The following is a 144179-nucleotide window of genomic DNA, read 5'->3' as shown; positions in this document are numbered from 1 at the left end:
GGTCTGAGGTCCATTTTCTTAGAACCACTGACCTTGTATTTTATCTTGTCTTTACTAGTTACAATCTCTTTGGTTTTTAAGGGCATAGTCAGAGCATGGGTTACAATCACAAACAGGTGCGAGACAATGGGCTGCCCACAGAAGCCAAGGCTTTGAGAGCTGTCGAGCTGTGCAGCAAGCTAGAATAGTACCTTCCTTTTTTAAAAAAATATATATTTTTTTGAAACTCAGAATTACACCGAGAGAGAAGGAGGGGCAGAGAGAGAAAGAGAGAGGTCTTCCATCTGTTGGTTCACTCTCCAGTTGGCTGCAATGGCTGGAGCTGTGCCAATCCGAAGCCATGAGCCTGGAGTCTCTTCCTGGTCTTCCACATGGGTGCAGGGGCCCAGGGGCTTGGCCTATCTTCTACTGCTTTCCCAGGCCACAGCAGAGACCTGGATTGGAAGAGAAACAGCCTGGACTAGAACCGGCGCCCATATGGGATGCTGGCACTTCAGGCAGAAGCTTTACCCGCTAGACCATAGCACCAGCCCCAAATAGTACCTTCCTAATATAATCATTACTAGAAGCCCCAATGTTCAAAGCAGGCCCTTTTTTAAATATATCCCCTCTCTGCAGTTCTTTCTGTAATTCTTTAATTTCTTTATCGTACTTATTTAAGGTTCACTGAGATCTATTCCACAGTTTTGACATCCTAACCATTGTTGTATTTGTAGCACATATTGAATTAAAGCTTTAATAACATTTATCTTTGTTCTAGTGGGGAGTATATACCAAGGAGCCTGTTGCCTTTTAATTCTTTTCCACAAACAGCTCAACCCTGCATAAAGCATCAACGCTTCTCCTACACTAACATTTGGCTTGATAAAAATTCTACAAAGCAATGGACTTTTTGGGGATTTTGAAACTAAATGCTCTTTCCTAAAATTAGAAATATAGCAATCATTAGCAGGACCCCCAGGAAGCTCCGGCTTTCTTATGCAGAGTGCAATTCCCAACAATCCTAAAACCACCAAGAGGATCGCAAGCTGTCCTTCTCACGCCTTGTCAGCCACCCAAAGTTGCCTTGGCCTCACCATTCATGCTCTTCCCTCCAAAGATGAACAAATTCAATGCGGAGGCATGAAGACATGCTAGGAAGCAGGATATATTTAAAGTAAAGGAAATGTAAACACTCAGAATGTAAGTGCAGGCAAGCTCAAGAGCAAGAAAAAGAATGAATAAAAAGCCTCCAATAATGGTTAGGTAGCCTTTTTTTTTTTTTTTTTGAAGAATTACTTATTTATTCTAAAGTCAGAGTTACACAGAGGGAGGAAGGCAGAGAGAGAGAGAGACAGAGACAGAGAGAGACAGAGAGAGAGACAGAGAAGTCTTCCATCCTCTGGTTCACTATCCAATTGGCTACAACAGCGCAAGCTGCACTGATCCAGGCCAGGAGCCAGGAGCTTCCACGCTAGTGCAGGGACCAAGGACTTGGGCCATCTTCTACTGCTTTCCCAGGCCATGGCAGAGAGCTGGATCAGAAGTGGAGCAGCCAGGACTCCAACCGGCATCCATATGGGATGCCAGCTCTGCAGGCAGTGGCTTTACTCACTGTGCCACAGCACCGGACCCAGATAGTGCTTTTATACTATCAAGAGGCACTGTCTGTCTTTCTCTTTCTCTGCCTTCTTACTCCTCCAATAAAAATTTAAAAATACATTGATACATGGCTAAAAAGCCCATGAGAATATTTCAAGCATGGAAAGCCAAGACACTGGGGCAAAAAAAAAATGACCTAAATGAAAGATCTCTGTGAGTGAGATCCCAGTGAAAAGAACGGGCCATCGATGAAGGAGGAACCTTTCTCTGAAGGGAGTAGAGAACTTCCACTTTGAATATGGCCTTGTCTAAATAAGATCGGAGTTGGCGAACTCGAGAGGCTTCCATAGCCTCGGCAGCTCATGACAAGAGCCTAGGGTGATTACTGACACCATAAATAAGAGTGTCAGTTGTTAAATCAACAGCAGGAGTCACTGTGCACTTACTCCCCATGTAGGATCTCTGTCCTTAATGTGTTGTACTATGTGGATTAATGGTATAACTAGTACTCAAACAGTACTTTATACTTTGTGTTTCTGTGTGGGTGCAAACTGTTGAAATCATTACTTAGTATATACTAAGTTGATCTTCTGTGTATAAAGATAATTGAAAATGAATCTTGATATGAATGGGATGGGAGAGGGAGTGGGAGATGGGATGGTTGTGGGTGGGAGGGAGGTTATGGGGGAAAAAGCCGCTATAATCCAAAAGTTGTACTTTGGAAATTTGTATTTATTAAATAAAAGTTTAAAAAATGCATTGATACACCATCATATTAATTATATGTTGGTCAGTTGTATATTGACAGATGTGTAAGCAAAGAAAAACAAATGAGCACTTAGAAAACTTGGATGGAAGATGAATCTAGTTTTATACTTGGGTGAAGCCAAGTTTAAAACAGGAACAATGGGGCCGGTGCTTGGTGCAATAGGTTAATCCTCCACCTTCACTGCTGGCATCCCATATGGGTGCCGATTCTAGTCCTAGCTGCTCCTCTTCCGATCCAGCTCTCTGTTATGGCCTGGCAAAGCAGTAGAAGATGGCCCAAATCCTTGGGTCCCTGCACCCACATGGGAGACTGGGAAGAGGCTCCTGGCTCCTGACTTCAGATCTGCGCAGCTCCAGCCGTTGTGGCCATTTGGGGAGTGAATCAATGGAAGGAAGACCTCTCTCTCTGTCTCTACCTCTCACTGTCTGTAACTCTACCTCTCAAATAAATAAGTAAATAATCTTAAAAAAGGGAGGGAGGGAGGGACGGAGGGAGGGAGGGAGAAAAGAAAGAGAAAGAAAGAAAGAAAGAAAGAAAGAAAGAAAGAAAGAAAGAAAGAAAGAAAGAAAGAAAGAAAGAAAGAAGGGAAGAGAGGAAGAAAGAAAGAAAACAGGAACAAGATTCTTCTCCTAAGCATTTATGGAACAGGGGAAGTGCCCTTGTATTTTTGATAAAAACTCTCAAACAAACGCTCTCCACATGTGTTCATTTTGAAGCTTTTGGTTTTTTAATCCACACTGTGCCAATTTTTCAAAAAAGTAGATTGCACCTGTCTTTCCCAGAATTAATTCATTAGTTTCAGTCCTTGATGATGGAGGGGTACACACACACACACTCACAGATGTTTGTTCTTCTTTTTCTCACAGATAGCCAATAGAGGAAAACTATGTAGGAAAAGCACAGATCCATGTGATTTTCCAGAATTCTGCAATGGAACATCTGAATTTTGTGTACCTGATGTGAAATCAGCTGACTTAGAACCATGCAACAATAAGACTGCCTTCTGCTTTCAAGGAATATGTCGAGATCGAGATAGACAATGTTTGGGGATATTTGGAGAGTGTAAGAGTTTTATCTATTTTCTGGGATTCATTTTTAAATAGTAGTTATTCTGAAGACAATAAATGATCCTATAGCCAAACTTGAAAATGATGCTATTTTTATATCCATATTTGAAAATAAGATTGCATATTAAAGCAATTGACCTAAGTCAAGATACTAAATGGTTCTAATCCCTATAGGACAAACGGAAGAGGACACTAGTCAAAATTCAGGTGATTGCTGGGAAAAGACTGGATTATTTGAATAAAAGAGAGCGAATGACCCATTTCTCAGTCACTTCTGCACTCTACTACAAATTTTCCTATTTAGAGTAGCTTTCAACATGTATTTTTCCTTCTTGTCCAGATAGTAGATGACAAAAAACATTTAGGACATGATTTTGGGCATCTTGGCTCTTACATGGCTCTGTTGATTTGTCTTACTTTTACCTTCTAATGACTTTTAAAACATGAACAGTTGGAACTTCTTATTTGTTTTCAGTTGCCAAGAGTGGTACATATCTGTGTGAAGAAGAACTCAATTATCACAATGACAAGTTTGGAAGCTGTCGAAGACAATGTAACTATAAGTACGTATTTAGAAAATTATATATTCTCCAAATACGTGGGAATATGCTGTGTTATGCTTCAGACTCACTTAAAGCAAACGTGAGATTATCCTACCATGTAATGAAGGCTTGGTAAACTGCACTTCATGAGATCCTGTACGCTCTGAAAAGTTTTGGTGTTGGGATCCGAGTGTATTCTGAATATTATGTTTTGCATTATTACTTACCTAATGTAGTACATGCGCACATGACTAACAGGTAGCATCTGCTTCCTTAAATTGCCAGTTTTGTCCTTTGTGGAAAGCTAGCTTGCAGATGGACAAAAGCAGTTTTAGCCTCAGTGAAGGAATATGATGTACAATATACTTATACTGATGACCAAATATGTGTGACTGCATCACTAAGAAACTCATCAAGGCCAGATGATACATTTGTGGAACCTGGTTCTGTATGTGGTGAGCAAATGGTAAATACAATTTCACTTCATTTTATACAAGGTTGATTTGTTTGTGTTTGAGTGTGCTTGTGTGTATGTGTGTATGTGAGAGAAAGTTCATAAATAGTTTTTAAATATTAATTATAATTACTGCTCCAAGATATTTTAAAAATTTTTAAATGTATTTTCATTCTATTTGAAGGCAGAGAGAGAAAGAGAGAGAGAGAATTATCCATCTGCTGGTTCACTGCCCAAATGCCTGAAACAGCTGGAGCTGGGCCAAGCTGATGCCAGAACTAAAACTCAATCGAGTGTCCCACATGGGAGACAGGGACACAAGTATTTGAACCATCTACTGCCATCTGTCAGGGTGGGCATTAGCAGTTGTTGTCACCAGAAACAGAACTGGCCCTTGAATCTAGTCACATAGGAAAGCTGGGAATCCCACGTGACTTCGTTTTTTTTTTTTGTTTTTTTTTTTTTTTTTTTTTTTTGGACAGGCAGAGTGGACAGTGAGAGAGAGACAGAGAGAAAGGTCTTCCTTTTGCCGTTGGTTCACCCTCCAATGGCTGCCACGGCCGGTGCGCTGCAGCCAGTGCACCGCGCTGATCCGATGGCAGGAGCCAGGTGCTTCTCCTGGTCTCCCATGTGGGTGCAGGGCCCAAGCACCTGAGCCATCCTCCACTGCCCTCCTGGGCCACAGCAGAGAGCTGGACTGGAAGAGGGGCAACCGGGATAGAATCCAGCGCCCCAACCGGGACTAGAACCTGGTGTGCCGGCGCCGCTAGGCGGAGGATTAGCCTGTTGAGCCACGGCGCCTGCCTCCCATGTGACTTCTTAAATGCTATACCAAATGGCTGCTTTATGCATCATGATTTAAGATACAAAAATCTGAATTTTTAATGATAAAAAGAACTATTAAAAAGAATTTTGCTATAGATACTTAAACTTAGGTTGTGATACTTGTGAGCAGTCTTAGCCTAGGTTGGGATTAGGCCTGCAATAATTTTTATAAACTGAGAATTAAGAGAATCAAATAGGAAACCAGAAAAGGTTACAAAAACATAACAAAAGTGACAAGGTTAACAAAAAAAGTAAATATTTGATTTATTTGTTCATTAATCTACTCCTCAAATACTTCTCCCCCAAACCCTCAGTATTATTAATAAAACAGATTTTAAACTGTATTTATTTTTCCTTTTCTGACACACTTTGAGAAAACCAGTAAAATAATTCCTGTTATTATTTAAGAATGTTAGCTGACTAATGAAAAAGATAGTTATCACATACTTTAATAAAATAATTTATATCTATATACAATATTTTAAAAAATGAATAGTAAACATTCCTGAATGGGAAGATACTATCACATGAAAATGATAATCACAAAAGAACATACTGACCAACCTTTTAATGCATAATTATCTCAAAGACTATTAAAAACAATCTGACAAAAATAATTATAAATAGAGTGTAAATGCACAACTAATTTTATGATGTCACCTAAAATATCACTAAAATAGAGCATATAGGTGTTATAATATGAAAATATGTTTGCTCTTTGTCCTTGTTTCCTGTCATACAGCTCCTAATACAGCACTTGGAATTCCATGCGCAATGGGAACGCTGTTTTTACCCCTAATCAATCCCTTCAGTCATGCCTGAGCATTTGCTGGCTCTAAGTTTGGAAAGTAGGGGTGTTTGGGTAGGCCACAGAGGGCACACAGAAGGGGATAATGTTTGGGTGGTGCAAAGAAAGGAAGTTTGGTTGCTGCAGATCCCGCAGCTGTGGCTGTGTTGCCAGTTAGCCAGGGTATCTGCACAGGTTAGCCGGAGCTGTCACAATGCACCCACTCTCTATTAGCAACCTACCTACCCACATGGAAAGTGCAGAGGAAAAATCGCAAGTGTCCCACCTACCCAGCTGAACCCTGCCAGAGTGCCAGGAGCAAAGAACTGCTGAAGAGAGCTCTGCTTCCTCTGATGATGGGAGCAAGGGAGAACTCCCCCACTCCCGGATGTGCTAACGGTACTTGAAGTTTCAACAACACCTGACAATAATGACGCGGTGTCTCTTTTCTTCAGTTTTAGTAGAGGAGGGTTGTTAAAACAAAATGGTTAACTAGATTGACAGTCCCATAATAAAATACTCCAAATATCTAAGTTTTATGTAAGGGCCGCTCTTCATACTAAGAACCAGAAAATCTCACACAGGAGTGTGGAGACACCAGTCTCAAGTTCACAGATGTTAGAAGTATCCTTCAAAGAATTTGTAAAGAGGCTAGCCTTCATATTTGAATGAACAATTATAGACATGCATGAAACCCGTCAAGCAACAGCATGTTTTCGCAAATAACTGAACATATAAAAAACAACCAATCAAAACACATGAAGCTGAAAATCATAGTAACCAAAATATAAAACTCAATGATAGGCTCAGGAGTAGCATGGAGATAGTGGGAAAAGAAGTTGTGAAGCTGAAGATAGCACAAGAGAAAAGAATGCATCCAAGCAACAGAGAGAAGACGTGTACCTGAATAGAAGGCCTAAAGGTCATGCAAAATTATAAAGAACGATACACCATTCATAACACCGTTTTTGTGGAAGAGTAGGAGAAAGAGCTTAAGAATGACAAAGCATTGCAGGAAAGCATGCCCGGTATTTTCACTAACTGGACAAAAGAAATAAACCTACAAAGTCAAGAACATGAGCGAGCCTCACATAGGATGAGCCACGTGACATCCCTAGCAGGATAGCGGCACAATAAATTTCCTGAATATCAAAGAAAAACAGCAAGAATTTTTTAAACTAATGAGTAAGAAATAGCATCTCACATACAGGGAAAAACATAGTTACAGTCACAACTGAAATTAAACTAGAAGATAAGTAGATATTCACACAACGGCTCTTGAAAAAGTTCATAAAAGTGGCAAACCAGGAAAAAGAAATACATAGATTTCAGATTGATTCCTTCTTTCCATAAACCTAATGAAGCCTCCTTAGGAGTAAAAACAGCGTTCCCATTGCGCATGCTAGTCAACTAGACGGCTGCCATTCCACAAAGCGGTAGAATCAGGCAATTGTCCCATGGGAAGAGGCACTCAGAGTAGCGCTGTGTGATCACTCAGAGCTTCACCGGTTACACTCTTCCTCAGCAGACATGGCCTGCCTGGAAAAGTCGGATTTCTAGTGCATGCTCGATTGGCTGATGTTCTCATGGCAGGAAAAATCTAGACTCTCCCCCTCCCACAAAAAAAAAAAAAAAAGAAGCAAGGAAAAATACAAACAAGAAATCAGAGAGAGAGATGGCTGTGGGGAGAGGTAAGGATAGAGTAAAGACAAAGAGAAGAGGGAAAGAGAGAGGAAGGGAGGGAGGAAGAAAGGAAGGAAGGAGAAAAAATGAAAGAGAGATGAATGGGAAATTGACATGATCTTATTTTGGAAAGATTCTTCTGGGTAGGAATTTTGGCGGCTGTATTCATTGCATTGTATTCACTGAAAACACTGATATACCTTTAAAGTATGATTCAGGTGATTATTTTATGACTGATACAGCAGGAGATTTAGGTTTGTATAGTTCTTTTATTACCTGCACATCATGTTTAATAAAATACCTAACTGGCAATTGTCCATAAAGCGCACTCATCATTGTCAATGCTGGCATTCAGATCATAACAGCTCTACTAATTAAATGGGGTCATGTTTGTTCTAGAGGTCAGACAATTCGAAGAAGCTGGAATTCTGTCATCCTTTTGGAAGCAAAAATCCTTATAAATTTTCTCCCTTGAGAGATGCTGAACCAAAACTCTAGACACCTAGGAACCTCTGAGTTAAAAGTGTTTCTTCAGCCATTATAGGTGTTATCCACAAAAAGCAAGCAGCAGGTCCTAGGGCAGGTTCCCACAACCACCAGCAGCAGGGCATGGTGGCTTTTGGAAAATAAACCTAAGAGCTGACTGAATTTTTTTTTTTTTTTTACCTAAAACCAATCCAATCAATTATGATTCATGTATTATTGCCTCAAGGACAATATTTAAGAACAGAAGAGTGAATGTATTTTGTGGACTGATAATGATGGCTGGCCCAATGTTGAATTATTTTTGCAAGCTTCATCAGAGAACTTTCCGATAACTGACAAGCAGATGCATGACAATAGTTTAGTTATGTATTTTTAAGATGCTGAAGGAAATTAAACTGGAGACTGAGTCTAAAAACATCCCAGAGCAGAAAACAAAAACCAACACACAAGCCAACAAAAACACAGTAAGATCACAAAGGGGGCCTTAACTTTATTGGATTAGCAAAAGCAAGTAGAGTGTAATCTGAAATGTTTATTGAAACTTCCTATTCTAAAGGAAAACTAGGATTTATGCTCAATGAGAAGCAGCCAGCTAACTTGTAATTGTATAACTAGGGGGCTTTCCAGTGGTATAGAGCAAATAGCAAAACTCTGGTACCTTTTTATAAAGCCTGATAGGTGGGGCTGGAGTTGTGAGGCAGTGAATTAACCCACCAAGAGTGACGCTGCAATCTCATCAAAGTATTTATTCTATTAGAGCTCCCTGCTAAGAGACCTGGGAAAGCAGCAGAAGATCGTCCAAGTAATTTGGCTCCTGCACCCATGTGGGAGATTCCTGTGGAGCTGAGGCCATTTGGGGAGTGAAACAGAGGATAGAACATATCTCTGTCTTTCCCTCCTTCTATCACTCTGCCCTTCAAATAAATAAATACTTTTTAGAAAACCCCAACAAATAAAGAAGAAAAATTACAATGTAATAATCCTAATTCATAGAAGTGAAAATCAAATTTAAAAAGCAGTAAAAATAAAAAACCAGATCGCTAGCTATTTCTTCTGTTTCACTTGTCTGTGTCTGCCGAGATTCATAGTGGCAACTTTTACCTCCAATCAGGGACTCCCCTAAGCATTTCCTGTGTCCTACCTGATGCTGGTGAGTTTGTAGTTTTTGCCTGTCACGGAAAATCTTTATTTCTCCACAATCTTTGCTGGGATTGTTATTCAGGTTTTTTGTCTCTCCACCCCTGCCGGAAACCAGCACCAACCAGTCCAGGGGCCCCAAGGTGTGAGAGGTGTCAGTGCTAGAAGAAATGAGACACTCACAGCAAGGCGCGTGGCATGGCTCTGGCTCTCGGGCACCAGACTTTATTTTTATATCATAAGTCACATAATGATGCTTTGTTCTCACAATAACAAGTCTGTTGTCCATTTTTTTCTAATTACAATTTCTTTGATTTTCAAGGGCATATTCAGAGCATGGGTTACAATCACAGACAGGTGCGAGAAACGGACTGCCCACATAAGCCAAGGCCTGGAGTGCCGCTGAGCTATGCAGAAACTGGCCTCACAAGCTAGAACAGTACCTTCCTAATCTGATCTTTACTAGAAGGCCCAAGTTCAAAGCAGGAAAGCAGACCTTTTTAAATGTATCCCCTCTCTGCTGTTCTTTCTGTAAATCTTTAATTTCTTTATCGTACTTATTTAAGGTTCACTGAGATCTATTCCGCAGTGTTGACATCCTAACCATTGCTGTATTTGTAGCACATATTGAATTAAAGCTTTAATAACATTTATCTTTGTTCTAGTGGGGAGTATATACCAAGGAGCCTGTTGCCTTTTAATTCTTTTCCACAAGCAGCTCAACCTTGCATAACGCATCACCGCTTCTCCTACACTAACATTCTGCTTGATTACAATTCTGCAAAGCGATGGACATTTTGTGGATAATGAGACTCAGCGTTCTTCCCTAAAATTAGGAATACAGCAATCAGTAGCGGGACCCGCAGGAAGCTCCGGCTTTCTTAGGCTTTCTTAGAGCGAAGTTGAGCCTCTGTTTCTCCGGGTCTCAGTGAGCTCAGCTTTGGAGAACCGCTGGCTTAACCACTTCTTTGGACTATGGGCTGCTGGGCGTGTTTTCTTAGAAAAACAGCAGGAGGACTGCAGCTGTCCTTCCCAGGCCTTGCTGAGACAGACCTGCTGTGTCCTTGTCAGCCAGCCAAAGTTGCCTTGGCCTCACCACACCCACCCCCTAGGATTTTAAATATTTTACCCCTTTCTCTCCTGCCCTGAGATGCTTTCTCTTAAGAAGTTTACCATTACTCTATCGATGATTCCCTTATCAATGACACTGAAGCTTTTGCTGTTGTTAAGATTCTTTTTTTTTTTTCCTCATATTTTTGACTGGTTGACAGCTGTGAGCCTCTGGGAGGATACGTTTTTAGTGGAACCTGTTAGTCGTTCTGGGGACTTCCTAGACTTGGATGTGTGTATATTTCCCAAGAGTTAGAACGTTCTAGTCAACTATGTACACTTTTTTGTGTCTTTTTCCCTCTTTTTTTGCTTCCTTTGTATAGAGTAGATGTTTGCTCACTTAAACGTATCTTGTAATTCTTGAAGCTTTTCTTTCTTTTAAATTTTTCTTCTTTTATTTATTTTTTTTTTTGCCTTGGTTATTTCTGAAAACCTGTGTTAGGGCTCAGAAAATGTTTTCTACTTCTTGATCAATTGTACTAATGAGGCTGTTAACTATATTTTAATTTGTATTTATTGATTTCTTTAGCTGCAATATTTCCAATGCATTCTGTTTTCTGATCTCTGTCTTTTTGCTGAAACTCTAATTTATATAATGCATTGTATTCCAAGAGCCACCACATTGTCTACCTTCAATCTCTTATATCTCAGTACATAAAAATCATCCCTTTGAGTTCTTTGCTGGGCACTTTGTCCATTTCGAGTTCTATTGAGGACTTTTGTTTCCAAGTTATTTTATTTTTGGAAGCATTATGTTATCTTCTCTTTACATGTTTTATGTGTCCTTAGGTTGTTTTTTGTGCATTTCCCAGTCAGTTATTGCCAGCGATTTATAAGGTGGTTTCATCATTAAAAAAAGAAAAAAAAAAAAAACTTTGCTGGGGATTGTCCTATGCTGTTGACTGGAGGGGCTCAGTTGGTTTTGCTCTGAAGTGGATGATTCAGTGTGGTGTCCACGTAGCTGCATTCAGTACTGGTGATGTCTAAGCCTCAGAGACTGTGGGTTTACTCCCTGCTGCCATGTCGCTCCTTTAGGTGCAGGGGGGTTTGCTGGTAGCTCAGCCTGCAGCACACTGGGCTGTGAGTGTGTGTGCCCATCAGTTTCTATGGGTAGCAAGAGGGCAAGGCCATCCCACTGGACCTAGGTGAGTGTGGCATAGTGGGCCTGGTGGCGGAGTTAGGTACTGGTCAGTGTCCATGGCTGCCTGGATAACTTCACAGGGCCTCTGGGGGCAACCCGCTATGGGAGATCTGTCCAGCTTTTTTTTTTTTTTTTTTTTTTTTGTGAGGGGTGCAAAAGTGAGTGAGCGAAGTTGAGCCTCTGTTTCTCCGGGTCTCAATGAGCTCAGCTTTGGAGAACCACTGGCTTAACCACTTCTTTGGACTATGGGCTGCTGGGCATGGAGAGTTAGTGGCTTTCCTCTTGGCTGCTTCCTAGATTTCAGGTTGCAAGAACTCTGCCATTCAGCTGCTTCCAGGGCAGAAGGGGAGTGGAGGTGAAGGGTGCTGCCCCTATTTTACCACGTCCTCTGCAGGCTGCATCACACAGGCTGCACCACCCAGCTTGTTGCCCTGAGGCCATGGTGGGTGAGCAGGTCCTGCAGGACGGTTCACCTGAGTAGATCAGCAGTGCTTCTGGGAGCAGTTGCTTCTCTGGGCCTGGCTGGTGGGGTGTTGAGATGGTTCAGTCCCCAGCCTGAGCAGTCTTTCCCCTTGCTGCACTGCCCAAGTTGGAGGTGGGTAGGTGAAGATGGCCCCTGGGCCAGAGGCTCATTCTTCAGGTACTGAGCTGGGAGTAGGGAACACAGGGTTCTTTCCAACACTGATCTTCACTGTGGTGGGCCTGGTACTGGGCCTGTATTTAATTCTCTCTCCCTCCATGTTTTGCTGCTTGGAGTTGGTAGAGAGGTGATGTGGATAACTCTTTTTCTCCTGCCTGTTTCAACATATCCTTTTTTATTGCTACACTAATTCCAGCCAGTATGGGCTTTCACCTGACTTTCTTAGCTGTTATGAGGAAGAACAGTACATGAACAGCTGTTCAGATTGGTATCCTCTTTGGGAGGCAATGGATGGGGCATGGTACTAAGCTACCATCTCTCTCTTATCTTTTTAACCCAAACCATTTGTCATGTTTGGAATATTCCATCAGATACCTAGAGGAAAGCCAGCATGTCAAGTTGGAAGCTGCCTGAAAGCAATTCAAATTCAAATTAATTCAAATTATAATCTGGATAGAGGAATGTTAACATGCAATATAGTCTAAATTATAAATCACAGTGTGATTCTAATTAATGAATAGAATTGTAGCTTGTGTTTAATGAACATTTGCTATTTACCAGGTATTGTTTTTGTTCAATCCTGTTAACCTGTGAGATAGGTTTAGTTACCATGGCAAATTCAAAGATACCTGAACTGATGTACAGAGTGACTCAATAATTTGTTGAAGGTAACAGCTCTAATGTGAAAGATAAGTGAGATTTTCATTAAAGAAACAGAAGATTAAATAGTTGCAGGTAGCAATCATCTCTCAGATGTGTGAGCACAGCAGCACCTCCATTTAAAAATGGCTTTGTCAATAACACGTGGTCCAAGGGTTAAGATGTAAATTTAATTATCATCAAATATGTAATAAGGATGAAAATCTCTCCTCAGGCTCTATACAGTTCTATAATATAAAAATGCCCCGCCGGCGCCGTGGCTCAACAGGCTAATCCTCCGCCTTGCGGCGCCGGCACACCGGGTTCTAGTCCCGGTTGGGGCGCCGGATTCTGTCCCAGTTGCCCCTCTTCCAGGCCAGCTCTCTGCTATGGCACGGGAGTGCAGTGGAGGATGGCCCAAGTGCTTGGGCCCTGCACCCCATGGGAGATCAGGATAAGCACCTGGCTTCTGCCTTCGGATCAGCGCGGTGCGCCAGCCGCAGCACACCGGCCATGGTGGCCATTGGAGGGTGAACCAACGGCAAAGGAAGACCTTTCTCTCTGTCTCTCTCTCTCTCTCACTGTCGACTCTGCCTGTCAAAAATAAATAAATAAATAAATAAATAAAAAATAAAAATGCATAGAAATTGCTCATGTAAATTCTAATCATTACCGATTATTTGTTGGCTACATTTGTTCTCATACCAACTCATAGCATTAAATCTGTGCTTCTACTCCCTGAAGGAAAACCATAGTATCTCATTTACAGCATTTAGCATTGTATAAAATCATGGTATACAATTTTACTACCAATATTAATTCTGAGTTAGTTTCTTTTTAGTGAGTGGATGACATGAATTCCAGATTTGTCTGCTGTATCACCCCTATACATACTGCTCATAATAATTATGATTTTCCACTTTTAAAGTTTTGCTGTTTTTGGTTTCTTTAACATTTTTATCATGCGTTGTAGATTTGTCTCAATGGAGAATGCAAACTATTAAGTGCTTATCCTGGAAAACCCAACTGTGACTCACAAAAACTTTGTCAGGGGCATGGGGTATGTAACATTTACTCTCTTTTTAATATAGTGATTTTAATCTGTGTCAGTCACATGTTTCAGGATAACGTTTAGAATTATTTAATGTGGAAATTCCTTTTGGAAAATTGCAATTAAATGAAGAAGGCAGATTGCATTGTTTCTACATGTGCATATCATCTATGCATATATCAGATTGTTATTGACTTGCATGAGCTAATCTTGCACTTGTGTATAAAAATGTAACATAAGGCATAATTAAAGTGTCAGAGAACTGTTTCTAAGTTTTAGAAATGAAATTATTAAAGATTATACTCGCACTGTGCATTTAATCATACATGTACATGTTTATCATTACATGTTTACTTACAGATTTGTAACAACTTACAACAGTGTTTTCTTACCGTGCATGTTGCATATCATGTAATATTTATAGAGGATAAGAGTTCCCTGCCCATTCAGATCTGCTTCGTCTTTTAATACCTTCAACTTATTTCCCTGTATGGATTTTTTATGCTATTTTTGAAAAGTTATTTATTGATGGCCTTTGAAATGTTATGTTTTAACTTCACTTTTACCTAGAGTAGTACAACAGAAAATGGTATGCATACACCTTGGCACATCTATCTGATTACTTAATTTATTAGCAATAAAATCTATCTGACCAAATGTATGTACCGTTTAAATTGTCTCAGAGAGTACATTGTCTTTCTTTTTTTTTTTCATTTATTAAACTTTTATTTAATGACTATAAATTTCCAAAGTACAGCTTATGGGTTACAATGGCTTCCCCCCCATAACTTCCCTCCCACCCGCAACCCTCCCCTTCCCCCCTCCCTCTCCCCTTCCATTCACATCAAGATTCATTTTCAATTCTCTTTATATACAGAAGATCAGTTTAGTATATATTAGGTAAAGATTTCAACAGTTTGCCCCATATAGCAACACAAAGTGAAAAAAACTACCATTGGAGTACTAGTTATAGCATTAAATAACAGTGTACAGTACATTAAAGACAGAGATCCTACATAATTTTTTTTAAATTAATTAATTTTCTATGCATTATTTCAGCTTTTACTCCCACCCATCATAGTAAAAAAAAAAATTGAATTTCCTCAAATTCTGGCCAGGCAGACTAGTTTTTCCATCTCTTAAACCTTTTCTAAGATGCTCAATACATTATTAATTTATAAACAGTAATTGAGCTACAGTTCTGAAGCATGCGTGTTCATATTTGCTGCTTGCTTCTCCATTTGTGTATCCATCATTCAGTGATCCCCTGGGTGATAGAAACTTTGTAGATTCTATAAGAATTTGGAAGCGTGCTTTAACATTGTACCCAGTGACTTCTACTACAGGGATATTTCATGCTTTATATAGTGAAGCAAGAGAAAGTGAGCTATCTCCATGTCTTGCTTCAGCATTTTCCTGCACATAGCTTATATGCCCTGCTATTTTTAGTTGATTTTCTATTTCTTTCCTCGCTTATTCAGTTTTCGTGTGAACTTATGTCTGGGTTCTGTTCTGCCATTTTTTATATTCATCCACTGATTACATTGATAGATATTTTCTAATCTTCCACATACATGTTGGTTATGAATATCAGATTAATACATTTCTTTCTTCCTTTAGCTTTTATTTATTTATTTATTTATTTTTGGTCTCCCAATGTATCATAAAACTTGATTATCATCATGGTTATTTTATATTACTGAATTTTCATTTATTTAGTTGAGATTGAGGGAGAGAAGCAGAGACCAAGTAAAATAGACCCATTCACTGAGTCACCCTCACATGCCCACATCTGCTAGGGCTGTGCCACGTGGGAGCCGCAATCCGGAAATTCAATTAGGTCTCCCACACTGGTGGCTGGATCCCAGCTACAGGGGCCACGGATGCTCTCTCAGTGCTCGCATTAGCAGGAAGCTGGGATCAGGAGCTGTGTGGATCCCTGACACTCGGGTATGGGACGCAAATGTCCTAACCAGTGTAGTAACCACAAGGCCAAACAGTTTGCCCCTTGTTATTTTTTTTTTAAATCGAACACAATTCATAACTATTTTTACCTCTGTCTTATTCTTTCTAGTTTCATAATCTGTATACTTAGAAAACATGAGACGTTTCAATTATTTGAAGAATGCTGTCCACTTTTATGTATTTTTCACCCAGAAACGTTTTTATTTAAGATATACAAACTGCATACATTTTATATATACAAATTTAGGTACGTAGTGGTACTTCTCATCCTACCCTCCCTCCTGCCCACACTCCCACCCTTCTTCCTCCTCCCTCTCCTATTCCCATTTTTATTTTTTTACAAAGATCTATTTTCACTACCTCTGCTTTTATTTGGAATTGCAAGAGACATGAAAACTCCTCTGTGAAAAGATTTTGCATTCACATTTGTGCTATTTACCTATCATTCAAAAATATTTTCCACATGAAGTTAAAAATTGCTTGTAATAAATTACAATATTCTAATGATTACATGGTCAAACAAGTGCACGTAGGAATTTAATTGTATGTCGACCATATGAATGTTCTTACTGCATCCGATTTTGGTGTAGGTTTGCAATGAACGACTTAATTGTCACTGTGACGCTGGATACTCCCCTCCTAGATGTGATGAAACAGCGTATTCACCAGGTGGAAGTGTGGATGATGGGTTTTGGCTCCCTACGAGTAAGTCTCTAAAAGAGTGTGCTGCCACAGTCCTCGTGCTCTGTGGAACAGGTCCAGATCTCTGCTGTCCTCATGTGGTGACTCAGCACCTGGTGCAGTGCTGCTGAGAAACTGGAATTTCCATTTCAATGTAAAGTTACATGTCAGTGGTTCCAGGGCTGTGTAGTCAGTGCAGCTGTGGATCACAGGATCCATGAAAGTTTTGTTTATGTTTTTGTTCTACACGAGAATGAGCTTCTAGAAAAATCTCCCATTAATTTTAAACAGGGTCCTCAAATCATCTATCTTGATACTGCAGTTTTCACACAGCTACAGGTAACTTACAGAGAAAGTGATGGTTTTGTTACATAGACTGCATGTTCCAAGGATAACTATTGTGATGTGCTGAGTCCCATCTTTACAATGAACCCTACTATCAAAAGGGAAGAATACTGAAATCCTCCATTCCCACAGCAAATAGTGTGCGGCAGTAATTATTTTAAAACTTATTTGACACAAAGGTATAAATGAACACAGTTATATTCATTTCCGTTATACCAGTTTTTTAACACTGAGAATTGTGTACCCGGATAAATACTTAAGGTATGAATTCAAGTCAAATGGGCCAAGACAATTATATATCTAATAACTGTATAAATGCATAAATAATATGAGAGCTTGGTGTAAAGGAGTTAAAGGCTAGCAGGTTAAGAATAAAAGATATTTCAAGAAGGTTGTTAGAATGTTTTTCCTTGCCCCCACAAATACCTTGGAAATTTTAAAAAATTCAGTGAATTGAAGGAAAAATAGTTGAAATAAAATATATATTTATACACATAAATTCAAAGAGTACGTTTATATATATAGTTAATTTTGTGTATTGTAATTGCATTTTCTAATCATTAATGTCTGCCTTAATCTCTATTAATTTCTGTTTTTAAGTCTATTTTATTTTAATATCTGGTTTCTGGAGAGGTATTTTTATTCTCACAGTTTTTAACTGCTTGTAGTTTATCATAGGATGAACACTGTAACATCCTGGTTTGCATTTCTTATGTTTACAATTATAAAGATCCAGATGCATAAAAATATTTGATATGATATATCTTAATGTTTGTTACAAATATTATTTATATCCATTGTTGTTTGCTTATAATAATTAAATGCGTAGCTTTTCTAGCTATTCCTGCAGAAAAACCAGTTTGGGAAATGACTCCTCTTCATCTCTGAAGCTCAGTGTCATTGTTTAAAAATTCTCCTTTTGATAATGCCAGAATTTATCAGTGAGATATTTTTCTTTCCAGGAAAAAATTTTAAAGAATACTAGGCTTCTTTACAGACATAGTACTAATGAAAATTTTTATTCGTTTGTCAACTGTGGGATATTGTACTTTGAAAAGAATGTGTTCATTTTTCTCCAAATTGATATTTTTTTGCTTTATAAAGTTTTCAAAATGTTCTGATATTGTCTGTATAAATGATACTGATGGCTTTTGGTCAATGTGTAATATCAGTACTTTGTTCTTCTTTCCTTCCTCCGTTCCCCGCAACGCACACATGTATGTATTTCATTTTTTATAAGAATGTAGGAACTTCATGTATCTTGTGAAAAAAGCAAGTTTTGACACAGATGACTTTATTTCATTAATTTTGACAACTTATATTTCATCCTTCTTCTTTTAACTTACTTTTTCATTTCCTCAATATTCTTTTATTTTCTTTGTATGTTCCTTCTTAGGCATTAAATATTTTTTTGTGTTATTTACAATATACACTTAAACTTTAAATGCTAGGGTACTTCAAAAAGTTCATGGAAAATGGAATTAAGATGTAAGTTTATCTTGAACAAAAAAATTTTTTTTAAATCCTCATAGGGAGTTTTCATAAGAGGCACTTTTCGAAGAACTCATATCCTTCACACATGGTATTGGACACTGGATTTTGACATTTAGCTCATTTTAAAATATTGATTTGACATACTAATTTTACATATTTCTGGATAAAATGAATTGTTTCCACATATGTATACTTTGTGCAAGAATCAAATTAGAGTAAAGCATGTCACATCAAGTCTTTATAATTTCTTTTTTTTTTTTCTTTGTGGTGAGTACATTCAAAACCCTCTCTCCCAGCTACTTTGCAACTCGATCCTTTATTGTGAGCTGTAGTTATGCTGAGGCGCACTACAACACCAGAATCTATTCCTCCTGGCTATCAGTAAGCTCATACCCACTGAGGGGACTCTCCTGGCTCCCCTTCCCCCATCAATCTCTTTTGCCTCTGGAAGACACTGGACTATTTTCAATTTTGAGATTCACCCCTACTCAGCTTGAGAAAGTCAGAGCAGTCCTCGTCCTGACCCCTGTAAGAGGGAGCCCGTGACTAGAAGAGGGTCAGACTAACTCCACCCCACAGCACATACACACGGAACACAATGGGAGCGTTCTTTCTCTGCCGCAACCGGGCACATACCTGTCTTCCTACTAACTGGACATAAACTTGTACTCTCTTTCCTGTTTCCCTCTTTGTCCTCCTCATTTTGGCCATCTTTCCCACCACAGGCAATGACTCTAATATCACCCTTTAGCCTCCCAATCATAATGGTCCTATTTCTACCATGTATCGTTAACTCATTTCAAAGGTTCTTGCCGGAATGAGTGCTGTATCACAATCCATCTCGCAGGAACAACGCAGGACTGCTCTTCTTCAATCGATTTGATCCCAAGTATAGATCCCCACCCCTTCTCAGCAGGAAACAGCCAGATGGAGTCAACATCCCTGTTTTTTTTTTTTTTTCCCCCTAGGTTCTGGAATAAAGGACAGTAAAGCCCACAAGAATGTCACCCTCTCCCACTTCCTCCCCACCACCAGAGGCCCATCCCACCTCAGGGCCTCTCTCTCTCTCTAGACACTTGGCAAATCAGCTTACAAAAACAAGATAAAGGAAAGGCCTCCAAGGCTTCTGAAAAGGGATTGGTACTGAGTTCCTAGGGCAACCAGCTAAAAGCCCAGCTCATTCCCAAGAACAGACTGTTGCCACCTCTTAGCTTCAATAAAGCAAACTGTCTCTGTTGAGGTCAGTCTCCACCTCCTTCGTCTGTCTCCTTTTGGGGAGGGGTGGGCTATGAAAGGCCAGAACCCCGAGGTATTTAAATCTAACAATATGCTTGCATCCGTGTCATGAATATCACTTAAGCATGGTGAATGATCTTTTTTGATGTACTTCTTATTTTTGTTCATTAATATTTTGTTGAGGAGTTTTGCCTTTATTTTCATCAGGACTATTGGCCTGTAATTTTCTTTGTTGCTGTTTCTTTGTCCGAATTTGTATTGGGATAATTCTTGGCCTACAGAAGTTTTCAAGTATGCCTTATATTTTTGATTTTTTGAAATAGTTTGAGAATAAAGAGCATTAGTTCTTCCTCAACTATTTGGCATAATTTGGCAATGAAACCAACTCTTCCTAACTTTTCTCTTATGGAAGTCTTCTTATGAACTCATTATCTTCCTTATATATTGGATAGTTCATTCATATTTTGTATTTCATTGTAGTTTAATGCTGGTAAGTTGTATGGGTGTCCAGGAATTTAGCCATTTCATCTAGATTATAAAACTTGTTGGCATACTTTTATTGTGGTAGGATACTTTTTCCACTGTCACAAAATTGTGATGTCTCTTTCATTTGTAATTTTTGTTTATTTCAGTCTTGTTTCATTTTTTTGTGTAAATAATTTTCTGCCCATTTTATATATCCATCAAAATTTCAAATTATTGCCTTGTGCTTTTGTGTTTTATGTTTCTGTTTCTGCTCTGATCTTCTTCATTATTTTTCTTGTATTTTTTATTCATTTCAATCTTGCTTTCCTAGTTCCTTGATTTAAATGTAGCATTTTTTTTATTTGCAATCATTCTTTCTATTGACACAGGAGTTCACTGGAGTTCATTGGCATGAACTTCCAATAGAATTGTTTTTGCATTTCTTAAGTATCAGTACACTGTGTTTTCATTGTCATGTACATCAATACATGTTTAGTTTCCTTATTTTTTTTAAAGATTTATTAATTGATTTGAAAGGCAGAGTTACAGAGTGAGAGAGAGAGAGAGAGAGAGAGAGAGAAAATGAACAAGTAAGAGAGATATATTCCATTGGCTGGTTCATTCTCCAAATGGCTGCAATGCCCGGAGCTGGGCCAATCCAAAGCCAGGAGCCAGGAGCTTCTTAGGTCTCACACACGGGTTCAGGGGCCCAAGCATTTGGACCATCTTCCACTGCTTTCCCAGGATATTAGCAGAGAGCTGGATTGGAAGTGGAGTGGCCAGGACTCCAACTGGTGCCCATACAGATGCCAGCAAAGCAGGTGGTGTCTTTAATTGCTAGTCACAGCACCAGACCAAGTTTCTTATTTTTTTTTCTGGATAGTTGATTCTTTTAATTTATATGTCTTTGTAAAGTTTTCAAAGCTCATCTTCTTAACTGACTTTTGCATTTGTACCATTGTGTTTAGGAAATATTTTGGAAATTATTTTTATCTCCATATATATTTTCAGCCTCATTTTGTGGATTAGCATATGATCAATCCTGGTAGATGTTACTTGTGCCCTAGAACAGAAAATGTATCCTACAGCTGTTGCATTCAATGATCTGTATATCCTTGTTAGGTCCATTAGGTCAAAAGGATAATTTAGAGTTGATGTTTGTCAGTTAAGTCTCTGTTTGGGTGATTACTTTATTTTTTTGGAAATGGAATGTTGAACTTTCCTAATCTTATTGGACTGTCATCTAGCTCTCCCTTTATAGCTGATAATATTTGTGATATGTATTGAGAGCTTTGCTGTTGGTACATGTGTGTACAGTTGTAAGCTCATGTCACCGAATAGACCCAGCATCCACCTACACCTTGTACAGAGTTTGACATAAAAGTCTATTTTATCTGATACTACTGTATTGAAAACACTTGTCTCTTTGTTTCCATTTGCTCAGAACTTATTCTTCTATCCCTCCATTTTCAGTCTGGTTGTTTCTACAAATCTGGAGTAAGTCTCTCATTTGTTGGCTGCATATTGTTTTATTTTGTCTTTTATTCTCACACCCAGTCTGTATCCTTTTATTGCATATTTTAGTCTGTTTACATTCAAAGTTATTATTGATCAACTATCATGTAAACAACTGTTGTTATTTTGAATCTCCCTTTTCTTTTCCTAGTGAATTTTAGAATTTCATATTTTCTCCATGATAGCTACCTTTGTTTCTGTGCATACGGTAGATCAGGTGTCTCTATGTCCATTTATGTCACCAACTTGCCTGCTAATCTACTTTCTCTGGGATATGTGATGTGGTGTGTTAGCTTGGTAACAAGATTGTCCTTGGACCAACTGGGATGCTGTAGTATATCATTTCTTTGGCTGTGGCCAATACTTGAAAAGACAGTGAGTGAATCAGAGTCTCCAGTGGTCACTGGAAGGCGTCCTAGACCATTGTGGTGCACACCGTAGTGAACTGGAGGCATGCCCACTGTGAGGCTGCTCTGATATGGAAGCACCTGGATCAGGATGGAACCACTGGGACATGCTTTTTGTCAGAAGAATTGTCTGCACTGGCAGCTCCAGCTCCAAGGTTTTGTTCTGTTTTTCTAATGGCACTCACCCTCAGTTCTGAGAGCAGGTCACTGGCCTTGGGTCAGGGAGAGGAATCCCAGCAGTGGTACAAACACAGTTGCTTGCAGGGGTAAGTGGCAAGGGTATCACAGCACCCTGCAACTACTACCTGCTCTCAGTCCCCAACAACGCCATTGTAAAAGCAGAAAGAGGTGAGTGAAATAACAGCCCTCACTCTCTGCACCTGTTCTCAGTCTCTGGCCAGGGCAGCTGAGAATCAGCAGCCAAGGCAGAAGGGATTGCCCAGGCTGCAGCTCTCCTGGGCACCCAATCTCATTCTTCAGCAGAGGCCAGAGACAGCATCTCAGAAAAGCTTTTTTATTATTCTTCCCAATAATATAATACCTGCATTTTCACAGCCCTGTATACCTGAGGAACAGTGGTTTTTCTACTCGCTATTTATTGTAGTCTTGTTTAGTGGAGGGATAAGCTCATGATTATAAAGTATATTGAAAGTATGTCATTACAAAAATTAAAAGAAAAATATAAAGAAGGTGGAGGGAGAGTGGAAAAACTGAGGGAGGTAGGAAAGGTATGATGGGAAGTATCATGTTTTTAAAACTGTATAAATGAAATACATGAAATTTGTTCCCTTTATGGAGATTTAAAAAATAATAAAACTTTTAATAAACTATTTATTTAAAAAGCAGTTACAAGGTGTGGGTAGAGGGAGACTGAGAGCAAGGTTGAGAGAGAGAGAGAGAGAGAGAGAGAGAGAGAGAGAGTTATCTTCCATTCACTGGTTCACTCCCCAAATGACCTCAGCAGCAAGGACTGACCAAAACCAGGAGCCTGAAACTCCATCCATGTAGGTGGTAGGGGCTCAAGCTCTTGGGCACCTTCAGCTGCCCTCTCAGGTACCTTGTCAGGGAACAGGATCAGAAACAGGGTAGCTGAGACTCAAACTGGTGCCTACTTGAGGTGCGGACAACACAGGCTGTGACTTTCCCTCTGCAAAACAATGCCCATTTCCTTTTTAATTCTTAATTATGTTAAACACTTTAGGCTTCAGAATAATGTATGCACTGTGCATTCAGTCTGTGGAATAGAGTTCCATAGCTACTCAACATAGACAGGCTCTCGTTCCTACCACAATGATCCTGACAAGAAATACACCTGTCACGCCAATCATCCCTCTGCATGCTTTTCTGTAGTCATCTCTCACCGACAACCGCCAACAGATCATCTGCTACCTGTCCCTCTAGATTTACTTTTTCTAGAATGTCATGTATAACACGTGTGTATTTGAGGTTCATCCATGTTATAATGGGTTTCAACTCTTGAACTTTATTTGTTGCTGAAAGCCTTCCATTGAAAAGACCTATAGTTTGCTAATCCAGTCATCTATTGACAGATATTTGAATTGTTTCCAGGATTTGGTAATTGTGAAAAAACCTACTGAAAACAGGTACACAGGTTTTTGTGTATAAATAAGATTTTTTTTGGGTTATTTCATGGCTAAGTCACAAATAGATTGCTAGGCTATATCATAAATGGATTTTTAATTTTACAGGTAAAAGCTAAAATTTTTCCAAACTGTCTGTACCATTTCACTGCACAACCAATCCACACTTTCACCACCATACAATATTATCAGTTTTTGTTTTGTTTTGCCTGATCTTTATTGCCAAGTTTTGGAGTTCTGGTGATAGCCTACTGGCTTTAATTTAACATTTTGTATCAGAGTAATTAGATTTACAAAGTGTTACAAAGTTCTCTTGAGGGAAATACCCTGTTACCTCCACCTGGCATCCATCAGTGGCAACATGTTGTAAGTCTGTTCTACAATATCCAACCGGGAAATTGGGACTGGAAAAATACACAGACCCGAATCAGATTTCTCCAGGATATATGTGCTCATGTGTGTGTGTGTGTGCACGCATGTACACACATGCCCACGCATATAGGTGTATGAGTTTTATGCAGTTTTGCTGTGTTCAGATTCTTGGAATGCCTATCACAATCGTGATATAGAACTGTGCCATCACTCCTTGGCTCCCTGCTGTTATTCCCTTTGTAAATATATCCATCCTCTCTTTCTTCTTTCCTAACTCTTGGCAACTGCTAAATTGCTCTTCTTCATGTGATTTCATGAATCAGTAATTTGTTTTCTTCTCATACCAAGTTTTTTTATTATTATTATTTTGAAGAATCTATTTTTTTTTCCTTTTTGGTTAGTGGTTTTGCTGTCAATTGTATGGAGTCTATCACTCCTGGGAGCTGAAGATTTTCTGCTGTTATACTAAGAGGGATAACTTTATGTTTCCCATTTAAGGTTATAACACATTTTGGGTTAATTTTTGTAAGGAGTAGCAGAATCTTATGATAAAATAAAAGTTTTTTTTTACATTTTATTTATTTATTTTTATTTAAAAGATAGGAGGGAGAGAGAAAGAGAGAGAGAGAATATTTTAACCACTGCTCACTACCCAAATGCACACAACAGCCAGGGCTATACCTAGCTGAAGCTGGGAGCCAAGAACTTCCTCTGAGACTCACACATCGGTGCCAAAGATTCAAAGTTCTTAGGCCATCCCCAGCTGCCTGCCAGGGTGCACACTAGTAGGAACCAAGTCCATAGCAGAACCAGGATTCAATCTCAGGCCCACTAATATAGGAATTAGGCATGACAAGAATCTATGACAGTTGTGCCACAAGTCCAAAGTTGAATTTTTGATTCATGAGTAATTGAATATTCTAACACAACATTGAAAGAGTTATTCACTGCCTATTTAATTTTTTTTACACTTTTGTTAAAAATTAATTTGCCATGTTTTCTTGACTTCATTTTCATTGGATATATTCCCAGAGGTGATGTAGCTGGACGCTATGATAGTTCTATTTTTAGTTTTTTGAGGAATTTGTGTTCTGTTTTCCATGACAGTGCTAATTTGCATTTCCAGCAGCAGTGTCTTAAGGAACCCTTTCTCCACCATGTACTAGCATTTGTTACTTACTGGCTTTATTTTTAAATCTAATTTTATTTTATTTTATTTTATTTTATTCCTGGAGAAATGATTTATTTAATGAGTACAAATCTCATAAGTACATTAGGAATATACTGATTCTTGCCATTGTATCCACCCTCCCACCCCGACTCCCACCCTACCTCCTCCTCCTTTACCCATTCCCTGTCCCATTCTCCATTAAGAAAAACAAACAAAAACAAAAAACAAACAAACAAACAAAAATGTTCCTCAGCAGGCAGTCAAGATAAGGGCTGTTCAAGTCATAGCTTCTCAAAGTGTCAATTTCACTTACACAGGTTTCCTTTTAGGTACTCTGTTAGTTGTCACAGATTAGGGAGAACATACGGTATTTGTCCCTTTTGGACTGGCTTATTTCACTGAATATGATTTCCAGATTCATCCATTTTGTTGCAAATGACCGGATTTTATTTTTTTAATTTCTTTATTCAGTCTTCAGGTGATGGGCATTTGGATTGATTCCATGTCTTAACCATTATGAATTGAGCTGCAGTAAACATGGGGTTGCAAATAGCTCTTCTATTTGCTGATTTCATTACCCTTGGGTAAATTCCCAGGAGTGGGATGGCTGGGTCCTATGGTAGGTCTATATTCGGATTCCTGAGATGTCTTTCAAACTGATTTCCACAGTGGTTTAACCAGCGTGCATTCCCACCAACAGTGGATAAGGGCACCTTTTTTCCCACATCCTCCTCAGCATTTGTTGTTTGTTGATTTCTGTATGAAAACCATTCTAATTGGGGTGAGGTGAACCTCATTGTGGTTTTGATTTGCATTTCCTTGACAGCTAGAGATCCTGAGCACTTTTTCATGTGTCTGTTGGCCATTTGGATTTTTTCTTTTGAAAAATATCTACTTAAGTCCTTGTCCCATTTCTTAACTGGGCTGTTTGTTTTGTTATTGTAGTTTCTTGATTTCTTTATATATTCTGGTTATTAATTTTTTATTTTTCCCAATGATCCACCGTTCATTCATAGGTTTGCTGTCTGGTCACCATGCATTTATATAACTTGTAGAGTTTGTTTTGTTGTTAATTTCCAGCTTTATTGTGTTGGGCTGAGAAAACATACATGATATGATTATATTTTTAAAAAAAATTTAAGATGCTTTATGGCCTACTGTATGGTTTGTGTTAGAGAATGCTCCATTGCTGATGGAAATAATGTATATTCTGCAGCTGTGTGACTGAATGTTCTGTAGATATTTACTAGGTCCATTTTGTGTTCAGTATAGATTAGCTCTTACTTTGTAGATTTTGGCCTGGTTGACCTGTCCATTGATGAACATGGAATGGTAAAGTGCCCTAGAACTGCAGTTTCTGCCTCCCTTTCACTCCATTAACATTCGTTTTCTAAATCTGAGTGCTGTGGGATTCAGCCGGGTGCATGTAAAATAGTCTTACCTTCAGGCTGAACACATCTCTTCCTACTCATTACATATTGACCTTCTTTGTCTCTTTTAAGAGTTTTTGTTCTAAGATAAGTTTTTGTGTTTTTATTTTTTCTGATATAGGTATAGCTACTCCTGCTCACTTTTGGTTGCCATCTACACGGAATGTTTTCCATCCTTTCACTTTCAGTTCCTTTGTATGTATGTGTGTGTGTGTGTGTGTTTGTCTGTGTCCTAGTGAAGTGTTTCCTGTGTGAAGCATATACTTAGGTCTTATTTTTTTTTTAAAGTCAGTCTGCATTTTTAAACTGGAGAGTTAAGCTCATTTCCACTCAAGGGTATTAATTAAGTAGTGACTTGGTCCTGCCATTTTGCCATAAAAAATTTATATTGCTTATTTTGAATACCCTTTTTTCTTTTGCTATTGGGTTTCCTACTTTCATATTCTTATGACACAGATGCTGGTTGTTTTTCTCTGTTTCTGTGTGTAATACGCCTTTAAGTATCATTTTTAAGGCTGGCAGGATGGTAATGAATTCTTTCTATGGTTGCTTCTGTTGAGCTGTATTTCATTTTCATTTATGAGTGAACGCTTCACTGGGTAAAGTATTCTGGGTTGGTAGTTTTTATCTTTTAGAACATGGACTGTATCCCTTTATTCTTTCATGGCTTTTTAGGTCTGTTTTGAAAAATCTGCTGTCAATCTAATGGGAGTTCTCTTAAAAGTGAGCCGATGCTTTCCTCCTAACTTTTAAGACTCTCTAAATATTTTATTTTCAAAAGTTTGAATATAATGTGTCATGGTGAGCTTCTTTTCTGATCATGTCCCTGTTAGGAATTTGTATATGTGTTACTCTGAATCTTTCCCCAAATTGGAGAAGTTGTCTGCTACTATTTAATGGAATAAACTTTCTAAACTATTCTTATTTTGCATTCCATCAGAAATTCCCAAAACTCAAATGTTGGTTAATTTGATGGCATCCCAGAGATCCCAAACAGCACTGTCATTCATTTTTATTTCCTTTTGTAGCTCTTTATTTACTTCTTTTTAATATTTCTCCAGGTTTTTAAAAGTTAAAAACCTAGTTTTAGATAATTTTATATAATGTGTTCTAAGTAGTAGTACATGTAAGGGAATTTGAAAGAATATAAAAACATGATAATATTAAAGAAGTACAGACTAAATATGCATAAAGAGATTATAAATAACCTTATGTGACTTATATATTGTTAACAGTACCTATTGTCATGATATGTATAAGTGCATTTAATTGACAAAACAGATAATATACTTTGGGCTACTCTCATAGAAGGTTGGGAAGACATGTAAATTAAAATGGAATGCTCAGCTGTATTATTTGAAATCCAAATTTTTATGATTCAAATTATTTGTATAAATTGAATATAATTTTTCAAAAGTTTACCCATGCATTCATTTTCTCAGGTAAAAGCTTATACCTCCCTGAATCCTATCAGGGTGCACCTAAAAAAAATGGCCTTTTGATCAGTTTCTACATTTATCTACCACTCGTTGTTGTGATTGCTGTCATTGCTCTAAACTGGAATAGAAGGAAGAGATTCTGGCACAGAGAAGAAACTTTGAGTAGAGGGTAGGTAAACATATTATTTTTATGTTGAGTTTTAAAATGAATTATGGTAAGAATTTGAATGTCATTTAGAATATTACAGGTAGGATTCTCAGAAGAATAGGGTAAATTTTTAGAAGAACTGAATAAGAAAGTCCCAGACTTCAGGCACTTGGGTATCCCTCATGTTCACAGGAGCAATCGTGCCAGCTCAGGAAATCCTCCGGGCCTTTGCAGGAGCAGCTACATTGGCTGAAATTGTTTTAGGAGGTTCTGTTGACTTCCCAGGCAACACCACTGCCACTGGCCTGACACCCACCTGTGCTCGGGAGGTGAACAGACACAGTCAGGGAAGCATGTGATTAAAAAATAGGAGCTGGCACAGAATGAGGGAGAAAATACAGGATATTCTAAACTTTGCTCAGAAGTAATATTGTTCATGTGTTTATAAAATTATAATTAAGCTATTGCACAGATTTTTATTTTTACTTACCATAACGACCTTGCCAATCACAATTTGCTCAGTGCATATTTAGGGAAGTATTAACAGAGAAAAGAGGATAAATAAGTGCATCTCATTCTGTGCAAAATAAAAATGGCCGTTTCTCAGGAATGCTGATGGAAGCGAAAGCATGGTTAAAATTTCCATTAACACCTCTATTTATGAAATCAGTGAAGACTTAATTGACTTAATTGAATGATAGCTGGCGTAAGTCTTCCTGACGCCCTTTCTTAAGACATCTCAGAAAGCATAAATAGTCGACAAGAGTAATGTAGACCTTTAGAGAAATATCATAAAAAGGAATCGTTGGTTACAAATAACAAAATGGGATCCCAAGAGCCCTCAGTATCACAGCCAGGGGCGAGAAACAAAACAGAGCTGAAGGGAAGAATGGAGGACACGAGCGGCGTGGTCGGAAGCTGAGACCCTGTCTTCATTACCCAAAGGCTTTAGTCTTGAATCAGCTCATTCTGTTTCTGTTCGGTTCCTCCACGACCGCTCTGCTTCCACTGGGTCCGGCACATCTTCCGACCACTTCCGCTGGAGTCTTCGATGAAAACGCTGACAGCCTACCCACAGCCAGTGCCTTCTCAGTGCATAGTCTCCAAAGACAAAAGTACACAGCCACACTAGGGCACCTCACTCAGAGCTCTGCATGGATTTATCAGCCCAAGGACAGAGTTCAAACCTGTTCTTATCAACCATGGTCAAGGCATCCTAGCTGTCTAACAGAAAGTAGGAAGCCGTGACCCTCCTCTTCCAACACTAACTGTGGTGTGTGCAGCGGTGCTTTTTTTTTTTTTAATTTGACAGGTAGATTTATAGACAATGAGAGAGAGAGACAGAGAGAAAGGTCTTCCTTTTGCCGTTGGTTCACCTTCCAATGGCCGCCACGGCCAGCGCACTGCAGCCGGCGCATACGTGCCGATCCGAAGCCAGGAGCCAGGTGCTTCTCCTGGTCTCCCATGCGGGCTAAGGGCCCAAGCACTTGGGACACCCTCCACTGCCTTCCCGGGCCACAGCAGAGAGCTGGACTGGAAGAGGAGCAACCGGGACTAGAACCCGGCGCCCATATGGGATGCTGGCGCTGCAGGCAGAGGATTAACCTAGTACGTCACAGAGCGGGCCCTCTGCAATGGTGTTCTAAAATAAGTGTGCAGGTTCTCTAAGCACCACAAAATGTGGCCACATGTAACTGGAAGATTTAGTGGCCCTCATTAAGGCTCTCATTAAGGAAAGTGAGTGGTTAGTCCCAATAATTGTTTCTTTAAATAGTTATTTTGCAGAAAAATTATGAGTAGACACACGGTGAGTTGAGAATTTGATGTTCATACACAGGATCTTTCTAACATTTGGGAATTATTATGTTAGATGTAATAATCTTTCCTCATATTAATTTTACACATATTAATTGATGAATTAGCACAAATTTAACTTTTAGTTCTCTAAGTTTTTTTAAGATTTATTTATTTATTTGAAAATCAGAGTTACAGAGAGAGAGAGAGAGAGAGAGAGATCTTCCATCCACTGTTTCAGTCCCCAATTGGCCGCAACAGCCAGAGCTGTGCCAATCCAAAGCCAGGAGACAGGAGCTTCTTCTAGATCTCCCATATGGGTGTAGGGGCTCAAGGACTTGGGCCATCTTCTACTGCTTTCCCAGGCCATAACAGAGAGCTGGATGGGAAGTGGAGCAGCCAAGACTAGAACTGACGCCCATATGAGATGCCAGCACTTCAGGCCAGGCGTTAACCCACTGCTCCACAGCACCAGCCCCTATCCTCTAAGTTTTATTGCTATTGCTCCAGATTTCTTTGTTTCCTAATCCTTAAAAATAAAATGCTTTCTTCGTTTTTACAGATCAGTGTCAGAAGACGGTAATAGTAGCAGCGTTCAGAGTAAAAGGTAAACCAAAGGCATCAAATTACTGACAAAAAACAATATAATCTATGAAGTCCTTTTAGATTATCGGCCCTACCTAGTTCACCAAAATTATTATCCACATATCAATTTTTATTTATTCATTTCATCTCAGTTCTTATTTACTCATTTCATATGCTGAAATAAGCACTCATGTTTATCTGGGCATAATGAATGTTAACTCGTATCAACCTGAGATTTATTAAGCAACTTTTTTTATGACAAGAAATGAGTTTAAAGAGGTTTTAAAGAAGCCCCAGGGGTGTTCTTCTTTTATTCATCTATTTTAAAGACATTGTACATGAAACACCGGAGTGTTAATTTATAATGCTTCCTTTTTATGTGGCCATTGCAAACTACTCATGAAAAAGAAACCATGCTTTACAAATTTCATAGAAATCAAACACAAAATTCAACATAGGCAGTGGGTTTCTTTGTGTGTGTGTGTGTGTGTACCAATCAGCTGCTACACCTTTAGTTTAACAGTGGACAACTTTTATTAATGATGAACACTGAGCATTTCTAATGTCTGTATTTCCCTCACAGCCACTAAGCAAGAACATCAAAAGCCATAGACTGAAGAAAGGGTATGACCAAGAAACTCACTGCTAACTGCCCTGACTCAAGATAAACAACTATGTCTGTTTCTCCTTTTGGTGTGGCTTCAGGCTTTCACTTTCAGCAACACAAATAAACCCTGTGCCTGAAAGTGAGCAGGCTGCTGTCTGTGGTTCTGGTGCCGGTCATGGACCTTCACCAGGAAGTAAGCAGCTTTGCCCTGGAAGCTGCTGTGGCCCCAGCGGGAAACAAGCGCCTTGTCCACTGGGGCCCGCCCCAGGTGCCCTTGGCCATGGTGACTCCTGCGCCTCCCCAACAGCTCTCCCAGGCTGTGAAGCATGCAGTGGGGGAGCATCACTGGGTCGCGGCATCTCCAGAGCCCCAGCTGGTCCTGCCATCTGCTGTATTTACAGGATGGCCCTAGGTGGGTCCTTGCTCATGGATCTCTGTTCCGTCTCCAGGTTTTGCTTCCTGGGCCCCATGTAAACTGATACCCAAGGTACTCGCTTGTCCTTTGGGGACCCCACACTTGCTCTGTCTTCACTGAGCTGAGCTTCCCTGGGTAGGCTTTCCTTGCTGCAGTCTTCCTCTCCCACCCCCTCCTGCTGGGTACCACAGAGCATTGCACGCCAAGTCCAGCCAGGACCTGCAGGGTCTCTGTGCAGAGACAGAGATTTGGGCACTAGTCAGAGTCCTAGATACTCCACTTCTGATCTAGCTCCCTACTAAGGCACCTGGGAAAGCAGTGAGAGATTTCCCAGTTACTGGGGCCCTTGCACCCTTGTGGGGAAACCTCAAGGAAGCTCTTAGCTCTTCACTTCACCATGGCCCAACCCCAGCAGTCACGGCCATTTGGAGAGTGAACCAGCAAGTGGAAAATCAATCTCTCTCTCTCTCTCTCTCCTTCTTTGTATCTCTTCCTTTTAAATACATAAATAAATATTTTAAAGAAAAAAATTCTCCTGGGACAGAGGTGGAAGAACTCCATTGAGAAGGCCCATTCATCCTTTCCATAAGTCCATCAGCTGATAAATGAATGAAGAAATGTGGCACATCCATTCACCATAATATAAGCGCTGATTAGAATCCTGGCGGGGGCCGGAGCTGTGGTATAAAGCTGCTGACCACAGTGCCAGCATCCCATATGGGCGCCAGTTTGAGTCCTGGCTGCTCCACTTCCCATCCAGCTCTCTGCTATGGCCTGGGAAAGCAGTAGAAGATGGCCCAAGTCCTTGGGCCCCTGCACCCATATGGGAGATCTAGAAGAAGCTCTTGGCTCCTGGCCTCTGATTGGCACAGCTCCAGCTGTTGTGGCCAATTGGGGAGTGAAACAGTGGATGGAAGGCCTCTCTCTCTCTCTCTCTCTCTCTCTCTCTGTTAACTCAGACTTTCAAATAAATAAATAAATAATTTTTTTTTAAAAAAAAAGAATCCTGGTGCTCCATTTGTGATGCAGCTCCTTGCTAATGTGCCTGAGAAAGCAGCAGACAATGGACCAAGTTCTTGGCCCTGCCACCCATACGGCAGACAGGATGGAGAGTTAGGATCTTAGGATCTTGGCTTTGGTCTGGCCCAGCTCTGGCTGTTAGAGCCATTTAGAGAGTGAACCAACAGATGGAAGACTTCCGTCTCTCTTTTTCTTTCTCTCTGTGTGTATATGTGTGTCTCCCTCCCTCTGCTAATTCTGCCAGAAGGGAGGAAAGAAGGAAGGAAAGAAGGAAGGAAGGAAAGAAGGAAGGAAGGAAGGAAGGAAGGAAGGAAGGAAGGAAGGAAGGAAGGAAGGAAAGAAGGAAGGAAGGAAAGAAGGAAGGAAGGAAGGAAGGAAGGAAGGAAGGAAGGAAGGAAGGAAGGAAGGGAGAAAGATGAATTTTATATCTGGCAAATTCATCCTTGTAACATAAAGGACAACTAAAGATTTTTTTTTTTTTCAGAAAAAGGATAACTAAAGTCCTCTTTCCACCAGGATCCATAATAAATAGCAAAAGCAGATTGCAGAATATGAAGGAAACAATATTGTAAGAGAATTTCAGTATCATGAGGATTTTAGAAAATCCAAATGGCTAAAAATAAAAAGAATGATGGACTCACTTTTCTTTCATGAGATTCTGAATATTATTCCAAAATTGAAACACAAAATATAATGCAATGGCATGTGACACATAGTGTGCGCAAGTACTTAAGAAACTGAGCAGAAGCGATGCATAGAAAAAGCAGAATAGTAGCTGGCATTGTGGTGCAGCAGTTAAAGCCTCCGCCTGTGATGCCTGCATCCTACGTTGGGTTGCTGGGTGGAGTCCTGGCTGCTCTCCTTCCCATCCAGTTCCCTGCTAATGGACCTCAGAAAGAAGCAAAAGATGGCCCACATACTTCAGTCCCTGTCACCCACATGTGAGATGCAGATGGCGTTCCAGGCTCCTGGCTTCATTGCAGCCACTTGGGCATTAAATGCGCAGTTGGAAGATCTTCCTTCCTTCCTTCCTTCCTTCCTTCCTTCCTTCCTTCCTCCCTTCCTTCCTTCCTTCCTTCCTTCCTTCCTTCCTTCCTTCCCTCCTTCCTTCCTTCCCTCCTTCCTTCCTTCCTCCCTTCCTTCCTTCCTTCCTTCCTTCCTTCCTTCCTTCCTTCCTTCCTTCCTTCCCATCTCCCTCTCTCTCAGTCTGTTTTTCAAATAAATAAAATATTTTTACAAAGCATCAATCAATCAGCAAGATATAGCATAAAATATAGATAAAATAAAAAGATGTTAAAAAGCAGCTGGATACAAACACTGCATAATTTTAAAGGCACACTAAAGTAAATGGCCGTCAGCTTTTCCTGTCAAGATGTGAGGTTGAAATTTCCACATCCTGTATCAAAGTGACTGGGTTTGAGTGCTGGCTGCACTCCCAGGAGCTTGGGAGGCAACCACTGATCATGACTCAAGTTGTTCCACCCTAAGGTCCACGTTGGATATCTCCCTTGAATTGCCAGCCTCCAGCTTCAGACCGGCCTCACTGCAATCTCTGTGGGAATTTGGAGAATGAACATAAAGCACACACTGATACAACTGGATGAGCTAAAAGGCAAAACCCCTATGCACAGTGAGGGATTCAAAACAGTTGCTGAGGCTAAGAAATTTGCTTTATGAGTACAGAATCATTGTAATTCAAAATTGGAAAAATCCTGTACCAAAAAAAACACCTCACTCAAGATATCAGCAAAACAATCCCAGTCATGAGTAAAAACAGTTATACATTCTGGGATGAAGTTGTAGAAAAATTTTCATAGGTGTGCAATCTGTTTCAAGGTTTGAAATTCAGTAGCTAACACCCGTGGGCAAATAGGGGAGGAAAAACATATGATCACATCAACTGTTGCAGAAAATGTATTTTATATACTTAAACACTATTTAATGGGAAAAAAATCTCTTAACATTCAAAAACAGCGTAGAGATTCCTCAGCTTAATCAAGAATATATAAGGAAATCTACAGTGCTAGCCACGTGACCCAGAAATTATGCCACTAGCTTGACACTTGTGTTCTCCGAGTGCCTGTATTCAGCACCCAGATCTGGCTTTTGATTCTGGTTTCCTGGTAATTCAGACCCTGTGAGGTGGAGGCGGTGGCAATGAGTCCACTGGTGATATTCCTGTCTTCCATACTGGAGACTTGGATTAAGTTCCTGGCTTCTCGTCAGCTTGTCCCAGCCAAGTTCAGCCTAGGCTTAGGCAGTTGTAAGCATTTGAAGAGTGAACTGGTGAATGGGAGCACTCTTTGTTTCTCTAATAAATCCATAAACGAAAAGAACAATTCAGGATATAAGAATAAAACATACAGAAGACATTATCCTTAACAGTGAAAGCTTCTCAAATCAATAAAAGAAAAAACAATTCAAGAAATAAGAGTAAAGCATACAGAAGTCATTATCCTCATGAATGAATGACTGATTACTTTCTTCCTTATGGCGGGGAGACGTGGGAGGAGGAAAAGCCTTCCTCTTGTCATTCAACTGTAGATTACAGCAAGTACAAATTGAGGCAAGTTAAATAAATAAAAAAGTATAGATTGAAAAGGAAGAAAGAAAATCATTCCTGCTTCTGAAAGATGTGTCTATTAAAATATCTGAAAGAATCTACAAAATCATAAGCTTACAGAATTAATGTGCATTCAGCGAGATTGTAGGACACAATTTCAATGCATAGAATTAAATTTGTGTCTCTACATAACAGCAACATATATATATATATATATATATATATATATATATATATATATATATATAGAAGTGAAATTAAAACACAATACTTTAAATGTCTGGTAGTATTCAGCAGTGAAACCATCTTGGACTTTTCTCTCTTGGGAGCATCTTTAATACTGATTCAATTGAGGTCTGGATTATCAGTCTGTTTAGGTTTTCTATGTCTTCATGACTCAATTTTGATAGATTGTGTGTGTCCAGGAATCTCCCCATTTCTTCCAGATTTTCCAATTTGTTGGCATATAGCTGTTTGTAGTAATTCCTGATGATTCTTTTTATTTCTGTGGTATCTGTTGTTTCCTTTTTCACCTCTGATTTTATTGATTTGGTTCTTCTCTCTCTTTTTTGGTTAGTTGGACCAATGGTGTATCAATTTTGTTTATTTTTTCAAAAAAAAAAAGCTCTGCATTTCACTGATCTTTTATATTTTTTGTTTGATTTCTTCTCTAATTTTAATTATTTCATTCTTCCTACTAATTTTGAATCGGTTTGTGGTTGTTTTCCTATGTCCTTGAGATGCATTGATAGCTCATTTATTTGATGCCTTTCCAATTTATTTTTTTTTTTTACAGTTTCTTGATGTAGGCACCAATTGCTTTAAATTTCCCTCTTAATACTGCTTGTGCTCTGTCCCATAAGTTTTGATAGGTTGCATGTCATCTTCATTTGTTTCCAGAATTTTTTTATTTCCTTTTTGATTTCTTCTATGACCCAGTGTTCATCCAGGAGCATGTTGTTTGGTCTTCATGTGTTTGCATATGTTCTAAAGACTCTTGAATTGTTAAAGTCCAGGTTCATTCCATTATGGTCAGAAAAGATGCATGGTATGATTTCATTTCTTTTTTAATTTGCTGAGATTTGCTTTATGGCCTAGCATATGGTCTATCCTATAGAAAGTTCCACACACCGATGAGAAGAATGTGTATTTGGCAACTGTGGAGTGAATAGTTCTGTAGATATCTGTTCGGTCCATTTGGTCGATAGTGTCAATGAACTCTGTTGTCTCTTTGCTGATTTTCTGTCTTATTGCTCTATCCATTGCTGAAAGTAGGGTGTTGAAGTTCCCTCATTACTATTGTATAGGAGTCTACATCTCCCTTTAGATCCATTGACATTTCTTTTCAATATCCAAGTTCCCTGTAATTTTATGCATATACGTTTATTATAGTGGCATCTTCCTGTTGAATTTATCCCTTAATCATTACATAGTGCCCTTCTTCATCTCTTTTGACAGTTGTGTTAAAGTATATTTTGTCTGATATTAGGATACCTACGCCTGCTCATTTTTGCTTTCCATTATCATGGAGTATCTTTTTCATCCTTTCACTTTCATTTGGCATGTATCTCTGTTGTTGAGGAGTGTTGTTGAGGAGTGTTTCTGTAGGCAGAAAATAGATGGATCTTGTTTTTCAGTCCATTAAGCCAGTTTATATCTTTTAATTGGAAAATTTTGACCATTTACATTAAAATTTACTATTGATAAGAAATGACTTGGTGCTGCCATCTTTATATGAACATTCCTATTGTTTGCTTTGGATTTCCTTTGTATTTTTACTGGTAAGTTTTCTGCCTTCGCATTCTTTCATTTTGGTGATGATCCGTCTGTGTTTCTGTGTGTGGCACATCCTTAAGCATCATTTGTAAGGTAGGGTGAGTGGTGATAAATTCTTTTCAATTTCTGGTTGATATGGAAGGTCTTTATTTCACATTCATTCATAAATGAGAGCTTTGCAGTGTACAGTATTCTGGGTTGACAGTTTTTTCTCTTAATACTTGGGCTATGTCCTCCATTCTCTCATAGCCTGTAGGGTTTCTGATGGGAAATCAGCTGTCTAATTGAATATCATCCAAAAGTAATCTGATATTTCTCTTATGAACATTGTAGAATAGCTTCTTGTTGTTTTACTGTTGAAAGTTTGACTACAATGTGTCATGGTGAATATCTTTCTGGTCATGTCTATTAGTAGCTCTATGTACCTCACTGGGGAAGTTTCCTGTTAATTATTTTACTGAATAGGCCTTCCAATTCATTCTCTTTTTCCACACCTTCAGGAACTCCTAACATCTTTATATTGGATTGTTTCCTAGTATTCCATAAATCTCCAACACTGTTTCTAATTTTTCTAATTATTTCTTCTTCTTCTTGTCTTTCTTCTTCTTCTTCTTCTTCTTCTCCTTCTCCTTCTCCTTCTCCTTCTCCTTCTTCTTCCTCTTCCTCTCCTTCTCCTTCTTCTTCCTGACTGAGAAATTTCCAAAGCTTTGTCTTCTCACTCAGATTTTTTTTCTGCCTCATCAAGTCTTTTATTTAGGCTTTCCATTTCTAATACTTCAGTTTAATTTATCTCAATCTCATGGGAGAATCTTTCTTCCATGTCATGTATAGATTTCTTTAACTTGTGAATTTGCTTCTCACTGCTCCTGAGTAAGTCTATGATTAAACTTTTGAATTCCTTTTCAAGCACCTCATCAATCTCTTCATCTCCACATTCTAATATTGAAGTGTTGTTGTGTTCCTTTGGTGGAGTCATGTTGTCTTTCATATTCTTCTTTCTTGAATTTCTGCATTTATTTTTAAGCATTTGTGGGAATATTTGTTGGCTTGCTCCTATGATGGATTTTATCGTTGAACTATTCTTCTGTGGCTCAGTGGATTGTCTTCTCTTTCAGTGAATGCCTAGCAGCGTATGCTGGGTTTTCCAGGGAGCTCTAGTCAGTGGGATGAGTATCCAGGGTGACACTCAAGTTGAATGTGCTAGATCTCCTTTATTGTCAGCAAAGAGGAGGGTATGATCACATCTGTTGGTATAATCCTCTCTTCTAATGTGACCAATGCCCTGGGTTAATGGACTGTGAGAACAATATACACCCGGGTTGCAATACGAACCACACAAAGGATCTGTGCAGTCCTCATGTGGACATGGATCTGCTACAATGACTTACCCGAGGCAGACAGCTCTGAGTCTTTCACACCACACACAGTGATTGCCCAGAGACGCAGCTACACCCTGTGACCAATCTAGGAGTCACAGCATCCCACCTTCACAGCACACAAGTATCCCACAGTAATGGGGTACGGAGTATCCACTCTGCCCCCACTAGCCTTTCCTGTCCATGGAGAGGCCAAGACTTTCCAAGAGCCAGCTCCATGTAGGTGCTCCATATTGATGGTTTGAGCCTGTGATATGTTGAGAGGCCAGAGGACCTCACAGTCCCAAGTGGGTCCCAGCCACCTGTCATTCCTCCAGCCAGACTCAGAGTCAGTGAGGAATGCAGATTTTTCCCTATGGTAATATCCCTGGATCACACTCATGCACAAGAACTACTGCAGCCGCTACTCATTTCAAAATGGCACCTTCTCCCCACCTGTTGTCAAGTGTGTGAACAAGAGCCAAGGCAGTCACTACTGATGTCAAAATGACACCCTCTCCCACGTTGTTGCCAGGTGCTATTCTGGGTGGATGGGAAGAGAAAAACACTTTTTTTTTTTTTTGGCTGGGTTATGCTTGTACTCTGTCTGCCTTAGGGCTCCAAGTTGGACTCAAAGACAGTGTACTCCACCAGGCTCTCCCTCCAGCTATATCACCAGTGGCCAGGGCTGACGAAGTCAGGTCTCACCTGGCTCTCCAAAGCTGCCATTTCCTTCAGCTCTCAGCTGTGGAGTTCGGGTGCTGTGTCTGCATATGTTGCTGCGAGTCTGCACCTTCCACACAGGTCCATAGCTGCCCTCTTACTTCTATAGAATTTCCACTGCTGATTTCTCTCCAACTCTCCCCTGGGAATACACTTCCTCCAGATCTTTTGCTGCTATTTCCCCCTATCTAAAAGCAGTTCTTTCTTTCCCAAATATACAATGATATGAATTTTCAGTTGGCATGACTATGTGATGCGTTTACCCAATAATCCTCTGCATGATTCATTTTTTCTCCCCAAAAATGATACTTTTACTACATAAAGCATTAAAATCAACTCAGCAGATTATAAAATGTACCTTTAAGAATGAAGTTTCTCTATACCTTGCTCATGATTTCTTGTGTGACTACACTAGGAAATGTGGATATAAAAATTACCTAGTTCAATAAAAACAATGACACTTCATTGAGATATTATCGATGAAAAATAACTTCCAAAATAATGAAATTAAACTAAATTTACTTGCATTTTACAAATTCAAGCATCCAAAACCTCAATGAGCATATTTACCCATTATCTAACTTGTTTTTAATATTGCATTGCATTTAAACAAAAAATAAGAACAATGTATAACCAGAAATTGGTACAGAAACTGTAATGAATTCAAAATGCTCAACTGGTAAACACTTTTTTTGGTTGATGCCTGGGCATTGATGCAATCATTGCCAAGGACTGGAACAGCCTGGTCATAAGATAAGGTCCAGATGGCAATGGAACACCTCCTACATAACTCTTTCATGACTGATTCACATGGCTAACTTTGTCTTTCCCTATATAAACCTTGCCCCACTTCCCTTTGGTGGAGAGGGTAAATGTGTTTTCCCCATACCTCTTTGATTTCAGCATCCCAAATAAACTTATTCCCTTTCTTTTCCATGAATCCTCATATTCTGAAATACTGATTTCTCTTGATATGAATACGTGATTTTGAGTTCAGTAACAAATTGGTGAAGCTGTTAGGAGGTCCCTGGGTGCGGGTCAATTCCCCCCAATTCCAAAAAAACGGAGCAATTGGATGTGGAAGTGCACCAGCACTTGTCTGTTTGCAGGCTGGGGAGTAAAGATAACTACTTAGGGGATCAAGCCCCTTTTTGGTGTTGGTCTAGCTCCCAGGGAAAGATTAGGGATGACTGCATCAGTGGTCTACACCTATTACCTTAGGGAAACTCCATTTTGCATCTCTTTGTGAAATGCCTGGTCTCTGTTTTTCTTTTTGTTTGAGGAAAAAGAAAAATTATTTTGGATGTGGCAGGCTTTAAAATATGGGTAAGTTCACCTCTGTGTGCACACTGGAAACACTGTTTGTTGTTGGAATTCAGTAATGGGTCCGGGAAATCAGAATCCTAAGGCTTAAGACTCCCAGTTTCAAGATGGAGGAATCTGGAAAATATCATGCTGAGTGAATTAAGCCAGTCCCAAAGAGACAAATATCATTTGTTTTCCCTGATCGGTGACAACTAACTGAGCACCAAAGGGGAAACCTGTTGAAGTGAAATGGACACTATAAGAAACAATGACCTGATCAGCTCTTGTCCTGACTCTAGATGTACAATGTAATTCTTTATCCTTTTAGTATTTTTGTTGTTGTTGTTCTAGTTCTAGTGGTTGAACTCTGTAATTAACACACAATTATTCTTAGGTGTTTAAATTTTAACTGAAAAGTGATCCCTGTTAAATATGAGAGTGGGAAAAAGAGAGGGAGGAGATGTACAATTGGGGACATGCTCAATCGGACTTGCCCCAAATGATGGAGTTAGAAACATGCCAGGGGATTCCAATACAATCCCATCAAGGTGGCATGTACCAATGCCATCTCACTAGTCCAAGTGATCAATTTCAGTTCACAACTGATGACTCTGATAGGTCTAAGAGTCAAAGGGATCACACAAACAAGACTAGTGTCTGCTAATACTAGCTGATAGAATCAAAAAGGGAAAAACGATCCAACATGGGAAGCAGGATACACAGCAGACTCATATAATGGCAGATGTCCTAAATAACACTCTGGCCTCAGAATCAGCCCTTAAGGCATACAGATCTGGCTCAAGAGCCCATGAGAGTATTGTAGGCATGGAAAGCCAAGACACCCTGGAAAAAAAAAAAAAAAGAAAGAAAGAAAAGAAGACTTAAATGAAAGATCTCTGTGAGTGAGATCCCAGTGGAAAGAAAGGGGCCATCAAAGAAGGAGGTACCTTTCTCTGAAGGGAGGAGAGAATTTCCACTTTGACTATGACCCTGTCAGAATAAGATCAAAGTCGGCGAACCCTAAAGGTTTCCATAGCCTTGGTAACTCATGACTAGAGCCTAGGGAGATTACTGACGCCATAAACAACAGTGTCAAATTGTTAAATCAACAACAGGAGTCACTGTGTACTTATGTCTCATGTGGGATCTGTCCTTAATGTGTTGTCCAATGTGAAGTGATGCTATAACTAGTACTAAAACAGTATTTTTACACTTTGTGTTTCTGTGTGGGTGCAAACTGATGAAATCTTTACTTAGTGTATACTGAATCAGTCTTCTGTATATAAAGATAGTTGAAAATGGAAAAAAAAAACCTGGTGCTAAATTGGAAATTGCATAGAAAATTAATCAATTTTTAAAAAAATATCATGTAGGATCTCTGTCCTTAATATGCTGTACATTGTGATATAACGCTATAACTAGTACTCCAACAGTATTTTTCACTTGGTGTTGCTATGTGGGGGCAAACTGTTGAAATCTTTACTTAATATATAAACTGATCTTCTGTATATAAAGAGAATTGAAAATGAATCTTGATGTGAATGGAAGGGGAGAGGGAGCGGGAAAGGGGAGGGTTGTGGGTGTGAGGGAAGTTATGGGGAGGGTGAAGCCATTGTAATCCATAAGCTGTACTTTGGAAATTTATATTCATTAAATAAAAGTTAACAAAAAAAGAACCTTAAAAAAAACTCCCAGTTTCCCCTTTGGGAAAATTTATTTGGGCTTCTTCTTTGAGAGAATATAGTTTGGATAAGCACTCCATTTGTTTCTTTCTGGTAGCTTTCTCCTTATTATTTCTCTGTATCAGATGGAGAATTCCACTCCTCCAAAAAGCCATTGGTAGTGTATTTTGGTGGCCTCATCAAACTTGAACTTATATTTATAACTATTTTATTACATATAAATATATGGTTATTATTATAAATATCATACTACTGTTTGACCCAGGTACATGTTAAATTCTGAATGCAAGTGGCTTCTGAATGAACCAATTAATTCACCATTCACCAGTTGACACTTTTTTGGAGATCAGAAAAATGGGATAAAATGCTTCGTTTTCAGGCTTTTATCTAAAAAAATAACGAGGATTCTGTCAACAAGGGCTCTAAATTACCCGTGAAATAAAGCTGAGGATCAGGTGTATGAAGGTAGTGGGAGTCCAGAGGAGAAGGAAATGAGGAATTTGGCACAGTGAATTCTTTAGTTCCTCCACCAGTCCTGAAGCCCACTAGACCCTCCTTTACCTGAAGAAGAGCCACGTGGAGTCAGTCGTTCCAGGCACGCCTGCAATGCTCTGTGCATGATGGTAATGCCTTCCTGTAATTATGAACACCTGCAGAGATGGTATCTGCCTCTGAAACTCAGCTGGGCACCCATGTGGCCAGGGAGTAGAGCAGGCAAGGACGAGGTCACTCCCCTTGCTGCAATATTCCATGGGAGAACTGAATCCTCAGTTGGCACATTCTGCTTTAAAGTATTTGATGGACGGGAGCCAAAGAGGAGGCAATAGGACACTGTGTCGTTGGCAGGTGCATCCTCTCAAGGGAGAAGAGGGGAGAAGCCCTCCAGGGAAATTGGGGTGTTCATTGCAGAGAAGAGACACACTGGAAAGAGGAGTGCCCAAAATTGTAGCAGATGAATGAAACCACAGACAGATGGTCTCCCAAGTTCAAAACTCAGACAATAAATGATGCAGCCCAGTGGCTCCCTTGATGATATCAGCTTCTAGATGTTTCCCCCAACAAGATCCCCATCCAGGAGCAACTGACAGCAAGGAATCAATTATTTGAGTTTTTGATAGCTACCAGAGCCACTTACTCAGTACTTAATTCAAAACTGAGTAAAGGCAGTGGCAATTGTGTAGCCTTGTGGACTACAACAGACAGTCTCTACAGGGGCCATTTCTGTTGCAGCTGGAATGTCATTTGAGGGAAGAAAAACCAAAGCACTGTTTTCTGTAAATAACTGATTGTCCCATTCTTTTGCTGGGTTGAAACTTGGGCTGCAAACTAAATGTTTAGATAGATTTCTCCCCAGGGTTACAGCAGCTACACCTATGAGTATGGGCTGAACTCTCCTCCATTTCCAGTCACTTCTCACTCAAAAGGAAAACATAGAATGAGTGCTTCCCCCCAGAGACCTGTGAGAACCTGAATTAAACTTTGTGAGTGAATGGGATCTCTGAAATGTCCTTAAATGCAATACCTATGCATGTCTGCTTGAAAAACAAAGTTTCGTCTTCCTCAGAAAATAAAGTAATCTTTAAAGGAAGTAGCACCATTTTATCAAAAAGATTTCCTCAAGTACATTTTAATATGCCCGTATCAGTCACCCCACAATATACAAATTATCTCAGGAAAGAAACCCTGAACCAATGAAAATCAATTTGTCTGAGATCTGTAAGCAATTGATGGTATTGCACAAGACGTCCATATACTGTATGCAGCCCCTCTAGCAGATGGGGCTCAGTGTTGGACTTGAAAGTTGCTGCTATTCTGCAATCCCTTAGAATAACAATTGTTATTCACCTTAGAATGGCAAGAATCTAAGATTAAAAGCATCACCCAAATGCAATCAGAGGATTGTGTTACTACAGAAATTTAAAATTCACCTATCCCATTTAGCAAAGTTCTTGCAAGAGACTTAAGATGCTTATGATTCTATTAGGGGATCTTCCTCCAATATGCAGATGATTTATTGATAGCTCATCTCGATTATGACCATTGCCCAGCCAATACAATCCAGATACTAGATCATTTGGTATAGGGTTGGTTTAAGTGCTCCGTTGAAATGACCATATATGTCAACAACAGGCTGCATATTTGGATTTTTAGTTGTGACAGGGAACTCATAGCTTGATGACTGATAGAATATCATAAAGAATATCAAGACACTGCACTTACAGACAACTCCTGGGAGTGCTGTTAATTCAAAGGATTGTGGCTCAAACATGGATTGTAACATTTTCAGTAACTACTAGGGATTTATGTGGAGAACCCCAAATTATCTTTGCTGTCTTCATTAAGGAAATTTGTATCTCATTCTAATAATTAATTTTTAATTTCAGGCAATGACTTTTTTCCACCTTCCTGGTTTTTCATTAGCCTGTTAACAACACAGGCATGATAGTGGTATCTTTTGTATTTTGTTAATGTATGTCTATTGCTTGGTTATCAGAAATGGTAAAAATATAAATGATTTTACTTCATAAATTAACCAAAAAAGGTAGCCATTTCAATCAGGCAAAGATAAAAAATTTAAACAATCAACTCTATTTCCCTTTTGTTTACTTGACTAAGCAGCAGGAATTTTAGTAAAATTATAAAACCTTTTAGGGGCCAGTACTGTGATATAGCAGGTTAAGCCACTCCCTGCAGTGCTGTCACCCCATGTGGGTGAATGTTCTGATCCTAGCTGCTCCACTTCTGATCAAGCTCCCTGCTAATGTGCCTGGGAATGCAGCAGAAGATGACCCAAGTCCTTGGGCCTTTGCACCCACATGGGAGACTTGGAAGAAGCTCCTGGCTCCTGGCTTTGGCCTGTCCCAGCCCTGGGCGTTGCAGCCATTTGGGAAGTGAACCAGCAGATGGAAGATTTCTCTCTCTGTGTGTCATCTTTCTCTTTCTCTTTCTCTTCCGCTCCTCTTCCCTCCCTCTTTTTTTTTTTTTTTTTTTTTTGACAGGCAGAGTGGATAGTGAGAGAGAGAGAGACAGAAAGGTCTTCCTTTTTGCCGTTGGTTCACCCTCCAATGGCCGCTGAGGCCGGCTCATCATGCTGATCCGAAGCCAGGAGCCAGGTGCTTCTCCTGGTCTCCCATGCGGGTGCAGGGCCCAAGGACTTGGGCCATCCTCCACTGCCTTCCCGGGCCATAGCAGAGAGCTGGCCTGGAAGAGGGGCAACCGGGATAGAATCCGGCGCCCCGACCGGGACTAGAACCTGGTGTGCTGGCTCCGCAAGGCGGAGGATTAGCCTATTAAGCCACGGTGCCGGCCCCCTCCCTCTTTTTCGCTCTCTGCTTCTGCCTCTGTGTAACGGCCTTTCAAATAAATAAGTAATTTTAAAAAAAAAAAATTTAGTACTTATTTATGTTTCAGTAATATATATTAATTTCAAAAATGTATTCAGGTCATTATATTTTCAAAGTGACACAATAGATCCTAAAAATTCCATCAATTTTCATATTATTTAGCAATACATGGAAAGAATTCAGACCATTAGGTATAAAGAAACATTCAAATAGTGCAGTACACAACATAGATCAAACCAAAAATATAATAAAGAATTCCGTAAAAGTTTAGTTGAAATAAGAAACTACACTATTTGAGTTTAGATTTCATTCTGTTATTGTTCACTCAAGTATTTTCTTGAAAAATATGCACCAAAAGTTTGAAAATAAGTGTAAAAATAAATATTTAAAACATCATTCTCATCTCAATTAAATGATTTCCTTTTACAGACTGGTAGAAGTGACTATATTGTATTGTCTAGTATCCAACTACCTGTCAAGTATAAGAGCATGAGAATTATGTGGACAAACATCAAATTATCTGGCAAAAAAATTTCAATGTTCACATTAGGGGTAACTCAAAACTACAAAGGCAAATTAGGGGCAATTCTATTTTGGATCTTTGGGGAAGCAGCCACAGTAGTTACACCATTTTATATTTTCATCAGCATTGCACAGTGTGCAAGTTTTCTGATTTTTAAATTTTCTTTACAATCTTTTTTTAAAATTGTAGGCATTCTAATGGATGTGAGGTATTTCTTCTGTTGTTTTCTGTGGTTTTGATTCTATTTCCCTAATGACAGAGCATCTTTGGTATTTCCTTTTGGCTGTTTTATTTTTTTTTCATGTGTAAACTAATTGTTCATATGCATGTCTTCTTTGGAGGAATGCCTATTAAAGTCATCTGCCCATTTTTAATCAGATTATGTTTTGTTTTTTAAGTTTGGCAATTATTTATACAGTCTAGATTTAGCCCCTTCTGGCAAATGAGATTTGCAAACATTTTATCCCATTCTGGGAGTCAATGTTTAGTGTAAACATTCTTACCATAAAGTAAATATATGCATATACCTATATGCTATATCTATATGTCTATCAGAATCTTGAAGGGATGTCTGAACATCCATTTTCAGAGCAGCACTATTCACAATCACTAAAACATGCAAGCAACCCAGGCGTAGACTGATGAATGAGCATCCAAATGCAGCAAAAGTGTGTAATCAAAGTGTTCCACCTTGAAAGAAGGAATTCTGACACACACTACACCTGAAGGAGCCGTTGACACAGGCTGAATAATCCAGTCACAAAAAGTCAACCACTGAGTCCACTTATATGAGGTACCACACCAACCACATTCATAGACACAGCAGGAATGCTGGTTGCCAGGGCTCTGGGGAGAGAAGAGGAATGGAGAGTGATTGTTGATTGGGTATAGAGATTCAGTTTTGCAAGATGAAAAGAATTCTCAAGATGGATGACAGGGTTGGTAATATACAAATATGAATGTATTTAGCTCCACTGAAATAGGCAAGTGTGAAGTTGGTAAATCTAATGTTCATTTTGTGATAATAAAATATTATTAACAATATTTTAAACAATAACAAATGGATAATAAATGGACTAAGAAACCAAACTTTACTTTATGTACTGAAACGAGAATTTTCCAAGTTTAACTCTGTTGTCTTTTGTTGTGAAACTCCATACCCAAAGGGCAAAAATTCATATCTGGCTGCTCAATGAGTTTTGCTAATAGAAATTTCACTAACAAACACAAGTAAACACAACTAAATAAATTGATTTTGAATGTACTTACAGTCATTTCCTAGCTATAATTTTTATTTGCCTGATCTCAAAGGACAAATCAATACTACCACAATATAATGCATGCATGCATTTTATTTAGCTTTCTATTTGTATGCAGTTACCTGGGAAACAACCTTTTCTGTAGTAGAATAATAGCTTTTTGCTTCCTTGGTGTTCTGTGCTCTAACCTGAGACTGAAAAGCAGAGCGGTAGAAGTGGAAATGGTTCAAGTAGGTCACTGGAGCTGCCGAACTGTGCACTTGGTTGTTTTTGTTCTCCCTCTCTAGTGTAAACCATCCATTGTCCCAGAAAGCTAAGAACCACGTGAACAAGCGGCCCAGGGGAGAAAAGGCGCCTTAATGGCATTATGTGACAGCTGCAGGAATGTAAAGCGCCGCGGCGCTGGCTCCCAGGGGCTCCTGCACCTGCTGCGGGGGGCTGGGGTGCGCGCCCCCAGAGTGCCCTCGGCAGGCGTCCACAGAGTGGGGGCGCCTGGGCCCGGCCGCTGCGGTCTCCTCTCTCAGCCGCCGCCGCCGAGTGGCTGCGCTCCCCGCTCCTTCCCGGCCCTGCCCCTCCCGCGAGCCCGGAGACCAGTAATCCTGAGCAGCTGCCATTCCACTCCCAACGGCCAGACAAGGGCCCCCGCCAGCCTGCCCACGCAATGCTCTGTCTCCTGCTCATCTTCTCAGGTCTTGGCCCGTTGGCATCCGCGGCCCCGAGTAAGTGGGGAACCCTGGGGGGAGTTTCCCCTGCCCTTCCTCACCGCCTGGCCAGGCAGGCGGCCCCCTCCCTGCTCCACAGGCTCAGCTCTGAGCAGCCTCAGGGCCCAGGTTCAGGGCCTCAGCACCTCAGGGCCAGGGTCCGGGTCCGGCTGGGCCTGGTGCCTGGAGGGACAGGGTACACCTGGGTACACCTGACCCCGCACAAGGAGGGAGGGTGGATGGGGCTGGAGACTGACAGCCCACACTGCCTCATTCAGGGCTGAGGTCAACAGCCCCAGAGTCTCCGGACAGTGGTCAGTCAGTCTCCCTCCTGGGGAGCCTCCTCCTGCAATGAGACAGTGTGTACGTATGTGTGTATGTATGTGTGTGTATGTGTATGTGCGTATGTTTATGTATCTGTGTGCATATGTATGTGTGTATGTGTGCGTGTGTATATGTGTGTATCTGTATGTATGTGTGCATGTGTGTATAATGTTTGTGTACGTGTGCATGTGTGCATGTGTATGTATGTGTGTATATGTATATATGTGTGTATGTGTATGTATGTTTGTATTGTGGGTGTGAGTGTAAGTGTGTATATGTGTATGTGTGTGTATGTGTATGTGTGTGTATGTGTGTATGTGAATGTATATGTGTGTGTGTGTAGGCTTGGGTGCTAGAGGAGAAATCAGAGGACGAGGGAAGTGGACGCTGCTATCTCTGGCGGATGCTAACGTGGTTTCCTTTGCTGCAGGTTCTGAAATGCCACTTCTGTACCTCACAGTGCCGCAGAAGGTTGGGGAAACCAGCAGTGATGACCATTCTTCAGAAACAAATGTAATTCCGACATCATTTTCAAAATTTTGGGGTAGTTTACTTTTACTGGACTACATGGCACTAGTCCACTGGTACATATCCCTTATGAAATTTAGTTTGTATTCTAAGTTATGATGCTATGGAGTTGTTTAGTCAAAAGGAGTGTAAATGTTTGATTGAGACAGACTCAAAAAACATGCTCCAAGTCCCTGTAGCACAGACTACCATGTGTATTTCACTGGACTCCATTTTACTAAATGTGTCTATTTGCATATACATTATTATGTAAATGAGCTCATACTGACCTTGCATTATAATTTTAATATGACAGTATAAAAAGAGTATCTTCATAAGTCCTTATGTATACCTAAATCCTAGGTGATAAAAAGTAATGATATTTTCAATCAGATTAAAGTCTTAAAGTATGTACATCGTCAAAGAATCTAACAGACCTTGTGAATAAAGTAAGTATCCCCTGTGGATTTTTGGATTTTTTTTTTGAAGATTTAATTATCTATTTGAAAGGCAGAGTTACTGAGAGGCAGAGAGAGAGAGAGAGAGAAGTTGTTCATCTGCTGGTTTACTCCCCAAATGGCTCATTGGTGCTGATCTGAATCCAGAGGCAGGAGCTTCTTCCAGGTCTCTCACATGGGTGTGGGGGCCCAAGGACTTGGGCCATCTTCTACTGCTTTCCCAAGCCATAGCAGAGAGCTGGATTGGAAGTGGAGCAGAGAGGAATTGAACCAGAGACCATATGGGATGGCAGCACTGCAGGCAGTGGCCTTACTCTCTATGCCACAGCGCTGGCCCCCACTGTGAATTCTAATTGTAGCAAATTTAAACCAAGGGAATATCTAGCTATGCACACATGTATATTTAATTACCATATGATAGTATGCTTGGCTTTTTCATTTAATGGATACACCAACATATATTTTATGAAGGTTTGACATGTGGAGAGTTTCACAAACTTTTTAACATAGGTAAGGATTGCAAAATCTTTTCCGTTAACAAAGAATGATGATACCTGTCTTCTAAACATCTGTGCTCATGTGTCCACAGAAATGTCTCACATTTAACCTGTATTTTTTCAATAAAGACAAGGTAATTATTTGAAATATTTTTCTAGTTATTCCTTAGTGATTACTACTTTTTTCTAGTAATTCCTTACTGATTTTGAATTCTCTTTTCATAAGAGCAGTTCTGATTAAGACATTAGGTTTCCAAGAAAGAAGGGTTGATTTAACAATAGAAGAAAGTCTAAGAGTAATATTCAGTTGTCAATAAAAATTTTCGAGTGATCTGTATGATAGCCTCACTTTCTGGCACCAAAGGAAAAAAAAAAATCTGAGGTTGTGTTTATTATAGCAGCTGCTACACCGAAAACGTAAGTACCCATGGAGGGTAAAATGCTAAGCAGAGACAGACACAATATGCAGCTTGACCTGCTTATTGTTGGATGCCCATCCACTGTTTCAAGCAATTGTGGATCAAAAATATTCAACAGACCAGGGGTTAGCTACCACTGCTTGTGACCATGACATCCCATATCAAGTTCAAGTCCAAGCTACCCTACTGATCCAGATCTCTCTAATGCACCTGGGAAGGCAGAGGATAACATCCCAAGTGGTTGGGACTGCTGCCCATGTGGAAGGCCCCAGTCAAGTTCCTGGCTCCTGGCTTAGGTCTGGCCCCGACCTGGCTGTTACACCATTTGGAGAGTGAACCAATGGGTGGAAGATCTCTCTGTTTCTCCCTCTTCCTTCAGCTCTACCTTTCAAATAAATGCATCCATAGAAAATTATATTTCTGTACACATAGTTACATACAGGTACATGCAGTTATATAGCATTTACAATGTTTAGGCAATCTAGAGATGATTTAAAGTATAAATATTGGTTTTCCCAGTTCTGAGATGTGATAGGACTTGTTACATTCTACTTGCTGCCATCTCTGAGGCTTTTATTTAAGGACAGATGATACGGCATAGCAAGAAGGAAAATGCAGGCAAGCATCAGAAATGTTGGCAAGAGTCACAGTGAGTACAACCAGTGAGCCTGATCCTTGTGCTTCTGGAACATGCAGAATCTCTGGCTTCAATCAGCCATATCGGTGGGAAGAATGTTGGTTTTAGAAGAACTGACCTAAAAAGATTTCAATGACTAGTAGTCAAGACAGCCTGGTCAAATTCATTAGCACACCAGAGGGGCTAGTGAAGATTTGAACCTAAAACAGCATCATATAAATCTACTGTCTTTATCTTAACCAAGAGTTAAACAAACTCAGACTTGAAGGCATCCCCAGAAACACAGGTAGAGTTTTTCCAATCCAGCTGGTATCCAGCTTTATGTCCACAGTAAACAATGCATGCTCTTCCTAAGAATATGAAGATCGTGCAACAAAACTAACCATAGCCAAGACAGAACATGTAGTGCAAAACTATCTGATAAAAGTGAAGTTAAATAGAACAAAAAGATTGGAAAATTCACTAAGAAATATTAAGGGACATTTGTTCATGGGTTGAAGAAGAAACCAAAAGTGACCATAGGTATTACAGAATAACAGAGAAGAATGAAGAATCTACTGATGTTTGAGTCATATTTAAAAGATTCTTAGAGGCATAACCTGTAACTAAAAATGCTTTTATTATTTGAAAAAAATCTGAACAATTTTCAATAAATGAAGATGCTGGAAAATAATTTCATCCTTAAAACTTTTAAGATCCTATTAAAATTTAGATGGAAATAAGTAAAAGAGAAAATTAAGTTAAAATGGGATTCAGAATATTTAATTTAATTTCTGTAAATAATACAAAAGAGAAATTTTGGTTGAGATACTACAAAAAGGAGAGGGAAAATATGTAATATTAGAAATGAGAAATACACCAAAGTATAAAGGGATAATGAAAATATAAGCCCATAACTTATAAAGGAATTTGCTTACTCATGAAAACATTTAACAAAAATGACATGCAGTAAAGTAAAGTCTTAATGCCCTAATAAAAGAGTGAGAAATCAAGATATCTGTAATTACAGATGGTGTGAGTTTGTACATGGAAAAAACTAAGAACTCCACCAAAAAGCTGTCAGAACTGGTGAGTCAACTCAATGAAGTTTCAAGATACAAAATCAGTAGCATTTTTATACATGAATAATGATCTTAGTCAAGGGGAAATTCAGGGAAAAAATCACATTTATAGCACCTAAAATATAAATATTTCAAATAAATGCAACCAATGAATTGAAAGATCTACATAATGAAACTGTAAAACATGGATAAAAGAAATCATCAAAGACACAGTAAAATGAAAGATATTTCTTGCTCATGGATTATAAGAATTAATATCATTAATATGTACACACTGTATAAATCAATCTAAAGATTCAGTGCATTTTCTACAAAATACCAATGTCATTCTTTACATAATTAAAAAAATCCTAAAATTCAAATGGAATCAGAAAAGACCCAGAATAGCCAAATCAGTGTTTAGCAAAACCATAAAAGAAAATAATAAAAGAAATCATGCTGGATGCATCAAATACCTAACATTACAGCATTTTACACAAGGACAGTAATGAAAACAATATGTTAGTGACATGAAACCTGACACATAGATAAATGGCACAGAATAAAGAGCCCAGAAATTAATCTATGTACATACAACTGTTAATCCATGTACATATAACCAATTGATTATTGTCAAAGGTATCAGGGGAAAGAATTGTTTTTTTCAATAAATCATGCTGGTAAAACTGGAAAAACACAGGTAGAAGAATTTATTTAGATCCCTACCGCTCAGTAAATGCAAAAATCAACTCTAGATGGATCAAAGACCTAAATGTAAGCTCTGAGAGCTATGAATGCAAGTAGAACACATAGGGACACACTTGAAGACATCGATGTAGGCAACGATTTTTTGGATAAGACCTCAAAATCTGAAGCAACTAAAGCAAAACAGGACAAATGGGATCAAACACACTTAGAAGCTTCTTCACAGCAAAGCCAACAATGGAGTAGAGACACCTGACACAATGGGAGAAAGTATTTGCAAGTTACTTATCTGAGGAAGGATTACTATCCAGAATATATCAGCAACTCAAAAAACCAGAGCAAAAGAGCCCATACAGTTAGGAAACACTCAAAGGATCCGAATAGGCAGTTCTCAAAAGAAGGAGTGCAATGACAACAAATACATAAAAGTAATAGTATCACTAGCCATCAGAAAAAATGGAAGTAAAAAACACAATATTGGTATACCCAATCCCAACGCAAAAGTACAGGAAAAGACAAAAAGGGAGGTGGAGAGAGCATATGCAATATATAAAAAGCAAGGGAAAAGTCGTATTCTCTGCTATAACAGACGTCATTAATAAAATCAGTGTAATTTTGCAAATCAAGTCAATGCCATTCAGATGGAAAAACTGAAAATTATCGACAGTGTATGTGCTTTTAAGTTATGAATGGAATAAAATGAAAGAATTGCAAAATGGATCTCATTAGAAATCCCAACTGTGGGGCCTGTGTTATGGCACAGCAGGTAAAGCCTCTGTGTGCAGTGCCAGCATCCCATATGGGCTGCTCCACTTCCAATCCAGCTTTCTGCCATGGCCTGGGGAAGCAGTAGAAAATGGCCCAAGTCCTTGGGCCCCTGCAACCGCCTTGGAGATCCGGAAGAAGCTCCTGGTTCCTGGCTTTGAATCTGCCCAACTCCAGCCATTGTGGCTATTTGGAGAGTGAACCAGTGGATGGAAGACCTCTCTCTCTCTTTCTGCCTCTGCCTCTCTGTAACTGCCTTTCAAATAAATAAATACATCTTTAAAAACTAAAAGCAAAAATTGCAATCATAAAGAGGCTAGCACTGATGAATTAGTTTTCCACAAAACAGACTAAAGAACAAGGATATTGCAAGGACAAATAATGATATCTTGTAATGATTACTAGTTTATATTTTTTTAAAGATTTACTTATTTATTTGAAAGGCAGAAAGTTACAAAGAGGCAGAGGCGGAGAGAGAGAGAGAGAGAGAGAGAGGTCTTCATCTGCTGGTTCACTCCCCAAATGGCTACAACAACCCAAGCTGCACCGATCCAAAGCCAGGAGCCAGGAGCTTCTTCCAGGTCTCCCATGCGGGTGCAGGGGCTCAAGCACTTGAGCGATCTTCCACTGCTTTCTCAGGCCATAGCAGAGAGCTGGGTCGGAAGTGGAGTAGCAGGGACTTGAACTGGCACCCATATGAGATGCCGGCACTTCAGGTGGCGGCCTTACCCACTATGCCACAGGGCCAGCCCTGACTAGTTCAATTTTTAAGAATGTATAACTGTCCTGAAAGATCTACAAGTAACAAATACATTTAAAAAAAAAAAAAAGTATGACGCTAGTAAAAGAAAACAGGGGGAACAGCTCAGGACAGTGCTCCAGATGGTAATTTTTAAAGATATGTCCCCAAAAGTGCATGAAACAAAAGCCAAAACTTACTAATTTAGTTCCATTCACATAAAAGCCATCTGAACAGCAGAGGAAATATTTGACAGAGTCAAAATCTATAAAACGGATGAAAATGTTTGCGTAAAAACTAGTCATTTGACAAGGGAGAGACACTCAGAGTATGGGGCAGGCACTGTGGCCTAGCTGCTAGAGCTGCAGCCTGTGATGCTTGGCATCCCGCGTGGGCACCGGTTCGTGTTCCAGCTGCTGCACTCCCAACCCAGCTCCCTACTAATGGCCTGAGAAAAGCAGCGGAACATGGCCTAAGTGCTTGGGCCCCAGCCACCCACATGGGAGACCTGGAAGAAACTCTGGCTCCTGGCTTTGGCCTGGCCCAGCCCCAACATGTGTGGCTGTTGGGAAATTGACTTAGTGGATGGAAGACCTCTCTGTCTCTCTGGCTCTTTCTCTCTAGCTGTGACTTTCAAGTAAATAAATCTTAAAAAAATAAGCCTTGGGCTTATTCACATTTAAGAAATTTCTCAAAATACTATTTGCAAATAGCTATGCACTATATGATAAAATATTAACCTCATTCAGGGAAACACAATCAAAACCACAATGGGACATCATCTTACCCTAGTTAGAACAGCTGTTCTCAAAAAAAGACAAAAAAGTACTTTGAGAATGTGGAGAAAGAGAACTCTCTTATGTGTGGCCCTTATGGAAAACAGAATGTAGTTTTATTTTAAAAAATCAAATACTGGTAAGGGTGTGGAGAAAAATGCACTCTAATGCACTGTTGATGGGAATTTCAACTGTTACAACCATTATGGAAGACACATGGAGATTTTGTATCTCTATACTTGATCTCAGCCAAAAGGCTGAGAAGCGAGATTTTATGCTACCTGGCCCATGCCTGAAAATATATCCGAAGGAAATGAAAGCAGATCTGAGTTTCCTGCGATTCCCATCTTTATAGCAGCTCAGTTCATAACAGTGAAGATGTGGAACCAACCTAGATGTCCATCAGCTGACAACTAGGTAAGGACAATGGTGTATGTATAGATATACATTTTTATATATATGTGATGGAATATTAGTCACAAAAATGAATGAAATCATGACATTGGCAGCAAAATAGATGCAACTGGAGATCATTATGCTAAGTAGAATAAGCCAGACCCAAGACCAAAAAATCATGTTTTCTCTTACTTGTAGTAGTATGTATGCAACTTATAGGTATATAGATAGATAGAAATATACTACCATAGTGCTCGCTTCAGCAGCACATATAGAAATATACTACCATAGTTCTAATGGTGTTATTATTTTAAAATGTACTGTATTTGAGTAAAATGGACATATTTTCATTTGATTATTGTTTATAGTCTTTGCCTATATTCCTGCTGAGCTGTAGTCCTTTACCTTTTACCAGTTGAACATTTTATGTAGTGGAGAATTAAGTCTGACTATAATGCAAATCAAAATACAATATCTCAAAATTAATAAAGAGGAAGGAAAGAAAGAGAGAAAGGAAGGAAGAAATGAGTCCACTGACAGATGAATAGATTAAGAAAACTTAGATGATATGAACAATGGAATATTAATCAACCACAAAAAATAATGTAATCTTGTCATTGATAGTGACATAACTTGACCTGGAATACATCATGTTAAGTGAAAAAAGTCAGGATGTCAAATATCACAGTTTCACATATATGTGGGAGGCTTGAAAAAGTGGACTAGAGTTACTGGAGCTTTGGAAGGGTGCAGTGGTGAGAGAGGTTTACTACTGAGTGTAGGAGTACAGGTAAATGGGAACAATGACTTCTGATGGTCTTCAGTACAGTAGGGAACTATGGTGGACAACAACTAATTGTAGGTTTCCAAATAGCTGGTAGTAGGAGGGTTTGAATGTTGCCAACACAAAAGAATGATAAACATTTGAGGTGATGCCTACCCCATTGGTGGTAACCCCCACAAATATGTATAATTGTTATATTAAATAAAAATTTAAAAAAATGAAATGTTGGGAAGTTTAAGATCTTGGCTCTACTTCTACTTTGTTTCTGGTAGGGGACCCGTGCTGTTTCAAATCATTATGGAAAGCACAAGGGTGAGTGGATGCATTTGGCAGAGACCAAACATGAGGGATAAGCTTGTTTGTAGAAACCGGCTCTCATGTAAGTCATCTGCTTCGGTGAGAAAAAGAACTCTCTCAAGCGAGAAAGGCACGAATGCATTCTCGAGGCGTTCAACCAAACATCTCTCCCAGGCCCCACCTCCCAGCACTGACACATTGAGGAATCAAGGGTGCAATACTCATAACACAGGAACTTTGGGGTCACATTTAAATATAACAAATGGTAAGTCATCACAAACATAAATTTTGGTACTCTGACTTTGAAGAGAGAAAAAAGGGATGAAGAAAAGCTATTGTATTACCATTATGGCTATGTTCATTTCCTTGATCGCAGTGATCACTTCATTAAGTATCTACTTATTTAAAAACATCATGTTCTACTTGTTAAATGTATGCAATGAAAATAAATCATATTACATGACTATTGTAATCAAAATGGCTTTCTGTCAAACAATGTTTGAATGAGTAAAGATGTAGATAGATAAATAGATAGATAATGGAATATTATTTAATGTTTACAAACCATGCATTTCTTATATACAAATTTAGGAACATAGTGACTCTACCCCCCTTTCTTCCTCCTGTCTCTCCTTTTACAAAGATCTATGTTGGGAAGTGGGATACACAGCAGACTCATAGGATGGCAGATGTCCTAAACAACACTCCGGCCTCAGAATCAGCCCTCAAGGCATTCAGATCTGGCTGAAGAGCCCATGAGAGTATAGCAGGCATGGAAAGCCAAGATATCATGGAAAAAAAAAAAAAGACCTAAATGAATGATCTCTGTGAGTGAGATCCCAGTGGAAAGAACGGGGCCATCAAAGAAGGAGGTACCCTTCTCCGAAGGGAGGAGAGAACCTCCACTTTGACTATGACCCTATCGGAATAAGACCAAAGTCAGCGAACTCTAAAGGCTTCCATAGCCCTGGCAACTCATGACTAGAGCCTAGGGAGATTACTGACGCCATGAACAGGAGTGTCAAATTGTTAAGTCAGCAACAGGAGTCACTGTGTACTTACACCCCATGCGGGATCTGTCCCTAATGTGTCGTCTAAAGCCAAGTGATGCTATGACTGGTACTGAAACAGTATTTTTATACTTTGCGTTTCTGTGTGGGCGCAGACTGATGAGGTCTTTGCTAATTATATACTGAAGTGATCTTCTGTATATAAAGAGAATTGGAAATGAAAAAAAAAAAAACCTGGTGTTAAAATGGAAATGGCATAGAAAATTAATTATTTTGAAAAAAAAAATTATGTAGGATCTCTGTCATTAATGTGCTGTACATTGCTATTTAATGCTATAATTAGTAATCCAATGGTAGTTTTTTCACTTGATGTTACTATATGGGCAAAATGTTGAAATCTTTACCTAATATATACTAAATTGATCTTCTGTATACAAAGAGAATTGAAAATGAATCTTTACATGAATGGAAGGGGAAAGGGAGCGGGAGGGGGGAGGGTTGCGGGCGGGAGGGAAGTTATGGGAGGGGGGAAGCCATTGTAACCCACAAGCTATACTTTGGAAATTTATATTCATTAAATAAAAGTTTAATAAAAAAAAAAAACAAAGATCTATGTTCAGTTTACTTTATACTCATAAGATGAACCCTACAGCAAGTAAATAGTTCAACAAATAGTATGAGGAAAAATAAATACTGTTCCTCAACAGCAGAGACAAGGGCTTTGAACAGTCATCAAATTTCAAAAGTCAGTTTCACTCCTATATATTACATTTTAGATACTCTATTATTTGCTACAGATCAGGAGAAACAGATGGTATTGGTCTTTGTAGGACTGACTAATTTCACTATGTATAATGATTTCTAGTTGCATCCATTTTATTGCAAAAGACAGGATTTCATTTATGTTACAACCAAGTAGTATTCCACAGTGTATAAACACCATAATTTCCTTATGCAGTCATCAGTTGATGGACATCTGGGTTGATTCTATATCTTAGCTATTATGAATTGAGCTATTAAGAGGAAATTCTGTACCTGCCATTTATGATCAATGTGTCTGAGGATATTATACTACATGAAATAATCTAGACAAAGATACATACTACATCTCACTTATGTGATACATAAAAAAGAAATCAAGCTCATAGTGATAGTGCTACTAAGGGCAGAGGGAGGTGAGTGAAAAGAAGAGATGTTGATAAAAGTGTAGAAATATTCAGTTGTAAAACAAGTAAGTTCAGTACATCATGTTGGCTATAGTTATTGCTTCCTTGAAATTTGGTAAGAGAGTAGATCTGTTGTCATCACATCTAATAAAATGGCAACTATGTAAAGTGACAATTACATTAATTAGTTAGATTATAGCAGTCATTTCACAATGCCAACATAAAACAACATATCTTATTATGTATAACTGGAATATATACACATATTTTATGTCAGTCTCCACTTAAATAATGTTGAAAAATGCCATCAAAATGGCATCTCTTCTAGAGATCTAGAGATAAAAGGAAACTTATTGTTGATTTGTGGATCAGTTTATCATGAAGAGATCATTGTATTAAACCTGTTTGTCAGTGACAGCACGTTTTCGTTTGATGGGAGGGCTTCTGAAAGTCTGGGCTTCATTTCCATGTCTCTGTCAGCCAACCCTCTAGCTGAAGTAATTCTCAAAAAGCAGAGAGGACAGGGAGATGGGGACAGCATCTGGTAGGGGATAATTCCTCAGTCTAGACAGGGAAGCTCTGTTGTCTTACTTGATTTTCAATTACTTGTGCTGAGAACTGCAAAGGGAAAAACAGGGTCTCAAACTGCTTCTTCAGTGGTTGCTCAGCATCTCTAAACATTTGAAATTCAGATCTCATTATGGCACCTAATAAATGCTAATGAGGAATACTCTAAGATTTGAAAGTCGATTTAGACATTTTGGTTTTATTTAAATTTAATTATGATTAATTCTGTTATACATCACAAATTTTGAGACAGACAGGATACAGTCAATGTTATATGAAAGAGTGCATGTGTTTCCAAATAGTGTGGAACTCTAACAGTTGCTTTCTCTCTGTATACTTTGGAGCAGGTCACTTATTTACTCAAAATTGAGGAGGAAACATTCACTATTCTTCTGAAAAGACAGTAAGTGGTCATCTTTTCTTTTCAGATTGTTGCGTTTAGTGTCTTAAAGCTTTACAATCACTGCCTCAAATTGAACCTAAACAAAAGCGCTAATATTTTATTTACCTAATATGTTATACCTTCTTTGTGATTTAGATTGGCTCTCAACATGAGATTTTAAAATCTCATAATGTAGCCAAATTTTTATCTAAGAATGGGAATATCATGCATATCTAATGAAAATAGCTCTATGTAAATCCTTAAAATACACCATGAAAGTGACAATTGGAGCATACTTTTTATGTAGACATTTTTAATGTTTTCCATCTGCACATATCATATTACACACCCATCTGATTTTCATCATGTTACTGGATATCGCACATGGACACACAAAAATCACTGTGGAGACCAGACCTGAGAAACTCCTGAGCCAAGAAAATCGGCCAGGCCTTGAGGATGGTCCCAATCTTGCTTAAGCCGCAGACATAAGCGAAACTCACCTTGGATCGTTCCTGGTAAACACTTGTGTTAGAGGAAAAGAAAATAGAGCCCCAAGCCATTAAGGGCAGCCTCATGGCCTGTAATTGGGTGCTCAGGGAATTTCCAACAAGGCAAACCAGAACAGGAAATTTTGTACCTGTAACCAATCAAGTAATTTCTTGGTTTGACTTCCAAGCTGATCACATTAGTACTTAGCTCCGGAGCTTCTTTTGGCTTGATGCTCCCCGATTTGTGGTTGTCCTTTACCAAAAATGACTATTGACCACTTTATTGTCCCTGTTAATACAAATCATGTTTTTCCCCATTTTGTTATAAGGCATATTGTTAATCTTTTAAATTCTGTTTCCTACTTTCAATCTGTGTGGAAATCAGTTTTATTCAGATCATAGGTATCCTTCCATAAGTTTGTTGTCTAAATTATATCTACATATACCACATAGAAACCTATAGAAATGTTTGTTTTTACACAGATTTATGTAGTGCACAAGAACTGGCAGTTGTGACTGGCAAATGTACACTATTTATCATCTAAATCTAGGTATCTAGCCTAATTCATTCTTTAGTAGATAACCTCCCATAGGCTGTAATAGGATAGGTAACAAGGGCATTTCCAAGGACTATCACTCTGGCAATAAACCTTCTTACATGTATGTTCTTATTTGATATCAGGAAGTGGGTTTCCTGTTCAAGGAGAGAGGTGACAATGACACCAACTTACAACGAAATTAACTGACATTGATTGGGCACATACTATTTTCCAGGCATATTAATTAACGACTTACATGTACTAAATGATTTAATTCATAAAATATTAAAAATTTCAGAGATTAGTGCCTAATTAACTTCTACAAAAAATGCACCCATTCAATTCTCCAAATAGAGCATGGTGTTTCAAATATTTTATTTCATTTTAACTTGACTTTGTTTTTGCCTAAATAATTTCCCTGGGTGTTGACTGACATTTGGATTTTTCAATATAAGGCTTGTCTTTTCATATAGTTTTTCTATTACTTTATACAAGTCTTTTTTTTCTGTTGAAAGTGCTAAAATGAGATGGGGAAATTATGAGAATAGTCTATACAACTAGTTTCTGACCATGATTGGTGTACCATACATGATTGGTTCACATACTAAAGCAAAATTACACATAATAATATATATAATAATAATATATAATAGTAAAATTATATATGTGAAATAATTGAAAACTGTTCTCTTTATATAAATAAAACATTTATTTTTTATTTTTATATAATATATAAATATTATATATTATATAGTTATTATATATTTATGTATTGTATATATTATATATGAATATTATATATTATATATAAATTATATATTGCCATCCCAATTCATTTCTGTCAATGAAACATTGTACACCTTCTCAACAGAGACTTCAGAACAATTGTGTGATTGTGCATTAAATAAGAGTGTCAATTGTGAAATCAACAACAGGAGTCACTGTGCACTTACTCCCCATGTAGGATCTCTGTCCTTAATGTGTTGTACTATGTGAATTAACGGTATAACTAGTACTCAAACAGTACTTTACCCTTTGTGTCTGTGTGGGTGCAAACTGTTGAGATTTTTACTTAGTATATACTAAATTGATCTTCTGTATATAAAGATAATTGAAAATGAATCTTGATGAAGAATGGGATGGGAGAGGGAGTGGGAGATGGGATGGTTGCAGGTGGGAGGGAGGTTATGGGGGGAAAAGCTGCTATAATCCAAAAGTTGTACTTTGGAAATTTATATTTATTAAATAAAAGTTGAAAAAAATTGTGTGATTGTATAATTATTACACTCATTCTACTAAAATAAAAGCAACTTCCTGGGAGACACAGCAGACTCATAGAATGGCAGATGTCCTAAATAACACTCTGGCCTCAGAATCAGCCCTTAAGGCATTCGGATCTGGCTCAAGAGCCCATGAGAGTATTTTAGGCATGGAAAGCCAAGACACTCTGGAAAAAGAAAAAAAAAGAAGACCTAAATGAAAGATCTCTGTGAGTGAGATCCCAGTGGAAAGAATGGGGCCATCAAAGAAGGAGGTACCTTTCTCTGAAGGGAGGAGAGAATTTCCACTTTGACTATGACCCTATCGGAATAAGATCAAAGTCGGCGAACCCTAAAGGCTTCCATAGCCTTGGCAACTCATGACTAGAGCCTAGGGAGATTACTGACACCATAAACAACAGTGTCAAATTGTTAAATCAACAACAGGAGTCACTGTGTACTTATGTCTCATGTGGGATCTGTCCTTAATGTGTTGTCCAATGTGAAGTGATGCTATAACTAGTACTGAAACAGTATATTTACACCTTGTATTTCTGTGTGGGTGCAAACTGATGAAATCTTCACTTAGTATATACTGAATCGATCTTCTGTATATAAAGATAATTGAAAATTAAAAAAAAAAAACAACCTGGTGCTAAATTGGAAATTGCATAGAAAATTAATCAATTTTTAAAAAAAATATCATGTAGGATCTCTGTCTTTAATATGCTGTACATTGTGATTTAATGCTATAACTAGTACTCCAACAGTATTTTTCACTTGGTGTTGCTATGTGGGGGCAAACTGTTGAAATCTTTACTTAATATATACTAAACTGATCTTCTGTATATAAAGAGAATTGAAAATGAATCTTGATGTGAATGGAAGGGGAGAGGGAGCGGGAAAGGGGAGGGTTGTGGGTGTGAGGGAAGTTATGGGGAGGGTGAAGCCATTGTAATCCATAAGCTGTACTTTGGAAATTTATATTCATTAAATAAAAGTTAAAAAGAAAGCAACTTCCACAAAGCCCGTGAGCATTGCTATATTTCAGAATGAAAGAAGCAAGGAACTGAGCGGAGTAAACTACTGAAGGGAATGCTTACTGTTCTTTCAAGTCATTGAGATTGCAGAATTGTATGTAAAAGAACATATTTTTTGAACCTTTTTTTTTTTTTGTAATTTATTTTATTTATTTGAAAGTGTTACACAGAAAGAGGAGTTCGGTGACTCTTCCTCATCACCACCAGAGAATTAGGCAGGCTGCCCACAGCTTGCCTTGGCTGAGGAGGGGAAGTGCGCCACCTGCCACTCAGCCACCACTCAGTCTCCCCAACCCCGGGCGGGGGGGGGGGGGGGGTAGGCAATAAGACACGGTGGGGAGTCCAGTCGAAGCAGGATCTCACTTTATTGTAAAAGGGAGGTATTTATAAAGCTTCAGTACATAGTGAATGTGGGCAAGGGGTGGGGTGATGTGATGCAAAAGGGCCTTAGCCAATCCTATTATACCACCTCAATGATCATTAGGCAAAAATGCCCTGGGGCTGGGTCGTTTACCGCCAGGGATTTGAAATTTAAAGACAGGCTTTCAAATTTGAGGCAGGCTTAGAAAGTTCCTCTAGGTCTCTCTGGATTCAGCCTCCCCAACAGAGGAGAGGCAGAGAGAGAGAGAGAGAGAGAGAGAGAGAGATATCTTCCATCCACTGGTTCACTCCCCAGATGGCCACAACGGCCAGAGTTGCGCTGATCCAAAGCCAGGAGCCAGGAACTTCTTCCGGGTCTCCCATGTGGGGCCCAAGGACTTGGACCATCTCTGCTGCTTTCCCAGGCCATAGCAGAGAGCTGGATCGGAAGAGGAGCAGCTGGGTCTTGAACTGGCACCCATATGGGATGCCAGTGCATCAGGCCAGGGCTTTAACCCACTGTGCCACAGTGCCTGCCCCTGAACACTTTTTTTTTTTTTTTTTTTTTTGACAGGCAGAGTAGATAGTGAGAGAGAGAGACAGAGAGAAAAATCTTCCTTTTTGCCGTTGGTTCACCCTCCAATGGCCACTGAGGCCGGCTCATCGCACTGATCCGAAGCCAGGAGCCAGGTGCTTCTCCTGGTCTCCCATGCGGGTGCAGGGCCCAAGGACTTGGGCCATCCTCCACTGCCTTCCTGGGCCATAGCAGAGAGCTGGCCTGGAAGAGGGGCAACCGGGATAGAATCCGGCGCCCCAACCAGGGCTAGAACCCAGTGTGCTGGCGCCGCAACGTGGAGGATTAGCCTGTTAAGCCACGGCGCCGGCCCCCTGAACACTTTTTAAATCAAACATATGTGGGCATTTCTGCAAGCTCATGGAAAACACATGTTATAAATATATGCATGAATTCCACAAGTTTTTGCACTAAAATAAACTTTAGTTTCCATTATCCCATGAGCTTTTTGATATTGTGTGTGTAACTAGAACTCATCACTATTATCTAGAAAATATTAACTAAGTATTTAATGCATGCATTTTATTGACTTTTTAATCTAACCTTAAACTGTTGTTGAAACCTGGAAATCCTAGTTATTACATAAATAAATCTGTGTTGGTTGAGCATTTTGAATTTATTACAGCATATATAATAATTTAGGGTAATACTTCTTATTTTTCCTTTCAATACAACACAGTAATGAAAAACAAGCTAGATAATAGACAAATACACTCATTTAGTTTTGGAATATTTGAGTTTGTAAAATAGAAATTAAATTTAGTTTTAATTCATTATTTTGAAGGTTATTTTCAATTGATTCTATTATTTCAATAAAATATCTTTTTTAATTGAATTAGGTCATTTTTACACCCACATTTCCTGGTATATTCATACAACAAATCAAAAAGCAGGTATTCAGATACTTCACTCTTAAAGGTAAGTTTTATAATCTGCTGAGTTGATTTTCATTTTTTTATGTGATAAAGTTGTCATTGTTGGGAAGAAAACAAATGCTTTATCGTCCACAAAATTACTGGGCAAACATCACAATCTCATTAAAGTGAAATTTCCTATGAATGTATATTCTTTTTTTATGTATATTTCTTTTTCATCTTAATGGCAAAGAGAGAAAGAGAGAGGGGGTAGAGGGAAAAAGAGACAGAGAGAGAGAGAGAGAATTAGGTCAGTTCCCAAAGGCTTGCCAAACTGGTGCTGAACCAGGCCAAAACTAGGAGCCAGAAACCCAATCAGGGCCGCCCATGTGAATTCCTCAGCATTGCCCCCCCACCCCCCGGGGTGCACCTTCTCAGGAAGCTGTAATCAGGAGTGTTACCAAAAATGGTACAGAGTGATCCCAGATTCGCCCTGGCTCCCATGTTTCAGAAGAAATCAGCACAAAATGCAGGAGGCAAAAGTTTTCAGAAAATAAAAATAGTTCAGGAACGATTTCTCTGAGAAAAAGAAAGCACAAAGGGTGAGTTTCACGTGTACTTTGGCTTTCTGGGGTAATTTCAGACCTCGGGACAGGGAGGTAGAACTCTTAACAGAGAACCAGGCAGAGAGAGAGAGAGAGAGGGAGAGAGAGAGACAGAGGGAGAGAGAGAGAGAATGAATGAATATCTTTCATGTGCTGGCTCACTCCTCAAATGGTCACAGCAGCTGGAGCTGGGCCAGACTGAAGCCAGTAGCCTGACACTCCAACCTGGTCTCCCACATGGGAGGCAGAGGCCCAAGGACTTTAATTTTATAACGTAGTAGATTGCATTCACTGTTTTTTATGTTCAACAATCCGTGCAGTGCCACCTGCTTATAGTGTATAATCATTGTGAAGTGCTGCTGAATTCAATTTGCTAGGAGATTATGGAGAATGCTTGCATCTATAAGGATCAGCAATACTGTCCTATAGTTTTCTTAGCTTGTGTCGTGTTGGTCTAGCTTTGAGGTAAGTATAAGCATGGTCTCATAAAATGAGTTTGTTGTTCATAATGTGCTCCTTCCTTTTCAAATCCTTGGAAAAATTTGAGAAATTTTTATGTTTATTCTTTAAGTTTTTTTTAGAATTAACCAGTGGAATTCCTGTTTCTGGGTTTTTAGTTGGGAAGTTTTGGTTACTGATGCCATGCCTATGCTGTTTTTAGGCCCCTACGAATTTATTTTATTTTTTGGTCAATATTGAAATATTGTGTGTTTCTAGAAATGTGTTAATTTATCCTAGGCTGTCCATTGTGAAGGCATGTGATCATTCATAGTATTCTCTTATAATGGTTATTTTCTCTGTGGTCTCAGTAATATAGCCTCTGCTCTGATTTCTAATTTTATTAACTTAAATCTTCTTTTTATTGTGATAGGGAAAGCATTGTCAATTTTCATTTTAGAAAATGACTTCTCGCTTTTATTGATTTTCAGTTTGTCTCTTGTTCTTTAGTTTTATTTTTCTTTCTTTCTGCTAATGTTTGGCTTATTTTCATCTCCTTTTCTTCGCTGTTTCAGATAAAGGTTAAATTGTTTAGTTGAGATATCACTCCTTTGTTAATGTAGGTGTCTATTGCTATAAACTTCTGAGTTCTACTTTTGATGCATCCATATGTTCTTGTGTGAATTGTTTCTTCGTTTTGTTCTATTTTTTCTTCTCATTTGTCTTGAGGAATTTTCAAATTTGCTTTTTTCCTTCATTCTGTCACTCAGTGGTGGCTTGCTAGTTTGTTGTTTAATTTCCACGTTTGCTAATTTTTCCTTTTTTTTTTTCCTGCCAACTTAACTATCCTAGATAATCAGCACGTAATGTGTAGTTGTACTGTTAATTATTTGCAGAGCATTCTCTGGTCTTTTCTCTTTTCCCCTTCTGAGATTTCCACCCTCTCTGTTGGCCTGTTGGTAATGTTCCATAAATCCCTCAAATATTTTGATTGTTGTTTCTGACTTTCTCTATGAATTATTTCTCGTGGTCTGCAGTGTTTCTTTTCTTGAGGTTGGTCTTTCAACCCCGCCTCCTGCAGTGAATCTTTCAGTCAGTTATTGTGTTCATTAGCTTCACTATTCCTTTGGGTGCTTTCTCTTTTTTTAAGATTTATTTGAAAGGCAGAGTTACAGAGAAGCAGAGGCAGAGAGAAAGGGTCTTCCATCTGCTGTTTCACTCCCCAGGTGGCTGGAGCTTGGCAGATATGAAGCCAGGAACCAGGGAACTCCTCCAGGTCTCCAACATGGGTGCAGGAGCCCAAGCACTTGGGCCATCTAACAGTGTCTTCCCAGGCCATTAGCAGGGAGCTGGCTCAAAAGTGGAGCAGCCAGGACTTGAACTAGTGACCATATAGGATGCTGGCCTGCTACGCAACAATGCTGGCCCCCGGGGGCTTTTTAATGTTTCCGTCTTTTTGTTGAAATTCTCTGTTCATGCAATTTTCTCATGAGCATCTTCATGAGAGTTTAATTATCTTCCAGGTACATTATACAATTCCATACTTTAGGAGAGTCATTTGAGTTTAGTCATGGCCTTTGTTTGGTTTATCTTTGTCCACTTCTTTGTTTTGCTTGATAATCCATGCTGATATCTGTGCATGAGCTCACATGAGCACCTTTTTCACTCTGAGTAACTGCCTACCTCCAGGAAAATTTCTCTACTCATTATCTGGACAAGGAATTTTGGCCTCTACAGGGACTGTTTCCCTCATTACGGAGAAGCGAGCAGGTATGATTTTTGTTAGCACTCCCTGTCAGGGAGGATGTCGTGTACCAGAGCAAGCTACCACCTCCACTCTGCCCTGAGTGGCCAGAGGGTGACTACTTTCCTAGCTTCAGGCTGGCAAGATACAGGCAAACTCTCTGGGCAGTCCCCATACAAATGGGATACTGGCACTGCAAACGGTGGCTTAACAAACCCTCTCTGCCACATTGCTGGCTGCTCTGTTGTATAAGAAAATTTCTTATTCATTGATGCAGCATTCTTTCAAATGCAGCTTCTTTCAAATCTGTATTTAATAGCTTTAACACTTTCATCATTTTGATATTGGTATCAGTGCATTTTCTTTTCTCATATTTATGAATTTCTCAGTCTTCCATACAAAAGGTGATTTTGATCATTTCCTGTACAAGGCAGACACCCAGTTTAAGTGCAGGTTTCATGTTTTATGCTGTCCTGCTTCCGTAGAATTTACCAAAGTGGGTTGTGCTTCATCTTTTGGTCTGTGGCACCTTACACGGGTCAAATATAGGTGTAGATGTTTGAAATCAACTGAATGCTTTTCATTACAATTTAGCTGGTATTCACTACAGATATAAGAAAAATGGCTGAAAAAGCAAAGAGGACAATAAAACTTGTGTATAAAAATAAAATCGCAACAGAAAGCATTTGAGTGAAGATGGCAGACCTGATTACTCATAGGCAGAAGAAATAAGAGGAAGAGATTTCAGGCAGCTAGCAATGGATGCAAACTTCTGATGAATTGTGTTAAGATAATATCTAAGTTTGAATAATTGGTACTATCCAGGCAGGAAGGATAAAACCAAGGACATACTTTACTAGTTATTTATGAATACGTGTCTGGACTCTTTTCTAGGCTCACTGCTTTTATCAAGGACATGTAGCAGAGATTCCAAAATCATCTGTGATACTCAGCACCTGCTCTGGACTCAGGTAATTGTATACTGGGGAGATGTACACTGAGATAGTGTGAGTCCAGTGTTCAGAATGCTTTTGAACAAAGACACATACACTGCATGTGTTTCCTTCCAAAGGCTTTTTCTTTAACCTCCTTCTCCAATTCATATCCTTCCTCCTAGTTTCTTTGTCTGTAAACCAGGCTTTCAGTCTTAACATTAATACAGAAAAAGTTCCATCTTGCATGAAGAATACATACATTTCCAAGCAACACTTAAACTGTAACCAACCCAAAGTCCCACAATAGAATATAAAATTTGGTTTGCCAGCACTCTGGCCTCAGAATCAGCCCTTAAGTTATTCGAATCTGGCTAAAAAGCCCATGAGAGTATTTCAGGCATGGAAAGCCAAGACACTCTGGCAAAAAAAAAAAAAAAAAAAAAAAAAAAAAAAAAAAACCCTAAATGAAAGATCTCGTGAGTGAGATCCCAACAGAAAGAACGGGCCAAAAAAAAGAAAAAAAGAAAGAAAGAAAAAGAAAGAAAGAAAGAAAGAACGGGCCATCAAAAAAGGAGATACCTTGCTCTGAAGGGAGCAGAGAACTTCCACTTTGAATATGGCCTTGTCTAAATAAAATCGGAGTTGGTGAACTCAAGAGGCTTCTGTAGCCTTGGCAGCTCATGACAAGAGCCTAGGGTGATTAGTGACATCATAAATAAGAGTGTCAATTGTGAAATCAACAGGAGTCACTGTGCACTTACTCCCCATGTAGGATCTCTGTCCTTAATGTGTTGTACTATGTGAATTAACGGTATAACTAGTACTCAAACAGTACTTTACCCTTTGTGTTTCTGTGTGGGTGCAAACTGTTGAAATCTTTACTTCGTGTATACTAAGTTGATCTTCTGTGTATAAAGATAATTGAAAATGAATCTTGATATGAATGGGATGGGAGAGGGAGTGGGAGATGGGATGGTTGTGGGTGGGAGGGAGGTTATGGGGGGAAAAGCCGCTATAATCCAAAAGTTGTACTTTGGAAATTTATATTTATTAAATAAAAGTTTAAAAAAATTTGGTTTGCGGCCGGCGCCGTGGCTCAACAGGCTAATCCTCCGCCTTGCGGCGCCGGCACACCGGGTTCTAGTCCCGGTCGGGGCACCGATCCTGTCCCGGTTGCCCCTCTTCCAGGCCAGCTCTCTGCTGTGGCCAGGGAGTGCAGTGGAGGATGGTCCAAGTCCTTGGGCCCTGCACCCCATGGGAGACCAGGAGAAGCACCTGGCTCCTGCCATCGGAACAGCGCGGTGCGCCGGCCGCAGCGCGCTACCGCGGCGGCCATTGGAGGGTGAACCAACGGCAAAAAAGGAAGACCTTTCTCTCTGTCTCTCTCTCTCTCACTGTCCACTCTGCCTGTCAAAAATAAAAAAAAAAAAAAAAAAAAAAAAAAAAAAAAATTTGGTTTGCAAGTTAATCCATGTAAGATAGAATGATACTCAGATTCTGGACTGCAAAGTTCCTGATGAAATCATACAAATTTTGACTATTGATTTTCACTTCTGCATGGAAAATGTCCTCGAATTGCAATTTTATTTCTTCTTCTATTTGAATATTTAGAGGATTATTGCAGTTTGATAATGTCACATATGGAATAGAACCACTAGAATCTTCAGTTACAAATGAGCATATCCTGTATCAAATAATAATGAATGAAACTGGTTATACCTCCTTACAAGAAATTCAGCCTGCAACTCAATACGCACAGCAGTCCTACAAGATTCTAGTCCAATCAGATGTGAGTAAATTCCTTCATGTAATCTTCATTACATCACTTTTGATAAAAGTATTCATATGGATATATTATGATCTGAAGCATGTGGAAAAGAAATTTAAACTGATCTTGAATAGGTTAATACTTCCAAATGTAGTGTTTTGTTTAAAATTGTTTGATGGTTATCCAGTTAGTTGTTGAAAATTGCAAGATATATTAGGGGAAGGAGAGCCTGTTGTGATACAGTGGGTTAGAGTACCACTTAGGGTCCCTGCTTCCCATATAGTAACAGCTGGGATCAAATCTCAACTCTGCTTCCTATCCAGCACCTGTTCATGTGCCAAGGAGGTATCAGGTGATGGCCCAAAGTACTTGGTTTTCTGCCTCCCATGTAGGACACCCAGATGGAGTTCCAGGCTTCTGACTTCAGCCTTGCACAGCCCTAACTTTAGAGATAATTTGAGGAATGAATCAGCAGATGGAAATTCATTCTCTCTCTCTGATTCTGTCACCAGCCTTTCATATAAATAAATAAAGATATAAGTAAATGATTTTAAGAAGAAAATGTAACCATCATTTATAAATGATTTATAAATCATCAGACATCTCTTGACCTATTTTCCTTGATGAAAACATTTTTATGCACATATGTGTAGTTGCTTTTTTCTGAATTTGCATGTGATTATTGCAATGATTTTCAGATTTCAATGCTTACAAGCATTTTTCTTTTTTTTTTAAAGATTTATTTTATTTATTTGAAAGACAGAGTTACAGAGAGAGGTAGAGACATCCACTGGTTCACTCCCCAGATGGCCACAACAGCTGGAGCTGTGCTGATCCGAAGCCAGAAACCAGGAGCCTCCTCCGGGGTGCCCATGTGGGTGGAGGGAACCAAAGCTTGGGCCATCCTCTACTGCTTTCCCAAGCCATAGCAGAGAGCTGGATGGGAAGAGGAGCAGCAGGGAATAGAACTGGCACCCATATAAGGCCAGGGCATTAACCCGTTGTGCCACAGCTCTGGCCCCAAGCATTTTTCTTACCTGTATATTTTCTTTGGAAAAAAAAGTATTATTTTGATATAAAGTTTAATAGTAGAAAGACCACAAAACAACTTAAGACATTTTCCCAAAATCTGTCTAGAGAGTGTTTGGAGAATTTTAAGTTACTTTGCCTAACCTTTTCATATATCTATTTATCAAAATAGTTTTAATATTATATAGAATTTTTAAAATAAAAATGGCCTAGTCATATGTGTTTCTTTTAGATTTTGCCATTAAAAGAGTAATGCACATTTTACAGATTGAATTATGGGTTTTTGAAGTAAAGAATATTGTTTTTTGAATATGTGAAATATGAAATATGTGTGTAAACAAAGGAAAAAAATAGAATGGGCCATATTATCATTTTCTAGAGCTAAACATTGTTGTGGAACGTATGCTATAATTTCAGATATATATTTGCATACCATTTCCTGCATAAACAAATGTCCTTCTAAAAGTTCATTGAAAATGGAATGAAAAGATAAAAATAAAAAAGATGAACTTTTATTTCTTGAAGTAAGCTTCACGAAGTTCAAGAAACTTTTGTAATTAAGGATATTTAGGTAATTTTACATCACCAAAGAATTTAGAGTCCTAGAATTTTAACATGACAATATAGTCTTTTTTAAATTATCACTGGAAGAAAAATGGGTGCCTTTTTTATTTTTTAAGGTAAGGAAACAGACATGAAAAAGTCATATCAGGACTGTGAGGTGGATTTCTAATGATCTCCCCTTGAATACACACTCACACACACACACAAGTATGCACACACAAAATGGTCACAAAATTGCCTTTGTTTGATGTGAGGTAGCGAACAGAACCATGATTATGATGGAGTAGGACTCTCAGGTGAAGATTTCTTGGCATTTTTTTCTGTTAACGCTCTGGCTAAATTTCTTAAAACTATGCTGATAAGCAAGTGTTATAATTCTTTGACCTTCCCCCAAATCAAGCAATATCCCATGAGCATTCACAACATTCGAAAGAAAAAAAAAACAACTATTGTGATGACCTTTGCTCTTGACTGATATGCTTTTGCTTTGCCTGGACCACGTCCACTTGAAGGTAGATTTTACCTAGATTGTGCTTTGTCTTTAGAATCTCATCGGTATGCTCATGTTCATCTCCTATTAAGTTCCTGGAAGAAATGCTTCAGGAGCTTGATCCCACTTGTTTAAAATCTCCATTGAAATTTTGTGGTACTCATGGTGGCAAAGATTGTGGTACTCATTGAGCAAAAGGTTTGCCTCATTTTAATGTTTCAGCCATAGGAAGCTAGGCTAATTAAGATAAGCAAGATATGGTCTGTTGTTTCTGTTGTGATCCTCAATCAGGATATGAGCAAAAGTAACTTTTTTTATTTATTTGACAGAGTTATAGACAGTGAGAGAGAGAGGCAAAGAGAAAGGTCTTCCTTCCATTGGTTCACTCCCCAAATGGCTGCTACGGCCGGCGCTGCGCCATTCTGAAGCCAGGAGACAGGAGCTTCTTCCTGGTCTCCCATGCGGGTGCAGGAGCCCAAGCACTTGGGCCATCCTCCACTGCTCTCCTGAGCCACAGCAGAGAGCTGGACTGGAAGAGGAGCAACTGGGACTAGAACCTGGTGCCCATATGGGATGCCGGTGCCACGCAAAATTAATTTTTTAACTGAGTTGTTGTGAATGATCTGCGATTGTATTTGTCAACTTGTTATTTTGGGGTGGAATTATTCCATAAACATTTTGGAGTGCATTCATTGTTTCAACAGTGTTACACTTAAGCTTCATGTTCAATTTGATATATTCTCTTGCTTCACTCATAACAAAATTCATATTACTTTTGTAGGCAATTTTTAAAGTAATGTCTTATCCTTCTTAGTGCCTCAAACTAGATCATTTTCTATAAGTTCTGGAAAGTTACAGTGAGTTTATTTCGGAGCAAAAATTTTGAAATTGCTGCATACACAGCTTTTCGTAATACAAATCATCTTTTTCCAATGTGGAAACATAGGTTTAGAGAGGTTAAAATATTATTCTAGGAAAGTAAGTGGTGGAATTAAAATTCAAAACAGATATGACCAGCCAATATAGTCTTCTTAGGCCTCCAGTGGCTTCATAAAAGTTTGTGAAAGTGCTCAGAAAATAAGCATAAGAAAATGATACAAATACTTTTAAATGACATAGTAGGTTAATAATATAGTGGACACTGTGGTAAAATCCCAACCCGTAATAGGGAAGTGTTTGGGTTGACAAACAGATAAAAACAATGAAATGGAGAAAACAGTGATATAAAATGATGGTAGGGAAAAACTAAAAACACGTGCTAGTTAATTCTATGTGTCAGCTTAGCTAGTCCAGGTTACCTGCTTAATTGGCCGAATAACATCATGCCTGGTTCTGAAAGAGATTGGCATTGGTGGACCTGGAAGAAGCAGATTTCCCTTCCTCATGTGGGAGTACCCATCCAATCGTGACCACAGGACTGGCCCTCCCTGGAAAGAGGATTCTCCTGCTGCTGGCCTTTGGGCTTCAACTGCAACTGCAGCCTTGACTCCTGCTTCTCCAACCTCCAACCTCTGGAGGTAACATTGCTCTGCAGCTAACACTGGCTACTCCAGCATCTCCAGGCTGTGGGAATAGCTCCAGATGTTAAAACAGCCAAGTTCTTAGCTCCCATGAGACCATTCCCTAATAACAGTGATTTCCATATGTAGGAGTGAACTTGAAAACATTTTGGTTGAACTGAGTTGGAAGATAACTTTATTTTGGTGCAAAAATTGTTGAGATACATGCAAAGCTTTTCCATAATAGACGTTTCCCGTGAGGTTTTAAAGACCCCTGGCATGCATGGACTTCAACATTTTCTTGAAATAAACTCACCTTTTAATTTCATTTTCCATGGGCTTTTTGAAGCTCCCTCACCTACACACCTATGCATTATGTTTCTCTGGATAGCTGTTGTCCAGTATTGAAAGCTGATCATGGAAATTCAGGATGTTGAGAATTGTTATCGTGAAGGAAATCATATAAAATGGATTGCAATTTAGAACAATAGAAATAGCTTTGTTGAACAAATGATGAAATTGAAAATTTCCCAAGAAACTCTGATGCCAGTTTGCAACACCAATACGAATAACAAATACAACAAACAGTCTTATGGGTATCCTGCACTTAAATCTAATCACTCACAAAGAGAAATGAATAGCCACAATGAATGAAGCCCTTACAAAGCAGTCAAACATCTCCTATCACTTCACTGTGGGACACAAAATATTCCAAGAATTTTTATCTAGTCCGGTTGCCATTATACTACAGTAGCAGTCATGACTTTTTTTTTAAATCCTGAGAATCTAGAAAACCTTATAGAACTTGGTGGCAATGCTACTTAAAGTAATAGATCGAATCTGAAATTGAATCACATATTTTCACAGATATATTTAGAGCCTCACAATAATTTCAGGAAAAAAATATCATTTTCTAACATTTAGCACACATTCATGATGCAAAGTAGGAATACAAAGCTTCCTTGATCTGACGTGTGACAGACCTACAGCTGGCATAAAGACTGTGAGTGACTGAAGGCTCGGTACTTGCTGTGGGTGACATCTCGTGTCCCCTCCCAATTCACGTTGAAGCCCTCTCTCTCCAGGAGAGTTTGTAGAGATGAAGCTTTGGCATATAATCAGAGTGAGATTAGGTGCTGAAGGTGGCAGCCTTTCTGATGGGATTAATGCTCCTGCAAGAAGAGGAGGAGAGAGGCCAGCTCTGTGGTGTAGCGGGTAAAGCCGCCACCTGCAGTGCCAGCACCCCATATGGGTACTGATTTGAGTCCTGGCTGCTCCACTTTCGATCCAACTCTCTGCTGTGGCCTGGGAAAGCAGTGGAAGATGGCCCAAGTCCTTGGGCCCCTGCACCCACGTGGGAGACCCAGAAGAAGCTCCTGGCTCCTGGCTTCGGATCAGCACAGCTCCGGCTGTTGTGGCCAATTGGGTAGTGAACCAGCAGATGGAAAGACCTCTCTTTCTCTCTCGCTCTCTCTCTCTCTCTCTCTCTCTTTCTCTCTCTCTCTTTTTCTCTCTCTCACTTTCAAATAAATAAATAAATAAATCTTTTTAAAAAAAAAAGAAGAGGAGGAGAGATGGGTTCTCCACCTGTGCTGCCAGCCATGTGAAGCAACAAGGGAACACAGCCATCTGAAAACCACAAAAAAGTTCCCTTATCAGATATGAGATACCTCAGCACCTTCACTTTGGAATTTCCAACCTCCAGAACTCTTCAGAAAATCTGTGCCTACTGATCCAGTGGTCTATATTTGTTACTTCCAGCAGCCCAAGACAGGACAGGAAACAACGGAAGGGTACACGGCCTCTGTTTTCCCATCCAACAGTGCAACAGGGAAAAAATGAGTAATAGAGGACATGCAGTTTCCAATGGAAAAAGTGACCTTGCTTTTGTTTAGATGACTTACCTCCTGTACCTGGAGAACTAAGGAATCCCAGCCCAAGCAACAAGGATGAATAAGAGAGTGCAGCAACGTCACCAGAAACAAAAGAATAGGTATCGTGAAGGTGTTCATTTTTCCCAACATGATCATTGGTGGATCCAGTACAATAGACATTAAAATCCCAGAAAATACCTTCTAGGAAATTGACTTTCAGTTGCAAAAGGAAACGCAAAACGCGAAGGTCCTAGGAAAGTCAAAATGTTTCAGGAGTAAGAACAAGAAGAGGGTTCTCATTTGCTACTTCACTCCTCCAAATACCAACAGGAACCGGGGCTGTGTCAGGCTATAACCAAGAGACTGGAACTGAACGTATGACTCCTACATGAAGTGGGTGGCAGTGATCTGACCTCTGGAACCATCACGTGTGGCCTCCAGAATGTGCATTAGCAGGAAGCTGGAACTGGGAACCCTACCAGGATTTGACTCCAGACACTGGGATACAGGATATGGGTGCGTCTCAAGTGACTTCTTTAAGAGCTATGTCAGATATCTGGCCTTTTCCCTAAAAGGCCACACAGTATGTATTTCAGGCTAGGGTGGCACATGATGCATTGCATCTCCCGCATTCTACTTTTATAGCGTGGAAACTGCACAGACAAAAGGTACACGAATAGGTGTTGTTGCGTCTAATGAAGTCTTGTTTATAATAGAAGTGTAGTTTGCTGACCTCTATCATAGAACTATGTATGTGCTGTTAATGTTACCATAGGTGTACAGACCAGTGGAACAGAACAGAGAGATCAGAGGTTGAACCACCGGTTACTGGTCAATTGATTTTTCACAATACAGCTAAGGGCTTTCATTGCCTAAATTTTTTTTTCAAAATAATAATGTAGGAAGCATTGGCTATCCATATAGAATAAAGTGAATTAATGATCCTTACACAAAAATGATTCAAGGCATAGAAATTGTTGAATTTAATATAATTTCAGTTAGAAACTTAGTGAAAACCAAATTAATTAACAAAGGAGTGTAAAAAAAATGATGTTCAACATCATTGATCATCAGAGAATTTCAAATAAAACCTGAATGAGGAGTCAGCTTTCTTGATAGTGAGTTGAGCTACATCAGGATTCCGGCATTCTGTCTCAGAGTGCCTGTGACTGAGTTCTGCCTCAGGTTCTGATCCAGCTTCCTGCTAATGCACACCATGGATGGTACCAGGTAATGGCTTGGGTATTTGAGTCCCTGACACCCACACAAGAGACTCAGATGGGAGATCCTGGACCCTGACATCAGCCTGGCCCAGGCCAACCGTGTCTTGTCTGTTGCTGTGATTTGAAGAATAAGTCATTTAGTGGAAGATCTTGATCTGTCAATTACTCTTTCCTCTCTCTCTCTCTCTCTCTCTCTCTCTCTCTCTCTCTCTCTCTCTCCCCATCCCTCTGTCACTTTTCCTGTCAAATAAATAAAACTACATGAACATTTTAAAAACTCATTGAGATAATAACACAAGTCAACAAGAAAGGATAAAAAGTTTGACTTTTTCATGCTGCTTTATACATTCACAATTACCATATATTTGAGATACTCAATTTCAAAGCTTTTGGCAAGAAAAATGAAATAAATATATGTGTGTGTATATATATATAAAACTGTACAAACTTGCATATTCATACTTAGAAAAGCATTACATGTAATTGCTAAAATATTTAAATAATCCAAATGACCATTAACAAGTTAATTTATAAAGAAATTGTGATGTGCCTCTAAAGTAGTACACTATTTACCAATAAAGATTAATAGAATATTAATAATTCCAACAGTTTGAGTGAAAGTAGCTCAATATCAAAGAGAGTACTTACCATGTGATCATGTGATTCCATTTATATGAAATTCTAGGTCAGATTATTCTAACCTGGGTGGAAGAAAGAAAATTAGCAGTGGTTTTGAGCCATGTGGGCTACTGACATCAGAGAAAGTGATGAACATGTCGCTTATCTCAATGGTGACAGTGGATTCATGGATGTATATATTGTGTTACCTATCATATAACTATATACTTAAAACAGACCTGCTTTATTGAATATAAAGCTCAAAATGCAATATAAAAAAGTTAAAGTATAAGAACAATGAGAAGGGGCAGGCATTGTGTGCAGAGGCTGAAGCCACTGCTTGTGGTGCTGGCATCCGTGTCAGAGTCCCCGGCTGAGCCCGGGCTGCTCAGCCCCTGATCCATCTTTCTGCTGATGCACCAAGGAAGACAGCTGAAGATGCAGAGCTCAAACTCCTGACACCTACTTGGGCTTCCAACATGGTGTTCCCTTCTCCTGGCTTTGCCCTGTCCCATGTCTGGCCTTTTTAGGCATTTGGAGAATGAACCATAGCTGGAAGAGTCGTTCTCTCTCTCTCTCTCTCTCTCTCTCTCTCTCTCTCTCTCTCGTCTTTCTACCCCACATGCCTTTCAAATATATAAGTCAATTAATATTTCAAAAGAGAAAATAAAGGCAACATTTGGGAGAAGGTTGGTAGATATGTGTTTAGCTGGGGGCCGGCGCCGTGGCTCACTTGGTTAAGCCTCCACCTGCGGCACCGGTTGCTCCTCTTCCAGTCCAGCTTTATGCTGTGGCCTGGGAGGGCAGTGGAGGATGGCCCAAGTGTTTGGGCGCCTGCACCCATGTGGGAGACCAGGAAGAGGCATCTGGCTCCTGGCTTTGGATCGGCACAGCACCAGCCGTAGCAGCCATTTGGGGAGTGAACCAACGGAAGGAAGACCTTTCTCTCTGTCTCTCTCTCTCACTGTCTATAACTCTACCTGTCAAATAAAAAAAAAAAAAAGAAAGAAGTGTGTTTAGCTTGAAGGATGGCAGGTTGTGAGTGTCCTATCAGCAATGCAGAATGTTTTGAGAGGAAGAAAACGCAAGTATCTATTTTATTTTTGGAATCCTCTTTTTCAAGAATAGAAATTAAAATACTTCTTATATGTTATAAAGACATTTGGAATATTACCTGTTTATTTATTGAGTGGGAATCCATCCTCTTGTTTTTCCATTTTTTGCTGTCAGTCTCTTTGTGCGCTTATATACATATCAGTGTTATTATCTGTATCTGTGAGGGTGGATAAGTCTATCTCTTCTCTGTCTCCATCTACCTGTACATGTCTATATATAGTGCATGTGATAATTACAATGTAAGAATTCTGAAAATGTTTTGTTTAATTTATGTCCTATACTTCACAGCAAGATTCAGATATTGTCCTACCAAAAAGAACTTTGAAAATACACATCATCGTGGATAAAGCCATGGTATGCATTATTGATATATTTCATTATATGTTCACATTGAGGAAATATGCATAATAAACTTCCAATGTTTTCAATAAAGATGCATTTTACTCTTCAAAATCGGTGTCTTAGTACATCATGACATAAGGAAATGCCATTTGCCCTTAGGCAGATATGGGAGATTTGTAAAGAAGAATGTAATCACATCATTTCTGTTTAATGTGGTTAATCATGTTTAACATTTGTAGCTATTTATAAATGTGAATAATATAAATATAAATGTATAAATGCATCATGTCACATAATCTGTAAGTATTTAATTTTTTTTTAACTTTTATTTAATGAATATAAATTTCCAGTGTACAGCTTATGGATTACAATGGCTTCCCCCTCCCATAACTTCCCTCCCACCCGCAACCCTCCCCTCTCCCGCTCCCTCTCCCTTTCCATTCACATCAAGATTCATTTTCAATTCTCTTTATATACAGAAGATCAATTTAGTATAAAGATTTCAACAGTTTGCACCCACATAGAAACACAAAGTGAAACATACTGTTGGAGTACTAGTTATAGCATTAAATCAAAATGTACAGCACATTAAGGACAGAGATCCCACATGAGGAGCAAGTGCACAGTGACTCCTGTTGTTGACCCAACAAATTGACACTCTAGTTTATGGCGCCAGTAACCATCCTAGGCTGTCGTCATGAGTTGCCAAGGCTATGGAAGCCTTCCAAGTTTGCCGACTCTGATCATATTTAGACAAGGTCATAAAAGACAGAGTGAGGATAGTAACCAATGATCCTAAGAGTGGCATTTACCAGGTTTGAACAATTATACAGCAAAAAGTGGGGAAGAGGACCATCAGTACACACAGGTTGGGAGTAGAGCCATTGGTGGTAGAGTAGAGGTTACGATTACAAAGGAATGAGGCCCAAGTGCACTAGACAGGGCCTAGGACAAAGGAAAGAGTCATTATTAGAGGAGCTAAGAAAGGTGCTGTCTAAGCTACAAGTAATTTTTCTGATTGAGAGGCAAATAGAACCTGACAGAAGGGGCTTGATAATAATCTGTTGGGCTTTAGGCCTTTGTAAGTTAAGAGGCCCAGACCTACCTATCTCTTCACATGGGGTATATCCTAAGGGAGGTGTGAACCTCCTAGGGGAAGGCACTCTGTTAACTTTCATTACTTGGCTGGCCTGGGAGGAGAGCTGGCCAGGTCAAGGCAGGTGGCATCTCTAACAAGAAATTTACAGTTCTGCCTGCAATGTTGCTGACCCTACTTGACCATCCCCTCAGCTGCAGTGGTCACTTTGGAAGTTGGGCTGAGTGAAAGGCTTTTCAGCTTAGAGTCAATAAGATCTGTGGCTCTGACCTGGGCATCCTTCGACTCCAGGGCAGGTCCATTTCCAGTGATCCAACTCTTGGCAGAGCTGCCAGGGCTCTTCACAAGCTGACTTCTGCTGAAGCCCAGCCTTTAAGATTATACTTAAAATGAAAGAGTCATTTCAGAAATCTTAATTATATTTTGGCTTCTTCATTTAAGCACTGCAGTATTTTAACTTGAAACCATTTAAAATGTGTTAGTGATTTTATCCTATGATTAAGAAACAAGCATTTGTCTTCCAGTATGATTTTATGGGATCTGACGGGGCACTTGCAGCTGAAAAAATTGTCCATATGTTTGGTGTTATTAGTGCTGTAAGTATTTATGTTTCATATTTATGTAGGACATATTTTTCATTAACACAGTGATATTGTTTGAATATATTGCATTTAAATTTTTATAAAAAACGTAATTCTATGTGATAGTTCCATTTACCAATGGATTCAACTCCAAATAAGAGTTAATTGAATGTAGATATTACATCTGGGCATAGGGATGTAAAATTATGTAGCATTATTACATCATTTATCTCCTGTTTTCAGATTTTTTCCAAGGTCAAAATAGCTATTATTCTGTCTTCTCTGGAGCTCTGGTCAGATGAAAATAAGATTTCAACAAATGGAGATGCTGAGGATATACTACAAAGATTCCTGTCATGGAAACAAAAACTTCTGTCTCAAAGTCCCCAAGAAATGTCTTATTTATTGATGTAAGCACTTTGTTCAGATTGGCAGAGACTTTATCAAGTTGTTTGATATGTTATCTATCAAAATTATGTAGAGAAATGTTGTTTGGAATAATATTTTAAAAAAAGAAAATTGAAACATGAATACTGTGTTTGCAAAATGCAAAACAGAAAATCAGACAACCCAGGTAAGACACTGTTTACTTCATACTGGGACTTCCCTGTCTGAGTAGACCATTTATGGAAGTGCAGGGAGCTGGAAAAGGTGGAGTCGGGACCATGGTGGGTCCTGAAGCTCTTCTCAGGGGAAATGACTGAAACCATCACCTTAGCATTGGATAAATGCAAACTACCTCACAGAACACAGTGATTGCCCGAAGTGCTCATTATCACAGAAAGCGTTGTAACAGTAACTTCACCATCCTTTTGGTTAGGCTACTTTCTGGTACATTCCTACTGACCTGAGGCGCACCTGTTCATCTTTCTGCATCTTTCAAGATTCTTTCTATGTATTTTTGCTTTCCTTATTTAATTTTTATATTCAGAAACAGAATGGCAAAGGCCTTCTGCAATATGAAATAAACATATAAATCTATTGAGATATCAAGTGGAATCCAAGGAGCTTCTAAAGCAACAATAAAAAGGGACTAAAATGAATGTGCACACTGGCTGCATCCTGTCTCTGTTTCTCTTCGTGCAACTGTTGCATTTTTTATCTCTTTCCTTCCTCTCCTCGGATCTAATGCTCTTAACATATGATTAGGGTCACTATGAACAAGTCAGGGCAATAAACAGCCTTGACTTTTATTTCTTGGGATTACATTCATCCAGTGAAAACAATAGTGATATACTTTGGGTGAGGTGCAGGACAGCCCCTGCTATGTTTTGGGCTGTGCATCTTAGGACATTAAGTAGCCTTTGGAACTTAACTCTTACGTCTCCTATGACTGACAGCTGAAATGGTAAATGACTTAAATCTCTAGATATGCTTTACTCATATTTCTAAAGAAAGAAGAACTTTATTGCAGAATACAAACCTGTAAAACATCATTAAGTTCACCAATACTTTAAAATGTATGTTTTCACCAGAAAAAAAAAAAAACTTTCTTTTTCAGTTACAGGGACCAGGCTACTTTTGTGGGAGCAACATATCATGGAAGGCCATGTGATCCAAAGTTTGCTGCAGGAGTTGCTATGGTATGCATTTATTCCCTTCACTTCGTTCAGAATATCAGGTTTAGAAAGTTATCATTCACATCAGTAAGCACATGTACATTTAACACAGCACTCATACAATTTTGTCAAACTTTGACAAAATGGTCTTTATTGGTTTTGATACTCTAATAATATGATTTTAAATGGATGTGCTATTGTGGGCAATGCACATACATAAAAAAATCCCATCTTAAAATTCTAAGTGTTGAGGCCAATAGAGAATACCTTCACGTGGTGACAAGACCTATCTCCAGGGGTTTCATATTGCAAAGCTGAGGCTCTGTCCTAAAAACAACACCGTTTGTTATCTCTGGTAACCAACATTCTACGTTTTGTTTCCATAAGTTTTTTTTTTTTTAAGATTTATTTTATTTATTTGAAAGAGCCACAGAGAGAGAGGAAGAGAGAGAGGTCTTCCAACCTCTGGTTCACTCCCCAAATGGCCACAATGGCCAGAGCTGGGCTGCTCCGAAGTCAGGAGCCAGAAACTTCTTCCGGTCTCCCACTGGGATGCAGGGTCCCAAGCACTTGGGCCATCTTCCACTGCTTCCCCAGGCCATAGCAGAGAGCTGGATCAGAAGAGGAGCAGCTGGGACTCCAGTCAGCGCCCGTATGGAATGCCAGTGCCACAGGCCGAGACTTGACCTACTACACCAGAGTACTGGCTAGTTTCTTCTTTTATTTTGAGGTCCTCAAGGTATAAAGTTAGGTAGTTGATTTGAAATCACCCTCTTTTTCAATGTGTGCATTTACACATATAAACTTAACCTCTTGTGATGTCTCACTAGTTTTGGTGTATTTTATTTTCATTTCTACTTTTCTTTGGATTTTTGTAATTTTCTTTCTTGAGTTCTTTTATTCAATGGTGGTTCACTAGGCTAATCCTCCGCCTTGCGGCGCCGGCACACTGGGTTCTAGTCCCGGTTGGGGCACCTGATTCTGTCCCGGTTGCTCCTCTTCCAGTCCAGCTCTCTGCTGTGGCCCGGGAAGGCAGTGGAGGATGGCCCAAGTGCTTGGGCCCTGCACCCCATGGGAGACCAGGAGGAAGCGCCTGACTCCTGGCTTCAGATCTGCACAGCGTGCTGGCAGTAGCGGCCATTTTGAGGGGTGAACCAATGGAAGGAAGACCTTTCTCTCTGTCGTCTCTCACTGTCTAACTCTGCCTGTCCAAAAAAAAAAAAAAAAAGAATTGTACCTATGAAATACATGAAATCTATTCTCTTTACATCAATAAAAATGTTTGAATAAGAAAACAAAATATCTTCAAAGATTAAAAAATCATATACATTAGTGAGTACTCAAGGTTGCCTTTTCTGAGTGGATTCTGGTTTTATTCTGTTGGCATTGAAAACAAGTACTCTGTGTTATTTGGTATTTGTTAAATTGTTAATGAATTTTTTGTGTTCTAATTGTTGGTGCTGGAAAATGTTCTGTGTGTGCTGGAGATTATTGTATATCCTGTTATTATTGGGTAGAATATTATGCAAATGTCCTTTGGTTCTAGCTTGCATATTTTATTGTGGAAACTTGATCTTATTTATCCTATGTCTGGTTGCTCTGGTCTTTGGTTGAAATGGAACATTGAAGCCTTCTACTACTCTTGCGCTGCTTTCCGTTCTGCCTGCAATTCTTTCAAGTTTCCCTCCTGAGTATACATGTTCTGGTTTGTGATACTCAGATGGTTATGTTCCAAGTGAACTTATCTTGTTTGTAGGTCTTTAGTTTTTTCATTTGTTTTTAAAGTAAATTTACATGTCAAACTTACAGAAATTTGTTAATGCTTGCATTTCAAAACGTTCCATACCAGATATACATTATGAAAAGAGGTATTATGAAAATAATATGCATTTTAGCATTTCTTTGTACCCAAATAGTTATCTTTTACTTCCATTTTTTGTTAACTTTTTGAAATACCCTCATACATTCACTTTACTAATAGCTTTATAAGATTTTGCTTATCTATTTGTAAGGCAGGATGACAGAAAGATGGGGGGAGACAGAAAGAGAAATGTCTTTCATCTACTGATTCACTTCTCAAATGCTTATGATAACCAGGACTGGGCCTCACCAAAGCCAAGAGTCGGGATTCCATGCAGGTCTCCCACATAGGTTTTAGAAACCTAGTTTCTTGGGCCATGATCTACTTTCTTCCAGTTGCATCAGCAGGAAGCTTTATCAGCCTGGATTGTAGCGAGCACCTTAACCGGGCACTCCAGAAGGGGGTGCATCCATCTCAGATCTCAGATGTCAGCTTCATCCGCTATGCCACAATGCCCACCACCCGTGAGGATTCATAATTTTCTTGTGGTTTGGTATTGCCATCTAATGCATTTTCTTTTTAACTTGAGAGACTTCCTTAGCATTTCTTGTAGTCAGGCCTACAGGACAAAAATTCCCCAAGATTTTGCTTATCTGGAATATTAATTTCTTCAACATTTTTGAATGACTGTTTTGTCCAAAACAACGTTCTTGGTTGAAATTCTTTATTTCAGTATTTGACTGTGTCACTATACTCATATCTGGCCTCAAAAATATCTGTTAAGAAATCCATGGACAATTATATGGAAGCTCTCTTATGTCACAAAGATTTTTCTCATGGTCTTTTAATTTTTAACAGTTCAATTATAATACACTTCCATGATAACCTCTTTGGGTTTATCCTGGTGTTCTTTTTAAGCCTTGTTTCCAAAGCCTTTGGCCATTACTTCTTCAAATCAGGTCTTTGCCCTATGTTCTCTCTCTTTTTAGGACTCCAAAATACATAAATTTGTCCCCTTAATAGTGACCCATGAGACCATGGTGTCCATTTATTTTATTCAATCTTCTTTCTACTCTTTGGCATGATAATAGCAAGCAACTTTCTTGAAGTTTAAGTTTGACTGCATCTAGTAAATTCTTCAATTAATTCATTGGGTTCTTCATCTCTAGAATTTCTGTTGATTTTTTTTTTCAGTTTTTCTTTCATTCTTGTTACTTATAGATTATTACATATATGTATGTCTTACTCAAAAATTAACATAACCACCATTTTAATATAATGAGGAAACTCATATAATATTATTGCTAGATTCAGGAAATAAAAATTGACCAAATCAAAAAGTGTTTTAAAAACTCTCAGCAAACTAGGAATAAAAGAGAACTTGCAAAAGAGAATTGTAACAAGCAACACTTATAACATCACACTTGTTCTGAGAAAAGAATGCTTTGCTGCTAAGATGAACAAGTCAAGAACAAAGACTCTTACTCCTTTTCCACACTGTACAAAGCCCTGAAAAACTGATAGCTCCAAATTTTATAGGGATGTAGAGCCAAAATGAATCTCATTCAATTTTCATGGAGCTATAATAATGGGGCAGACATTTTAGGAGATACTTTGACAATTTCTTGAAATACTGAATGAACTATTATCAGATGATCTAGAAATGATCATCCTGGGTATTTACCCAATGAACTGAAAACATATCTAAGGACTTACATATGAATGCCTGTAGCAGCTTTATTTATAATTGTCGTAGATCACAAGTAACCGAGATAGCCTTTAATAAGTGAACCAATAAACAAAAAGGTATAACCACGCAATGGAATATTAATCAGTGATTTGAAAACTTGGCCATTAAGCCACAAAAAGGTATGAAAAGCTTTATCTGTAAGTTGTTAGTAGAAGAAGCTAATGTGAAAAAGATATATAAAGTATTCACTGTATGACTTTGGGAATCAGCAATACATGGAGATAGCAAGAAGATCATTGATTTGTAAATATTTAGAGAAAGACTTTGCTATGTATTGTATATTGCTTTGCTTTGAGAAAAATTGACTCCTCAGTGTTTTCATTTTTAATATTTATTATTGTTTTAGATTTAACAGTGTTAACATGTTGCCATATACACTTCATAACTGATTTCCAATTAAACACTGCATATCCATTCCAGTTGTGATCTCTTTAGAAACAATATATTTAGTTAACTAAGGCTGGTAAATATAAAAATGATTGATGGTACTTGTTAGATTTAAGTTCAATCATCATAAAATGATGTCATTAATCTTTTATAATAGGTCAAAAAGAATAATATAATGCTCAAAAAGAATAATAAAATATAGTTGTTTGTTCTGTCCTCTAGACCCTTAAGAAAGCAACTAGCTTTGATATAACAATTTGTTTTTTTCTTTAAATATTTGTTTATTTATTAGACAAGTAGAGTTACAGAGAGAGAGAGGGAGAGACAGATAGAAACATCTTCCATCTGCTGGTTCATTCCCCAAATGGCCACAATGGCCAGAGCTGTGCCTATTCAAAGCCAGGAGCCAGGAGCTTCTTCCAGGTCTGCCATGTGGGTGCAGGGGCCAAAGAACTTAGGCCATCTTCTACTGCTTTCTCAGGTCACAGCAGAGAGCTGGAATGGAAGAGGAGCTGCCAAGACAAGAACCATAGCCCACATGGGATGGCGGCGCTGCTGATGGAGGCTTAGCCCACTGCTCCACAGCGCCAGCCTCATAGAGCAGTTTCTTAAATTTGCAATTGTATCTAGGCTGTATGTCCTGAAATTGATTAGTTCAAAACAGGGCAGAAATGATGTAGGATGTAATTTTGTATTTTTCTCTGTTTAGTATGAGAAGATGATAACTTTTGAGGCATTTTCAGTTGTTATGGTACAGTTGATTGGAATTAATCTGGGATTATCATATGATAACATCTATCATTGTTACTGTCCAGGAACTACATGCGTCATGAATCCTGAAGCAATGTAAGTGTTTTATATATCTTAATACAATGCTATTTGCACACATACTATTATACATTATATATTATATAATATATTGTTATGTGTAATATTAATAAAGATGTAAAAATTATATACATATATAATGTTTACATTTATGATTTGTATAATTTAATACATGTGTATCTATATTATGTTTTCCCTTTGGAAATGCTTTAACTATTCCTTGATGTATAATCTCTTACAGCATTACTTGAATATGAGTATCTTTATTAATATCATAAGTGCTTATTTAACCATAGAAAATGAATTTAGGACGTTGTAGAAATTGTGCTAGATAGTTCAATATTCAATGCTGTTTTATAGAGAAAAAGAGGATTTTAAGTTTTATTTTATTTATTTGAAAGAGTTACAGAGAGAGGTAGAGACAGAGAGAGAGGTCTTCCACCTGCTGGTTCACTCCCAAAATGGTTGCAATGGCTGGAGCTGAACCAATCCGAAGCCAAGAGCCAGGAGCTTCTTTTAGGTCTCCCACATGGGTACAGGGGCCCAAGCACTTGGGCCATCCTCTGCTGCTTTCCCAGATGCATTAATAGGGAGCTGGATTGGAAGTGGAGCAGCCAGGACTTGAACCGGCACCCATATGGAATGCTGGTGCTGCAGGCTGGGTCTTTAATTTGCTGTGCCACAAAGCCAGCCCTGAGAAAGAGGATGTTAATAAGAAGTATTAGGGGCTTGCTGGAGATATTGAAAAACTTGTCAGGATAACTGCTGAAGAGATACTGGAATATTATTAAATCTGAGAACTCAACAGACCTGGAATATGGAGATCCAAGAGTGAGGGGGTTAAAGAAATAGCAATTATAAGGAATGCAAAGAACAGCATTTAGGCTTAGGGAAATAAAGTGAAATACTGCAAAGTTAAAATAACTTGAGTCAGGGGCAGAAGTCCAGGAGGTTATATATGAAATACAGTGAGGAGTCTGCTCATGTATGTATGCTGCAGGGTCTGGATCTTATGTTAATTGTAACACAACCCATTTGAATCAACCTATGAGGTATAGGTACTAACATTTTATCTTGTAAATTAATGCAATTTGAATTAGAACTGTTATATACTATTTGAGAGATGATGATTTTTATACTAATCTGTAATATTTTGTTAAGATTGAGAAATAAAGAAGTCAGGAGTTTTTTTTAATGAGTTTTGGGGTATCAAAACTTAGTAACAAGTATTGGAAAAGGTCAATATTTTACGAAAGAGGAAAGTTGTAGGGAGAACTTGAATACAATTTGTACAGGTTGAATCTAGGCAACTGAGTTAGAACTGTGAAGAGTAAAGCTGATTATGTAGGTCCAATTCTTAGAAGGCAAGAGATCTAAAATGCAAAAGCCAGCAGGATATGGATGGGAATGAACACACAATTTTGAAAGAAAAAAAAAAAGCTATAAGATGAGAATAGTTTCCTTCGATAAAATGTTTAATACTTTTCCCATTTACAGGCTGAGTAGTTGAAGGCAAAGCAGCAACATCAGTTGAGAGCAGAAAAAAAGAAAACTGTAGAACAAGAACCAAAACGCAGTTGAGTATTACCTAGGGTGGAATAAATTTTAAGAACAGGGAGCCAGTGAAGTCATTTGGCAAATGCATCAGTATGCTACTTTGTTCTCCAGGAACTCCTTAGCAAAATATAGAGAAATCTAGAAAAGCAAGCAAACAACAACAGCAAAGGAATAAAAATGGAAAGAAAAGCACATACCTCAATTTTCTCAAACTGTAACAAATCCCAAACACCAGCGGGTGTTGTCCATACACTGAGCAAATAAGAGCTGCATGAAATAAGGAGTTATTTGGTGGGAAATAGAAAAGAAAAACAGAAAGCATTGAGAAAACCTTAAAAAATTGAGAACGCAGAAATCGTTGACTAACTTGTGTTCCTCACTGGAAAGGAAATATCAGTAAGTCCATGGCATTAGAAGGGATAACATTGGTGGGGATTTTGCTAAGTGCAAGTGAGAGCAAAGGAACTTTGTACACTGGTAAAGCATTAATTCCTGTCCTAAGCAATCTAAAAACAATGAACCATGTGTTATCCTGATCCTGACTTTTAAATGCTGCTGTCCATCAACAGGAACAGGGTCATCTTGGAAACCTGATTGATTTCAAGGCTAAGGCAGAGAAAATACAAATGACCCTGGAATATTTTGTGTGAGAAAATAAGGAGGGAGTCAAAGATTGATGGAGGTCTGTCAAAAGGCTGCCGAACTTCATTTGGAGCCAAATCTGAGACAGTTTAATTCTAAAAGTCGTAACAGTGGGTTGTGTGTCATGGTACAGCAAGTTAGGCTGCTTCTTGGCAATATGTGCATCCTGTATCAGAGAGCTGGTTCGAGTTCCAGATATCTACTTCCAATGCAACATCCTGCTAATGCATAGAGGCAACTGACAATGACTCGAGTGCCTGCCACTCACATGTGAGACCCAGATAGAGATGCAGTCTTCTGGGCTCTGCTTTGCCTGGTAATGGATATTGCAGGTATTTGGAGAGGGAACCAATGGATGGAAGATTCTCTCTCTCTCTCTCTCTCTCTCTCTCTCTCTCTCATATTCTCTCTCTCTCCTGCCTGCCTTTTAAGTAGATGAAAATAAATATGACTTAAAAATGATAGTGGTGATGATGTTTCACAATCCACTGCTGATAATGTAATTAGGAATCATGTTTATATTAAATCAGAACACTCCTCTGCAAACACAAACTGGAAATAAACAATAATTTAAGAACAAAGACTAGTGGACATACACTTATCACAGTTACTTTTACAAATAATAAAATCAATAGATCAAAGTGACTTTCATCTGTCCTGCAACAAATTAAAATTGCATGCCACTTTTTAGATTGTAATGAAGCAAATGTTATTGCCAAGGTTCCTAACCTCAGTCTAATAATAAGGACGTATTTCACAAATACAAATTGAGGGGACATTCTATGAACGATTGTCCAGGAGTTATAAAACCTTGCATACTCTTGGGAGCTGAAACAAAGCACTTAGGCGATTAGACTAAGGAGTCATAAGAACTAAATGCATGGGCTTATTCTCAACGGATCCAATTGTTATACAATGGTAATATTGTGATATTTGGGTAAATTTGAGTGACATCTGAGGATTAGATACTAGAAATGGATAATTTTTTTCTGATGTTGAAAGAGAATCCATTTGTATGTCAGAAGTATATGCTGAAGTATTTGGTTGTCATATATGTGTGACGGCATCTCAACCTTTCAGGAAAGAATTTTTAGACTAAATTCACTCTGAGTTCAAGTTATTTCAAAATTAAACAAAATTCATTAAACAGTGTACTTAGTAGTATAGAAGAACAAAATGTCAAAAATTACAATCGTTCATTCTAGAGCTTGTGTATTTTGCTCCTGGCTGCTGGAATATTTTATTTATTTTGTTATTCAAGAACAAATGATCCCAATTATTCATTAACACAATTATCCATCTTTTATACTTTGTACATTTCTAGCTAAATTTATCAGTATGTTCCATTTTTATAATAATCATTTGGGCTTCATATAATAATGATGATGTCAATAATAGGATATATTCAAATAGAGCTTATTTTAATCTCTTTACTTTCCAGATGCTTCTTCTAACAAATTACAGTATAAATGAACATATGGCATTTGTTTGCAACCTATGGAATTAAAAGCACTTTCCCATTTTCTCTGGCTGTCTCTCAGTGAAGTAGTTCAGAATTCAGTGTGCTTTATGGGAGAGTGTTACTGCAGTACGGGTTTTTTGCTCCATTTATCTGAAGCATCTAATTTAATTTCAGACTATCCAGAGGTGTGAAGTTCTTCAGCAGCTGCAGCATGGCTGAACTGAAACAAGCAGTGTCACAGCCTGAATTTGGATGTCTTCTGGATACCAAAGTCTCATCAGTGGTTTTCCAAGGAAAAACTGGAACTTGCGGCAATGGAATTTTGGAAGGAAGAGAGCAGTGCGATTGTGGCAAAGCTGAGGTTAGTCATAAACTTTATCACGGTATCCTAAGATGTGTCTGTCTGTTTTTCTCCTGGAGTCTTATGGAGATCCATGCATGCTAACAGGGAAAGACAGTCTTTAAAATGTGTATACTTTCTCAAATATAGGGGGCGTGTGAAAACTGACTCGTCCTCAATTTGAAGCTTTTGAAGGGTGTGCTTCCTGGGTGTGTGTGGCATGGATTATAGAAGCAGACTGCAAACATAAATAGCCTCAGTGATATCATTGGCACCTACATCATCTCCCAGATTCCTCAAAAGTGGCTGTGCAGGTTCACTAAGTTATTAGATGTGTCTCATTATTCATTTCCTCACCTGATTTTGGAACTTTACATCTGTGGTGACTTCTTTTATTTTTATTTGTTTACAGAATTGGTTTAACTACACTTGTTTGCTCATTATCATCGTGATGACAATACAGCATGACCAAACAATTAGCACATGCAAGTCCAAAGTGCTCCTTGTTCTGTATCTTATTGCCCATTCTAGAAATAGACACTATCCATTTTTTGTTTATTATGATTACTAGTAATAGTATGTATTTTCATAAATTTATCATGAGATTTCTTAGGGTTTCGTTGTACATTTTAATACTAGAAATCTTTTTCTGAGACAACTTTTTCTTCTCTTCATTTCTAAAAGTATTCATATTATTTTATGTAAGTGTTGATTCACTTTTCTATCTAAGAATCCACTCTGCATGGGGATTTAGAATTGCCGATGTTTCCAGTTTATGAGCTCTTTGTGTTTTCTAGAGTTTAGAAGCAAAGGAACTCTGTCTTCTGCAGCAAAGTGGATGCACCTGATGCAAAGGATTTATTTTTTTAAATTAACTTACTTCAATATGAACCCTTATTAATAACTTTAGGCTTCTTAAAGATTTATTTATTTATTTTGAAATTCAGAGTTGCAACGAAAGCGGGAGGGACGGGATGGGGAGAGAGAGAAAGAGAGTGTATCTTCCATGCACTGATTCACTCCCCAAATGGTAGCAACTATCAGAGATGAGCAGGGAGTTTCCATGATAGGTTAACCCACTATGCCTGATGCCCGCACCTAATTTCAGTTTTATAGTGTGTACTCTCAGTGGTGAAAATTTTCTTTTCTCTTTAATGGAAGATGGAATTTTTTTTAAATTTTCATTTTATTTTTTTCAGTATTCTCTCTGCCCAGTGGTGTGGACCCCTTTGCTACATTTCAAATCCAGTGAATTTCTCCATCAGTAATTCCTGTCTTTTTTTTTTTTTTTTTTTTTGGACAGGCAGAGTGGACAGTGAGAAAGACAGAGAGATCTTCCTTTTCCATCTTTATCCTTTCGATTTGTATCTTTTTTAAAGATAGCTTTCATTTACTAGAACAAAGATGCCAAACAAGTTCAAGCTAGCAAAATTTATCTGAGCCAACAGCAACTGATGAGTCAGTCATCACTCTGAGCCAGGAGCAGCCCAGAGAGCTCCACCCAGCAACACAAGCAGCAGTATTTATAGACAGGAAAATAGGTGATGTACAGAGAAAGCCTGATTGATTACAATCAGCTCACAGCATTCCTTAGCCGGTCCTGGTGAGATAAAGCCATTGCCTTGGGAAGGCAGGGTGTCAGCAGTTGGCAGCTGCTATGATCAGCTGAGACATGGGCTGCTTGTCCTGAGCGTATCCTCTTCAACCATGATGCAGTTTGTTTGCATGTTAGGTAAGGTTGCAGTTCGCTACTTGCCCAAGCACAAAGCACACGGGCAACTTGGAACAAATTTAGTTGAATTTCATGCCACTCTCTGTCACCTTCACCATGGACATGTTCACTTCAAAAGGGAGTCCACAATTCATGACATAGGTTACTTGAGTGTTCTTTTTGTTCCCTTCATGTTTTCATTATTGAAACCCCAATGAGACCATTCGAGTGTAATGGATAGTTGCATATAAGTATGTTAGAATCTTGAGAGCCACATTACACAAGGGACCCTGTTATGACCCATGAATGGTGTATACCCCTTAATTGGAGTCCCATATATTGAAGCTATCAAAATCAATTACATCAAAAATGAACTAGAAGATAAAACTGTTTATGCTTGTGAGAAAGTATATTTGTTGATTTCTGGCAACTCAGTTCCTCCCACATTGGATGTGTTTACAAAAGATGTTGGCTATCACACACAGTGCTCTCGATGTTGGCTATCACACACAGTGCCCTCGATGTTGGCTATCACACACAGTGCCCTCGATGTTGGCTATCACACACAGTGCCCTCGATGTTGGCTATCACACACAGTGCTCTCGATGTTGGCTATCACACACAGTGCCCTCGATGTTGGCTATCACACACAGTGCTCTCGATGTTGGCTATCACACACAGTGCCCTCGATGTTGGCTATCACACACAGTGCCCTCGATGTTGGCTATCACACACAGTGCCCTCGATGTTGGCTATCACACACAGTGCCCTCGATGTTGGCTATCACACACAGTGCTCTCGATGTTGGCTATCACACACAGTGCTCTCGATGTTGGCTATCACACACAGTGCCCTCGGTTCAGCCATGGGTGGTCTAAGGCAAATATGTCATCTGAAACAACTTTAGCAGGAGAACATAAAAAAACTTTGGCAAATACCTATGGCTTACTCAGTAGAGTCATTGTAGTAGTTAATGTTAGAGAAACATCTCTAATTATAACCTCATTTATATTTATGCTAATTAAAAGCAAAATCCTTCTACAAAAAGATACCTATTCATAAATATTTCATTTGACTTTATTTTTAAAGATTTATTTTATTTATTTGAAAGAGTTACAGAGAGGGGGATTAAGAGAGAGAGGTCTTCCAGCTACTGGTTCACTCCCTAAATGGTCACAATGGCCTGAGCCAGGAGCTTCATCTGAGTCCCCCAGGTTGGTGCAAGGGCCCAAGCCCTTGGGCCATCCTCTAATACTGCTTTCCCAGGAACATTAGTAGGGAACTGGATCTGAAGTGAGGCAGTCAGGACTTGAACTGGTGCCCAGATGGGAAGCCAGTGTCACACATGGTGGCTTAAGCTTCTATACCACAACACCAACCCCATCCATTCATAAGCATTTACATCTGATAGAAAATTCACCTTTGCTTCATAGTTCATATTATTAGCTATAGTCTCAACTTCACTTGTCAATTATTTATGGATTGGCAGTGGTGTGACTAGAATCCTTGCTCAAAATTGGTCCCTTGTATTACATTTATTGAAACATGGAATTACCAATATATATGGCTGTTCTTTATATCTGTTTCTCCACAGATCAGTAAAGATAGGGGAGGGGCATATTTGACATTTCCCTGTGGGTTGCCTTGTTAGGGGTCACCAGCAGGAAATCTCAGATTTGTCTTGGGATCCATTATTGAAATAGTACACAGTGGGAGGCTATTGAAAATGAAGGGATCAGAGTTATACATTCGTATGCAAATTGCTGAAGAATCTTTTGGTTTTCTTGTTCATTTTTTTGGCATAAATTTAAAACCTTCAGATAGGTTTCAGCTACCATTAGACTTAAGCAAATAACCTGAATACACGAAATTTGAAATAAGCAAAGCTTATATCAAGGACCAGATAATGGACTTTGAATATCGGGGAAACCGATTACAAGGTGAATTAGAGAATTCTTTGTCAAATATTTGGCAGTGTTATTTCCAAGTTAAAGTGATCAAGTGCAAAGTCTTACTTATTGAATTTTTTTTGCCACGATCAAATAATAAAGAAACACAATGAAAGGAAGAGAGAGGATGAGGTTTCATGGTGGCAGAAGAGAGAGGGCTTGTCCGATTTTGGGAAAATCAACACATCTCCAGGATATCATTTGCCTTGAAGAGAAACTTTCCTAGTCACAGTTAAACTTTGAGCTCTCCAGTGATATCTGGGCCCAAGAGTGGGGAGGGGGCCATCTGAGTCGAGAGATGTTGATCTAAGACCTGAGGCTCTGAAGTTTTGCTGCAAACAACTTGGTATGTTGTTTTCCATTGGAGTTCAGAGCCAGTGTTTCCCAGTGTCATTTCCAGAAGACCCTTCTCTGGGTTCTTAGATACTGGAAAATCTGGCTCTAGGCAGTTGGGTCACCAAGGCCTCATTATATTGTGAAAATGTGCTTCTGTCTAACATGTTAAAGCCTTCCAGGGTTGAGTCTGTGAGAAACACAGATTCTAAGTGGTTCTCCTATTAGTAGCATAGTCCCTTTATAAACCACACTGTTGCTGTTTCAACCTGTGTTTTCCACTGGAGGTATTGTGATTGCCATCAACAGCTGAGGTTAACACCCTTGACCAACATGATCCACCCAGTTAAGATAGCTCTGGCTCCTACTATTTTGTTAGCAATAACTCACTTAACAGTTTTGTAACTTATCATGTGAACTTGAACTTCAAGAAATATATATTCTCAGCAATGCCCCACGTGGGAAATACATTTTCTAATTACCTTTCAGTTACAGTTAAGCCATCAACCATCCTGCATGGAAAAGCCTGTATAGAACCAAAACCAAACAGCAAAGGTGGCAATTCATTGACATCCATCTTTAAGTTCTCAAGTGATCTAGCAAGGGTGGGAAAGTTATTACCTGCTATATTTATTGTATTGCCAGAATTATGAACTTGACAAATAGAACATTTGTTCAAAACCACTTCAGAAAATTTAGAACATCTATCCACTGTTTTTTTTTTTTTTTTTTTTTTGGTGATACACATCATTTTATTATAGTCCATGATGAGCCCTAGAGAGCAGGCCTTTTAGTAATGGAAACACTTTTCCCATTATTGATTTATTTAATTTTAATTTTTAATAATTTTTAACAGACTCAATGTGCTTTGTAGGTACAACTCTAAGAACATAATGGTATTCCCCTATTCCCTCCCCCTCTCTCTCTTTCCACCCTCCTTCCTTCTCTCTTTCTTTTTAGTTTTTGAGATAACATATTTTAAATTTACATTACAATGAAAAAGCTTAGTATTTCATAGAATAAGAAGTTTAACAACTAAAAGGCAAAATACCTTAGTTTAGTGGGAATGTACACATGAATACAAACAATAATTCAACAGGAAAATGAACAATTCACCCATATACAGTAAATTTTAAGGTAATAATGGATCATTAAAATTATAGTAATATAACATTCATAACCATTGATTTGACAAAGATATAAAACAAAGTTTTACAAAACTATATTTGTAGCAATATTGATACACATAGATATTTCTTTTTTCTTTTCTTAGTTTGTTTGTTTGTTTGTTTGTTTTTAAAATTTTAGCTCCCAAAATGAGATATTTGTATTTCTGGGTCCAGCATATTTGACTCAACATAATGTCGTCCAGTTGCATCCATTTTGCTACAAATGTTAGAATTTCATTTGTTTTTGTAGCTGAATAATGTTCCATTGTGTACATATACCACATTTTCTTTATCCATTCATGTGATGATAGGCACTTTGGTTGATTCCAAATTTTGGCTGTTGTAAACAGTGCTGATATAAACAAAGTAATGCAGGTATCTCTTCGATACATTGTGTTCAAGTCTTTTGTGTATATACCCAGTAGTGGGATGGCTAGATCATATGGCAAGTCTATTTCTAGTTTTTTAAGAAATCTCCACACTGTTTTCCACAGTGGCTGCTCTAATTTACATTCCCACCAACACCATATAAGTGTTCCCCTTTCTCCAAGTCCTTGCAGGCATTTGTTACTCTTTGTGTTTTGGATTTTAGCCAGTCTGATAGGGGTGAGTTGATATTTCAGTGGAGTTTTGATTTGCATTTCCCTAATGATTAGTGATGTTGAGCATTTTTTCATTTATCTGTTGGCCACTTGTATTTCCTGTTTTGAGACCTGTCCAAGTCCTTTGCCCATTTCTCAACTGGAAAGATTGGGTGTTGTTGTTGTTGTGTTTTTTTAAGTTGCTGATATATTCGGGGTATTAATCCTTTGTCATATCAGTGATTTGCAAACATTTTCCCCATTCTGTTGGATGTCTCTTCACTCTATTGATCATTTCCTTTGTTTGCAGAAGCTTGTGAGTTTGATGTAGTCCTGTCTATTTAGTTTTGCTTTTGTTGCCTGTGCTTTTGGAAGTCTTGTCCCTGAAGCTATCCTCTGTCCCAGTGTCGTGGAGTGTTTCCCTATGTTTTCTTCCAGCAACTTCCTAGTCTCGGGTTTTAAATTTAGACCTTTGATCCACTTTCAGTTGATTTTTGTATATGATGAGAGTTAATGGCTCTAATTTCATTCTTGTACATATATAAATCCACTTTGCCAGCAGCATTTATTGAATAACTACCCTTACTCCACTGTATGGTGTGAGTGGAAGCTTTAAGGATGAGGTCATATTTTTTTCCATATGGACATCAAATTGCTGCAGCCCCATGTGTTAGAAAGACTGTTCTTTTCCTATTCTCACAATTGTTGAGAAGCAATTCATCATATTTTTAAGACTTTAACTTGTATTGCTAAGACTCTCATGGATTTGACTTATATTGTATGTGTGTATAAGGTTTTTTTATGTCAAGTTTCAACATGGTTTGTAGGCACATAGAAGTAATGATTCCTCCTATACCAAGCTTAAGGTAAGTTTGATTAATATTTTGGAAAATGTTTGCAAAATTTAGAAATCAAAAACATGAAATAATACCAATGAAGATATGGAAAGAAGTATGCTTTTGAAGTGTATTCCAAAAATAAGAAAAATCAGTAGTTTGTCAACACCTACCATCTAATTGGCAAATGGAAAATTCAAAAGATAGTCAATAATGAAGACATATTTAATGAAAGTTTGGAGAGCTAGGAATAAAGATAATAAAAAAAATCTGGTGTCTTGGATTTTTCAATGACTCCTAAATGGAGCCTCCTTTGGAGAAAAAAATCATCACTAGAGTTTATCACACAACATACCGCTCTAAATCTTCCAAATGGTGCACACACATTCACACACACAGGACTTCCACATATTTACTGAGGCTATGATGGGGGTGGGAGTCTTACCCATAGACACAAAGAATGAAACCACAAAGATTAGATGACAGTTTTTAGATATAATAAAAGCATACTATTTAACAATATCAAAATATAGAAAAATTACCAACAACACAAAATTGAGGTGTTAGAAAAACATGTAAAATGTGATAACACATACAAGGGTACTTCAAAAAGATCATGAGAAATGCACATTACCTTGTAATTTTTTTCCACAATTTTCTTTAAATTAACCTCATATTAATGGCTAGGGGTTAATACTGTTAATATGAAATTGCTTAGTGGGAAAGAAGAAAGGAGAGAGACAATACCATAACAGAAATATTAACATTGTAATATTAAATAAACCAGACTGATCAGATAAGTGGAATTTCAACACATCAATAGTGAAAATGATAAAACTGAAAAAAAAAATTGCACTTTGGTAGTCCCTTTTACTCATTTATAAATTTTACTGTTACCTACTGCTAAATAGAGAAACTGTACAAAATGATATATTTTTTAAAGATTTATTTTATTTATTTGAAAGTCAGAGTTACAGAGAGAGGTAGACACAGACAGAGAGAGGTCTTCCATCTGCTGTTTCACTCCCCAGATAACCACAATGACCAGAGCTGCGCCGATACAAAGCCAGGAGCCAGGAGCTTCTTCCAGGTCTCCCACGAGGGTGCAGGGGCCTAAGGACTTGAGTCATCTTCCACTGCTATCCTAGGTCACAGCAGAGAGCTGGATCGGAAATGGAGCAGCCAGGACTAGAACTGGCACCCATATGGGATGCTAGCGCTTCAAGCCAGGGCATTAACCCACTGTGCCACAGCACCAGCCCCACAAAATGATATTCTGAGAAGACTTGACAATGTGGAAAAGCACTGATAATACAATAAATTAAAAACTATAAAAATCACACTGTATATTTTTGTGCACACAGGAAGACTGAAAACTGATTATGTTTTATCTCTGACATAACAAGATATCTACACCATGGAACTCTGAGTAACTCTATCATGCTTTTTTCTAAAGGGACCATATATTATGAGTGGAGTGCTGATAAATAATAAATACAAAAGTCAAAAGTCGAGGTGAAAGTGTTGTGGCACATGAGTAGCCAGAGAGAGTCCCAGCTGTTTGGCTTCCAATCCAGCTTCCTGCTAATGCTCCTACCAAGGCAGCAGAAGATGGCTTAAGTACTTGGGGGCCTCCTACTTACATAGGAGACCAGGATGGAGTTCTTGGCTCCTGGCAAAATAAATTAATAAGTCCTTTTTTTTATAAATTCAGAAGTTAAATTAGAGGGCTTTTGTAAAATTTTTTTAAAAAAAATTTATTAGTATAAAGAGAACAGATTTCATGTATTTCATAGGTGCAATTCTAAGAAGATAATCATAATCTCTCCCTCTGTCAAACACCCCTCCTTCCTTCCTTTCTTTTTTTTCTTTTTCTTGCAAAAACATAATTTCAGTCCACTCTATAATCAAAGGCTTAATGCACCACTAACCATGATATTCAACAAGTATAACAGGGATTGATAATATGCTGTCATGCATCAGTTAATTTGGGTGCTTTTAGAGAAATGTATTGTTAGGCAATTTCATCCCTAGAGGCCCAGCCTACTACACCTAGGCTATGGGGTATAACCTACTGCTCCTTGGCCTCAAGCCTGTGTAGTATGTTACTCTACTAATTACTATGGGCAGCTACAACACAATGGTAAATATTCATGCGTGTAGATATAGAACATAGAAGCATGCAGTTAAAATATGTCACACAATAAAGATTGCTACAGCTGGATGAGACTTACCATGACTGCACCCTGAACTGTGCTCTGAACAGGTGGGTGAGTTAGCAGTGAGCACAAGAGAAGGCCCAGGACACTGCTCCCACAGACTCCATGAATGCCGCACACTTAACCCCCACACAATTTGCCTGAATATGTTTCTCTCTGTGTTAATAAGTTAACTATAACTTTTTTTTTTACTTTATGAACTTCTAAAACTGTTTAGCTCTTTATCTCTTTTATAGTAACAGCTTAAACCGCACACTGTAAGTCTGTACAAAGGTATTTCCTTTCTTTATAGCTTTGTAAAGTTTTTTTTTCTGCTTCTAATTCTAATTTTTTTACATCACAATTTCATGTTGGAAACTAAGAGAAAACACACATATTTGCTCGCCCTACACCAGACTGGTGTTATAAATGACGGCATCTTCCACCTCCATTTCTTGTCTCAGGGCAATGCCATGCCTGCAGCTGTCATCTCTTGTGGTAACAATGCTGTCTTCTGGACACTGCCTGAAACACTTGCTTGCTTCCTTACAGTTCACTTTCTATTTTCTTCTAAGTAGAAGGAGCGCACACCGCAACAATGACCGGAGCACAGTGCAGTCCATACACTGAGCCACTATCATCCAGTGAATGCACTGTACCGGGTTGGTTGTTACAGTTTAGGTGACTGACAGTGTAGTAGGTTTGTTTGCACCAGCATCAGCACAGCCACTTGAGTAACAACGTTGCACTACAGTGAAGAAGGCCACATTTCTAGGGGATTGGAAGTTTTCAGCTCCTCTACAACTTTATGAGACCACCATTGTACATGAATCTGCCCATGACTCAAACATCGTGTATCATGGGGCTCATGGACGTATCTGTAAACTCTGTAATATCATTTGTGTGAATGAAAATTTCCATATTTAACTTGAATATATTTGCTTTCAGACATGCATATACAAAAAATGCTGCAATCCCCATGCTTGTGAGCTAATTGGATTTGCCGAATGTGGAACTGGACCATGCTGCAATAATAAAACTTGCCTAGTAAGCTTTCAAAATATCACATTATTTAGTTTCATGAAGTTTTAGTCTTCTTATACATTCATTTGTTAGCTATTTAAAACAATCTTTTTAACTTTTTGTCTTTTTGGTAAGCTTTTTTTGGTCTAGTTCTTAATAGCATGCAAATATTTTTGAATGTCCTTAAGTTTTCTACAGAGCATTTCTTTAAAAGAATATGTATTATTTTCTATGGAGCTAGATATAGAGCATATTTTATTATTTTATATATGTGTAATTTCATTTGTTTTTGAGTTAATAGTTATGTGTGCTTGTAAATGACATTTCATAGACAACTGATTTCAGGATCCAGAAGATGTCTTTTGGGGTCTGTCAGTCTTCCTCTTAGCTCCATTTCTAAATCAGTCTCAGTTTCTACTGAAGACACACTCAGTTCTTCCACAGTGCCAACTCCAGGTTATTTTATTGATTAATAAAATTTATTCATTAATCCTTCTTGTTTATGCCTGAATGTAGCTCTTCATGATTAAACAGCGCATGACAAAACCCTGGTTGAATCATCCTATACACATGGGCAATGTTCTGTGAAGCAGAAAACAATAACAAGAGCTCCTGCTTTCCAAACAGCAGGAAGGGGAGCAATGTAGGACACGTGGCGCATAAAGACTGACATGTAACTGGAAAGTGCTTTTTAAGGACCTTCATAGAGTTTTCTATGCATAAAATCAAGGACTTTATAATTAGCAAAAAATAATAAGTACCCTTAAAAAAATGGGGCCCTTGCTAAGAAATTTAGATCACCAATACAGGAGTATAAATTACAATTTTTAGGGTAAAACAAGATCCAACCTAAACAGGAAGCAGAAGAATATTTTGATTTTCGTAAAATTTGTGAGTTCCGAGTTGCTCTGTCATCTTGTGTATCTCTCTCTCTCTCTGCTGAATATCTCACCTTGCTGGTGTCTGGGCTCCTGCAGCTTATTCTTGAACGCAGCATTAATGAGATGTGGGATTGTCACGCTGCCGACCCCAGTGTTTGTGACAGTGACGATGACAAATTTCCCGTGTCAGAAGTTGCAAGGTACTGCTGGGCCGCTAGGTGAGGCTGACCTATGTTTCCTCACGTGCTGATTGGAAGGCCTGTTGCTGTGTGTCAGCAGGCTTTCAAGACTCATTCTCAGTGGCACAATGCCCAGACTTTTGGAGGGCTTCACCACCCTGCTGCCACCATGCTTGTCACTGTCAACTGATTTTGTGTCAGTCAGAAAAAATCTTCTGTTTCTTTTCCTTTTTTAAAAGATTGATCTACTTGACAGGAAGAGGGACTGGGTGAGGGGCAGAATGCCCAGAGAGGTGGGCAAGGGAGATACCTCCCATCTGCTGGTTCACACCCTCTGTGGCCACATCAGCCAGCGCTGGGCCAGGTCAAGGCCAGGGCCCTGGAAATCTGTCTGGATTTCCCACAAGGGTGGCAGGGGCACAGTTACTTGCACCAACATTCACTGCTTTCCTGGGCACATTGGCAGGGAGCTCGAAAAGCAGAGTAGCTGGGACGCAAACTGCCTCTCTGACAGGGGATGCCAGCATGGCGAGAGGTGGCTTCATCTACTTCACTACAATGTTGGTCCCTGTCTCACTGAATCCCACCCTGGGAGCTAAGTACTTCCTCTCAGAGATGGCCTTTCCAGGATTCATGGCAGGTCACGAATATCTTCCAATTCCTTTCCTGACAGTAGGGTTCTGACTGTAATAGGGCTTCCCTTTCTTGAGTGTCTCAACCCTGGTGTTCACCTTTTTGAACTTGCCACTGGCGTTAGCCTTCTTGGCTTGAGCTAGCCTTCTTGGCTTGAGCTTTCTTCTTCATCTCTACTTTGAAACTATTAAACCCAACGCTTTGCAAGATGGGAGGAAATGGAAAGTGTGTTCTTTTTCACTATGGATTGGTAACTAAACTCAACGGCTGTTTGGTTTTCAGAGTGTATAAATATAGAGAGCAGCCTGGGGTTTCTATCTCTAGGCAATAGGTCTTTCTACTTTTCCCGTCATTAGAGCTCTCATCTTGGCCTTTGTCTTCAGAGCAGTGGTACCGAGGCTTTTTCTAAACATTTCACGGCCCCCTGACCACATCCTAAAAGAGTAGGTTAAAATGTAGATCATTGCAAAACTTGGCAGAATGAAAAATCTCAGTGCGAGTTGCCAGGGATGGCCCCAGACCTAACATCTGCAGTGGTTACATCAGTCCACATTGATTTTTACCATGCATGATGGCATGAATTTGACAAAGGTTTCCAGGTGTCTCACAGTGTGTTCCCATTTTTATTTGCCATAGTGTAAAATTCTGTTTACTTCTCTGGCTCCTTCCAGATAAGTGAGTTTACCACTAGGGTTTTTCAAAAATTTAGAGCTTGCACACTCAGCTTCTGGCTTCAGCTTGGCCCTGGTCCAGCTGCAAACACATTTTGGGATTTCTCTCTGTCTCCACATCCCCTTTGTTCTGTCTCTCAGATTCGACGCTTAGTCTCAGCCAAAAGCCCAAGAAGTCTCTCAAATAAATAAATAAATACATAAATATTGATCACAAAAGCCCATTGAAAACAATGTGCACATCTCACATCTGAATATCTGTGTTTGATACCCAAGCTCTGGATCCTGACTCCAGGTTCCTGTCATTCAGACTATGGAAATTGGAAGTAAATCACTCAAATAATTAGGTTCCTGCCCCCTGCTTGTGAGACCGGGTTTGAGTTCCTGGTACCTAGCTTCTGCCCAGACCAGCTCTAGCTATTGTGGGCATGTGAAGAATAACCCAGGTGGTGGGAATGCTCGCTCGCTCTCTCTCTCTCCCCCACTCAAATAAAAAACTAAAAAATGTTAGTGTCCCCAGAATACCAATTATGATTTGATCAGTTGTATCCTGAAGAATGGGCAAGCAAAGAAAAACAAATAAGCTCTTAAGAAGCTTGAACTGAAAATGAGTCTGTCTTTGTAATTGAGTAGATCCAAGCTTCAAACAGTAATGACAGGATTCTTCTTCTAATCATTTTGTTGGGATTTCCTTTTTCCTGTTGTTGCTGACAACTCTCAGACTTTCTCATACGTGATCACAGTTTGCAGCTTTGTACTTTTCTAATCCATAGTGTGCCAATATTTGAAAAAAAGAGAGCTCCTCTTCTCCCCAACATTCATTCATGCATTTTTAATCGTTGAGAGTGGAGGGAAACTGGATACACACACACACACACACACTCAAACTTATATATTCTTCTTTGTCTCACAGATAGCCCATAGAGGATTATCATGTAGGAAAAGTACAGATCCATGTGATTTTCCAGAATATTGTAACGGAACAAGTGAAATTTGTGTACCTGACATAAAAGCTGCCGACTTAGAACCATGCCAGAATAAAACTGCCTACTGCTATAAAGGAAGGTGTCGAGATTTAGATAGACAATGTGCAGACTTCCTTGGAGTGTGTAAGAATTTTATCTTTTTTTCTGGGATTTCTGTTTAAACTTTAGTTCCTCAAAAGACAGTAGTGCATCTTATAGCTGTACTGGAAAATGTTGTTATTTTTCCACCCAAATTTGAAAAGAAATTGCAAATTAAAGCCACTTTGACTTATAATAAGAGGTGAACAGAATAGGACATCAGTCCAATTCCAGTTGACTGGTGGGAAAGTCTAGACCTTTAGAGTAGCATACGAAAGAGCAAATGGCCTACTTCTCAGTTATTTCTACACTATTGTACACATTTTCTCATTTGGATTAGCTTTTAAGAAGTGTCTCTCCTTCTTGTATAGGTAGTAGATGGAAGTCCATTTATACAGCTTGGCATTGACTGGGCATCTTATTGTTACATGCCTCTTTATTGATTTGCTACTTTTGGTTTCTAATTATGTATTTTAAATATGAAGAATTATAACTGTGTCTTCACTTTCAGATGCTAGAGGTTCTACTTATCTGTGTGGACAAGAAATCAATTTTCTACATGACCAATTTGGAGGTTGTCGAGGGCGATTTTGTACTTTCACGTATGTATTTGGAAGATTTTTTTATTTTCCAAATGCACGTCCATAGACTGCAGACTCACTCAGAGCAAAGAGAGAGGCACCTGGTGTATGTGTGTGGGTTAGCATCTGCAGTTTATAGAAAATGCATTTATAGTTTGTTCTTCATAAGTCAGTGTATGCTGTAAAAAGTTTTAGTGTTAGCATCGGAGTATTTTGGATTAACTCTATATTTTTAAATTGTTATTTACCTAATACTTAAGTGACTAATGAAATACTTATGTCTCCAGGAATACCCTTTGTGGGCACCTAGTTTGTACATGGACAAGTGAAAGCATAATACAATCAAAAGAGTATGACTATCAATACACTTTTCTTGGAGGCCATGTATGTGTATCTGGAAGAGCAAGAAATAATACAAACGAGGGTATATTCGTTGTGGAAGAAGGAACTACTTGTGGTATTGACAGTGTAAGTACATTTCTACTTCAAATTGCATATTGTGCATCTGTGTATGTGTGTGTGTGTTGAGGAAGACCTTAAAATCTTATTACTAGTGTGAATTATGGTTGCTGCATCATGATTTTCTTTAATTTTTAAAATGTATTTTCATTTTATTAGAAAGGCAGAGAGAGACAGAGAAAAGAGAGAGAGATTCCATCTGTTGATTCACTCCCCAAAAAACATGCAACATCTGGGGCTCAGCAGAACTGAAGCCAGAAGCCGAAACTCAGTTCAGGTCTCCCACAAGGGTAGTAGGAAGCCAGTGGCTGAAGCAGCACCAGCTGTCTCCCAGGGTGTATATAAGCAGAAAGCAGCAATCGGAAACAGAGCCTTATATGGGAGATGAGCATCCCAGATGGTGTCTTAACCTCTGGGACAATTCCTGCCCCTTGGATCATGATCTTAAAATTCAATGACTAAAATTAAATGGTCAAAAGTGCTCTTGCTCCACCGTACCATGTAGATCTTTTAACTCATATTTTGACCACTTGAGAAGCTAAGCCTCCTTCTTAGGCTGGGAACTGGCTTGCAGTAATCTGTGCAAATCAAGAATAAAAATTATCAATCAATAAACCAAAAAATGTTAAAAATATCACAAAAGTGTCATGCTATTAAAATAATCTGAAGAACACCAACATTATGCATATTAACCTACTCCACAAATAATTCGTCCAAGGAAGATAATATTCTTACCAAAAACTTGGCCACTCCATAGGACCTAATAATGAAATACAGAAACCTAGTAAGGGATTTTCAAAGCAGTGATTTTAAAAAATTAGCTGATTAATGAAAAAATATATAATTATGATGTATTTTAATAAAATAATTTCCATATGCATATAATATTTTAAGAAGTGAACAATAAGGGGAAAATTCCAGTGAACTGAAAACATATCAGAATGAGAAGATGCTGTCACATAAAAATGATAATCATAAAGGAACATACTATCTTAAAAAGTAACATATCAGTATCAAAAAGGCCACTTAAAATTAACTGGAAAATATTTACCAAAACTATCGCAGTGTAAATACATAACTTATTAGCTAATTTTGTAGTGAATAACTTAGAGAAAAAGTCACTTACATATAACATATATGTGATATAATATGAAAATAAATTTGGCTTTTTCCCTGTTTCCTGGCACACAGCTCTGGATAAAACCTGTAGAGAATCATGAGAGTGAGCAGTGTGTTTTGCTATTCATAATAAGCCCCTTCAGTCAAAACAGTTTTTATTCATTTCCCTCACACCTTCACTTCTGCTACTGAAGTAACTTAGAATAGGATCTCTTGGTGGCCTCAGAATGGAGCCGGTTATTAGAATGACAAGTGAGGCCGGCGCCGTGGCTCAATAGGCTAATCCTCCGCCTGTGGCGCCAGCACACCGGGTTCTAGTCCCGGTTGGAGTCTCGGATTCTGTCCTGGTTGCTCCTCTTCCAGGCCAGCTCTCTGCTATGGCCCGAGAGTGCAGTGGAGGATGGCTCAAGTGCTTGGGCCCTGCACCCGCATGGGAGACCAGGAGAAGCACCTGGCTCCTGCCTTTGGATCAGCGTGATGCACCGGCGGCGACGGCCATTGGAGGGTGAACCAACGGCAAAGGAAGACCTTTCTCTCTGTCTCTCTCTCTCTCACTGTCCACTCTGCCTGCCAAGAAAAAAAAAAAATGAATGACAAGTGATTAGAGGGTTAGAACTTTCACCCATTCTCCTCTAATTTCTTGGAAGAAAAGAGGTAAGCTGTGTAAGAACTCCAGGACAAAAGGACCTAAGGTTCTATATCGTGAATCTGCAACTCGCAGGGAGCGTAGTGCACTCATGTGGTCATCCTGGAAACCAGCCTTTACCTGAGAAGACATGGGAGCTCTCCACCTTTCCTCCAACACCTTGCCCTAGGCAGCCCACCCATCTGCCTGTTTGTGACATCTTTTACAGTAAACTTAAATATCAGTAAAGGGTTTTTGCTGAGTTCTGTGGGACTTCCTAACAGATTGTTTCCCCAAGGAGGGAAATTGTGATTGGCATCTGAAATCCAGTCAGTCCTTTGTGGGACTGAGCCCAATAGCTTACAGGATCTGATGCTAATCCTTCCAGGTGGGTATTGTGTGTGCATTGATTTGCTGGACACTCAGTTGCTGTCAGAAAATTGATTGGTGTCCGAGAACTCATGCTAATTTCTGCCTGTAGAAGTTGGGTGCAATCCTTGATGCATAGACACAAAGAATCATCTACACATAGTTCTTGTCTAGTATACATGACAACAGAAAGGCAAAGTCAAATGTCGAGTTTTAAACAGTAAGGAATGTAATGAAGGTTAACATGAGCCAAGATCGAAATTGGCTAATATCCAAATGCCAGGCTCCCTGAGAAACAAAGAGTTACAATTTGAGTAGAGTATACTTTCAAGGAAGTCACATGGACTCATTACATCTGGCTCAAAGTTCCAGAAGGATTATGCATATCCAAAGGGGTGTGGGTGTGGGTGTGGGTGTGGGTGCCCAGTAAGCTATTACCTATGCTACATATGCCATCATATTAAGCTGGAGGTGGGAATTTAGCATTCCAATGAATGGTCTGGGGCTTTTTACTTTAGAAAGCTGAGGTTGAGGTGACAACTGCTGCTTTTGCACAGAATTCTTACCACTGGCTGAAGCCTGGTTATGGCTAGTGGTTCCTCAGCAAAAGGAGTTCACCACTGGATAATATCTTCAACCAGTCAGTTGTGACTTGCACAGAACTGCAAGGATTCTGGTTTATTTTAATATATTCATTTGTATACACACACATGTATGTATGTGTATGTGTGTGTATGTGTGTGTGTATTAGCTTCCTGGTGCAGGGTATGTGAATAAAGAATATGAAAATTTCCCAAGTAATGTGATTAAATAATACAAAGTAAACAAATATTGAGATACTGGTTTTACATATCAAAATCTATGGGATACAGCAAAAAGCAGTGTTAAAAAGCTATTGGAAAGATATCAAACAATCAATCTAGCAATGCATCTCAAAGACATAGAGTAACAAGAAGCAACCACACCCCAAAGTGGTAATAAAAAAGAAATATTAAAAACTACAAAACAAATACACAAATTTGAAATTTTTAAAAAATCACAAAAAATATCAGTGACATGAAAAGCTAATTTTTGAAAAAGTAAACAAAATGGACAAATGACTGGCCCAACTAACCAACTAAAGGAAGAAGGATTAGACCCAAATTAATAATATCAGAGATGAGGGGCTGGCGCCATGGCTCACTTGGTTAATCCTCTGCCTGTGGTGCCAGCATCTCATATGGGCACTGGGATCTAGTCCCAGTTGCTCCTCTTCCAGTCCAGCTTTCTGCTGTGGCCCTGGAGGGCAGTGGAGGATGGCCCAAGTGCTTGGGTCCTGCACCCACATGGGAGACCAGGAAGAAGCACCTGGCTCCTGGCTTCAGATCGGTGCAGTGTCGGCTATGGTGGCCATTTGGGGAGTGAACCAATGGAAGGAAGACCTTTCTCTCTCTCTCTCTCTCTTTTGCTGTCTATAACTATGTCAAATAAATAAAAATAAATAAATAAATAAATAATAATATCAGAGATGAAAAATAAGATATTATAAATGTTACCATGAAAATAAAACGAATAATAATTGTGAATTATTACAAAGAGCCATATGCCAATGTATGCATAAGTGTAGGAGAAATAGATTGAATTCCAGATATATACAATTTACCAAAATTGAGTGATGCAGACACAGAAAACCTGAATAGACAAATAACCAAAAAAGAGTTTGAAGCAGTAATAAAGCCCTCCCAATAAAGAAAAACCCAGAACCAGATGACTTCATTTGCTGAATTCTACCAAACCTTTAATGACAAATTAATCCCAATTCTTCTTAAACTGTTCAAAACAATTGAAAAAGAGAGAATCCTCCCAAACTCCTTCAGTGAGGCCAGCATCTCCTTAATTCCAAAACCAGAAAAAGATACAATCGAGAAAGATAACTATTGACCGATATGCTTAATGAACTTAGATGCAAAAACTTCAAAAAAAATACTAGCTAATCAAATCCAACAACACATCAAGAAGATTTTCAAGCCTGAACATGTGGAATTTATCCTGGGGATGCAGGAGTGTTTCATATATATAAATCAATATACATGATATATCACATTAAAAATCTAATTGCAGAGAAAGTATTTGATAAAATATAACATCTTTAGCAAATTCAGTATAGAAGGAATGTATCTCAGAACAATCAAGGCAATATATGACAAACCCACAAGGAGCATTATATTGAATGTGGAAAAGCTGGAAGCATTTCCACTAAGATCTAGAATCAAACATGGAAGCCCACTTTCTCTGTTACTTTTAAGTACAGTTCTGGAAGTATTATCCAGAGCCATCAGAGTAGAAAAAGAAATAAAAGGGATACAAAGTTAAAAAAAAGTAAATAAAATTATCCCTGTTTACAGATGACATGATCCTCTATAAAGAGAACCAAAAGAGTACACCAAGAGAACACTGGAACTCTTAAGAGAATTTGGCAAAATTACAGGATATAAAATGAACACACAAGAATCAACACAATTTGTACATACCAATTATGCCATGACTGAGAATGAACTCATTCACAATAGCTACAAAAATTTTTAAATATCTGGGGATAAATTTAACCAGAGGTATAAAAGATCTCTACAGTAAAAATTAAAAAAAAACAAAAAACAAAAAACAAAAACATTATGGCAAGAAGTAGAAGACACAAAAAATGGAAAAAAATCTCCCATGTTTATGGAAAAGAAGAGTTAATACCATTAAAATGCACATACTATCCAAAGCAATTTACAGATTCAGTGCACCCCCAATTTGAATACCCAGCACATTCTTCTCAGATATTAAGAGAAAAATGATCCAAAAATTCATATGTAAACACAAGAGACCTTGAATAGGTAAAGCAATCTTAAGCAATGAAACCAAAGCTAGAAGCCTCACGATACCAAAGTTCAAGACATAGTACAGGAGTCACTGTTATAATGTAATGGATTAAGCCACTGCCTGCAAACCCAGCATCCCATATGGGTGCCAATTCAAGTCCTAGCACCTTGGAAGACACTGGAAGATGACCCATTACCCCTATACCCATGTGGGAGATCCACTTGAAACTCCTGGCTCCTAGCTCAGCCTGGCCATGCCCTGACCTTGGCAGCCATTTGGGGAGTGAATCAGTGGATGGAAGACCTCTCTCTCTCCTTCTCTCTCTCTCTCTCTCTCTGTAACTCTTTCAAATAAATGCAATAAATTAAAAAAATACTATAGGACCTATGGAACAGAATAGAAATCCCAGTAATTAATACGTGCATCTACAACCAACTACCTCTTGACAAACTAACTAAAATCACTTCCTGGAAAAAAAGGGCAGTCCCTTCAATGAATGGTTCTTGGAAACTTGGATATCTGTAGGTAGAAGTATAAAACAAGACCCCTACCTTATATTGTATACAAAAATCAACTTACAGTGGAATAAAGACCTAAACCAAAAACTTGAAACCATCAAATGGTAAACATAGGGAAAACACTGCAAGGCATCGGCATAAACAAAGAATTCTTGGCTAAGATCGCAGAAACACAGGCAATTAATGCAAAAATAGACAAATAACTTTACATCAAGCTAAGCGGCTCTGAACAGCAAAGGAAACATTCAACAAAGTTAAGAGTCAACCAACAGAATAGGACAAAATATTTGCAAACAATGTATACATACATACTTACATACATACATACAAGGACATAGAAGGAGCTCAAAAAATTTAACAACAAAGAAATAAAAAATCCAGTTAAGAAATGGGCAAAGGGCATGAAACAAGCATTTTTCAAAGGAAGAAATACAAATGGCCAACAGACGCATGAAAAAAGAAAAAAAAAAAACTCTCAGGGTCACTAGCCATCAAGGAAATGTAATTAAAAATCACAGTGAGGTTTCATCTTATCCCAGTTAAAATGGCTATCATCCAAATATCAAAAAATATGGCCTGGGTGTGCAGTGGAGGATGGCCCAAGTCCTTAGGCCCTGCACCCCATGGGAGACCAGGAGAAGCACCTGGCTCCTGGCTTCGGATCAGCACGATGTGCCGGCCTCAGCGGGCATTGGAGGGTGAACCAACGGCAAAAAGGAAGACCTTTCTCTCTGTCTCTCTCTCACTATCCACTCTGCCTGTAATAAAAAAGAAAAAAAAAAAGTAAGAACTAAAAACAAGATGTGGAGAAAAAGGTACCCTATTATGCTGTTTGTGGGAATGTAAACTAATACAACCATTATGGAAGGCAGTATGGAAATACCTCAGACACCTCAAAATAAATCTATCATATAACCCAGCCATCACACTTCTGGAAATATAACCAAAGGAAATAAATTCAGTATATGAAAGAGTTACCTGTATTCCCCAATAGCTAAGTTATGGAATTAACCCAGATGTCTATCAATTGATGACTTGCTAAAGATATAATGGAATACTATCAATAATAAAAAATGAAATTCTGTCTCTTGTAATAAAATGGAGGCTACTGGAGACCATTATACTTAGTGAAATAAGCCTTAAAAACAAATATTAGCTATAGCTAATATATAGAATACAAAATCAAAGGTTAATGTTTTTTTAGCTAAATTGACATCTTGTGATTTGATTGTTGTCTATAACGCTTCTCTGTACATCTGCAAAAGAGTGATCTGTTTACCTTTCACTTGTAGAGTTCTTTGGTTAGAGGAACAGTGAGCCCGTATTTATAAAGTAAATTGAAAATATCACAAAAAAGCGGGAAGAAAGGAAGGAGGGAAGGAGAAAATGTTGTATTCCTGGAATCATATCGACAAAATTAATGAAATCTATTCTTTATGTATTAACAAATGTAAGAATCTAAAAAAGAGAGATACTGGCTTTGACTTATGAATGGTAACATTGACAATATATTTGGTGGATGAATCATATATATATTATTATCACCATAAGACAAGTATCAATTAGCACACACAATATATGTTATACAGGAGAAAATATCAGGTCACAATAAATGCCAGCCTTAAGATGATCAGATAGCTTACAATATTTCCACAATGCAGTATGATTCCTTTCTCTTAAATAAAATTTGTAGTATGGAAGACGACAAATCAGGAAAACATCTGTAAAACTTGAACTTTAACTATTTGAATTGCAGTGACACATGAACATTGCATGGTTTCCAATTTCTTCAGACAGTATCTTTGACTTAATCATCTTTCTGGACATTCCCAATATGTTATACAGCAATCCACAGTCTTATGTCTTAATTATTTAATATTTATACTGCATTTCATTCAGAAAGACATTTTAGAAGAAGCCCTAGCATCAACTATTGTAGTATTGATTGCATTCAAAGGCATGGAGAACCTGGAAAGATCCAAAGGCACACGTGCAAAGTGGCTTCTACACTGATAATTACAAATTATGATTAGAAAAGTCATAGGAAAAGGGATGCAAAGGGGACCAGTGTTGTGGCACACCTGATTAAGAAATTGCTTGAGATGCTGCCATCCCACATAAAGCACCAGTTAGAAAACCAGCTGATCCACTTCCAGTTCAGCTCCCTGCTAATGTTCATAATGAAAGCAGCAGTTGATAGCATATGCCAATCTTGTGGGAAACCCAAATGGAGAACCTGGCTCCTGACTTTGCTCTGGCCCAGACCTGACTGCTGCATGCACCTGGGGAGAGAACCTTTACATAGAAGATATCTCTCTCGCTCTCACTAGCTCATCATGCTCCCTCTTGTTCCTGCTCTCACATGGTCACCATCACTCTCTGACTCTCTGTCTATCCATCTCTCTGTCCCTCTACTTATCAAATAAATAAATCTTAAAAAATAACCAGAAAATGCAAGAAGACTTATCCATGAATCAAAGTCTCAGTATGATTAAGATGTCAATGATGTCAAAATTAATTGTTAATATGATGCAATAAAAATAAGAACTGCAGGAATGGGGGCATAAGGGACTGACGGTACTAAAAAACCGACCTAAATTTGTATGAAAATACAAATCGCTAAAATAATAGCTAATGCCATTTCAATTGAGAAAATGAAATCAGGAAAGTATTCACTTACTAAATATAGTCTTACTAAAAAATGCAAGTAATTAAGGCAATGCAGTATGGATACCAAGACGGATGAAATGACCTATAGAGTAAAACAAAAGATACTGTTTCAGAATAAGTTCAGATCAAAGTATAAAAATGTTTTTATTTTTTCATGAAGCTCTCTTAAGAAAGCTTATCTGAAGTGTCTAAAGCATTCAAAGGTTTCTTTAGTAAGACAAAATTAATTAAAAGGAAAACATTGCTAAAGGCATCATTTCATGATTAGAAATCACTGAGTGGACTCTTGGGTTCTAGAAAAAATGTACTAGGCATCCTTCACTAAAATCTGGACATTGCTTAAAAACATAGAACTCTAAGGTCTGGTGCTGTGGTGCCCTAGGCTAAGCCTCTGCCTGTGGTGCCGGCATCCCATATGGGCACTGGTTTGTGTCCTGACTGCTCCTCTTCTGATCCACCTCTCTGCTAATGACCTGGGAAAGCAATGGAAGATAGCTCAAGTTCTTGGGACCCTGCACCTGTATGGGAGACCCAGAAGAAGTTCCTGGCTCCTGACTTCAGATTGGCTCAGCTCCAGCTGTTTCAGACATTTGGGGAGTGAACCTTCAGATGGAAGGTCTCTCTCTCTGTCTGTAACTCTAGCTCTCAAGTAAATAAATCTTTAAAAAATAAGACTAAAGATTAGAGAGAAAAAAGGAAGACTAGCAAGAGACCTTGGACTCAAGGAACAACATAGTGGTGAATTTTCTTTAAGGTTTGTCCTACAAATTCCAAAGGGTGTGCCAGAGAGACTAGAAATTCAAAAAAATGTTTAAATACTTTAAGGTCTGGTGCTGTAGTGCACTAGGCTAAGCCTCTGCCTGCAGTGCCAGCATCCCATATGGGCACCAGTTTGAGACCTGGCTGCTCCACTTCCAATCCAGCTCTCTGCTGTGGCCTGGGGAAGCAGTAGAAGATGGCCCAAGTCCTTGGGCCCCTGCACCCATGTGGGTCAACCAGAGGAAGCTCCTGGCTCCTGACTTTGGGTTGGCGCAGCTCTGGCCTTTGCAGCAAGTTGGGGAGTGAACCAGCAGATGGAAGACCTTTCTCTCTCTCTCTCTCTCTCTCTCTCTCTGCCTCTCCTTCTCTCTCTGTATAACTCTGCCTTTCAAATAAATAAATAAATCTTGAAAAAATAGTTGGGAAAATCTTTAAAATGACAGTATTGGTTTGTAGCCTTAATTGTTTAGATGTGTGAGAAAAGCAGCTGCTAAATTTAGAATTGTTTCTCAAACTACACCATGTTAGATATTTAAGAGGTGTTTCCAAATACATGATTCTTAAAATTTATAGAAGGCATTGGACCTTCTGGTAAATGTTTTCTTAAGTTGTTATCTAATGGTTGAAACTATTTGCTAAGTATTCATGTAATATTGCTATTGTCAGCAAGCGATCTAGGACTTGCTCCCTCATTTCTCTATTCTAAAACCAACTTGTTCTTTCATTTCTCTATTCTCTTCAAGGTAGGAAACTAATTCTATTATGAAGGAATCTGTAGGACGCACAATTTAATCTTTAGACCTTATAAAAGAGATGGCTAACATTTTTCTGTAATAGCATAGCCAAAATAAGAGCTTAAATAATAATCTCATAGCTAGATTCACATCGCCATCAGCGAAGTAAACAGTAAGTAGAAAAAACCTCCCTTTCAGACCAAAGGGAAAGAAAGTTTTAAAGTGAGAATATAATTTTCCTCATGGGCATTGTCTACCTTAGAAAAACTACTACAGAACATGCCTGTGACTATAGACTTGTAATTCAGGCCACCGAAGATTAGAGATGGGACTTGGGCACTCCCTTGACTTGCATCCTCTGGTCTGCTTTAACAAAACCAGGAGGAAAAGAAAGCTAGGCATCAGAAGCAATGGGTGGCAGGCCTATTAATGGCTGTTCTGTAGAGTGATCTGCCCTCAAGGAGACCCAACAGGCCAGTCCACTGCAATGGCTTTCAATGTGGTAAGCCTGGGCTTCAGCAGAAGTCAACTTGTGAAGAGCCCTGGCAGCTATGCCAAGAGTTGGATCACTGGAAATGGACCTGCCCTGGAGTCGAAGGATGCCCAGGTCAGAGCCACAGATCTTATTGACTCTAAGCTGAAAAGCCCTTCACTCAGCCCAACTTCCAAAGTGACCACTGCAGCTGAGGGGATGGCCAAGTAGGGTCAGCAACATTGCAGGCAGAACTGTAAATTTCTTGTTAGAGATGCCACCTGCCTTTACCTGGCCAGCTCTCCTCCCAGGCCAGATAAGTAATGAAAGTCAACAGGGTGCCTTCCCCTAGGAGGTTCACACCTCCCTTAGGATATACCCCATGTGAAGAGATAGGTAGGTCTGGGCCTTTTCACTTACAAGGCCTAAAGCCCACCAGATTATTATCAAGCCCCTTCTGTCAGGTTCTATTTGCCTCTCAATCAGAAAACTTAATTGTAGCTTAGACAGCACCTTTCTTAGCTCCTCTAATAATGACTCTGTCCTTTGTTCTAGACCCTGTCTAGCACACTTGGGCCTCATTCCTTTGTAATCATAATCTCTACTCTACCACCAATGGCTCTACTCCCAACCTGTGTGTACTGATGGTCCTCTTCCCCACTTCATGCTGTATAATTGTTCAGATCTGGTAAATGCCACTCTTAGGATCATTGGTTACTATCCTCACCCTGTCTTTTATAACCTTGTCTAAATATAATCAGAGTCGGCGAACCTGGAAGGCTTCCATAGCCTTGGCAACTCATGATGAGAGCCTAGGGTGGTTACTGGCGCCATAAACTAGAGTGTCAATTTGTTGGGTCAACAACAGGAGTCACTGTGCACTTGCTCCTCATGTGGGATCTCTGTCCTTAATGTGCTGTACATTGTGATTTAATGCTATAACTAGTACTCCAACAGTATGTTTCACTTTGTGTTTCTATGTGGGTGCAAACTGTTGAAATCTTTACTTAATGTATACTCAATTGATCTTTTGTATATAAAGAGAATTGAAAATGAATCTTGATGTGAATGGAAGGGGAGAGGGAGCAGGAGAGGAGAGGGTTGCGGGTGGGAGGGAAGTTATGGGAGGGGGAAGCCATTGTAATCCATAAGCTGTACATTGGAAATTTGTATTCATTAAATAAAAGTTTAAAAAAAATTAGAATTGTTTCTGTCAATGTATTTAAACATGTAAATTGAATGATATGTAAAAATAAAGTTGAAGGTTTGGTATGGGTATATATAACAATGCATAAAAAGTGTTAATGATAACCCTAGTCATTACAAATAATTTGTTATTTTAATAATATTTATTATTTATTTATTTATTTGAAAGAGATACAGAAAGAGAGAAGGGGAAAGAGAGAGACAGAGAGAGATCTTCCATCAACTGGTTCATGCCCAGACAGCTGCAACGGCCAAGGTTAGGCCAGGCTGAAGCCAGGTGCCAGGGAGTTTCATCCGGGTCTCCTGCATTGGTAACAGGAACCCAGATACATGTGACAGCTTCTGATGTTTCTCTCATGCCATTAACAGTGAGCTGGATTGAAGTGGAGCAGCCTGGACATAAATAGCAAATGTAGAGGGATGCTGGCCTCGCAGGTGACAGCTCCATCCACTACACCACAACGCCAGCCCCTACATTTCTTCTTCAACCAATTAATAACACTAAATCTATAATTCTACTCCTTCAAGGAGAAAATAGCATCACATTTGAATTATTTAATATTTCATAAAGAAACAAGATTTTAATGTTGATAATAAATCCAGATTCTAGTTGTAGTTTGAATTGATTAAATGAAATACTGATTTGTCTGTTGTGTATATCACCCCTGTAAGTAATTCTTGTATCAATTATGAGTTTCAATACTTGACATTTTTGCTGCTGCTTGCTTGTTTAACATATTTAACTTTAACATACTTGTAGATCTGTATTGGTGTGGACTGCAAACATTTTTCTCAGCTTCCTAACAGATTAGAATGTAACTCCCAAGTGAAATGCAATGGACATGGGGTACGTGACCTTTATATTGTTTTTAATTATAATGCTTGTCAGGAACATTTGCCAGGATAATAAGAACGGTTATAAGTATTTGATGCAGAAATTTCTTTCGGAAAAGTTGGGGTTAAATTCAGAAAGTAAATTAAGTTATTGCTATCCGTGCATATCATTTATATGTGTAGTGTGTGCATAACCTAAACACCTTGTAATTGTGTACAAAAATGTTATAAAACATTTGTTAGTAGTATGATAAATTAAGATATCAAATTTCAGAAATGGATTTGTAAGGATTACCCGCATGCTGTACATTTAAGCATTTACATAATATTCTTTATACTTGAGTGTATTTTTACTTACATATGCACTTTTGAGCACTCAACACAATGTATTCATATTGTACATATATATACAATCTAGTAGGTTATGGGGTCAGAATTTCCTATCCACTCAGATCTGTTGCATCTTCTGACACATTAAATTTATGTGCCAGTATGAATCTTCTATGAAAACTTATTTACTTTTAGCCTTTGAAATAATGTTAAATTTTAACCATTATCAATAATCATACAAGAGACATTGCTATGTAAACACCTTGGTACATTGATCTGCTTTCTTAATTATCAGAAATACATTCTGTTTGAATAGTAAGCCATTGCAAAAAAATTAAAAGAAAGGAAAAAGTAGGGAGGATGGGAGCCAGGGAGGAGTAAAGAAATCAGGGTTTGAAGCGTCTGGAGTTTAGATTCTTTAAGAAACACTACTTCAGCTTTTCCCTCCCACCTGTCATGGCCGACAATGAGAATCTCCCCTCATTCTGGCTTCTTATAACATGCTCACTTCAGTGATAACTGGCATTCACGTAGGAACCGATGACACAGGTCTGAAGTAGGTATGTTCGTGTTGGCCACTTGCCTTTCTGCTGTGTCGCATCAGGAAATCCTGTGCTGATTACGGAGCCTCTGTAAACCTGGTGACTGCCATCGTGCCGTTGGCAGTGACTTCTGCTGCATGGGCGCTTCCATGGTTTACGCAGCAGTTCAGGATGAAGGGACGTTTTCCACAAAAGCGCTCGCATACACTGCTGTTTCTAGTTTCGTTGCTCTCTCTTTCCTTTCATATTTAGTTGCTGTGTGGCTTTATTTCTTTCTGCCACCGACCGTTCTCTGTATTCACTCAGTGATCACATTTGCAGATATTTGCTAACTTTCCGTTTACATTTTGGCTACCTGTATCTGATTATTCAGGCTTCTTTCTCCCTTTAGTTTTTGGCCCCTGTTCATCGTAAAGTTGGAGCTAATCATTTTCTATCTAGACGCTTGTGAATTTTTACTTATTTATTTGTTTACTTAAGAATCAGGGAGGCCGGCGCTGCAGCTCACGTGGCTAATCCTCCGCTTGCAGCGCCAGCAGCCCGGGTTCTAGTCCAGACATGGTGCCGGATTCTGTCCCAGTTGCCCCTCTTCCAGTCCAGCTCTCTGCTGTGGCCCGGGAGTGCAGTGGAGGATGGCCCAGGTGCTTGGGCCCTGCACCCGCATGGGAGACCAAGAGGAAGCACCTGGCTCCTGGCTTCGGATCGGCGCAGCACGCAGGCCGGAGCAGCCACTTTAGGGGTGAACCAACAGAAAAAGGAAGACTTTTCTCTCTGTCTCTCTCTTTCTCTCTCTCACTGTCTAACTCTGCCTGTCAAAAAAATAAATAAAAATAAATAAATAAAATAAAATAAAAGAATCAGGGAGTGAGACAGAGAGAAAAAGAAACATTGATAGTGAGAGTCCCCATCTCAAATGCCCACAACAGTCAGGGATGGGCCATGCTGAACAGGCAGCCTGGAATGTGGGCAGCTAGACCCCAAGGACGGGGGCCATTGTTGTTGCCTTCCAGGGCTTTGATTAGCCGGAAGATGGAATCAGGAGCTGGGGGCACCTGTGGATCCCAGTCACTCATGTAAGGTGCCCATGTCGCTAGGCCAAACAGCCTTTACCAGTGCCAGTGTTTTTGTTTGTTTGTTTGTTTGTTAAATCTATCACAATTTACAAGAAATTTTAATTCACACTCTTTCAATCTTTCTAGTTTCATTATCTCTAAGAAAGTTATTTCTGGGGCCGGCGCTATGGCATAGTGGGTAGGGCCACTGCCTGCAGAGCCAGCATCCCATATGGGTGCTGGTTCAAGTCCCTACTGCTCTACTTCCAATACAGCTCTCTGCTATGGCCTGGGATAGTAGTAGAAGATGGCCCAAGTGTTGGGCTCCTGCACCCACATGGGAGACTTGGAAGAAGCTCCTGGCTCCTGGCTTCTGATCAGCGCAGCTCCAGCCATTGCGACCATCTGGGCAGTGAACCAGCTGATAGAAGATCTCTCTCTTTCTCTCTTTTCCTTTCTCTCCCCCCCCCCCCCCCCGCCTCTCCTTCTCTCTCTGTGTAACTCTGACTTTCAAATAAATAAATAAATCTTTAAAAAAGAAAAGCAAGTTATTTGAAGAATGCTGTCTACTTTTCTTCAGAAATGGGAGGGGCAAGAAGTATGTCTAGGATATCTGAGAAGACACTGCATTCGCACTTGTCATATTACTTTTCATTTGAAACCATTTCCATATTAACTTACCATTTTTATATTAAGTTACAGTAATTTAACAACTTGCATTCTCTAACAAGCATTTGTTTTTATGTTGCATGTGTAGCTATTCTTCTTCTTTTGGTTTTAGATTTGCAATGAAAGGCTCAACTGTCAGTGTGATCCTGGATTTGCACCTCCTAATTGTGAGAGACTTCCGCTTTCGCCAGGTGGAAGTACCGATGACGGGTTTTGGCTCCCGGCAAGTGAGTCTCTAGGTGATTCTGTTCCAACACTATTGTGCTTCTTTTTTAAAAAAATATTTATGTATTTGAAAGGTAGAGTTACAGAGAGGCAGGGGCAGAGAGAGAGAAAGAGAGAGAGAGAAAGAGAGTGAGTGAGCTCTTCCATCCACTGGTTCATTCCCCAGTTGGCCACCATGGCCAGAGCAGCACTGATCCAAAGCCAGGAGCCAGGAGCTTCCTCTGGGTCTTTCCATGCAGGTGCAGAGGCCCAAGTGGATGGAAGACCTCTCTCTCAGCCTCTTCTGTCTCTGTGTAACTCTGACTTCCAAATAAATAAATAAATAGATCTTTTAAAAAAAAAAAAAAAGATGGGATTTCATCCTTTCCTAAGGATGATGAATAGTATTCCACTATGTATATACAAGCCATTTTCTCTATCCATCCATCTGCTGATGGACACCGGGGTAGACTTCATATCTTGGCTAATTGCAAACAATGCTGTGATACATATGGATGTGCAGAAGTCTTATGAACTGACTTAATTTCCTCTGATACTTACCAAGTAGTGGGCATGCTGCAACCCACAGTAATCCTATTTTTGCTTTGTTGAGACATGGCCATGCAATGGAGATAGCAATTTACCTTCCCCAACTGTGAGTCAGGGCCCCTTTTTCCCACGCCCTCACCACCACTTGTTATCGTTTGCTTTTCTGACAATAGCCATCCAAAACTCAAGTGAAGTGGTATGTCACTCACCTTCTGATTTTTGTCTCCCTGGTGATTAAAAATGCAGACCATGTCTTCATGTGTCTATTGTACATTGGTTAGTTTTCTTTTGGGATATGTCTGTTAAGGCTGTTTGCTCGTTTTTTAATCACACTACCTGATTGTGTTCTGTTTTGTTTTGGCTTTTTTCAGTTCCTTACATATTTGGATATCATTTATGTGGTTGAAAAATACCTTTTTGGCATATAACTTATTGTTCATAATGTTCTGTCAGGATCATTTTGTGATGTAAAATAATGTCTCTTTCTTCATTTATCGTTTTATTTATTTGGGTCTCTGTTCTTTCATCTTAGTCTAAAGAATGACTTGCCCACTTTGTATCTTTGTCAGAAATTTAAGATATTGCTTTGCTGTTCTTTTGTATTTTTGTGTCTTTCTGTTCTGATCTTTGTAATTTCCTGCCTTCTATTAACTTTTTCTTTAGTTTTTTCTTGCTTTCCTATTTCCTTGATATAAATATAAATTGATTATTTGAGGCCACGCTTCCTTTCTGATACACGTGTTTATTGGCATAACTTCCCCCTGAGAACAGCTTTTGCTGCATCCCTTAAGTTTTAGTATGTTATGTTTTCATTATCATTGGTTTCAAGAAATGTGTTGTTTCCTCTGTTTTCATTGACTAGCTGATTCTTGGGGAGTAATTATGATTTCTATGTCTTGCATCAAGTTTTCAAGGTCCCTCCTGCTAATGATTTGTAGTTTTGTGCTGTTGTGCTTATAAAAGAGAGTTGGAATTATTTTTGTCTTCATAAATTTTTAAGACATGCTTCATGACCAAATAGAGAATCAATCCTGGCAATGTTCCTTGTGCCATAAGAAGTATTATGTTGCTGTCAGATAAAATGTTCTGTAATTCCTGTTAGGTCCAGTAGGGCAGACGTACAGCCTACACCCATTGTTTACTTGTTGATTTTCTGTTTTGGTGACCTATTCATTTTTGAAACCGGGATATTGAATTTCCCCATTTCTTACTGGCTGTGCTATCTACCTCTATCTATCTATCTACCTCTATCTATCTCTATCTAATATTGGGTATATATATTAAGTGCTGTGTAATGGTACATGCGTTTACTACCGTGAGCTGATCTCATGGAGCAAACGCTGTGTTCGTCTGTCTTGCACAGTTTTGACATACAGTCTAATCTGTGACATTGTGTAGTAGCTGCTCACACTGTCTTTTGGATTTACATTTGTTTGGAGGATCCTTTTGTAAGTTCCCTTGCTTTCAGCCTGTTGGCATCTACGCAGCTGAACAAAGTCACTGCTCAGCAAGTAGATTTTTGGGTCCTGGCTCCTTTATTCAGTCTACTTAACATTGATTCATTGAAGCTGTTTACATCCAGAATTATAGATAAGTAAGATGTAGAACTGTCATTTAAAAATGTTCTATTGTTTTGAGTATCTATTGCTTCTTCCAAGTGGCTATTACAATTTCACATATTTTCATGATAATGGTTACCTCTGTTTCAGACTGTAGGACCCTTTAAACATCTTCGGTTAAGCCAGTCTTGTGGTGTTTAATTTCTCCAAATTTTGCTTTCCTTGCAATATCTTGATTCCCCTTCACTTGCAAAAGATAACTTGTTCAGGTAAAGTAGTCTGGATTTGCGTTTGCTTTCTTGAATAACCATGGCTGTATCATTCTACTCCTTCCAGACCTCTGTAAGAGTTCTAAAAACCTGCTGTTAGGGACCAGCACAGTGGCATGGGCAGGTAAAGCTGCCACCTCACTGCCGTCATCCCACTTGGGCTGCTCAACTTCCGATCAAGCTATGGCCTGGGATAGCAGTGGAAGATGGCCCAGGTCCTTGGGCCCCTGCATCCATGTGATAGACCACGAAGAAGCTCCTGGCTCCTGGCTTCAGATCAGCCCAGCACTGGTTGTTGCAGCCACTTGGGGAGTGAACCAGTGGATAGACAACCTCTCTCTCTCTCTTTCTGCCTCTGTAACTCTGCCTTTCAAATAAATATTTTTAAAAAGATCCCTGCTGTTATTTTAAAGATGTTCTTTTCTGTTGAGGATTTAAAAATTTTTCCTGTGTCCTGAATTTTTGAGAGTTTCACATTAATGTGTTGTGGTGAAGACTTTTTCTCATCATATTTATTTGGGATCCTGTGAGCCTCCTGTGTTTCAGCAAATGTATCTTTTCCAGATTAGGGGAGTTTTCAGCTATTTGATTGAACAGATTCTTTGTGCCATCACTGCTCTCTCATCTTTCCGGGATTTCCACATCTCAAATATTTCTTCATTTAACCATGCCCAAGGTCACCTGTCTTCAGGTTGTCTTCATCTCTTTTATTTTGATTGTTTTTTTGTCTCACTGTGATGTTTCAAGTGACTTAGCTTGAATTTCAGATATTTTTCTCTTGCTTGATCATGTATCTTGTTAGAGGCTTTGACCTGATTCTGTTTTTCAGTTTGATTTATTGAGTTCTTCATTTCCAACATTTCTGATTAGTTTTTTTCAAGATCTCTATCTCTTTGATGAATTTGCCATTTATACCACATATTTTTCTTATGGTTTCCTTTTAAGTGTCTTTCTGTACTATCATCTATCTCCTCAAACATCCTTGTACTCTTTTGAATTCTGTATCAGGTATGCCATTGATATCTTTTTCTTTGGAATTCATTTGCAGAAAATTATTGGGTTTCTTCAGAGGCATTATGTTACTGTGCTATGTTCTGCTACTTGCGACCCTATCTCAAGATCTGCCTGTGTGGCAGATCAGTTCTTCTCTCTCTCTCTCTCTCTCTCTCTCTCTCTCTCTCTCTCTCTTTTATGGCAATCTGCTTTCTCTTGGACATGTGAGGTGACGTGTTAGTGTGGTAGTCTGTGTAGTGTCTGATTTCATTTGGATTCCACAGTCTAGTCTTTTCTATCATTTCTTTGGCTATATCCAGGGCCTGACATGACAACCAGGGAGACACACAGTTCCTAGCAGTCATGTGAGCGTGTCCCAGACTGCTGTGCACACGATGCTGAATGAGAGGGACGTCCACTGTGAGGACATTCTGGTAATGAAGGTGACAGCATTTGGAAAAGGATGGCTATTTCTTATGCAATGTGCAACAGCAGCCCCCAGCAGCCCCAATGCCAAGGTGGATAGCTATCATGCCCCTCCATTCCACGAGCAGGATGGGCACAGGAGCAGTTGACCTGGGCTGGGGAGAGGAATCCTAGCAGAGGGACAAACGCAGCTGCTTGTGGTGGTAAGTGGGATCACAGCACTCTCCTACTGCTACCTACTCTCAGTCTCCAGCAGTGTTAATGTAAAAGCAAACAGAGGTGGGCGAAACAACGGTCCTCACTCTCAGCGCCTGTTCTCCGTCCCTGGCCAAGACAGCTGAAAAGCAGTGGCCCAAGGGGAAGGGATGGGCAAGGTTGCAGTTCTGCCTCTGGGCAACCATCCTCATTCCACAGCAGAGGCCAGAGACAGTGACTCAGATGTATTTTTTTATTCTTTTTTTCTTTGTCTTAGTGAAAACTTACATTACATCTTTGGTTTTTCAGTGCCACTGTGATTTACCAAAGTGTGATTTTCTTTTTAGTTTAGTCTGCATGGATTTGCTTATAGTCTTAAATGAAGACTTGCAGATATTTTGGGATGAGCTTGAAAAAATTCTTAGATTTTGGTTTCTTTTTAAAATATTTATTTATTTATTTGAAAGGCAGTTACAGAGAATAGATTGTGTGTATGTGTGTGTGTGTGTGTGTGAGAGAGAGAGAGAGAGAGAGAGAGAGAGGAATCTTCCTTCCACTAGTTCACTCCTCAAATGGTCTCATCAGCAGTGGCTGGATAAAGCCAAATCCTGGAGCCAGGATCTTCAACCAGATCTTCCATGTGGCTGGCAAAGGCTCAAGCTCTTGGGCCAATTTCGGCTGCCTTCCCAGGCACATTGGCAGGGAGCTGGATGAGAAGCAGGGCACCGGATCCACACAGGTGCCTATCTGAGATTTTGGGATCACAGGCAGAGACTTACTCTTTGCACCACATTGCCTGCCCGTTTTTTATTCTTACTTTTTGTTAAACACATTACATTTCCAATAATTTGTATACAGTAGCATTCACTCTTTGGAATAGAATTCCACAGCTATTGAAACATGGATAGACTCACATTTCTAGCACAATGGTCCTGATGCAGAATAGATCTGTCACCCCAGTCATCCCCATCACTCTGCCAGTCCTTAACTCTGTGTTGTTGGAGAAGCCTTCCAACGAAAATTTGTCTTATACCTCACTCACGGAAAGATATTTGAGTTGTTGCTAGGTTTTCACCAGAGTGAATAAGCCTACTATAAACATGCACACAGGCCTTAGCATATTTATGTTTTGTGGATAAATACCCAAGAAGGAGAGTGCTGTCTCATTTTGAATTGTGTAAGAAAAAGCTAAACTTTTTTCAAAGTGCCTGTGTGTTACCTTTGTTTTGTTATGGGCAGTGACTTTGCAGTCAGTCCATACATCCATCATCACACAATATTGTCAGTTTTGGTTTTGTTGGGCTTGGGGTTTGCTTTGCAAAGCTTTAGATGCCCAGTGATATCCTATATTAGGGCTTTTATTTTAACCTTTTATTTCAAAGTAATTATAGATTCACAAAGTGTTACAAAGGCCCATAGACAGAAATTCTATGCAATCTTCACCCAACCTCTACCAATGGCAAAATGTTGCAAGTCTGTCCTGTAATATCCCATCTGGGAAAGAGATACTGAGAAAATACATAGACCTTAATCAGATTTCACCACTATGTATGCACTCATCTGTGTGCGTGTGTCTGTGTGTGTGCATGGGTGTACGTGTTCTGTGCAATTTTGTCATGTTCAGACTCATGTCACCACCACCGCAATCATGATATTCAACTGTGCTCCACGGCTGCCTACCATTACCACTTTGTAAATACACTGCTCATTTTTCCTCATTGCTAACTCCTGGCAACCCCTAAATTCCTCTTCATTTCTTCAGTTGTGTGATCTCATGAATCTTATATAAATAGAATTATAGAGTTTTTCTGTAAGCTGAGCTCCCACAGACAGCAGAATTTCTGTCACCTACATATAAGTCATTACATTATCAGCATTCATTCATTTTTGTTTTGCATAAGTTCATTGTGATTTATTAACTGTTCACACTGTGAAGGACATTTGGATGGCTATCAGTTTTTATCTATTATGATTAAGTCTGGGATGACTATTCATATAGAAACATATTTTAATTCTTTATGATGTGTGGCCATAACTAAAATTGCTAGGTCATATTTTTAAGCTGATTATTGTTTTAAAAGCAATGGTCAGTTTCTAGTGTCTGTACCATTTGACACTGGCACCCATAATATATGTATGGTCCATTTTTTTTTTTTTTTGCATTTTTACTACCAATCCATGGTACAACTTTTATGCATTTTCTTTTCTCCTTCTTCTTTTTTATAAATTTATTCATTCTGATAGCTGTGTATTGATATCTCACTGCAGTTATAGTGTTCATTTTCCTGTGGATAATATTATTGTTAAGCATTTTTACAGTGTGTATTTGGCTGTAAGAGCACCTTAGTGCTCTTATGTGCTCAGATCTTATGTTACTTCCTAATTGAGTTGATGACATTTGTGTTTCTTTAATGTTGAGTTTTGAGAGATTTCCTGTAGTACATAACTTTGTTGGATGTGTCATTTGTACATATTTTGTCCAAGTCTGTGACCAAGAGTATTTGTTTTTAATTTGAACTTTCCACTTTATTTCCGTATCCGATACTGCTTTGCGTTCAAGTTTATGTACTCTTTGTCCTAGCAGTTGAAGATTTTCTGCTGTTATACTGAAAGTGGTAGGTTTATGTCTTGCATTTAAGTCCATAACACACTAGCAATTAATTTTTATAAGAAATGGGAACTCTTAGTATTGAGTATTTTTTTCTTTTTAATTTCTAACTGTTATTGATACAATGAGAACAGATTTCATTTATCCCATAGGTACAATTCTAAGAAGACAACCATGCTTCCCACCCTCGCCGTCTCCCAACCTCCTTTCCCTCTTTCCTTTCTTTCTTTTTCTTTAATTTTTGTGAAAACTTTAGTTCAGCCCACTCTATATTCATAGGATTAATGCACCACTAGCCATGATATTAACAAGCGAAAGCAGAAAGATCACAGTTCCACAAGAGTGTAAACAAGGATTAAAAACAATTTCTAGGGGACAAAGAATGGTCTTTTGACAAAATTTGTGGAGACGACTGGGTATCCACAGGCAAAAGAAAGAAGATGGATCTCTACAGCACACCATTCTCAAAAAGTAACTGAAAATGGATCGAACTTCAGTATCTAAAGCTCTAAAAATTGTTAGAAGAACACCATTTTGTGGACTGAGCTTAGGTCATGTATAGAAGAGGCTAAGACAGGGGTGAGATAAGAAAACAGTAGATGAATTCAACTTTAACAAAATTAGTAACTTTTGCAGTGCAAATGTTACAAATCAAGAAGTGAAAGGCAAATTACAACAAGGGAGAAAATATTTGCAAATAGGATGTCCAATGTGGGAGCTGGATCCAGCACATATTAAAAAAATTTTTCTAAGTAAATAATCAAAAGTCAACTCAATTAAAAATGGAAAGTAGTGGGTCAGACCTATGTTCCAGCACCTGGAACACTCATGTCTGCACAATCCTGCTTTCACCCCCAATTGAAGCTTCCTAGCAATGCAGACCCTGGGAGGCAGCAGGTGATAGGTCATCTAGTTGGGTCTCTACTACCCATATGGAAAACCTGGTTGCATTCCTGATTGCCAGCTTTGGACTGGCCTAGTCCCAACCATTTCAGGTATCTGGGGAGTAAACTGCAGATGAGATTCTCTCCCTGCCCTTGCTCTCTGCTTTTAAAATAAATAAATTTTCTTTTAAAAGAAAATAATGGGAAGAGATTTAAATAATCACATCTTCACAGAAGATGGACATATGGCCAGTAATCCCATGAAATGTGTTCAATGTCCTGGACAAATTTAAATAAAACCACAGTGAAGCACCTTTTCACACCTCCTGGGATGAGTACAACGAAATGCAGGCAATTTGTGGCAATGAGTTTGTGGAGAAACCTTGTTGGTGATCTTTTCCCAGCAGTGGCCAAACTCCAAGATCCCCATTAAATTATCCGCTAAGTATGAGTGGATGTCCAACAAGGCTCAGGTTGTCTCCTGTTGTGTTTACACGCCTTGCCTCTCTACTGAGCAGTCCTAGGATGTACACATGCACGCACACACATGCACATACACACGCACACACACATACACACTTCTGGGTTCCATGATCTACCAAGCAACTCTGTCTGCGTTGCTGTAACCTAAGGAGTCCAGCCATTTAAGTTGCGGTGACCACAGTCTTCTGCTTCCTCAGCTCAGTGGGAAAGTCGTGAGCTGTGCTTGGTCTGTGCTGAGATTCTTTTTGTACTGAGGTTGGCAACTCATCCTAGGTAAATTACATTAGAGTCAGCCTCACGTGTTCTCCGTCCTTCCTTCTGAAATGGTAGTTTTCACTTTCCTGTGAATTGTAGAAATCACTTCTCTCATGTTTTTACCCTGAGTTATATTTTCTTTTCTTTTCAAATTGCTAAAATTTGATTTATTTTTCTTTTCTGTTTTCTTTTTAAATGTGTATCAATGTAAAGAAAGCAGATTATCTGAATTTCATAGGTACAATTCTAGGGTAAGCATTGTAAGAGGACACAGGTGGCATCATTTAACGCAAGCATTTCATCGTGACTAGAACTGGAAGTATAGTCTTTCTGCCCTTGAATAATGGAATTTCCCAATCAGTTAAAAAAAATTTAAGTCCATTTCAAAAGATTTATTTATTTATTTGAAAGGCACAGTTGCAGAGACAGGTAGAAACTGAGAGAAACCTTCCATCCACTGGTTCACTCCTCAAAAGGCCACAACAGCCAGGACTGGGCCAGTCCAAAACTAAGAGTCTAGAACTTCGTCCAGGTCTGGGACATGGATGCAGCTGCTCAAGTACTTGGGTAATCTTCTCCTGCTTTCCCAGCTGCATTAGCAGGGAACTGGACGAGAGGTGGAGCATTGCTGACATGAACTGGCACCCACATGGGAAGACTGCATCACGGGTGGCATCTTAACCACTGAGCCAGCTCCATGGTCAAATTTTTGAAATCTATTGTATTTTTGGTGAAGAGGTTCTCAAAAAGTGTTGACCTCTTCAAGTGGGTGAGGCAGTTTTTAAACCTTTGTTCAGGACCAGTGCTGTGGCGTAAGTGGGTTAAGCAGCTGCCTGTGATGGCGGCATCCCACATGGGCATGGGCTCTGACCCAGCTCCCTGCTCTTACAACTGGGAAAGCAGCAGAGGATGGGCCAAGTACCTGGGTCCCTGCAACTCATGTGAGAGACCAGAGTGGTACTCTGGGCTGCTGACCTCAGCTTGGCCCAGCCCAGGTTTTTGTGGCCATTTGCAAGAACCAGCAGATGAAAGCTCTCTCTCTCTCTCTCTCTCTCTCTCTCAGCATTCTGCCTTTCAAATAAATCTCAAAAAAATGCTCTTTATTTAAATTTAAAAACTGTTTTAGGCAATATTAATGTGTTCAAAGTAGCAGGGTACGGAAGAGGAATGATAGAATAAAAGAGACTGTAATATTTTATCACATAAGTAAAGAACAGATGCTACATACTGCTACTGACCGTGTATTCTCAGCAACGTGTGCATGCATTGACGTGTAATGCAATTTGGGCTACTGTCACAGAAAAAGCTTTTAAATTAAAAAAAAAATCATTCTTAGGGTGTAATACTTGAACCCCAAATTTTTTTAAATCCAAATTATTGTTGTACTTTGAATGCATTTTCCTGAAGGTGATGGATACATTCATGTTTACAGGTAAAAACCTGCCCTGGACTCTAACACGACAAAGTGCTCCTAAAAAAAATGGCCTTTTGATCAGTCTCTATGTTTTTCTACCTCTCCTCATGATGACTGGTGTCGTTGCTTTAAAATGGAATAAAATGAAGGAATTTTTGCTCAGAACAAACACTTTAAGTGAAGGGTAGGTAAACATTTTTATGTTTAATTTTAAAACATATTATGGGAAGAATGGAAACATAATTAAGGATCTCACATATAGGGATTCCAGGAGGTGTAGGGTGAATTTTTAGAAGAACTAAATAAGAAAGTCCCAGACTTCAGGCACTTGGGTATCCCTCATGTTCACAGGAGCAATTGTGCCAGCTCAGGAAATCCTCGGGGCCTTTGCAGGAGCAGCTACATTGGCTGAAATTGTTTTAGGAAGTTCTGTTGGCTTCCCTGGCAACACCACTGCCACTGCCCTGACACCCACCTGTGCTCGGGAGGTGAACACACAGTCAGGGAAGCAAATGCTGTGATCAGAACACGTGGATGGTAGACGGTAGGAAAAATAGGAAAAGGCACGGACTGAGGGAGGAAAAAGCATGATAACCTCCATTTTGTTAACAATCAATGCTGTTCATAGATTTAAAATTAAAATTAAGGTACTGCTCAGCTCTTTCTTTTTTTTTTTTTTTGAAGATTTATTTATGTACTTGAAAGAGTTACAGAAAGAGATAGGGGGAGACACACACTGAGAGACAGAGAGAGAGAGAGAGAATATTCCATCTACTGGTCCCTCCCCAGATGGCTGCAATGGCCAAACCTGAACTAGGCCCTAGCCAGGAGCCAGGAGCCAGGAGCTTCGTGCAAGTTTCCCACGTGGTGCACAGCTGTTTCCTTCACCATCACACCAATGCTAATCACAGTTTGTCCAGGGAATACTTAGGGAAATAAGGATGCAGAAATAAAGACAAAGAAGTGGGCCTCACTCCATGCACAAGAAAAATGGCTTTCTGTTTCCCATAAATGCTGAGGGAGACAAAATCGTAATTAACATTTCCATCAACAGCTCGATTCATAAAATTAGTTATTAAAAAGCTGGCGGCACGTAATTCAGGTTAATGTCTGTATTATTTATAAAGATGTTTATATAATCAAATCAGTTTTGATGGACTTAATTGAAAAGCTGGGATAAGTCTTTCTGATGTTCTTATTTAAGACATCTTGGAGGGCTGGTGCTTTGGTGCAGCAGATTAAAGCCCTGATCTGCAGCACCTGCATCCCATACGGGTGCCAGTTCAAGTCCTGCCTGCTCCACTTCCGATCCAGCTCTCTGCTACGGCCTGGGAAAATAGTAGAAGATGGCCCAAGTCCTTGGGGCCCTGCACTCACGTGGGAGAACTGGAAGAAGCTCCTGGCTCCTGGCTTACAGATCAGCACAGCTCCGGCCTTGTGGCCATTTGTGGAGTGAACCAGAGGATGAAGACCTCTCTCTGTCTCTCCCTCTTACTCTCTGTAACTCTACCTCTCAAATAAATACATAAAGTCTTTTTAAAAAAATCCATCCAAAACTCTGGCTGAATTTAGATGCCTTTTACACAGCTGTTCACTTTTGTCCCTAGAGAATATGTACTGAGAGACATTGGTTGTGGGTAGAATATCGGTATTTTCACTGACAACTAGTCTAAAATGTTTGGCATAGATGTACTGGGTCAAGTGCACGCAGAGCACTCATAGTTCAGGGAATGGACAGATCTGGGAAGAGATGATTTCAATCCTAAAGACCTAAAGACTGATTTGTCATTTGTAACAAATGATCCCTTATTATGGTATTTCTTCAACAAGTCTGATTCCCTTCAAGCATCTGTTCTTGGTTATCAAAGATGTCTTTTTTTTTTTTAAGATTGCTTTTATTTATTTAAGACAGAGTTACAGAAAGAGGTAGAGCCAGAGAAAGAGAGATGTCTTTTTTAAATATTTGTTTATTTATTTGAAATGCAGAGTTGGGGGATGGTGGGACCGGAGACACATCTTCCATCCCCTGGTTCACTCCCCAGATGACTGCAAAGGCCAGGGCTGGGCCAGGCTAAAGCCAGGACTCTGGAACTCCAGGTCTCCCTGTGGGTGCAGGGGGCCAAGTACTTTGGCCGGCTTCAGCGATTGTCACAGCAGATTAGCAGGGAGCTGGACCAAAAATGGAGAAGCCTCGGCAGGGATGGACCCTCACAGAGGTTGTCAGTGTCACAGAGAGAGGCTTAGCCTACTGTGCCACAGGGCCAGCCCAGGAGGGGTTTGTGAGTACTAGTAAGGGGTTCAAACCTGTTCTCGTCATCTGTGGCCAAGGAGTTGATGTCATGTAGTAGTGATCTGAAAGCCATGACCCTCGGTTTCAACATTAGCTGTGGTGTACAGTGGTCTTGCAAATCAGACATGCAGGTTGTCTAAATACCACAAATGTGACTAAATGTAGCTGGAAGATTTAGCTGCCAGCTTAAGGATCTCATTAGCGAAAGTGAATTGTTAGTCTAAATGTCTACAGATCCCCAGATCTTTAGATCCCCAGATCCCCAGATTATTAGATAGGTGGTAATTTAAGAATTTTTAGGTATACATAGAGATTATCTTTTTTACTTGGGAATTAGGCTAGAAATGATAATATTTCAGGTCCAGCACGGTAGCATTGAGATTAAGCCATTGTCTGCAATGGCAACATCCCATATGGCCACTGGTTCAAGTCCCAGCTACTCCATTTTCAATTCAGCTCTCTGCTATAGCCTGGGAAAGCAGCAGAGGATGGTCCAAGTGTTTGGGCCACTGCACCCGTGTGGGAGACCCGGAAAAGCTTTTGGCTCCTGACTTCAGATTGGCCCAGCTCTGGCCATTGAAGATATTTTGAGAGTGAACCAGAGGACGGAAGATGTCTCTTTCTGTCTCTCCCTGAGACCGTCTCTGTAACTCTGTCTCTCCAATAAATAAATAAATTTTAAAAAACAAGGAAATGATAATATTTAATCCTGTTTTTCAGGTAGGCAAGAAAGAGAGCTTGTTAACCAGGATTGATTTTAGTGAATTTTTCCTCCAAACGCTTAAAATCTTTCAACGTTAGGCCAACCTGAGAAAAAAGACAAACAGTAGAAATATTGATACATATTCACTGATGGACAAATGCAAATTAGCTGTGTTTCCTTTTCTGTAACTCTAAGAAACAAACATTGCTCTCTTTTATGCAGATCAACATCAGAAGAGAGCGTTCACAGCACCAACAGCATCGTGGAGCCCTACAGCTAAAGGTGAACTGAGGGCATCGGGTCACTGACTGTGTAAACCAGCAAAGCCTCTGAGCCTCACCCACACTTCCGCTTAAGAAAATCATTACTCTTGGCAAATCCTCATTTGCTAATTCCCTGTGATAAACCAAAGACCACAGTAAAGCGTGAGGTGTTACTTATGTGTTGTTGGTTTGGGATATTGAATGCTAACTCATGTCACCCTGGCGTGTATTAAGCAACAACTTTATAAAAAAAAAAAAAAAAGTGAGCGAGCCTAAAGACATTTTAAATATTCTCAAAATATCTATAACATACGTGTCCCTGCTCCTTCAGGTCAGGTCCTAATTAGTAAATTGACATAGACTGTCTCCCAGTGTTTGTATTTCTTCCTCACTACGGCTCCATTGCTATGGTTACCCGTGTTCTGGAAATGAGGAAATGGGCAAAAGGAATTTCAATAACTGCTCAAGTGCACAGAGTTTTGGGGAGACTTGGAATTTAAGGCAATCGGACTCCAGAGTTTAAGCTCAAGGCCAGTTTTGGCACACAGCTAAAACTATGACAGAGGAGGAGGGCTTGGGTCCACATTGCGCGAGGACCTCTTAGATGCCAGGCGCAGTCTAAATCACCCTCCCTCCAGATTGTAAGGGTCGCAGAACATCTACCGCCAAGGAGACTCCAAGAGACACTCTCATGCGATCAGCAAAGGGTTTATTTTCTCCAGCACGCTGGGGCTGTCTGAACACTCAGGAACAGAGCAGCCCCAAGTGAAAGAAGGCTAGGGTTTTTATACAGTGCAACAAACAAACGGGAGGGGGTGAGTTTATACAAAGATCACTACGTTACAGGAACTTATTGTAGCTCTTTCCAGACTCCTGCAAGCGGTATCACATGAGACAGTTACACAAAGCAGTTTTACAAGGCCATTCCTCAAGCGGATGCGGACAGTATCACAGGCACGTGGGGACACATGTTTCAACAGAGATAATTCGGTTCCTTATCACCGTGGCTTCACTTGGATTATTGCAGTTTTAGTTTTATGGCTTTACAATCGGACTCCAGAGTTTAAGCTCAAGGCCAGTTTTGGCACACAGCTAAAACTATGACAGAGGAGGAGGGCTTGGGTCTACACTGAGCGAGGACCTCTTAGATGCCAGGCGCAGGCTAAATCACCCTCCCTCCAGATCATAGAATGGAAATCAAACCAGCACCCACATGTATTCCAGAGCTGTAATTTACATACGTAAGAATATATTGGTACTTGATGTGTTAGTTCTATCGCTGGGAATAATGGGAAGAAGTCTAACTTTGCACCAAGAGTGCGTGATCAGGCGTTCCCCCAGCTACTCACCTGCCATTGCCCTGTCTGCCTCCGACTGACAGTCGTGTCAGTGGGGATCTGCTTCCTCCTCTGTCCCTGAGCACAGGGGGCTAGAGAGCAGAAGGCCCCGTGGTCCTTACTTTGAATTCCAAACGTCCCATCCACAATCCCAAGGCTATCTCTGTGGAAGTGCAGCATCCAGTCACCCAGACTCCTTCCAAGACCAAGACAGAGCTGTCAAACCCCAGAGGCAGAGCAAATCCGTCTTACACAGGCACCTGGCTGGCAGAAGCACCCATGCGTATATCTAGGCCCCCTACATAGGAGCCTACATGTTTAATGAGCACCAGCAAATACCAGTTTACCTGCAGCCATGTTAGCAAGAGGACTGTGGTTGTGAGAGGTCAGAGAGGGAAGCTGGGGTGGGATCGTGGAGGTCTTGAAGGCCCTCTGACGTTTTACTGTGAGTGAGAGGAAGGACTCACTGGGGGAACAGATTCCAGTACCTGCCTTACACATTACAAGGACTTTCCTCTACAGAAAAAAGACCAGTCAGCTTAGTGGGAACCCTTTCCTATTCCCCTATCTTATCACATACTGACATCTTTCTTTTTGTAAAAAAAAAAGATTTTATTTATTTATTTGAGAAGCAAAGTTACAGACAGAGAGAGACAGAGAGAGGTCTTCCATCCTCAGGTTCACTCCGTAAAATTGCTGCAACAGCTGGAGCTGGGCTGATCTGAAGCCAGGAGCCAGGAGCTTCTTCTGGGTCTCCCATGCAGGTGTAGAGGCCCAGGTACTTGGGAGAACTTCCACTGATTTCCTAGGCCATAGCAGGGAGTTGGATCAGAAGAGGAGCAACCAGGACACGAACTGGCACCCATTTGGGAATGCTGGTCCTGCAGGCAGAAGCTTAGCCTACTATGCACAGTGCTGGGCCCAACTTATATTTTTCTTTTCCTCTGTTTCCTAATGGGTGATCTTTGTAAACGAAGTTCCTAAGGGTCAGTTTATAGTGTTTCCTTTTCATGTGGTTATTGCAAACCATCCATGAAAAAGAAGCTGTGCCTTACAAAAGTGCTTTACAAATCTCACAAGCACCAGTTTCAGCATGAGCAGAGGGTGTGTGTGTGTGTGTGTGTGTGCGTGTGGTTGCTGTTTTGTCTTGTTTTGTACTAATTAGCTGCTACACCTGTAGTTGACTAAGACAGCTCTGAACTCTGAAGAGCAAGCATCTCTCTGTTTCTGTATTTCGCTCACAGCCACTAAGCAAGAGCATCAGAAGCATCAGCTGGAGAAAGGGTATGACCCAGACGCTCATGGCTCACTGCCTGGACTCAAGAAACAAACTTTCTGTTGTGGCCTCAAGTATTTGATTTCAGCAACACAAATAAACCCTGTGCCTGAAAGTGAGCAGGCTGCTGTCTGTGGTTCTGGTGCCGGTCATGGACCTTCACCGGGAAGTAAGCAGCTTTGCCCTAGAAGCTACTGCAGTCCCAATGGGAAACAAGCGCCTTGTCCACTGCTGCCCGCCCCAGGTGCCCTTGGCCATGGTGACTCCTGCGCCTCCCCAACAGCTCTCCCAGGCTGTGGAGCATGCAGTGGGAGCATCACTGGGTCGCGGCATCTCCAGAGCCCCAGATGGTCCTGCCATCTGCTGTATCTACAGGATGGCCCTAGGTGGGTCCTTGCTCACAGATCTCTGTTCCGTCTCCAGGTAGTGCTTCCTGGGCCCCATGTAAACTGAGACCCGAGGTACTCGCTTGTCCTTTGGGGACCCCACACTTGCTACTCTGTCTTCACTGAGCTTCGCTTCGCTGGGTAGGCTTTCCTTGTTGCAGTCTCCCTTTCCCACCCTCTCCTGCTGGGTACCACAGGTACCACAGGTACCACAGGTCCAGCCAGGACCTGCAGGGTCTCTGTGCAAAGGCAGAGAGTCTCCTGGGAGAGAGGCGGGAGGACCGCATTGCCGAGGCTCATCTGTCCTTTCCAAAAGTCCAGCAGCTGATGGTGGATGAGAAAAAGCGGCACATCCATTCCAAGCAACAGCTTCCGCCATCCCTCGGGGTCAGGCCTTGCTATGGCACGGCTGAGACTTGAAACCACTGTGCCAAGTGAATAAAGCCAGGCACCCAGACCATGTGCACCATCCATTGGTGTGAAACGGGCAAACAGGGCCACTCTGGACAGAACACTGGGTTTAGGAGTTGTTGAGGGCCGGGATTGTAGATGGACAGTGTGTAGAGCAGATTGGAGAGGGGTTTATGGAGAAAGGGCGCAGTGTTTGTTTTCTGAGGTGAAAAAGCTAAACGGAGTGGTGGCTGCACACATCTGTCTGAACTAAAAATCTGCTTTAAATTATCCCTTTAATTTTTATTGTTTGAGAGGCAAAAAGACAGGGCAACCTCCCATCTGCCAGTTTGCTCCCCACATGCCCCTGGACTTGGGAGCACCGTCAGGAGAGGAACTACGCTGCAACAGGTGATGCAGGGGCTGGAAGTGGTGACTTTGCTGCCAGGCCACACGTGTACACCGGTGAAACGTGAGGTAACAGATTTACATCTAAATTATTTGTTTGAAATACAAACAAAAAGCACTAGTTGGGATGGCTGTACCACAACTGACCCTCATACACACCACCACTACCTTATCTGGGCCGAGTGCGCACTGGCCTGCCCAGTTTAAATCATGTGGGAGGTGTCCGCTCCCCTGTGTACCAATACCTGGCAGGTTCCACCTTGCACAGGCCATGCCTGCGGCAGAATGGTAGACGGGTGGGCCCCAGGGTGACTGGGGGTGGGACAACATTGGTCTGAATGTTGGGGGGGCCCTTAGGGACTCTGTCCACAGTGGTGTCAGTGGGGCCCTCCTTGTCTTACTGTCCCAGCTCTGCAGCTTCTCAGCGGGAGGTTAGAGTAACTGCTGACACAGCAGGTGGCCTGCATTTGCAAGCTGTTGTCTCTCTCTCTCTCTCTCTCTCTCTCTCTCTCTCTCTCTCTCTCTGGTGGTGCTGTAACCAAGCTACACAGATGCAAAGGAGTGCTTTGTGAATGCCTCACCAAGGTCCAACCCTATAGTCTGATTTCCCCTCAAGTACAAAGGGAATGGCATCAGGAGTCCCAGGCAGGAAATTGCTACTAATAACAGTTACAACTGCTGGCCCATCACAGCAGTCAAGTCTTCCAGGGAACACAAAGGCTTTCCAAGCCCCACCCTGGAGAGGGAAAGCTCCCCTGTGGGCCCCTAATTCACTCCGGAGGAGTCTCCACAGTTCACACCTTTTTAGGACAAATCAGTGGTGCACAGACGCCTTTGCCCTGTCTGCCGGTTCCACTCCCTGCCCCGTGGAGTCCACAGAGCTACCGGGGTTCCGCAGCCCCCCTGCACCCAGGTCCCGGGGCGCAGCGCGCTGTCCTCCCGGGTGGCCCAGCGCCTGCCCGCGAGCCAAGGGCGGGCCCAACGGTCCTGGTCCTGGGCTGAGCTCCCTGCGCCCTGGCCCAGCCATGTTCCTTCTCTTGGCGCTGCTCGCCGGGCTTGGAGAGCTGCGCGCCTGCCTGGGTAGGTCCTCGGGCCCTCCCTTGCCTTCTCCTAGGCTGCGTACAGGGCTGGGTTCCGCCGCCCACGGCCTTCTCTGCGTCCCCTGCTGGGGTCTCCTCTCTGTCACCCCGCGCCCCAAGCGGCCGAGACGGAGGAAGGGCGCACGGAGGCATCTGCTCTGGGCACTGGCGCTCGGCCAGGGCGGCCCCACTCTGCGAGGAGACGTGCGGGTGGGGAGTGGCCCTCAGGGCCCCTGAGCTGCACCCGCAGATTTCGGGCTGGTTGGATGTGTTGTTTGCGAGGGGCCCCTGGACACCCAGGGCCAGCTGTGCGTGGACAGGAGCGCGGGGCCACTGTGGACGCCTCACGGGGGCGACGCCTGATTCGGAAACGCCGGGAGACCCCGCAGCAAGCCCTGTTCTTCCTGCAGATGCGGGGGGCGTCTTCCTGCGCGTCACGGTTCCGCGGCGGCTGAGGCCTGCGCAGAGTGCTGCCCCCGGGAGGACGGTGAGTGTGGAGACCGTGCTGTGGGCGTGGGGAACGCGGAGGAAATGCGGACGCCCCGCGTGGACAGGCGGGCGCCGCGGTCTGTGGGCTCCGGCCAAGCGCGCAGTTGTCGCGGCGCCGCCTCCGCGGCCCTCTCAGGCCCCTCCTTACACACTGCTCCCTCATCATGCTGAGTCCTCCACGCCTGGGAGCCTCACGGGGAGTGAGCAGGACACGCGCCTGTGCGCGTGGCGGAGTCCAGTCTGCACTCTCACAACCCGGTGCTGGCTCCCAGGAAAGGACAGCATGGCTGGACCTACGCAAAACTGTGGAGTTTGGAAGCATCGCAGTCTGTTGTAATATGCAAAGAACAAAAGAAAGAAAAAGGAAAACTAAAAAAGGCTGTATTTGCTCATTGTGCTAAAAAATAAAATGACACAAATAATGTAAATTAAATAAATTATAGGCCGGCGCCGCGGCTCACTAGGCTATCCTCCGCCTTGCGGCGCCGGCACACCGGGTTCTAGTCCCGGTCGGGGCACCGATCCTGTCCCGGTTGCCCCTCTTCCATGCCAGCTCTCTGCGTGGCCAGGGAGTGCAGTGGAGGATGGCCCAAGTGCTTGGGCCCTGCACCCCATGGGAGACCAGGAGAAGCACCTGGCTCCTGCCATCGGATCAGCGCGATGCGCAGGTCGCAGCGCGCCTACCGCGGCGGCCATTGGAGGGTGAACCAACGGCAAAAGGAAGACCTTTCTCTCTGTCTCTCTCTCTCTCACTATCCACTCTGCCTGTAAAAAAAAATAAATAAATAAATAAATAAATTATAAATATGTAAGTATGTTAAATATAATGTATATATTAATATGCATTAAATAGTGTATATTAAACATTATACATTACAAATATATATCTTACATTACATATATTTATACATTAAAGTAATGTAAATTAAATATACTAAATACAAAATAAAATTTGTGAATATTAACTGGTAAGTATACAAAAAACGATTACATTGGAGGCAATTGATCTTGAATATTTTCTTGAATACAATACTTAGCACAATTAAAATTTTTCATATTGCAAACTTAAAGTAACAATACTTGAGTTTAGATTTCCATGTGGTTAAAATGATAAGGTGTGGGGCCAGTAGGTTAATCCTCTGCCTGTGGCACCGCCATCCCTTATGGCTGCCGGTTCTACTCCCAGCTGCTCCACTTCCGATCCAGCTCTCTTGTGGCCTGGGATAGCAGTAGAAGATGGCCCAAGTCCTAGGGCCCCTGCACCTTCTTGGGTGACCCGGAGGAAGCTCCTGGCTCCTGGCTTCGGATCGATGCAGCTCTGGTTGCTGTGGCCAACTGGAGAGTAAACCAGCGGAAGGAAGACCTCTCTCTCTCTCTCTCTCTCCCTCCCTCTCACTGTCTGTAACTCTACCTCTCAAATAAATAAATAAAATCTTTAAAAAAATAAAATGATGAGATGAATATGTTATCCCTACATTTTTTTTTCATATTGAAAGAGCAATTTCGAAAATAACAGTAAGGAAAAATTAAAAACCCATTAACAGTTTGGCATACAATATTAGAATCTACCATGAACAATATTGGAACTTACCTACTTAACAATGACAGTAAAATAAATAAAATATATGTGGAATTGTGTTGCAAAATTACAATGAGATCAATAATTTCCTTCCAGAGGTGCTGTAAAGTATTTTCATACTCACACTAAGTCTCTTAATTAGGATGTAGCTATGTGGGTGGCTATGGCTATTTATGCATATGTATAATATGTTGATAAAAATGTATTTTATGTATTTACTGATTCATATACATGTACATTTTTTCCAGAAAGGAAATTAGAAAATGTTAGAGACATAAAAATCTGTGTCAGCACATAGATTCTGAATTTTAATGTTAATTACAATTCCACCGCAAGAAGCTGTTTTCTGTGGAAAAAGTCTATGTCGAACAGTTATTTTCTTCCACTCTCTTACCTGGTCAGGGGGAGCCTGTCTGCCGCGCTGCAGCCAGCGCCATTCCGAGACCAAAGACTTCGCGGGGGCGGAGGAGGAGGCCGACGGCGAGGGAAGGGATGGACGGCGGAGACGCCAGAGCCGCAGCTGGGGCGCGGCGGCCACGGGGCTGCGGAGGCACTGCTGCCCGGATAGAACCACGTTTATTTTTTCAGCTGTACCTTTTACCATTATTCACTGTCCTCCTCCCTCGAGTTGCATGAAGCTGAAAATGGTTGCGATTTATTTTTTCAAGAGATCATGTTTTGTTTTGTTTTGTTTTGTTTTTTAAAGTATCTTTTGCAGCGTTTTGGACTCTGCTGTGAGCCCCTGATGGGTCCCAGAGAGCGCGGACTGGCCGGCCCGGCCCTCTTCTTTCTCTGTGCCCCAAAGGGTGTCGCTGTCGAACTTGATGGCCCAATGAAGCAAACCTGTCACTGCAGAGCTGCCCAGTCTCTGGTCACTGTGTGTGTGGTCCACAGGGCCCTGCTGCGCTCGGAGCCGGCGTGGTTCTGAGCTGGACGCGGGCGCGCCCCTTTCGCGCACCAGGCCACAGCGCTAGCCTGCGGGGTGTGGCTCTGCTCCTCCCACCCTAAGGAATTTTTTCCACCAAAATGAATGCTAATAAATCTTTAAAAACTTTTTTTAAATTAAAAAAAAAAAATGAATGATCACTTGAGCCTTCGCATTGCTTACTCCTTGTCAGGAGACATACAGCTAGAAGACTTCTGAATATTCACACTACAAAGAAACCTTGACTATACGAAGCAATGGATGCTTACTATCCTAATGTGATCTGATCATTAAAATGTACGCATGTATCAAAATATTACATTGTACCCCTTAAATAGGTACAATTACTGTTGGTCAATAAATTAAAAAATAATAAAATAAAATAAAAAATAAGAGACAGCAACATTGCAGGATGTGAAATACTGCTACTACAGAAAATATGAAGAGATAAGAACTTGTCTGTTATTTTGCTGTTATTTATGTGGCATTATTAACACTACTTTTACAATAAGAAAATACTTTCTGATGTCATATATTAGTGTAACTGATATAAAATGTAATTATCTAATGTATGCATTGCTGGAGACCAGTTCCAGCCAGTCCAGGAGCCCCAAAGTGTGAGAGGTGTCAGTGCTAGAAGAAATGAGACACTCACAGCAAGGCGCGTGGCATGGCTCTGGCTCTCGGGCACCAGACTTTATTTTTATATCATAAGTCACATAATGATGCTTTGTTCTCACAATAACAAGTCTGTTGTCCCTTTTTTTCTAATTACAATTTCTTTGATTTTCAAGGGCATATTCAGAGCATGGGTTACAATCACAGACAGGTGCGAGAAACGGACTGCCCACATAAGCCAAGGCCTGGAGTGCTGCTGAGCTATGCAGAAATTGGCCTCACAAGCTAGAACAGTACCTTCCTAATCTGATCTTTACTAGAAGGCCCAAGTTCAAAGCAGGAAAGCAGACCTTTTTAAATGTATCCCCTCTCTGCAGTTCTTTCTGTAATTCTTTAATTTCTTTACTGTACTTATTTAAGGTTCACTGAGATCTATTCCGCAGTTTTGACATCCTAACCATTGCTGTATTTGTAACACATATTGAATTAAAGCTTTAATAACATTTATCTTTGTTCTAGTGGGGAGTATATACCAAGGAGCCTGTTGCCTTTTAATTCTTTTCCACAAGCAGCTCAACAGTGCATAACGCATCACCGCTTCTCCTACACTAACATTCTGCTTGATTACAATTCTACAAAGCGATGGACATTTTGTGGATAATGAGACTCAGCGTTCTTCCCTAAAATTAGGAATACAGCAATCAGTAGCGGGACCCGCAGGAAGCTCCGGCTTTCTTAGGCAGAGTGTAGTTCCCAACGAACCGAAAACCACCAGGAGGACTGCAGCTGTCCTTCCCAGGCCTTGCTGAGACAGACCTGCTGTGTCCTTGTCAGCCAGCCAAAGTTGCCTTGGCCTCGCCAATGCATTTTGATGAGTTTGTACACACACACGCCATGACACCATCACCACAGTCACCATCCTGAACTAATTCCCTTCAAAAATGTCCTTGTGTTCTGTTCATGTTTTCTGTGGCAAGAACATGAAATGTATCAACACCATGTTCTCAACTTGCAGAGTACTAGAAATTGTTCGTGATGAATAACTGAAACTTTAGATCCCTTGAGCAACCATGTCCTCTTTCCCCATTCCCCAGCCCCTGGTAACGGCCATTCGATTCTCTTCTGCAAGTGTGGTCATTCAGAGACCTTATGTAAGTGTAATCCAGTGTGTGTTGTGTTCTGTAACTGGTTTACTTAGTTTAGCATTATGTCCTGTAGGTTCATCCTTGTTGTTTCAAATGCTAGAGTCTCCTTTCTTATCTAAGGCTAAATAATATGCCATTATATGTGACTATCACATTCTCTGTGTGCAAATTCACCCACCAGGAAAGTAGATTCTTCTCATCTCTTGGATATTGTGAGTACTGCGGCAATGAACGTGAGACTGCAGATGTTGCTTTGACAGAGAGATTTCAGGTCCGTAGGATATACCCAGTAGTGGATCGCTAGATGGCATGGGTAAGTCTATTTTTGGTTTTCCAGAATGGCTGTACTAATTTACACAGCCACACACAGTGCACAGAGCTCCCTCTTCTCCACACCCTCACCAGTATTTGCTATCTTTTGCCTTTGGGATGATAACTGACCTAACTGGAGTGAGATAAAAGCATAGTGTGTTTTCGATTTTCATTTTCCTGGTAATCAATAATGCTGAGCACTGTTTCATGTACCTTTTTGTCGTTTGTATGTCTTCCTTTGAGAAGTGTCTGTTTGGATTCACTTCTCATTTTTGGTCATAGTATGAGGCTTTATTGAGTTTGAGTTCTTATTTACTTTGAGGTTATTACTTTGAGGTTATTAACGCCTTGTAGATGTGTAGCTTGGAAATATTTTTCTTCACTCTGTTGTCTCTAATTTGTTGATGGTTCCTTTGCTGCACAGAAGATTTTTAGATTGATGAAATCCCATTCATGTATTTTTTTAAAAAAAAATATTTTTTTATGTTCTTTTGGAACCTTATCCAAAATCCTTGCACATCCCAATGTCCGAAAGTCTTTTCCCTAAGTTGTCTTCCCGAATTTTCAGTTTCAGGTCTTCTTCCATTAAGATCTTTATCTACTTTGTGTTGATTTTGGTTTTGGGGTCTAGAATCATTCTTCTTGTGGATATCCAACTTTTCCCTGTTTTTTGAAAGCCCTGTCACTTATCCAGTGTGTTTTCTTATCTCCTTTGTCAAAGATCAGTTGGCTGTTGGTGCTTGGGTTTACGTTAAGAGTCTGTATTCTGTTTCATTGATCTACATTTCTGTTTTTTAAACCAATAAAGGGCTGTTTTGATGAGTGTAGCTTTATTTTCTAGCTAGACTATTGTCTTCATTTTTTATTTGTTGAACTCTTTATTTAATGGAGCCAACAATTCTTTGACTATGATGTAAATTAAAGTGTTATCTCAAAAAATAATAAAATATTTTTTTAAATTACCGTAGTTTCATAGTATATTTTGAATGACAGGTAGTGTAATGCTTCCTGCATTATTCTTTTTGCTAAAAATGTCTTTGGCTATTCAGGGTCTTTTGTAGTTTCACACAAATTTCACTAGTGTGTTTTCTGGCTTTGTGAAAGGTATTCTGATAGGGCACACATGGAATCTGTAAATCACCATGGGCAGCATGGTCATCTTGGTCATCTAAATGATACAGATTCTCCCAATAAGTGGACATAAAAATTTTTTCATTGCTTTATGTCTTCAATTTCTTTCATCAATGATTTATAGTTTTCATTATAGAACTATTTTACCTCCCTGAGTAACTTTTTCCCGAGGTATTTATTTATTTGTTTTTGTTTTTAAAGGAATTTAACATTTATTTTGTAATATATAAATACAGTCCAAACGCCAAAAGAATAAACCAGTGATGTCAAAGATCGGTTCCACGTCAGGGAATGAAAAGTCAGACCTAAACCAAGATTAGCCCTGAAATCA

At 39.7% G+C, this 144179-nt stretch overlaps 1 protein-coding gene across 1 annotated transcript; it reads left to right on the top strand.

The window, feature by feature from the left end:
* Nucleotides 1–47491: 47491 nt before the first annotated feature.
* LOC133775464 (A disintegrin and metallopeptidase domain 3-like) lies at nucleotides 47492–132790 on the top strand. Its single transcript, XM_062213798.1, has 18 exons — nucleotides 47492–48029; nucleotides 48501–48670; nucleotides 59223–59323; nucleotides 64405–64483; nucleotides 68101–68177; nucleotides 69753–69930; nucleotides 78611–78676; nucleotides 80285–80356; nucleotides 80585–80751; nucleotides 81843–81924; nucleotides 86548–86684; nucleotides 90502–90688; nucleotides 100393–100491; nucleotides 103745–103940; nucleotides 104407–104497; nucleotides 119791–119905; nucleotides 125498–125565; nucleotides 132733–132790. Exons 1-18 carry the CDS (start codon nucleotides 47492–47494, stop codon nucleotides 132788–132790), a joined length of 2481 nt encoding a protein of 826 aa, XP_062069782.1.
* The last annotated feature ends 11389 nt before the right edge of the window (nucleotides 132791–144179 follow it).

This window comes from Lepus europaeus, chromosome 16 (assembly GCF_033115175.1).
Source record: "Lepus europaeus isolate LE1 chromosome 16, mLepTim1.pri, whole genome shotgun sequence".
NCBI lineage: Eukaryota > Metazoa > Chordata > Mammalia > Lagomorpha > Leporidae > Lepus > Lepus europaeus.
Note: the sequence above shows the minus strand (reverse complement) of the source record. Positions and strands in the feature narration are given on the sequence as shown.

Bases quoted from the DNA above. Each gene is read 5' to 3' on its own strand.
- LOC133775464 (XM_062213798.1), top strand. From the start codon at position 47,492: ATGGCATTATGTGACAGCTGCAGGAATGTAAAGCGCCGCGGCGCTGGC. The intron at 48,671-59,222 runs GTAATTCCGACA...GTTTCCAAATAG, and splicing joins ACCATTCTTCAGAAACAAAT to TGTGGAACTCTAACAGTTGC. The intron at 90,689-100,392 runs GTTAGTCATAAA...ATTTGCTTTCAG, and splicing joins GCGATTGTGGCAAAGCTGAG to ACATGCATATACAAAAAATG.